Source organism: Aptenodytes forsteri, unplaced genomic scaffold, assembly GCF_000699145.1.
Source record: "Aptenodytes forsteri isolate BGI_AS27 unplaced genomic scaffold, ASM69914v1 Scaffold159, whole genome shotgun sequence".
Taxonomy (NCBI): domain Eukaryota; kingdom Metazoa; phylum Chordata; class Aves; order Sphenisciformes; family Spheniscidae; genus Aptenodytes; species Aptenodytes forsteri.
Genome location: NW_008794747.1, coordinates 1,604,600 through 1,748,778, shown reverse-complemented (window position 1 = coordinate 1,748,778; position 144,179 = coordinate 1,604,600). Strand labels below are relative to the sequence as shown.

General features: G+C 40.3%; 1 protein-coding gene across 1 annotated transcript; it reads right to left on the bottom strand.

Moving 5' to 3' along the window:
- Nucleotides 1–57,174: 57,174 nt before the first annotated feature.
- BCAS1 (breast carcinoma amplified sequence 1) lies at nucleotides 57,175–106,464 on the bottom strand. The gene is made up of 12 exons (XM_009274057.2): nucleotides 106,396–106,464; nucleotides 106,208–106,289; nucleotides 95,665–96,077; nucleotides 89,751–89,906; nucleotides 89,139–89,183; nucleotides 84,165–84,305; nucleotides 80,863–80,898; nucleotides 80,313–80,516; nucleotides 72,136–72,303; nucleotides 67,033–67,098; nucleotides 62,982–63,248; nucleotides 57,175–57,261 (listed from the first exon to the last, which is right to left on the bottom strand). The coding sequence occupies exons 1-12, from the start codon at nucleotides 106,462–106,464 to the stop codon at nucleotides 57,187–57,189; spliced, it is 1,722 nt and encodes a 573-aa protein (XP_009272332.1). The 3' UTR covers nucleotides 57,175–57,186.
- Nucleotides 106,465–144,179: the final 37,715 nt, after the last annotated feature.

Genomic DNA, 144,179 nt, shown 5'->3' with positions numbered 1-144,179 from the left:
TGTAAATATATTCAATGATATTTTATTAAATGATATTTTATGAGAAGGCCAACGGTTAAATAACATTATCAAGGTGGAAAATACAGTCGTGGATTTTATTTGCTTTTACTTCTTCCATGGAGTATTTCAAATACAGTATAATTTTACAGACAGGAGAAAGTGTTTAACTTGCTATGGCAAAGCAGGAGGAGCTGACAACCATAAAAAGGAAGTTGCATGTCATATGAAAAATGAGCTAGAACTGTCTGTAGTATTCACAGACAAATAGAAAAAGGGAAAGTAGCAAACAAAACATTACCTGGGAAAAAAAAAAACGTTCTCAAACCAAAAGCAGAACTTTTGAAGAGCTAGATCCTCAATTTGTAGCCATACCTAAGAAAAGGCAAAGCAAGTCAGTGGACTAATTGATCCTAGAAGCAAACTGAATCCTCGTTAGGGATTTTATGCTTGCAAAAGAGGGTGGAGGGAAATCAGGCAAGAATAATTAGTAGCAAAACCCCTTCTCCTCCCAGAAAAAACCCACATCAGGTCTGAGATGGAAATCATAAGAGAAACCCTGCTTCCACTTAAGTAAATAGGAACATGCCGATTTCTTTCACTAAGATTAGGATCTCAGCCTAGGTGGTGGACTCATTTCTGTAGGTACTGAAGATTTACTGCCCCTAACATAGGAAAAAAACCTAAAATGACTAGTTTGCTCCAAGTTAAACTGGTGGAATTCTTAACATTCAACAGAAAAACATCTGTTTGATGGAAGGAAACAGGCACTGCCATCAGAGGGACCAACCTGGGGTTTTGCCAGGTGCAGTATCTTAAACTATCAATGATGTCCTGATCTAAAGTTACTACTGTACAGGAAATTCAGGCTCCCGGCCTGTCCTGTGCTCAGGGCATCCAGACCCCAAGAGAAATGAGCAACAACGAAGTCAGCAGCCAGCAGAACATATCTATAATTTAAAAATAATATTTGCATTTTTATTTTGCCCCAGTGCAGCAGAATAGTAGTGGGAGCATGGGATGTACGCTTTTAGACTGGTGAAGTGGGGGGCTAAACTGTAGAGACCCAAAACCGCACACCATCAGTGATTCATATGAACTAATTCTTGTATACAAATTTTTTGATTTTTACTATTCCGTTATCTGGGAAATTCTGGGGAAATCCTGAGTCCTTTGGCATCAGTAGGAAAACTCATTAATTTCAAGAGGACAGAGTGAATATTTATACCAAAGACAGATTCCCACTGTTACCAGGGTCCATATTCAAGACTTATTTCCAGGATGATGAAAATTAGGCTGAATTTAGATACCTTTATCCCTGTGTGATATTTATTCAAACCAGATGCCTCAAATTCCTTACGAATGCTTTCAATAACTATTAATCAAGTATTCATATTGTACAGATTGTAATCGAGTGTTCAGATCTGCAGTCTGCTTCAGATATCAAGAAACAGTAATTTTTTCAACCTCCTTCGCCAAAAAGGGATCAAAGAAAAATATGGTAAAAAACACGTAGCTCTCATGAGCTATCACACAGAATCAGCCTGGAAAATTCCTACAGAAAAGAAAATATTAGTAGCAATATCTTATATGACTTGTGCTGGGTAGTACTCAGGAATCCCAGTGATGAATCAGGACCTCATGAGAATCCTAACGCAGACTGAGGAGGTCCTGTCCCAGAGGCACCACAGTTTAGAGATTACAGGGCTCTAAATATTAAACTACTTACTGGGGTGTGTTTTCTTTAGGGGCCAGTTAAGAAAATAGTACCTACAAGACAAATGATATGGTATGTGTTCTTTCCAGTGACATAGTACCTTACAGACCACAGCTTCTGCAGTGTGGGCTTTTCGTTGACCAAGTTGCGATGCTCGGGAGTCTTAAGCTGAGTAACTTAAATATACCCTGAAATGAATAAACGGGGCTGACACATACTTTATTCACACCCTGATGCATTGTTTGTGCAATCTTTAACTTTAGAAACGATTCGAACACTAAGTGTAGAGGCGCAGGGAAGAAGTATGCCAGGGACTGCAGGCCATGGGCAAACAACAGACCTGATGACTGTTCTTGGTTGAGAAGAATATGTAAACAAAATGGCCATGAAGACCTGAGCTTATGCGTGCTATGTATTTACCTAAGCATAACTGCTCTCTGGGACAACCAGATCCCAGTGTATGCAGGAAACAAAGTTGTCAAACAGGATGTTATCAGAAGGAAATAAAATAACTGAGTTTCTTAGCTATACTGATTGCTAGTTGCTATTAATTTTTCTGAATACACACAACCAAGGCCTTCAACGCCATACCTCAACAGAATGCTCTGACACAGTGACTGATTTACTTTCAGGCAAAAAAGGTAGTAAGTCTATTAGATGGCTATTAGTAAGTTTAATTGTAAAGCAAGCTGTTTACAGAAAGAACATGTTCACCCCAAAATATAATGAATAATAATAAATGATATCCACCAATTCTTTAAACTCAGATAACAGCCTAAAGAAACTGAGGATATTGAACAGTGACAAAAACCCAACACTGAAAAAGCTCCTTATTTCCTCTCAGGCCTTGGCCCTCTGTTTGGAAATGTGGAAAAACATATTTCTAAGATGAATATTTTTTGTTGCTGCAGCATGATTACATGATTCTAGTGGTACCACAAGCCCAAGAAGAGAAAGAAGCAGTGCTAACGTGCACTGGCTTTCATCACGTGCATGAAAGTAATTCTTGTAATATACTTTTGCGTGAAAAAATTAAGATACTTCAGATATGTCATTGGTTGGAGTGTCAATTGTTGGAGCCCAATTGTTACACCGAGGGACTTCTTACTCTAATTCTTTTGTTGCCTCATAGTTATTGTTTTTGTATTAAAAACAAAATAAGAAATATTAGTCTTCTGCTGAATTTTCTCAAGCTGACTCTTCACCCCATGGGTGATAATTTGGAAGGTTAACTTCTATTCAGCTGTTTTGGTTTTTTTGTTTTCTAATTTGCACAACTGAAACTCAGTCAGTCAATAAGCTGGTGCACCAGCCCTGACTCAGCTCTCAAGTATGTCAGTGTATCTTGGGTGTGACTCCACTGAGGTCAATCTGGTATAAAATTAAAACAAAAGTGAGCATGAAGGGTACTCTGAGTGCCCGATGCGATGCCCGATGCCAGGGTAACATAGCAGTGATCAAGCCCATTCTGGAGGGTCTCCTCTCTGATTTTCTGGCGGGGTGCATTACCCCTCATCCTGGCAGAAGTGTTTCCCACCTCCCTGAGATACAGAGCAAGGTGAAGAGCCACGCTCTCAAACCCAGAGGATGTCACCGGTAAAACATCATGTGCACGCACCTACGAGAAACTAGCAGATAAGCAACAAAGCCTGCTGAGTTTAAAAAAATTATCTGCAAAAGGTCAGGGACAGAGAAAACAGAAATCTGCCAAGTCCTGCCTGCCTGATGGCAGACACCCTCGATTTTTGGTTTCATCTTTAGGCAGCTGTAAAAAACAAGCTCCCTCCCTCCCCCTTCCTGGCGATGCAGGCGTTTGCTGTGCGTTCTGCTGGGACATTAAGAATCTTCCTCATTCACAGTGCCGCAGCGGGACGCCCGGGAGAAGCGGGATCCAATTAAGGTGGGGCCCAGCCTTACCCAGAACATCGGATTCATGGGAGAGGCAATGACACTATTGAGCTCTTGCAAAATAATTAAGGAAACTGTTCTTCATATGAGAGGCCACTCCTGGCTGTCAGAAAAGAAAAAAAAAAAGTTCATTTAACAGCACAAGAAAGTGAAGGTTATTTTAGTCTAGGCATGCCAGTGTAAAAATGTAAGCATTTTAACTTAGACCCGCTTTGAAAGGCATAAAAACTAAATAGGATCACAACTTTTCATCAAATTGTTGCTTAAATTGTTCCTGTTCTCTGGTCTGCAGTTGCTCAGGCCCCTGAAAATTTGGCACCAGAAACAGCTCTCAAGAATATAGCTTTCCACTTATAGAAAGGCTATATATGTTCCCCACAGAGAGTCGAACCTAAAGCTGAGAGCATGCTCTATATTGTCATTAGGTTGTCATCAGTGCTTGCACTGGGAACTGAAATGGGAAGAGTATGCCAATTATATTTTTTTTTACTTTTTTATTTAATAAAACCCTGTGAACCATGTGCTTAAAGTTAAGCACATGTTTAAAATGCTTAAGGAAATAGGAATGACTTAATGTATGTCTTTGGAGGGACAGAGTTGATAAGACAGATTACAGTTTTACCACAGAGCTGACACAAAAATGGATTGAAAACCTCTTTTGAACTAAAACCAGCTATAATACGATCTTTGTCTACACCAAAGCCTTCTGGCTTCATAACCAGCAAACTGGATTTTTATTATATAAATTTCCCCAAAAAATGTTAACTGTGCCCTCATACCATTTTTGTTAGCTCTTCTGAAAACAAATCATAAAAGTCTTATTTTTATGGTTCTGACATCCTTGGTACAGACCAAGTGGTGAATTTAAACTGCTCCAGTTATATTAATATAACTTCATTGATGACTCCGCATTTTGGAAAACAGGCAGTCAGCTAAGTACAGTTGTGTAACAGTAATCCAGTAAACTAGAAAAATTGACCATGTAGGCAAGCCCACATGACTTTTAGTCCTGGCATATAATCACTTAGTGCTGGCAAACAGGGTTTCTGGGGGAAAGGACTTGTCTTTCTCTTTTAGCATTTTACAGTATCTAGCTCAAAAGCTCCTGACCCGTGACTGCATGGATTAATATTAACAATTTCATTATTAATAACTTTATTAATTGGGAAGCTACAGCTAGTCCCAGCGCATTCTCTCCATTGCAACCTACCAGTAGCCCTGCAGAGCTTCGTGCTGGCACGCTCCTGAGAGACAGCCACAGTATGTGTGAACGGGAAAAAACACAAAACGAGGGGGCAACAGGGTAGCCTAAAAAAGCACTATAAGGAGGACCCACCTATTCAGGCCAAACCTGCCTGTCTCCCCTACTTGTCCTGCCAAAGCAATAGCGGAATGAGAACTTAAAGCACGTGGTGGACTTGCCTGGTGCGATGTCCAAGCTCAGCAGGGCGTTTTGGGGGTCTTCAAAAGACAGCAGGCACAAGCCCAGCTGCACGTACAGCTATTCCCTAGCCTCAATATGCCAAACTGACCCCACATAAGTAAAGAGTAAGATTAAAGCAGTTTGGGAGTGACCACACGTGCCATTATATGGCCAGAGGAGAGCAAGTAACAGCCTCAGGCAAGAAGTAAGGAGCCTCATCCACCAGCTCAGCTGCAGCCAGAGCGGCACATTTGTCCACAATCTGAGTTTCTTTCCTTTTCTGCGACCCCTCTCTCTCACCTACCAACACCAAAAAAAAGTCAGTATTAAAATTAGAGGTCGTTAGGCAACTTAGTTAAATTTATATCCATAATCAGCACTCTACTGCTTCCTTAAGGCAACAGCTTTCCTATCGGAGGGCTGTTGGTTTACATCTATCATTCTCTTTTCCAGCCTGTACAATGGTAAACACCTGTTCATTTAGCAGCTGATGGAAGACATAATAGCTGTGTAACTGTAAATAGTCAGCAGCTGTAAACGTTGATGCAAATCATACCTAAATGATTGAAAGAGCTGACAGAGCCTATTATGCATCCTGCAAGCAACACCGCTCCACTCTCGTGGCATTTCATTTTTCCTGAGCAGTGACAAGCCTGGTTTTGCTCAAGTTAGGGGATGGAAGTACATTCTTCATTAGATCTAAGAATCTGTAACACCTTACTCCTGTGGTTAAAGTTTTAAAGTGATCTTTTGATAAGAATTACTGTGCTCTGGCTCCTGTCCCAGCTCTACTGAGGGCAGAAGCTGAAAGATATATTTGAAGTTGTAATGCTAGAAAATTAGTTGCGGGTGGAGGAGAATGGCAAAACTGCCTGTTCTAACTGAAAATGACGCTAGTTTTGAAAATATCTATAGTAACACCCATTTTGGGTTAGCAAACCCATTTTTAAAAGCAGATCAATGCAGGCAAACCACCTCTCCCAGCAGTTTTTTGGCTCAATACTTACTATGCCAAAGCAGGGAACAGCTTTGACTGAAACACATACACACACACATCCCCCCCTTGCAGGCTGCTTTTCACAGCTAGTAGGAAGCAGTATGGTTTAACAGATAAATCACTGGAGCGGAGTTCAGGAGTCTTTATCTGTATCAGTGCTACTAACTCAAGTTGTGTCCCGCTCCTCAGGAAAGGGCCCTCGGGGTGCTCATGATGTGGGGGACAGGGGCAGCACTCACTGGGCACGCTGTGCTCTCCTGGCTGCCTGACATTTATCCTATCTATCTGCCTTGCCTCCTGAAAGCAATACTGGCAGGTTTTTTTGTACAGAGCAATGTTTTGCTGCTGAGGGTCAAACATGTTTTTCAAGCAGTTCTTCAGCTGTGGCCGTGGTGTTTGTCCTTCCACACCGGAGCCACTGGAGCTCACCTCTTATCAAACTCTTCTGCAACGAGGGGAAAAGCTGATGCAGCATCACCAAAACACACTGGGGAGTTCAGACGCAGGGAACAGTGGAGGTGTGTTGAGCATACTGCTGCAGTTGCTGCTCCCGGTGAAGCCAACCAGGCCCTGGTCTGCCACTGGGAATGGTGGTACCACCTCTCCCTGTCCTTCCTTGCTCGTGCTTGCACGGATGCCAGACCAGGGAACTGATCTGGCTGAGGACGAACACAGACACTGGCAGGATTTATGCCAGATTAAAGCTACTGTAAAACCACAGCCTGAAGGCTTATGTTTACATTAAAAAAGCCACCCAAAAATGTCATAACCTAATTCAGCATGACTATATTGACAAATGTTTCTTCTGAAGACCTGCCCGGTATCTTGTGAACACCTTACAGAAATTAACTAAATTCATCTAAATTCAGAGATACGGGTTGAATATGTTTCTGCATCATTCATTGCCCAGATAAAATATTTATGAGCAGGGATTTTATTACTGCATTATCTGTTTTTATAAAGTCTAATTTAAAGAAACATGTAAAATAGGAAATTACATTTTTAAGCACACTTCTTTAGCAATGACTTAAAATCTTGAGAAATTTACCTTTTAACCAATGATACAATATTATCTGTGACAACACAGAAACCTGTAAAACATAATTACTTGCAAAACTTTGCTTGTAAATATTTTTACACTAAATATTGTTTTTTTAAATACTGATTAATTAATTTAATGTAATAAAATAACGTCTCATATTATAAATAACTGCATTGCCTAACATCTTTAAGCTGCATGTATTCTTTCTTTTCTGGGTCCCTCTTCCTCCTACTCCAGTAGTGTCAAATTGCATTGAAGTCAATTAAGAACTGCTCATTTATTATACACACCTTGTTAAAGCAAGAAGGATAATTGAATGCCAAGACTCCCTTTCCTTCATGTCCATGATTTAAAGTAACACGATAGGTAATAAGGATTTTTGAGATTAGATGGCTTATAAATAGATGTATAGGATTTTTTTTTTAAAAGGCCCCATTGTAAGAAGGCCCATTTCTTTGATTTTAACTATTGAAGTGTGCATTAACCTGTGGGGCTGATGTTGCAGGGACAGGGGGATTAAGCCCTTTTTTTGAATTTCTGTAAGTGAAAGGTTTTATTGGAGGAGGAGAACGAGGAGGGTGGCAAAGGCAAAAAGACAGCTGGAGAATGAATGATGAGCAGAGTCTTTTGTGCCACCATTTGGTTTTAACACTAGGATTGCTGTGAAATGGTGGCTGTTGCTAATGCAGTGGCAGCACAAAAATATCCCAGCTGTGATCCCTTCTGGTTAAGCAAGGTGATGTAAAAAGGAGAGAGAAAAAGAATCCCGAAAACATCTTTCTGACAATTCTTGCTTTTGACAATTACGAACACAGAATGAAAAATAAACTTCTGCCTCTTATGCATGCATGGTTAGGTCCACCTGTACTGTGTCAACATTACCAAAAGGACTAAGGATGACCTATTAAAAAGTGCACTCTGTTGCAACACCCAAACCTGGATTCCATCTAACAACTTTGAGTTATTAAATAAAAACATTTAAGAGATCCTGGAGAGGTACCTCAGACCCAGACGGATAGCCAGACTCATGGAAACAAGTTTAGTTTTACTGGCCTGAAAGCAAATGGAAGGCCCCAGTAGCCTTATCCACTACACTATGCAGTGATAGAGAGCTGCATCTGGGCAGCGATGGTTTGTCTATGGGCATGCATAAGGAAGTCTCCCTTTTATGAAAATCTCCTATTTCATAAGTGTCTTTTGCCAGAAAAGGAGAAGGATTTTAAACATAAAATATAGGCACTTCCTCGCCCCCAGTGCCTGTTTTCATACTGCTTTCTTTTAGACCACTTTCCTGTACATGCAATAGCCCCCCCCCCCCCCCCCCCAGGAATGTACATACAGATCAGATAAAGTAAGGTTCAGACTACTGAAATTTGCACCCATAAATTACAGCTCAGACAAGAAAGCCTTGCCCAAGCCACGTTGAAAAACATCTACTTAAACGTTCCTTCCTTCTAAGCAAGAGCAGTCCAGTTCATTCAAGGTGACTCATTTAAATACATATTTAAGACCAAATGTCATTCCACTATTATTTATTAGCTGAACACAAAGTCCCCAAACAGAATTAGAAAGCCACAATCTCAAACTAGAGGAGTTTGCAATGCACTCACTACAGATTTATTTTGCTGTTTCTGAGAGAGAAATTTACTCCAGAGGCTTTAAAATATTAATTCTCAGGTGAAATTAAAAAAAAAAATCAAACAACCCTCTTGAAGAACAGTTACCGGTTCCACATACCAGCTGTCTGGTAAAGTTAAATATGTTGGATGTTTTCTCAACCAATACGAAGCAATTAGGCTCGATTGTGGTTTAATGATTCTCCAAATGCCTTTTTTTGTTCTGTTCCTTTGTCCTGAGGGTTCTTCCTATGACATCGGACCCAACCGAGGGCGGATGATAAAGTGCACATTTTTGATTGGGAGGTTTGAATAAGAATTCATTCCTAACAGCTTTTTCCCCTCCAGGAAATAATGGTATGAAGTAAATAAATAAACAAGCAAACAATTAAGAAACTGCCTCTGTCCTATTTCCTTGAAGAAAGCAGAGCTGGCTTCCCCCCCACCACCCCGCGTTTTATTTTTACTTTGCTGCTTTTCTCGTGGGCCTCTTTCCCCAGACAGCCCCTCCTGGGCAGCGGGGCAGTTTAGTGTATTAAAGGTTTCAAATGCTGATGTTTAAATGTTTTCAACGAATATGTTAATTACAATGGACAAGCCTTTAGCACTCTGCTGAAACAGCAGCCTGAACATTGTGTATTTAGCAGATCCTATAAGGTGATGACAGCTCACAAGGAGTTGATAAACGCCATTCCTCAGGAAGATAAATGTAAAACAAACCTCAAACCTCTGGCAATTTATTCACAAATCCAATTATTTTACAATAACATTTTAAATTTAAGGGATTGTGAATCTTAAAAAGCAACAATAGAACTTGGGCTTGGCTTTTATTTATAAGCATTGAGAAAAACCTGGTATAAAATGCAAAAGTCAAAACAAAAGAAGGTTAGGAGGAGGACATTAATATTCTCTACTTGTATGGGTCCCAGCTCCCTGCTGTGATGACGTCACATGCTCGTCGTAATAACTGACTCCGAGCAAGGCCAGAACCACAGAGCAAGTCCCTAGCTTTTTCAAAGTAATAATACCTTTAAAAGATTTGAAGGAGCAGGTGAATTTCAGAGCTTATCTAGCTAGAGGGCTACAGCATAACTACCGTGAGCATACTCACACTAATGTGGACTCAGCTTCATCGGGACGCCTTAGCCCAGATGCCCCACAGCTGGCTGTAGGATTTGGGCAGCCATGAAGCTTACAGGTGTCGGACCACGTTCGTCAGACCCTGACAAACACAGGAACCACGAGAGGATCAACTGAGCATTTTTTGAAGTAGAAAACTTCACTTAATGATCCCATGCTACTGCAGAAGCAGCAGTTGCCCAAGGGTGCGAATATTGTCTCACTTTCCAGGTCACTAGGGAGCTGGTGACAATATGGATCGGATCTTTCTTGCATGGATCTGCACATCACAGGGTCCCCCCCCAAATCTCTGGTCCTCAGGAACATTCGGTAGAATTGGGGCAATACCTGGAGGATTTAGTTGTATAAACCATTTTGGCAGCTTGCTACAGGACCATAATTCTGCTTAAAGATGTTTCAGGGACTTTATGCCCTTCTTACAGATAGATTCTCATATAATATTATGGTTTATTTATTTTTAAAAAAAGAGATGACTTATATTTTACTAGCAGACTAAAATATGCCTCGGTGGTTTTAACTTTCTGTGGAAACCTCAGACTTTGGTCATGAGAATGCTAGATGCAATTCTCTCTTAACTTTAGAAAATGACATATGTGGGAGCCATGAAATGGAAGCTGCTGACATGCACACCACAAAAAAAAAAAAAAAAAAAGGGAAAAAAAAAGGACTGTAACCCCTGCTGCTTTCTTTTTGAACATAACTGCATGTAAACACAGCGAGACAAAAGCTCAGCGCAGGCATTGGAAGATATTTGGTCCGTTGTGCTGTGTAATAGTATTGGCACATACAGATCTGCTTTTTCTTTTTTTTTTTCCTCCAGTGTTCATACACTATAGTGCTTGTAGTTTTTTGCATACCTGAATCATATTTTTTTTTTTCCTCCAGTGTTCATACACTAAAGTGCTTGTAGTTTACTGCATACCTGAATCACATAAGTTAAATATTTGCTGTGCACATACAATGTGGGTCAGTGCAGGATCAAAAAATTAAGGGCCTCAATTCAGAGCTCTGCTTTGTGAATCCTGAAGTTCAGTTAAGTGATTTTTTTTTGGCACTAGTTCTAAAAGAGTAATCCTTTGGGTTGTGTATTTTCAGGAATACCTCCCATAGCAAAAAAGCCCGCTCCATAAACAAAATGTGCTGCTTCTTAAGAATGCTCTTCTCAATTATAAGAAGGATAATTGTGTTTTGGGATAAGCAAGGAAACACTTCTGTGCCAGGATATCAGAAACTGAAACCGTGAATAAATAAGACATGTAACAGAGACCCAAGATACATATAAGTGTGCCTCAAGTCATGACAACACATTACTCTGTTACAGTTTTGATGAAATCGAAGAAATTGCACCACTGATAAATCTGTCCCACTGGAAGGACACATAACCTGCTTCATAAATGCTTCAACTGGTACTGAAACACTGGGATGTTCCACTTGTATATACATGACACCATCACATAATTGCACGAAACATTCTCAAATTCGTCCTGGGCTATTTTTCTAATACTAAAAAAAAAAAAAAAAATCAACGGAGCTACACCTGTCTGTCAGAGCCTGCTGGGAAAGGACGTGTAGGTGTATGAAGCTGTAAGGCAGTCTGTGCTTTGAACAGGTAGTGCTTGCTGCTATCCCAGATGGGCAGCTCAGAGCACATAAAAGAAAACCTGCCGCAATCCAGGGATGAGGTCCCTGCATACTCTTGCTTCTGCAGTACCATCCCAACCGCCAGCTATACCTCAGTTAAAATACGCTTTTTATTGATTCCCCAAATTGACAATTATATATAACAGTGTTTATATGCTTATATAAGTATAGAAGTGCTCATGCAACTGCCACGTGAGGCTCCTACAGTGAAAATTTTATCTTGATTAATTTAATTTAATTATTATATCTGTTGACCAAGCAGAACCACATCTAAGGCAGAAATTTCTCATTCTGATTTCAAGAAGGAGCATGTGACGAGAGAATCACTCGCTCCACATATTTTAAAATTCTTTCATACCAATCGCTCTACTTGATCGGCTCTAGTGGAGGTTTGAAATGCGTGCCGTGCTCATGGATTTGATTCATACACATTTTGGACACACATTGTGTGAAACCATTTAGAGAGATTCAACACTTTTTTTTTTTTATTAATCAGCATCTTAATGACTCATTTGGAGTGCTTACACACAAACTCACACAAAAAACCCTCAAGCAATGACTTACAGTAAAAATGTTTAGAGTATGTGTCAATGACTGCAGAATGGCTAGCATTATAATTTGTTAAAAGCTATTTGGCGTTTGGGCAAGATTTCTGACTAAGAAATACTTCCTGTTATCTAAAATATTTTGGGGTATTTTCATTGGGAAAATTTGAAACATATTGTCATCTACTGCATCTGCCTACAGAAGGGAAATTTCATCATTCCCACTGATGTTACAATTTGTTCAGCTGCATGCATGAAAGGTAGGACTCTTTGTTTAGCCAAAACTCTACTGAATTTCAGCATTTTTATTCTGTGTCAGCTGCTCTGACCACAGCCAGCAGAGGCCAGTTCCTCAAAAGGTCCTATGCAGAGTTTGTTAATAAAGCAGTTCTATCAGGGAAGATACCAATGTCCACATGACTGAGGTAGAAACATCGAGGCACAGATTACATGATTTGCTTGAGATCGTAAGTTAATTCAGTATCACAGAATAGAATACAGACTTCCTAACTCTCATTAGAAACCCTATGAAGTAGTCTATTTCTAATTAATTTTTAGTTGGTATATTCCAAGTGCAGTTTCTATATTCTGAACAATGCAGGGGCTCCCGAATTCCAACCAAATATTTTGTCCCACTCAGGACACATAACTGCTTTCTAATTATCCACCCTATTTCTTGTTGCAAGATAACACTCAAATTCTCTTCAGTTATAAGCATCCTATTTTCTGATTGTTGATTTTTTTCCACATATTAACGCTTCATACTGATGAGACTTACAGTAAAAATTAACATTTTTGCCCTGATTTATATTACATCCACTTTAATTGTAATGTTAGCAAGAATGGCAATAAACAAATAGCAACATGAGCATCACAGCTGTAAATAGTATATTACTTTGCATAAAAATGTGTTATTTATTATTGTCCAAAAACTCCCACACATTAAAATATTTCTTAGCCCAACTGTCCCTACAGAAAACATTTATAGAAAAAGCTTAGTTTCTAACTAAGAATGATATGTTACTTTTGTTTCATGCAAGTACTGTATCTAATACTGTGGCTGTTTAGATGTTAGGTCATGGCAAGAAGAGAAAAGAAGATATTAACATATCAATGAAACACTCTCCTCAGGAGCCATGGAGTGGGAACAATATTTGCATCTACAGTTTGTTAACAGCACAGGCAAAACTGCTAGTGAAAATTCTTAAATTAGGGTTTAATGTGATAGTCTCTGTTTTCAAAAGAGAAACAAAAAGCCACCACAAACCCCATGTGCTCAGAAGTGGCATGTTCTGTGTAAATATCACTGTAAATCACCAGTGAAGACCTGAACCCCTTTTGGTTAGGTAAAGAACAAACTCCTATAATAACAAATTAATCCAGAACTGCCTTGCTGCAGTTGTCTTGGGCTCCCAACTAGGAAAATTACGCAGCTAATCAAAAGTAGAATATTTCAAAGCGCAGTAAATTAATTGTATTATTTATCTGAAGAAATTACTACTTCATATAGGTACAGGAATCACCATATTGAATAAGACCTCAGTAGATGATAAGCATCTTCTTCCTAATGTTGGCCAGTTCAATGTTTGGGATATTCAAGGATCTTGTAGAAGACCCCATTCATAGCAGATTTGTTTTCTAACTCACATCTGTTAATAGTGTCTTATGCCTTGTAGCTTGAGAAGTTATAATTTCTTTTCTTGCCCTATCTAATGTACCTATGGCTATTTCTGATACACATCTAACTTTTTTTGGCTTCAAGAACATCTTGTGATAATGAGTTCCATGGAATATTTGTGTTGCACTGCAAAAAGTATTTCCTTTAGCCATTTTAAACGTCACTCATCTCTTAGCCACCTTTATTTATGAAGTACTTCTTGCTGAAATAAGATTGAACACAGTATTCCAGATGACATCACACCATTAACATATTTTATTTTCTATTGCACTCCTTATACGGTCTAATATTTTAAAAAAGAAATTGAAATCCTGACTGAATGCTGAATACAGATCCCATTAAACTGTCCTCAATAATGCTCAGGTCTTTTTTCACACTTGTAGAGCTTACTGGAAAAAATAAACCTTTTCTTTGGAACCATATGTCAATGGAATTGTTAGCATATTCACTAACCTTAGTTATATTTAAAGATGTTGTAGAATGAAAACAAATATCAAGCCATCAGAGTTTTTCCCAAAAGGGAACTGTTTTCTAGAGCACCTTGTCAGCTTGCCTCCGTCTTCCAAAACATTATCCCCTCCTTAGGACCAAAAAGCAGCAGAAGCTGAAGGAAATTCAGTATTTCTGAAGTTATGGCCACATATTCAGGAACATAAATATGGAATTAGGGGACTGTGCATTGCCAATCATTTCTGAAAACCCTTAATTGGGTGATTTTATGTAGTGCCAAGAACTTAGCTAAAATTTTAACTTTGAAACTATGAGTTCAGGGCCCAGTTTTCAAAGTGATGAGCACCCTTAGGTTCCACAAAAGCCACTGTGGACTATAGCACTTCATAAAAATCAGGCCCCATGTTGTTTATTTAATTTATTTTTAAAAGATTTTCTTTGCTTTAGTCCACTAACAACTAATTAAGCTGCCTCCAGATTAAGAGGCTGAGCCAAGAATTACAGGATATACCACATGCTTTCTCAAGGCAAATATTTACAGTTGTTTGTTGGGTTGATGTCTTTGACATCTATCTTCTACACATAGGCCATTAAAAAATGCAACATCACAAAAATCACCACATGACATTATGTGAAAGATTTGCTTTTTGAAAAGCAAGATGTATTCAACGCCAGCTTGCAAATTGTTTTGCAGATGCTATTTCTATAATGCTGGCATGGCTCCTTTTAGCAAGGGGGGTTGGTGGTGGTGGGGGAGAGCGAAACATAAAAGACTTAGATCAAAGATTCTTTTTTGGTAGGCAAAGGCTTCTGGCTTCTTTTTCCTAATAGAAAAAGTTTGTGATATCAGAGGAGACCGCACATCAAGCAGGGTTATGCAGCCCAGCTTTAGCATTCTCTTTATTCGTGCTTTGTGCTTGCTGCCGCTCCCTTGTCACTGTGTTGGTGTTTCATGGGGGCCTCTGCGGGATTTAGAGAACACAGGCAGAAAACGCTGGAGAAATAAAGACTTCTAGTAATTTGTTTATCATTCCTGTTAAACTAACCCTGTGACTGACTGTCCTCAATAAGACTAATCCAGTGAAAGGCTCCAATGGCTTCTCGATGCTTTCAGTAATCACAGAATGCCTTTATGCCTAATGGTGGCATGGCAAACGCATCCCTGTGCGGGAGAAAGCAAGCTCCTCAGAGCAAAGGCGGTCAGGCACTTCCTGTCCTTTCTAAAATGACATGCACCTCTCATTTCCACAGAAGGCAATAATGGCTTGCTCCTTTGGAAGAATCAGACAATCATGCAAACAGGAATTTAAGGTAAACAGACATATGTACAGCATGAGGCTGCCCAGAGTGCTCCTCATTGCCTCAGTTCTGCAGCCATTCAAGTTTAGGATAGAGCTCCCATTTTCTCAGTGGGCAATGCCTAGTGTCCACGTGTCTGACCGCGGCGGTGACCAAATGCTTTCCCGGTAGGTTGCAGACATGCAGCATCACCAGCTTGGGCAGTTCCCAGCGTCCCTGCTCTGAATCCTGCTGTGGGACTGCAGACTCGCTAAATGCAGGCAGCTCCACTCACATCGAGTGTGGAGAACACAGCGGTATGTGCCTCTTCCAGCCAGCGCAGCAAATGGAGTTTGTCAAGTTACTAAATATATTAAAGTATAGACTTCAAAAGCCTCTGATCGGAAGATGGTGACAATGAAAGACACCATGCAAACAAATAATCTAACACTGTAGACCTGTTTAAGAGCTGGAAGAAGTGTAGAGAAGATTTTTCTCTCCCTCACCCCCATGGCTTTCAGGAAAAGGTCTTTGAACTTCTTTATCTGAGCACTTATATTTTTATTACAGGAAATTAAGAGGCTGAATGATGTGTGATTCAGCTGTAGATCCCTGGACATGAAATGAAGCCATAATAAAACCTTTCAATATAAAATCAAAACCATAAGCTTGACTCTCTCCTACTTCTGACCTCTGCTCTATGCAGGGGCAAGTACATAGTGGGAGCCAACAATTGCTCCTTCGCTGTATTTCACCAATAAGTCTTTAGATAGGTTATGTGCTGCTTTAAATTATAATACTGGCCTTGGAGTTTCTAAGAGCAGATCTCTGTTGCATAACAGAAGGCAGCCCAGGGATGCCTGGCCAGCGTATGCCCATGACAAGGTAGGATACTAGTGTGGTTCTCCACTAGCACATACTGCATGTGCACTCATATGCCTGGCTGGTCTTGAAACTCAAGCCTGTGAGTCCCAGTCCATTAATTCACTTTGTCTCCTCCTACCACAGTAAGATGAGACACTGAGAAGGTCTGAGATACAGATTTCGGTCTTAGCTTCAGAAGGATAAAGTCAAGAAATGAGATTAGGCAAGAGAAGATTGCTTCAAAGATTTTTTTTTTTGCTTTGAGTATCGCTACTTAGGAAGAACAAATGCAGACACTTGGTGTCATGCTGCTGCTAGCTGAGCTGGCAGAGAAAAAACATGTGAGAACTTTAAGCATTAGTCAAAGAAATCAAGCTAATGCTCTAATCAAGTACAGCTAAAATCCGTAATGTCCAATGAAAGACAATCAGCATAATTGGAAGAGTGCCAAACAACGGCACAATACAAATTTAGTTTTCCAGGGAGGGCCTCGCACATTAAACTAAAACCTCAACAAAGACTTCAGTCTGACATTACAGCTAAACCAGTCCAATGGCTCACCCCACTGCAAGCTCCCTTCCCCTCCCCTGTGCCATCTTCTCTGACCGCAGAGATCTGGTTCAGGGAGCTAAACCAGCCAAATGATAACAATTTTTTTTGACTCTCAGGCTCCATGAAATGACAAACAAGTGTCAGTGCCAATGCAAGGGAAGTGGCAAGAATATATATCCGTGCACAGGTGAGGAAAACTTTATCATTAGACTGGGTGCACTTTGATGTTAATGGTAAGGTGAAGAGAACTGAAGCATCCTGCCTGTACTCCGTCCAGGAAACCGAACTAGGATTTGCAACAGAACAGGCCACAGCATGTGTGTAACAGCACAACGAATTTACACTAACTGCTTTGAATTTATAATTGAACTGCAGTTGTAAATCTGAATAACTAATGGTAGAAGCAAAACCTCACGTCTAGACTTCCAGAACAGTTCTCCAGTGGGTCATTTACTTCTGGCTTATTGGGCTGCCTGACCTCCAAGGGAGTGTTTGGAGTCATGCTAACGTTTAAGTAGCTATCTGCTTCCAGCAGCCAAATACAGTGTTTCTCTTGGTCTTTGGGAGTCTGAACAAGCCACTCCAAGAGTTCTCTGGCAAATAAATCAGGTGTACATCTGTAAACTGGGTCCCATTTATTCATTAAGACTGTAACAGAAACACAGGGGAACTCATGTGATGGCAGGAGGTGAGACTAGATGGCCTTCTCAGGTCCCTTCCAATCTGAATTATCCTACAGCCCTATGATCCCATGATAGTGATTTTTTTCCTACCTTTGTTCACAACAGCTACTTTGGATAGAAACTATTCACCTGTGATCCTTGAGAAAACAGCTCTTCCACCCTCCTCATGCAAGTCAATGAGGCATATAGTGGTCAGTCTGGCAGGGGGGAATAGCAAAGATTTTCTTCAGATACCTTTCACCAGGCACGGCTGGTGAAATGGGACACCTTGCTTCTGCTCCTCACTCTTCGTAGGGCATCCCTCATTCTGCCGTTCATATCAAATTTCTGCTCAGAGATCTGCTCCATATTCACGCACCAGATCTTTCGGGCAGCCCCTTCCTTATTTCTTTATTAAAATGGAAATAACAAGGGTAAACAGGGATACCAGTGTTAAACCAGTTTTATGCCACCTATATTGAAGAGTCAGAAAGTAATAGTTCAAAACACCCAGGACAAAACCTACTGTCTGGCACTCTAAAATGAAATAGTCACCTGGGCACATTATACCAGAAATGTAAATACAGGTGATGCAATGACACAGTGGGACAACTATCCCTTACGCAAAAGTCCGTACTTCAGCTCACGTGATATGTAAAGAAAGCGCACCTTACCAACACTGCGAGCCTTGGTTACTCAGGGAAGCAACACCACCAGACTTGTCAAACCTGGGCAACAAAGGCAGGCTGTACACTCACCCTGTGCGGGAGGGACGGCAGGATGTGAGAAAGCAACGTGAGAGATTGATTAGCACTGAAAAGTGATACCCAAAAAGGGCATAAACAAGACAGGGAGAAGTGAAGTGATACAGAAACAGAGACGAGGAAATAGAGGAAAATAAAAAAAAAACCCAAAGGTTGTTTTTCTGTTACTCAAATCTGAAGTGAATGATTTGTTCTCGTTCCATGTGGTCTTTGCCTTCTTTTACACTCCTGCCATCACATATGCTGTCCAGAGCACTCAAATTTATGGTCAGAAGCTGAGAGGATGCAAAGGACAGGAGGGCAGAGACTGTTGTTTTTGGTGTAGCACCTGCAACAGTGTGTTCCTGGTTTGTGACCAACAATTAAAAAAGAAAAAAGAGAAGAGAGGAGAGAAGAGGAGAGAAGAGGAGAGAAGAGGAGAGAAGAGGAGAGAAGAGGAGAGAAGAGGAGAGAAGAGGAGAGAAGAAGAGGAGAGAGGAGAGAAGAGGAGAGAAGAGGAGAGAAGAGGAGAGAAGAGGAGAGAAGAAGAGGAGAGAAGAGGAGAGAAGAGGAGAGGCACATCTATTGAAACAGCTGATACTACAGCACCTTTGTCACTGCTTTAGAGTCAATTCATCCACCTGTAGTGTTTGGCTTTCCATTTACATTTGAAAGGATGTGAAATATACAGTAACAAAACAGTATTAGAACAAATAAGCCCAAGGAGGCAACTAAAAGAGGAAGTGAAAGGCTTAAAAAATAAAAATAAGAATGAGACATAGCATTTGTCTCTGACAATATTTGCTGATATGTTCAAATTGAAATGTCATATGGAAATGGTGCAATTCTTGCCTTAGATATGAGTGAACTTGTCTGTCATACACTTTCCTCTTATCCTCAGTAGTCCACATACGAATGAAACCAAGGAATTCTAAGGTGGATAACCTGTTGTCAGCCTTCCAGGCATAATGCCATGAAGCCAAAGCTTTTCCATGCTATGGAAAATCTTGGAGTAGTTTTTATTTCCATTCCAAGTTAGAGGTAAAGGAAATCTGAGAACATCAGAATTTTGCCATGAAACCTAATAAATTCTCTATCAGCCAGCTGTGCTAGAAATGCTTTCCCCAACCATCTAACCAGGAAGTTCCCAAGTGCAGCTCACTTAGTTATTTTCTCCGAAGGCCATGACCCTGTTGGACCACAAGAGCAGAAGCACATAGTGCTACGGTGGTTTGCCTGACTGCAACATGCCTCCTTCCCAAACTTTTCCTCTCACATGGCAGGGAAAACAGTGGCAGCTACTGAGCCATGAGTACTATGTGGCCAACTCTCATCTCCACTGGTGAGAAGATAGCAGTATACATTATTTCCTTGGTGTACCACTTTAAAATGGCTGGCATATCACTAGCGGATCTGGGCTTTTGTTTAGAAATTCACAGTTTACTTTACCGCTTATGCTACAATAGCCCCTAGAAGCCCTGAACTTGATCAGAGTTGTAAGATATCCCAAATCTTTCACAATCCAGGTAAATGACTTGTAAAGAAAATCCAGATACCAAATGCAGATACCAAACAGAAGGTGAGAGTCGGATAACAAGCAGGAATAGGAACCAGTCTTCCCCAAATCCCGGACATCCCATGTTCACTAGATCATATCGCCTGTGCATCCAGCTTGCATGGACCAATCACTACAGGACTCTGACTTCATATTGGAGCATCTGCAAGCTGTCATCAAGTATTTATAGTTTCAACCAGACCTTTGTGCAATGCGAGCAGACTGTCAGGTATTAGAGTGAGTTAACTTATTTGGGAGTTGAACTCTTCAAAGTTTGGGGAATGCTTCTCAATTCATCATCAAAACATCTCAACTCATACTGCATATTTGAAGCCTCAGCCTGAGTTATTGGGGTTATCAGAAGCCCATTGACCTTTCTAAGCACCTCTAAATCTATCAGCAAAACTCAAGGACAGAACGATGAGGATTCTGATAGTTGTAATACAGAAGTTGTCTTTCTTAATTTTCATGGATACATGCAAGATACATGGTCTTTTTATTAAAAGATATATTCTAAGAAGAGAGCTGAAAGAGGTTTTCTCCTGCTCGCTAATTGTATTTAGAAATGCAACTCCTAAACCTGAACACTTTCTGATAGATACAGAAGATAATGAAGTAACAGTATCACAATAGCCAAGAAGACCAAAGTGTAACAGTCAAGAAGGGAAGGGATTTTTACCTAAATAGCATACAACAAATGGTGTTAATTTTGTTAAACACTTTAAAAAAAGTTATCGACTTACATGTTAATGAAGGGACATTCTGGCAATGTCCAAACTGTCCTGCCACTTCAAGTAATGCAAGAAATTACAATAAACATTTTCACTCTTCTTCAGAGAGAACAAAAGCTTTGTTGCTGTTAAGAAAAAAAACAAACACAAAACCCCCCAAAAAACCACAAAAGAGAAGAAACTAAAGGCAATATAATTTTTGGATTATTTTAGATTTAGATTTGTGTTTCTCAAAATAAACAAAAACTAAAGCTCAGGCAAAATAATTTTTGGATTATTTTAGATTTAGATTTGTAAAATAAAAAATAAACAAAAACTAAAGCTCAACAACCCCCCTTTTGCCACTTTGTAGGTTGTAGGCCTTTATAATTAGAAAGAATAATTTAAAAAGCTAGGCTTTTAAAATTAGAAAGAATAATTTAAAAAGCCATAAAAAACCCCTTTGCTGATCTTTTCAGAGTCTTTTCAGTTATACTGTATAAATCTCCTGAACAAATCTCCTACATTACATATTTAGGAAGCTTTTCTGAGGTTATTTCTAGGAAAAAGAAACTAGGAAATTACAATATTTGCTGTTGTTTCAATACCCTTTTTTTTTTTTTTCTTCTTCTAATGTGGTCATCCAGAGATGACTGGAATGTACAGGAGCAACCCAATACTCAGAAGAATAAAGTTCAAAAATAATTTTATCATAGACCCCCAAAAAATGCAAGCCTGGTAATTTTTCCTAATTCTTTCTGCCAAGAAATAGAAATGCTTTCTGGTTCATTGAGCAAATCGGTGGGTCTGAATTCCAGAAATTCAGATATCCTCACAAAGGCAGCATTATGACCAAACAGGTTACGTGTTCAGAATTCTGGCTGGGTGCCACTTTGTTAATAAATACAAGTGTTGAATTCAGCTGGATTTAAAGCTTGTGTTCTTTGCTTGAGCAAGTCTGAAAGTGCCAGAGTTGTAAAATTATCGCTGTAGCTTGTGCTTTGAAACTCGGAGACACCATCACAGATAAAAACTGTCTCTGATCCTGCAAAGAGAATCAGATGGGCAGGTCTCACACAGAGCCCAGCTGACTTCAGTGACCCAAAACAGTGGTTTGCTGCATGGAACTATAAAAAGATTGCACAACCTGTAACAAATTAAACACTCAGATAAACTACAAAACATATTTAATTGGGATTTTTCTTTTTTTAATTCTAATTTTAGAAATAGTAGACAAAGCAGCAAAAAAGATTATAGATCATTATAGATCAGAGCTAAAATTGTTTCTTTTTGGGTTCTCTGTGCTCTGCTTCACTAAAAAGAATTTAATTTTCTTCAATAAAATGGATTATATTCCATCATCAACAACAGCAATGAACTAGAACTTCAATAAAACCCTCCCAACAGTTGGGGGTTTTTGTTTTTGGTTTTTTTTTTAGTTAAAATACAGCTGATTGATAGCTTTAAAAAAAGTTCTTCTGTGTCTTAGTTACACAGGATAACATTTATATTTTATATTATACAATGGCAGTTATCAGAGCTGAACAATTCCAGGCAAATGATTTATTTTCCTATCTGCTCCAGCTCATCAAAAAATTCTGAATTACTCAAAATATATTTGTTATTCAAAATTAGTCAGTAAGTACTATTTGCAATTAGTGGTTAATAACTAGACAGATTTTTTTTTTCCTGTGTGCAGAATTACCAGATCCATTTTACAGATTAAAACCTGAGGCACAGAAAGGCATCTAACCCTGCACAAAACCAGCAGCAAATACCATCTTCCTGTTGAAGCACTGGACCACAGCGGTCGAGAACGGTCAGATTCTTTGCAGGTACCTGACTGTGCACATTCACTTAAGGATAGTCATCCTTGGATTTTATGCATGCAGGTACACATACATACATATGTATCTATGCCAGCACTCAAGTTTTATCGATACCGGTTTCTACGTATGCAAGACTGTTAACAACTCGAGCTTTGTTTTTAATTTTTTGTTTTTAAACAAGTTTAAGTGCCAAGGAACTGCCATCACTTAAGTAGCCTAGAGGCAATTCCTCCTTCACCGTACATCTTAGTTCTTCTAATTGCTTTATACTCCCTTTCACTCTTCCTAAAAATTTGAAACGGTGCTGGTATTAGCAAGAAAGAGAAATTTTTGCCCTCCTCCCCCCAATTCTGGTACAGCTAGAGACTCAGACTCGAGTGAAAGCCTTGTTTCATGAGAAAAACAATTATTTGATTTGAAATGACTCAAATAAGAATTCTGTTCTGAATGGCTTCAGGGAAAACGGTTCATAAAATCATCTTGTTATTAGCAAAGATAGTTTATTATTGGCATACTGTAACAAAAAAAATGCATCTGGACCGTCACTGTCTGCAAGAGAGATACAGCTCTTCTATGAGGTGCTGAATGCTCTGGCCTCTGGATTAAAGCACGTTCAACACAGAATAGCTCCCTGTAGAAAGCTGAACCAAATCTTTACAACCTGTAGTAGCAAGATGCAGACAGGCACCTAGTGGGAAATTTAGAAAATTCCTACTTTTCCTTACCCTTGAAATGCTTAAGTATTACAAGGAAGAGATACTGAGCATCTCCTAGAAGAATATGGTGAAAACTCCTGTGCTGAATGGGCCCCAGTAGTAAGGATGCTAGCTTAGCCTTACTTTTTTTTCTTTAAAAGTGGCTGTAAATTTAGCAGTGCCCAGATTCCTAGGGCGCATGAACTGGCTATGCACTGACACCGTGCCAGAAGCAGGCAGAGCTTGTCGGAGAATCAGAAGAAAGGTTTCTTCCTGTGCTGGAACGGGGTTTAGAGCAGGAGCGAAAGCACAGTTTGAATTCTGTGTTACAGGGACAGCTCAAGCCATTATTAACATCTCAGAAGTTCCTCACAGCCACTGAAGGATTTAATTGCAGCAGCCTAATGAAACTCTGCCATGCCCCCTTGCTTCTTCCTAGGGTTGGGACACATGGGGCTGGGGGAGGGGAGGAGAGGGAGGGAGAAGAAGGAAAACAAAAAGATCAGAAGTACATTGCTTATCTGAACACTTTGCTAGGTGCTTTTCATTACATTGTGGTAGCTAATCTGGTCAAAATAATCCAAAACATCTAGTGAAAGAGATCACTGTTTGCACAACGAAACCTTGCAAGACATTTGCTCTTCTTTCAGGCACCACCCACGTACATGTTTGAAGATTTCCACACTTTTTCCCCAATTAAGCACATTTAAAGTCACAGATCCTCCAGCTACACCTCATCATTTACATTGCTACATGAAATCAACACTTTCTTTGTAAATGAAAGTGCATGTAAATATACATATGCACATACTTACACAAAAAATGAAATACAACGTTTGCAGAAGTGCATGCATATATTTACCAAGCTCTATATTTTACTTCTGTATTTGTATAGCTCAGAAAAAGGAACAGTGTAGCTTTAACATGGTTATGCTTATGATTTTAATTCAAATACTTGGGAGATGTGTATATTACAACATCTCATTGCAGACATGTTGTACTGTACTGTCTAAGAAGAGTGGGAAAGCATTTTTATCTATAAAAATGTCACTCATGAGAGCTGTCTCACCAAAATGTTTTGTGGTCCTCAGGTGAGGATCAGTCACAAATAATAACTGGTTTGATATTCAATCAATGTCAAGATGCTGCTGGAAGTTAGAGTCTGTCCACATCAGGGATCTAATGGACCTATTTCAACATTTAAAATACATGGAGAAACTTCTCTTTCTCTAAGCTAGAACAAAAAGCTTTTAATTGCTTTACAGATGACTTGCTGGTGTATACCACATCAGTGGCAGGAAAAAAACCCTGTAATGACAGCTCAGTGTCTATTTTTGTTCCAAGATGCACTTGAATCTACAGGGCAAAGTTCTCAGATCTTGCTTTTTCCTTCCAAATTCACCTTCTACTACTCGGTCTTTGCAGAAGGCAGTGGGAACTGAAAGGGGAATCAGATATTCCACGCAGCCTGGATGAAAGAATTTTGCTGTGGTATGCCTTTAGATAGAGCTTTTATGGTTAACCTTCAAAAATCTCTCACTTTCTCCCCACTTCTTATCCTTAATAACATTTTCAGTATGAGCACCCCTATATTAAATTGCTGTAGTCAGAACAGAACCACAAGGATCTTTAACACAGAGTCAAAAGAATGGTTCCTCCTCTTCTTACCTCGTCACCTAAGCAGTAAAAAGTCCTTAAACTAGTCAAAGATCATTTTCAGGGATGTAAGTATGTTCTGAGGTAAAAATAACTTTTGCTTTTCCTTGACTTTAGAAGGATCAGAACAATTTGATTCAATTCATTGTGAGAAAAACAGGTTTTGCAATGATTACACACATTGCAGACCTAAATGTATTTCTCCAAAGTACTTCCTTAACATCAGACCAGTCTTCTAGCTGTAGTCTGCTTGCCTGACAGTTTGTTATATTTACTTTTTGCTCTTTTCCTCCACTTTTTCGCTGAAGTGTAGACCACTAAACCCAGATAAAAGGAATGAAGTCATTTAACTTCGAGAGATTTACCAAATATAATGAGAGATTAACCTACCAAATATTCAGCCCCTTAACCAGCTGAGCACCGAGCTTATGGTTTCGGCTGTTCTGCTACTTTTTCTTCAGGAAGTGCAGATTTTTAAAGTTTGGCAGATAATAATACACAGACCCAGGGGTTTTTTTTACCCAGTGATACAAAGGAAGTGGTTTTGTTGCTAGCAGGTACCTTGTTTGGGATATTAAGATAATGAAAGTTCATCACCACAGACAAATTGTGACTGCACCCCATCCAATTTGACCTCAAGCTTGAGTTACTGAATGAAGAGACATGCATTTATAACAACCCTCCCTAATCCCTCAATAAATCAAATTCACCTCCCCTAAGCTGTTGAAAGAAATTGAACTTTTATATACATAGAATTAAAGGAGGAAAGAAGAAAATCTGTGAGAAAGAGCCGTTGCAATGGTGCTATATGCATGCAAATAAAAGGCCAGTTCAAACTTTAATCACATTTAGTTTTTCTTTCTTCCAGCAATTGCTCGGTTACTTATAACAATCATGTTTCCAAAAAGGATGGACAGGGAGGGATATCAAGAGATAGGAAACATTACACATTGACCCCCAACTCCACAAGGCCAGTGTCTCACCAAAAGATTAGCTGCTTCTGCAGAAATAGGAGTAGTAGATGTTAAAATAGTATAGGGAAATGCAAAAAGATTGGCACATGTGTTAATCACAGCAACTGAATAACTGGGCTGAATAAATACCAATCAAAGCCACTCCTAGATTTTGCAGCCACGCCTATAAAAGGTCCTCTATAGTCAGTACTTTTCTAGTTATTTAACAGTGTGTTTAGTGTCTTGCTAGAGTGGGTGTGGTAAACACATCGTAATCTTGCAGGATAACCTGGTAACCTTGCTAAAGACACTTTCTCTCTAACCTGAAATGTTCACTTTTCCTGATTAAAATGGGTAAAAAATAATTTATGTTGGTGGTTACAGATTAAATAGTCTGGTATACTTCAAAAGCGTGTTTACCTGTGATTTAAAACCAGTATCTTTTGATCAAAGAGATAAGCTGTCTCCATGCTGTCTGGTGATCACTACTTTCCTAAGGCCTTTTCCCCGTTTAGTTAACTTCTTTTAGTTTTACTGGAGTATGGAAGGATGCAAGTTTCAAATTTGTCCATGTAAGTTTACATAGAATTTTGCTAGGGTCTATCATACTGCATCGGAGATAATGTTTCAGCAATTTAAGATTTAACAGCTGCTGCCAAGAATTGCAATTGAATAATCTCACGGCTGCCGTTACTTTGAAGTTGCCAAGTCACAATAAAACCCACAGCTTCTTGTGAATGCTGTGTTTGGGATTATTACCAGTTAATTGGAAGATCTTTTGAAAATATTGAAAAGAAAACACTAAAATGCACTTGTATTTTTCTGCTGAATTCAGCTTGAAACCTGCAGCAAAATGAATCAAAACTTTATTCTTCTTAATGACAGCGTGGAGTAGAAAGGAAAAGATGAGAGTTTGACCTGACTTCCTTTGGTGCTTGTTTATATCATTGGAGCAGAAAGAATCTCAGTGCTTGGCAGCCCACTTCCTGAAGGTAGAAAAAAATAACCTACGTTTACTGCAAATTGTATTGAGATCGTGAAGCTCTGATATCACAAGTAATTGATCTGGTCAAGTGTTAAAAGATAGATGTGAGACTTCCCCTTTTCAGTTACAAATTCCAGCACAGGAGACAAGAAAACAACTATTTTCCTTGCCACCAGAACATGTTAACTACTGAGGGAAGGAACCCTGGGATGACATTTTTCCTCCTTGCAAGAAATACCCACGTTATTTTTTTCTGATAGCAACAAACAATTTGTTAAATATAAAATGCTGTAACTGGGCTACTCAGAGGGCATCAACGCTGATAAATATTTACTTGAAAATATCATCAGAGTTGAAACTTAATTGAAATGCTAAAGCTTTGTTTGCTTCCCCTGCTTCAGCACAGCTGAAACAACAAAACCAGTCAGGCAACTTTTTTTTTTTTTGGTCAGGTATGTGCTGAATTACTGACAAAAAGCTTTCAGGTTCTTAGAAGAGCTGCAACACCCAAGGGATTTCTCCCAGCTCCAGACAGAATGACTTCATTTAACTGTCTTGGGTGCTCTTTTTGTGATTGCCTTTCACCGGCTTGGACTGAATGCGTATCTATTTTGTAGGCAGACATAGAATTTAGTGTGAAAACACTACTGGAACACCCTTTTCCAAAACATTAAAAGGTTTACAAATGAGAGTTTAAGGTTTCTACATAAGCAGTTTGTGAGTGTAAAGGGACTGCATTTTGTTTTTGCTCTAAACCTCCCCCTTCACACAAATGAGGACTGTGGAGATAAAAACTGTGTTCTTTATATGCCACTCCCTGTTTTGTTTGTTTTCTGGATTAAATGAAATTTCTGAAATTCCATGGTGGGTTGTAACATTTTGTAGAATCCTTATGTTTAGTAGCTTCATTTTTTTAAGCCTTTAAAACTTGTTTTTGAAGCTTTTTAAGGAGATGGCTAGAGTAGCTGTAATTACACAAGTGCAGACTTCCATAAAGTACTTTTACACCTCTTCTGCGTAAGTGTGTTAATGTCAAATAAGTGCTACCATCTCCATTTTACAGATGGAAAACTTCGACACAGATCCTCAAAAGCTACCTAGGCATTTATCTTTTGATCTACTTCCCAGGCTGTGACTGGTTAGGCAAGCCTCCACTGAGCTCATGCGGGCAGATCCCATGGTTGGGCACTTAACATCCTCCAGACCTTACCTGACTCTTTCCTTGGGTCTGAGGGTTCCAGCTGGAAACAGAGCTTGATGGACATGGATGGAAGAAGAGGTTTCAGTGTGTAAAGGAGAAGGAGCAATGCCTTAGAGTATCCTGAATACAATTAGAGTACTTTTTCTTCCTGCTGTTTCTTCACATTGTTATTGTTTACCTGTGCTACCTGAATTAAAACAAGCAACAGCTAGTATATACTATAATACTATTCTTCTTTCACTCCAGCATAAATGTAGACTTAGTTTCTACTGCTCCAATGCTTAAAAGACTTAGCTATCTTAGCCTAAAGTAATCCAAACTGGAGAAAGCTTATAGGTCAAGATTCAGGGAAACGAAGAAGTCTAAATAAAGGAAATATTCCCAGTATTTCCAGACAAACTGATCTTCCAACTGAGATGAGGGGGATTAGACATCTAACCTGCTGAGATGCTTGAAAAAACCCAGAGCTGACCAAGTTCCACAGCGTGGGAAAAACGTATCACATTCTGAGTGTATTGTATATCCTGGCTTCATGTTTTCAAGTTTTCCTCTTAGCTCTGCAATACTAGAAACATATATAAACAACACACAGACACAAAAAACCAAACCAAGAAACAAAAAAGATGTCTTAGCCCTGGCAGGCTTGCTTTAAATTAAATACAAAGAGCTTCATGAAATGGTACAAAAGACATGAAAACCATGACAGCTTGAAAGATAGCAATCGTTTGCAACACTAATGTGGGGCATGGGGTGGGGAGGACTACAGTACAGCAGAGGTTGTTTTGGCTTCGATAGCAGTTACAGTAGGTGAGAAAATGAAGAAATTGGAGAAATATGACATTTTTTTAAAGAACAATTGTATCTGAACAGCACACAAATTAAATGGACTGAAGAGCATGCCATGTTCCATAGATAATACTTTTTCAGAAAAGTTTGTGTGTCAGATTTTTGCAGTACAGGTATCTCACCCCCCTTTCCAGAAGGAAAGAGGAGAAAAATACAAATTATTACTCTGTGTGCGTCTGATAATATGTAAAGATTCTCTTCTGTTTCATACAGAAAATGTGGTGATGCATACCAGGATGTGGGTGACTCAAAGGTTAGCATTAATATTATGCAAAACACACATGTAAGAGATGAGGAAATAAAATCTACAGAAAAGACATATAAAAAAATTTCTGGAACCCTCATTAGAAATTCTCACCCACAGAAAGCCAGACAAATATTCATGTTTTCACTTATTTTTCAATAAGCTTTTTTTCTGTCAAGAGCTTTTTAAATGGCTGACAGCATAATAACCACCATCATCAGAGTGTGCCTCTTTGATTGCTGTTCCATGAGTTCTCAGGTAAGGGTTTTCAAATAAAGCACAATATAGGCATTCAGAGCTTCACAAGGCCATACTCAGTACAGTACAAGACAGACCAGTAGACTCTGACCCTACAATATGAAATCATAAATCGAGATCATTTAGGGACAAATGTAGCATCTTATTCCACATTTATTGCCACCAACTGCAATAAAGTAACTTAGCAAAATGATTAATGGCAGGGATAAAGGGCTTCTGTTGCGAAGCGCTGATCGTATCAATGCCTAAGTGTTAGGCAGTGTCTAAAGAAAATGACAGCCGCAAGACCTGGATAGCCAAAGGGCAGCAGAGGTGAGCAGAGGCAGGGAATGTGTCATCTGCCTTTTAGACAAAACTTTTTGGTATATTAAGAACACTTAGTATCAAAAAAAATTCTCTTTAATTCTCCTTACGAGGCTTCCTTTCAGAGTACTCACACCTCATTCTGCAGATTTACAATAGTCTGTATTTAAAAATGAAACTACAAGGTTAATGCTATTTTTGTGGCAGTTTTTCAAGAACTAACAGGTTGTGCTGGGACACATCAGAAACTCAAGAGCAAATTTACAGAGCTCTGAGTTTCTAAAGTTATGTTCATAGGAGGCTGTGATACGTTTAGAAAGTGGAATAAGTGCCTTGCCATTTTGGAAGATGGCTCTAGAAACCTACTGGCATTTTGATATGCATAAATGTATTTGTCTTCTGTCTGGAAACACTTAGGATTTCTGAAATGGTAGTGTGATGGTGGAAACTGTAGCTTTATGTTGTATTTTTCAGCCAAAGCAAAACTAAAAACCAAACCATCTATTGGTGGGGGTTTTCCCCATCCACCCAATATACCGGGGAGATTATGGTGATATTATGTAGCATGCTGGAAGATTCTCCACCTGCAAGCAAAAAAACTAAGGGTAATGAGTGGGTGAAAAGAATCACCAATGTGAACACTAGGCTGCAGAGGAAGATAGTCCATCTTGATAAGAAAAAGCAAATCAAAAAGCACAACTTCAGAGGGCTAAACTGTGCAATCTCAAGAAAAAACAGCATGTTGTAACACTCTGAACAGTGGCCCCAGAACAGGGAATTCTGTACTGTCTACCTACATCCTTAGAATCATAGAATCATTGAGGTTGGAAAAGACCTCTAAGATCATCGAGTCCAACCGTCGACCCAACACCACCATGCCCACTAAACCATGTCCCTAAGTGCCTCATCTACTCGTCTTTTAAATACCTCCAGGGATGGGGACTCAGCCACTTCCCTGGGCAGCCTGTTCCAATGTTTCACCACTCTTTCAGTAAAGAAATTTTTCCTTACATCCAATCTAAACCTCCCCTGGCGCAACTTGAGGCCATTTCCTCTCGTCCTATCGCTTGTTACTTCAGAGAAAAGACCAACACCCACCTCGCTACAACCTCCTGTCAGGTAGTTGTAGAGAGCGATGAGGTCTCCCCTCATCCTTCTCGCACCTTCTCTTTTAAAGCATTTCCTTTGCCATTCTTAACAGAGTGAAAGTCAACCTCCGAAGAGCTCCTGCAAATCAATCCCCCCAATCATTTACCACTGACAATCTTATGCACCCTGTAGCACAGGGGTGAATTTCACTCCCATTGCTGGTCTAATCAAATAGTGTGGCACAACTGGAGGCTGAAGAAAAGTGTTAGAGCTCCTTCATGATATATAGTTTGTCACCAGGGTCTCATGTGCTTTTGATGCCATGAAGACATAGCTAACAGAGGATAAGGAGGGCAGCTAGGCCTTAATGATTTATTTTTCATAATTTGAGAATGTCAGTTGTACCTTCTTTTCCCATGGTGGGGCTCCATTATTAATACTTACAAGCAATTCTCTAGTAAGCAGGTAAAGGCTCATAATCAGAATCAAATTACTGTACTCCTGGTGATACTTCACGAGATGAGCACTTTATTAGGAAACAAAAGCTTCCAGAGAGACTATTTAATGATAAGTACATCAGTTTCTTTAATACTCTAATGGTAATTGCTAGTGAGACAATTATTTTTCTTGTTCAATGATTTTTCCCCCCCTAGTGAGAATTGTTGTACTCAATGCTTAGAGCATAATATAATTATTCAGAGTTCATTAATAGACAATATTGCTTTTCCTTTCATTAAACCAGATGTGTGCGTCTGTTTGAATAAGGATCTATAAGTCATCAACCATGCAGTACGTAGTTTTTAATTTTTTTTAACTGTTAAGGAAGGAACAATGTGAACCTAGCACTTACTATTCAATGAATTGAGGAAACCCGACTCCTAGTTACAGCTTGCTGTTCACGGTAGCGTGAGCAAGTCTCTATCTCTCAGCACATCTGCTCTGCTTCAGTTTCCCGCATGTCAGACAAGGACAATTCTTCCCCAGCTTTGTAGGAAGCTTTGGGAATTTAGAGATGAATGATAGTAAATGACTTACACTCTTTTTAAACTTCTGTCACTCTTTTTAAACTTCTGTCAGGCAGTATTGAGGACAATGAGCAGTGATAAGGCATGATAATATGGCCAGAGTGATGGGACGAGCCTGGTGGCTCTGTAGTCCCATTGGCCTTTTGGTACTGGGGGAGAAGAGTTACAGCAGTGACCATCATTTTGGAGTGCCTTTTGCCAGTGGCATTCCTTTCCACCACAGGATTTCCTTATGAGGTCTTCCTCAGCTGGATAAGCCCCTGTTACAAACACAGTGGTTAGGCTCCTGCATTGGATTTAGGTGGATGGAAGTAATAGTCAAACTTTTCTCCCTTGGCACACCGACTCCACTGTCAGCCACACTCACATTGGGTGATACTAACAAGGAGCAAGGGCTAAGTAAAGTGGTGTTCAAAAAGGCAATAGGCAAATCAAGAAAGTGCTCTCATGGGTAATATCAGCACAGCGTGTCTCTCACCGGGGCAGGAACAGAAAGAAACATCAGCTACATAGGTAATTTAAGGGACCTGCTTCACCTTGAAATATGAAAACAGCCTTCTCCCCTTGTTTGAGCTCTCGTTATGGCACTGCAGATTAGCATTAACTCCACTGTATGATTAAAGACAGTGTGTACCAATTTTTCTAAAACCTTATAATTCTTCTTAAAAGAAATGTATTAATTCTGAAGTCCTTTGATTCATTTTGGCCTGTTTGCCCCATAAAGCCCTAGTCTTATTTCAAGTCAAGTTAAGCAATCAGAGTAGTGGGAAAAGCAGTTCTGATGCCGAGCAAGCAGACCGAGGCAAGTACTTTTACTGAATGTTCAATGTGGTGCCAGTAATTACTGCCAGTAATGAGGGAAAACAAGCTAACACATCCATCTGCAGTTGTATCATAGTACCGCAGCACATAATACTGTTTGAGTTTCCCTTCTGTATGTTTTTGCATGCTAGGTGCTGATAAAGATCTTTTCCTCTAGTTTCATGTTTGCATGGTATTCTTGTGTAATGGCCAAACCTGTTTGGTTACAGATTCCTCTGTCTGTCCTGATTAATGTCCTCCTCTTTGGACCCCATGGGGGAATCTGGGAAACTTTTGGTGCTTTTTAGGCCATTTGTTGCATTATCTGGGCTGTCATTCTCTATTTCAGCTGTTGGATTGCTCAAAACGCAGCGGTCTACTCTGTGCATTGCTTGAGGTTTTGCTTAGCTTCTCCGTTCTCTAGAGCAACTTTTCTTTGAATTGGTACTGAAACCAACTTTAGGAGTAATCACTGTTACGAGAGTATAATGTAGATATCCTCATGTCTCTTCAATCAAGGATTTCAAGTCCCATGTCCGCAGGGAACCAAGAAAAGCACAGCTGTTACACACCACGTATGATTCCGGCCTTGTGAATTCCCCATCAGCCAGTAGTAGTGAACAAGAAATCCTGGACGCTTGTCAGTTTTTTAAATGAAGAGACAACACCTAGTACGCAGTACCAACAGCAATGAAAAGAGCATAATGTGCAGGCATTCCAGTCCCAGTGTGAGGCAAGGCAGTGGTAGCAAAGTCCTCTCCTGGGGGACATACTGACTACCAGAGTGGTTAGATATTCATTGATTCCTATCAACCTTAAAAAAATAAGCTCAGTGCAAAATGAGTTACACCCGTCCTGTGGAGTACTATTACTTTAGCCTGAAGAACCTGGCTGTATGGGAACACTAGGCACGAAAAGGTGAATTAAATAAAGTTACCTTGATGTGACATCCCCATAGAGACTGTTGCTACAGCAACAAGACCTTTAGTTCCTCAAGTCACTTAAAAATAAATAATACTAGTAAAAAGAGGCTTTGCTTCCCAAGCCATTATGACGTTTTCAAAAAAGAAAATTTCACCCTAGAAGAACTCAGGATAAGTGTTGTTATACTCGCTCGTAACACATCCAGCAGGTGTACAGCATTGCAGTACTGTAGTCACAACTTTTTACCTGATCCTTATTCTGGGGCAGTTCATCATCCTTTTAATTAACAGCATATATTACACACACACATCTCCCCCCAAATACAAGAGGAAAAGAAAACAATGCATTTGGCTACAATGTACCATTTTGAATGGCTAATAGAGAAATGGGGGAGGGTACGCGTGTGAAAAATGAAAAGTATATTTATTACTGATGCTTGCTATTAAATTTGACAGATAGCATTTGCCTCCAACCTTTCAAGCCAGAAGTGGAACAGATGTTCATGAAAAGCCAGTTAATTTCCTGCCATTTGTGAACTGATTAGAAACTGAAACATTAGCACACTGACACTTCTTTATTTTTAATCTTGCTCATGTTTTGAAAGGAAAAGAAAAGAACCACTGGGAGCTAAGGTCTGGTTTTCAGATAGGAATGGCTGCACATTTTTGTTTCCTCTTTTAACCCAAACCCTCTCTGTTAAGGAAATAGAAAAGAGCAAAACTGACGCCACACAGCCAGTAGCAACTTGGTGTTGCAAACCGTCTTCTTCTGCATAGCTGATGCAGCGCTGCCAGCACAGCGAGTGAATGAGGAAGAGAGCGTAGCTGCTGCTTTCTCACACACCTATCTATTGTTACAGCTGCTAAGTAGATGAACAAAGGGTCTAAAGCTGTTTTCAGACACTGCTAGTAAACAGGCAGTTAACGCTTGTACAGGTCATTGTCAAAAACTAAGTGTTCTGCCTTGTAATGAGGAACAAGGAATGAGGAACTTTTCCAGTTTTAGTTTTCCGAAGGGTTGTTACTGAGCTGCATTCATAAGAGGCCAAACAGCCTCTGCTTTAACAGTTCCCAGAACAGAAATTCAGGCCCAGATACAAATCTGGTATAAGCGGGCTCAATTCCATTCAAAACTGAATGGTGTCGCCAGATCTAATTCAAGGACAACTCACTTTTGTTATAAATATTTATGTACTATTATTAATCCCAGTGGGAGAACTTTGGGCGTGCATTATCAGGTATTTATATACTCCCTGCCCCAAGAAAGCTGAGGCTTTTACTCTCTGGGGTCAGATGTAGCAAGTTACTCAAAAGTAAAGCCGGTCAGAAACGTTCTGACAAAGCGAGGTTTTGTTGGATAATCACAATTTGCTAAGCCTGAAACATGTTATTGAAAACATCCTGGGGTTTGACGAACAGCCACCGAGGCTGGGGCACGGTCCAGCCCAGCCAAGGCGGGCCGGGGCAGCTGCTGGGCCAGCCTGCCTTCCTCCTGGGTTTCACCGCTGTTCTTGTCAATTTCCCTGGCGGGCTGCGGAGCTGGGGGCGGATTCGGAAAACTTCATCGCCCCAGCACCCAGAGCAAGCTCAAAACGAGCAAGCGAACAACAAACAGGAAAGAAATCCCTGCAAACTGGAAACCCTGCTTTTCAAGCCAGCTGTACTCCAGAGTAATTAAAACGAAACAAAACAAGATGTCTCTATTTGAAACCAAGATTGAAAAGAGGACAGTCGGTCAGGAAAGATTCTCCCCCCGGTCAGCACGCTGGTCAATATTATATATCCTTTGCCTATGTTGTGCGTACAGCTACGACTGGAAAAGCACATGCTTTCAAGCATGTAACGTATACTTTGCTTATCTTCGCTTATCTACAGTCTGAACAGTGCAACTGTGATCAAACAGAAGATTCAGTGAACAGTAGATTTTGTCCGAGTGTGTGCACGCATGTGTGTGTGTGCACATGTGTGTGCATGAAGTCAGAGTACAAAAATCACAGAAATGCAAAGCTGGCATACAGTGAGAGCTGCTGGAAATGTTTCATGTTGAAAGACAAAAGCTGATGTGTTCCCTACAAAAATTTTCTTGGCTCTGCAATTATTTCACCCAAGGTGCGCCTTTCTGTATGCACCTGGAAAGGTATGTAATTGTTTTTCTGACTGCATTTCATGTTTTAGTAACAGGTGGTTGGACTAATCCTCAGAAAATAGGATGCAACACACAAAGCTTAACTCATTTTGTACACTGCTTTTACCATACTGAATCAGCACACACCCAGTTTAAAGGTTATGAAACCTCTTGAGTGAAACTATCCAAGTTACTTACCTCTCCCCTAACATATGAACAGCGAGGATGTTACACAAATATTCTCATCTGTGCTTTATCCTAAACCTTTAGGCCACACCTTCAGTCGGAATAAATCAGAGTAACTAAACTATCAGCAGGACAATGCGTATGCTTAAAATTAAAGCAAATGGCTTGTGAAATCTAGAGTTTTCATTACCTCACAGAATTTAGCCCTATTTCCAAACATTTGCTAAAAAGTGTACAGTTCCCCTTTAAATTCCTTTCCTTACGCCACTTTCAAGTTTTCTTTACTTTTTAATTCCTTTCTTCTTCCTACTTCTACTACCACTCCTCTGCTTCCTCCCTCTACTGGGGGAGGGGAAAGGGAAGAATAAGTGCTTTGTTGTTACTCCCCTCCCCCAGCTTGTAAAGTTTTCTTCTCCTATCCCACTGGAAAATAGCATTTCCCCAACCATTTGAAAAAATAGTGCGATTTTTAATTGACAATTAGATGTTTGAAAAAGAGAAGAAAAAAAATAAAAAGAAAGGCTTTGTGGGGAGAGAGACTGCATCACTTTTTTTTGTGTCGGACACGTGATGTGTAACTGCAGAGTGGGACCCTGCATCACGGTGTCTACATTCATGATCGTATCACTCCCACCAGTGAGAGTCGAGCAAACTGAACTAATTGAAAAGAGAGGGAAGCCACTCCCTCCAGCTACTGCAGCTCCATCTTCCTCAATTACTCGCTTTTGAGGCCTTTTAGGGTTTTACTTCTCTATTCTCTATTCTGCAGGAATTTCCTATTCCCAGCTATTTCAGTCCCTTCCCTTGCCCTTCCACTTTATGAAGTGATCCGCTGTTAAACAATTCCCACTAACAGGAAGTACCATTACTACACTTGAACACTTAATGTTCCAGACACGGAGGAAATGCGGGGCAGCCTGCACCAGCCTCCCTGCCTGCTCAAAGACCATCCTAATATCAGTTTAAAATTCCAAGCAGTCTCTTCGGTATTATCTGCTTGCTCCTCTTTCAGCCTTAACTACACTCCAAAAGCCAGTCAATTGTTTGAAAGGGGCAATTCATTGTCTCACATAAGGTCAACTGCATAATGAATAATTTCACATAAATCATAAATGTGCTAAATTAAATCACCATTGAAGACCCTGGAAGAAAATAACATAAGTCACCAACTAATTTTAGAATCATACAAATCCAACCACTGAAAGGAGCTCTGAACTGACAGGGAGGGGATTGTTAAAAAAACCCCAAAAAACCCAACCCCAGACTTAATTTGCACAACTGTTGTAATCTTTACAGAAAGCCTTCTATCTAAAAAAAACCAAACTTAATCCTTTCAATTAAAGTTTATTACATTGCTGAGTATATTTTAATATTTCTGTATGAACTCACTTTGATTTTAATAAATTCCCTCTTCTCCCCCCCCTCAATGTCCATCTGTTTATCGGGTTCTATTGCTAACTCAGGGAATAGAAAAATAACTATGATTCTGGGTAAATTAATTTATTAAAAAAAAAAAGAAAAAAGGCAACAACAGAAAGGTTGAATGCATTTAATTTGGTAAAATTATGACTAAGGGAGGATATGATAACAGTCTAAAACATTTGACGTGTGTAAACATCAAAGACTGGCATGAAATAGTGTGGGCTGAAATGAAATCAGACTTAATAGCAACACAGTCTCCTAGACTATGGAATATTTTGCTAACAGGAGTGGTGTTTGAATCACTTAAAACTAGACTGGACAAGGAACTGGAGAACATACTACATGGTTAGAGACACAGCTACATCAAAGGGTGATTTTCAGTCTATGAGTCACCGTGACAGCTGTGCCCCGCTGGGAAAATGCAGATCACAAAGCTCAGGATGAAGCACATGAGAGCCAGAGACAAAGCTTTCTCTGTCAAGGGGAGCTGGCTACACAGCAGTCTTCAACGAAGAGATCAGGCAAATCCAGAGTCTGAGCATCTTCAGGACAGGCTGCAAAACTGTCTCCCTTAAAAAGTCTCTCCAGTAGGAGACAAGCACAATATTGATAGTCCCTTCTACTCTGCAAGTGCAACCAACTGACTAAAATGAAGTAAAGAAAAAAGAAAAGCAAACCCAAACACACCACCAACCCAACTTCTCTATAAACAAAGATCTTATCCCAGAAGAACTTTGATCCTGAAATGCAGTAATGACCAACACTTTATGAAGTCCACTACAGACTCTCCTTCAGTGCAGTGGTGCCCAAATACTGGCCACTGAATAAAACTCCTTAATCCACAACAAGTGTTATTCCAGCAAAATTATTAAATACATATTTTCTAGTAGTTGATTTTCTCATATAAATAACCTCAGGTCCAGAGCATGAAAGAAGCTTGAAATGACAGGGAAGTAAGTGGACCATTTGCCCAGACTTCTTTCATTTTTTATTTTAAACTCACAATTTAGAAAATTGCACGTACAGTCTGCCCGGTGGAAACTGCTGTTTAAAATCAGTGCATTGAATGAAGATAAACTGAGGCATATACTGATTTATACTCAAGGTCTACATACATGACACAAAACCAAAGTTTGCTAGTATTTTTATTATATAGAATCCTGAAATGACAGGGAAGTAAGTGGACCATTTGCCCAGACTTCTTTCATTTTTTATTTTAAACTCACAATTTAGAAAATTGCACGTACAGTCTGCCCGGTGGAAACTGCTGTTTAAAATCAGTGCATTGAATGAAGATAAACTGAGGCATATACTGATTTATACTCAAGGTCTACATACATGACACAAAACCAAAGTTTGCTAGCATTGTTTTATTATATCTATGTTGTATAAATCCAACCTAGTCATCAAGCGTCACATTATCAGTAAAATTTGCTGTGATGATTTGTGATGTTTATATATTTCAGGTAACTCTCTCTCTGCTTAAATGACCAAAATGAAAGCAACTGTTCCAAACAGGCTCTGCAAAACTAAAAGCTGTAACAACAGAAATCCCCTTTCTTCATCCAAAATAACTGCAGCTAGAAATCACCCATGACCAATTTCATCATTATGAAATTCACTTTAATCTGAAAGCAAATGGGAATTTGGAAACAGACAGTGGTCATTCTTATTGTCTTATTGAGACAGAGCTGCTCCTGGTGCACTTCCAGGAAAGCCCACCCTGCTATAACAGTGATGAACATGGCCATTTAACAGGCATGAATTTGTGCAAACAATAGTTCTCGTGTACTATCAAATTCATCTAAAAATTAGAAATATTTATTTCATACACTGTAGTTTTAAGTAGTAGTATTCTGTTCTAACCTAATTATAACAAAATTCATTTAGCCCTTCCCCCCTTCTCAGTTAACACCTAAAACCAGAAAATAAAACTACAGTTCTGCAGAAAGTTTGACTTGACTTTGGGTTGAGAGATACTGAATTACTGGATTTATTCCAAATGTTAAAAAAGTTTCACAATTTTAGACTTGAAAATGCTGTATTTTTCTTTTTAGAATAGATAGCACTGTAGTCAAAACTATAAAATAAACAGAAAAAAACCCCAAATACCATCCTTTTCTCCTAAAACTAGTTTAAAGGTAGCCTCGTCAAACCTTCCCGGTTTTGACCTGAACAGAATTCTGGTTACATTGATGTGATTTCATAAAGCACTTCAACTCCAAGAGTCCTGCATATAATCAGCTCTTGATTTCCCGTGGGTGAATTAGCCAATTTGCAGATTAAACCAGACTCTGCCATCTCCAGAACACCCCTTGCTGCTGAGTAAGTGACACAGAGTACATGCTACGCTGCCTGGCCTTATTTACTGTTTGATAATTTATAGGTTTTTAAAACAGGAATTTAGTGCGTATTATTCTTATAACCTGACATCTATTCTATATGATGGGTTTTGCTTTATGTACATGTCTCCTCCCTACCCCTTCAGCCCCTTTAATTTCCAAAGGTAACTGAATGTGAACTACGATCAGCAAGTACGATTTTGTCAAATGACAAAATGAGTTTGCTGACAGACACTGCTTGAACATGCACTTTTTTTCTCAAGTATCTTCTTGCTAAACATACCTTTATAAAAATATCTTTTATTAGCAGACATGGAATTAGTTTAGCGACCTTTGTTTTTTGTGTGATCTTATCTTGTGGTCTTTCATTTTCATTTAAACTAATGTTAAACGATGTGGCTGAGATTATTAAAAGAAGTGTTACGCAGGCTACAGGAAACGAGTGTGGGATTGTTTTAAATCTCTTCCTCAACCATCATTCATTTATACTACTTTTTTTCTTTTTTGGTTCAAATATTAATAGGCAATAATGCTGGGACCATAACAGCACACCCATCGCAACTGAAAGGTACTATTTTTGTATGGTCTGACAGGCCTGCAGTGTTTCTGTGGCCTTTGCACAGTTTCATGTCTAATTTAAATTATACTAGTGCGTGCAATTAGTGCCAGAGTGGCAATGCATAGCCACTTGTGCATGTAGCTGCACAGTCTTTATATGAAATCCTCGAACTGCCTTTCTACAGGGAGATGAAGAAACTGGCCCGTGTCGATACATCAAATGAACAACTGTCCAGCTTCAAAGTTTCGATGCAGCTTTTAAACCAAAGATGCATAAAGCATTACCAAAGAAATAAAGCAAGGTGTATAAATGTGGAGAACAAAGATTTGTGCATCCTTGTTCTCTGGAATACTGCGGAAAAGCAGCTCCATCATGAGCACTGACGCAAAACACATATTGGGTTGAACAGTCTGAAGGAAAAGTGTCCTTGGGAAAATTCTCAAAAGCTGGGGTTTTATTTGCATAATAGATCAGATAATTTGCAAGACCTGCCATCTCTTATTTCTGTCGTCAAACAGGAAACAGAAATAACAGAATGTGACTTGTGGCCGATCATGTGACAAAAAACTGAACACCACGAACCTCCTCCTGGACTGTCTATGGAAAAATCACAGGACACGGTTTGTTTGCACAAGCTATGTGATGAATCATTGTGAATAGACTCAAATCAGGTGATTTAAAACCAAAAAAGGGTTAAATTAGATTATTCATGATGACTGTGATGAAATCTGTGACTTATTTTATCTCTTTCTACAAAATATTACTTTTTATCTAAACAGATTACCCAATGCCTAAGTTTAAGGCATTTAAGTGTCTCATGATAAAGTGGGCCACACCAAGCAATATTTTGAAAGAAGAAGAATGTTTTGAGCCTCTTGCAGTTCAGATTTGGATCGCTTATTTTATTCAGCCTAGTCTGCTCATTCCAAACCCAAACTCGACTCTCACTGACATTGTATATGTCGCCTGCCCTACTCCAGATACTATGAGTCTTTTTTTCTTTTTAAGCACATTAATATTCAAACATCTTCTGTGTGGAAACAAAATCAGCAGTTTCTCTTTCTATAACTCTCTCTGACATAGATAGCACCAACGGCTTCTGGCACAAACAGGCAGGAGCTTTCAGATAGGTTATCAGTCACTGCACACAGGCTGGGTATAGATCCCCGAATCTTCCTGGATGTATCAGGTTCCAGAATTAGAGTTTCTGGCTCAATTCCATTGTCTCTTGGTGGGCTTTGAAGAAGGAACCGCTGTTCCTGCTTCACAGAATAAATCATCCTGCAAAATATTGATCGCTTGGTTCCAATAAACCACTCTGTACCTTGCAAACAATATTCTTAGCTGTACTTGGTAGATCGTTCTTTCAGTACTCTCTTTCTCCCCCTCTCTCTCCAGAGTTTTATCGACAAGCCTAAAATAAGCGATTTCTCAGAGCACAGACATGCTCTTTCTAAGAACACAGATATCTCTTAAGAAAATCGGCACCAAGATGTTCAAAAAGCATTGCTGCATGTGGGAAGTTGCATTTCACAAGCCTCTCACGACACTGCCTCCGTTATGCATGCCAATAAAACCAGGGCACAGGCCCTTGGAGGTAAGCACTGCATTTATTTGGTCTTTAAGCTTTGATAGAGTATTAGTTGCTGTGTGATCTTTATTAGAAGCAAGAAAACAACTGTGTAGTTTGTCAGGCAGTGGCAGATGTGAAGTAGTGTGTGGGGTTTTTGTTTTGATTTTTACTCCTAGCAAGTTCTGACAGCCCTGCAAACAAACATTTGACCAAATACTGTGTATCAGTGTACAATGTGCATTTTTTTGTGCTTTTTATTTCAAGCTTTCATTCATGGGAGTTATGGTCAGAAAAGCACTATCTGAAAATATGCCCTTCCTCACTATGCTTCTTACTGTCTTATTAACCACAACTTTTACTGTAACTCCTTATACTACTCAGGTACATGAACACTGAGAGGGAAGCATATAAACTAGATTTATGCTGGTTGCCCAGATTCACCCTGGTGACACTCCTTGTTTTATATAATAAATCAATGCCTCCCTGTGGAGGAAAAGCTGGAAGTAGCTTATCACTGAATCTTAAACCACAGGCAGGTCTCTGTCCCCACTCAGCTGCTCATTGCTGCCATCTCAGAATTTGCTTGCAAGCTGCTTTTTATGGCTGCCTCTGGCTCAGTTGGCCTGAAATCAATGAACTTGAACAGAAAAGTGAGAAGTTTTCTGCCAGCCTGGCTCCTTTTGCCTGCGGTGGGCTTAGGACCAATCCCATAAGCAACTTGGCCCCCAGACCGGGCAGGGGGCAGCGACTCTTCAGCCTCAGCTAGGTGAAGGTGTGCATCCGTGGCCCTTGCGCATGGGTACACATCATCCTGCAGTAGAAGCGGAAGCCTGCGTCCACCCTGGGCACTGCTCCATGCTCCCCAACCACCCCGAAAGCTCAGAGCTCCAACCTGTGCCACCTCTTCCCTTCCAAGAGGATGACTGACTTACAGGACTGACTTACAGGAACAGCACTACTGGAAATGTTGCTTGACAGAAATGCAACAGGAACACCTGAGCAGGTTATCCCGCCCTTCCTTACACCAGGCAAAGCTACAGGGAAATGTAATACTCTTTACTTAGGCCAACTGACTATTTTTCTCCTTCTCCTTCCAGACTGTGTTAAAAAATATAAATAAAAATCTTTCTGGCTCTGGTAACTAGGCCTTTGTCCATCATAGGATTCAAATGCATGGAGAGTCAGAAATATACACAAAACTTTCCAGGGATGAAAATACAGCAATTGTAAGCACAAGGACCTCAAATTAAATTTAGTTTTTTTTCCTGTTATCTAAGTACCTGCCCCCTTCCAATAACTTCTCTTTTAACCTGTGATTTGTGATTAAAGGGTAAACTGCTAATTGCTTCAGCCAACCGGCTTAAATACTTATTCTTATCACCAAAGAAATCTCAGTGCAGTGATGTGGCTGTCAGAACCGACCAAAGAACCTGAACATTTGCCTCATTTACACAAAAATTTGATCTGGATCCGTGACTCATATCTGCCTGAACCAGAATGCTGACACCGAATACCAGGAACTTCAGACACCACGTTGAGTAGGAACCATCCTTTATCTTTAAAGGGAGAGTTCAGAATACACTTTTTCCGTTATTAAACTGAAATATGTATTAGTCAGTTTTAGAAGAGTTTCACCATTTTCAGTCTCGGGAAATACCATAGTTCCTAAGAGCCACAACCGCAAACTAGAACCCTGTTGTGTGAACTATTGTACAAAAAGACTGAGATACTACAAAGACAATGCCTTCTCTGATTTATAATGAAAGTAGGAAACTAAAAATTTTCCTTTATGCTGAAAGGACATAACTGATAATGCACACTCTATACAGGTCCTGCTGAGTATGCTTTTTCAACCCAGTTGAATTTGCACTAGAAACAATACCGGAAATGCTGGCAAATGATTTCTCAGCTTCAGCTTAGGGCAGGGACCTTGAATACTTTGGGCTGGTACAGACTGCAGGATAAGAATACTTCCTTTTACAAGTGACTGATTCCACAGCAGCTATTCTGCTGAGGTTACATAGATGACAAGTTAAGGACTCCAGTTGTCCCAGTATATTTCTCATTAATAACTCAGCTGTCTGTCCAAGCTCAGCCTATTGTGACAGGTATGACTGCACTCCTATTTTACTCATGCAGTTACGACGGTATTTAATTAATTACGTACATAACTAGGCAATTATGTATTTCACTAAGCAGTTATACAGTTATCTGACTTATGCGTGAACTAAAAGCACAGAACTGACTGTACAACTGTATATACACTCATGACAGATGAAAATCACAAATCAGTTGTCTTTGCTTAACTGTGTGCATTTGTCAGCCACCAACCCCATTTATATTTTGTGCCAGACATGCTTCAGTTACTTCTATTAGGTAACAGCTTTCCCAATTGGGTGGCAGTGTTAGGAGAGAAAGGTTTACAGTGAGAGATTTCATAGGTCTCAAGCTGAAAATTGAAAGTTGCTTTCTGAGAAGGATATGGTGAGAGTAAACAGCGTAGCTTTTCTTCAAAGCAATGTGGTAAAGTACACAGGTAAGCATGTTTCCTCTCAGACAGCCATCTGTCCCAGCACGGCTTTGTCCCTCTCTTGTCATTAGCATTTTTTTATTTCATTCTTAATATGAACAAGACAGTAAGAGAAGAAGAACAATAACACATCCACAATAGCACAAAAAGTGACTCCCGTGTTATGGTGTTGACCAAATCTCTCTCGACCATTTTGTTTCTTCTGCATTTGAAAGACAAAGAGAGAATGGAGTGGGGAATATGTCTTTTCGTATGCATAAGGCACTTATTCTCATTTATCCTCTCTCTTTTTAATTTAAAAGCACTTCTGTGGTGCTTGCTTAACATTCATGTCACACTGTGCATAGATACATTTTTAGGCACGTTATTATTTTTTTCTGTCCTAAGTACAGTGGTTTTTGCAGATTTGGCAGCAGATAAAGAAGCCAGAGCTCTCTCATTTCCCCTTTATCATCACCCCTCTCCCCCTCAGTGACACTCCTTCACTTTTGTCTGCCCCACTCCCACAGTCACACACCCACATCACCTTTTAATCAGTGGGATCCCAGAACAGGTACCAAATGAAACCTCATCTCCAGTGATACCCTGAACAGTGCTGAGCAGGAGCTCTTCTGAGCCAAATATTAAGAATTAAACCATACGGTGGCATTGCTTTATTCTTTGTGAAGGAGGGTAGGATTAACAGGAAACCTGAACAGAGATTACTGGACACAACATCCAGCTTGAGCTGTAAATCCTGAATAAAAAAATATCAAAGAGTAAACAGAGGAAGAAGCAGGGAGGTTTGGAGGTGCGTGCTGTCGTCCTGCGCTCAGCGCTAAGCTATAGTTAGGATAAGCCACCATTTCGCTGAGGCTGCAGAAGCGTTATTTACCCAGAGCACCGCTGTGAAGAAATTGCTCTGAAAACATTTTGGAGGACCCTTTCATTAGCCTGCCTCCATGATCAGAAAGATCCTCCTAAAGAAAACAGATGACTTGGAGTTTACCAAAATGGTGTCCCCCAGCATCTTCCCCTGCAGTGACATCCCCATCCCTGGCACATCTTCACCTACAGGCACCACTCTCCCCTCCCTGAGCTCTATGTAAATTTTGATCACGTAGGTTTGGGTTTTTGGTTTGTTTGGTGTTTTTTTTTGTTTTGTTTTTTTTTTTTTTGTCTCCAGGTTTCTATGAATGGGACGATAAAAAAACCCAAAACACCCTGCAAGTGCAACTGCTTGAATAGTTTTAGGGACTGAAACGTCCAAGAAACTAAGTCCAAGTGCCCTCTACTGGCATTGGAGAGAAAGATGTGGCTGGATAACGTGGGTGGGGAGAGAAGGGGGTGGCAGAAAGAGGAGGGAAGTGATATTAAGCAATAGTAAAAGGAAACTGTGTCAATAAAGTGGGTACGGCCTGAAAACTATAATCACATAGCAGAGCTATTAAATTGTTGGCAGGCTGGGTTGTTAGTGTAATGTACAGTACATGCCAAAAAGCATATTGCTGGTATGAAAGCAGTAACAAGCCAGGACGTTGAAACAACTTCTGTTTTGGGGGTGGGGAAGGGGGAGATAATGAAACTCTTTTTAATGTAAAGTAACGTCTGTACCTCTGATACAGAAGAACACTTTTTTTCTTTTTCTTTTTTTTTTTTATTTTTGGCTTTTAAATTTCATACTGGAAAAAATTAGTGAGGGAGGTAAGGAGGAAAACTTTTGATTATTTAGTACTTAATGTCTTTATTTTAAAGCTGAGAAAAGCAGTTGTGCAACAATGACATTACCACATGAATCTGGTCCTGGAAGAAATTATATCATGTGTGCTTATGGGAACTTAATCCATGAGGTCCCAGGAATGCTGGGATTGTATGTGTGTACATGCACGCACACACACTGACAAAACAGTTCATGGAAAATCTGTTTCAGACAGTCATTTTTGGACAGAACAACTCATTCTTGCCCTGTTAGAAAAGCAGTGTATACGATTTTATTGGTACCACTGTGCTGACATTTAGTGAATTTGCAAGATCAAGAAGTACTGTGTAATATACAATTGTAGGGCATACGGATTTTACTGAGTTCAGTAATCCACAGGATCTTATCAACTGCCCCAATAAAAGTTAAAACAAACCTAACATTATTACAGACAAACAGATTAACTGCAGTAGAACAGCAGGGCTATGTAAGAAAAGAGAGTTTAACAGAAATTCAAGCAGCAAACTTTGATAAACGGGTGGTTAAAAATATATGTAATTCTGGGAAAGTACTTTTCAATTCCTGTAATAACAGCAGCAACTTTTTTCAGATTTACTGAAGAGACCATGTCAAGAATGGAGAGTCACACAGCATTCACAAGACACAAAGGCGCTGGGGAAGTGAAGCCCAGAACAGGAGAGCTGGACGGAGATGGGATTCAGCTGCCGCATGAGGAAGAAACTTGGGGAAGTGACAATTTTATCTGTTTTTCTGCCAGGAAGGCAGGGGAGGAAACTGCTCTGTACAGTCTGAATAGAACTGGGATTGCGATTACTCACGGGAAGATTGATGTGACGATTGCAAATCTGTGTACGGTGTCCTTTTTCCCCTGCTATGTCCACAATCAGTTTCAGAAATGTCATATGCTAAGTAATTCAGTAAGTAGCTGCAATATTTATCATACTGGGAGAGGACGAGTGCCACTCAAGATTTGCAGCATTGCATCTGTTCTGCACTCTGTGATTCTAGTAAATTCAGTTTAGGTAATCCTGATGTATATCCATTTAATTACAGTAAAAGCAAGTCAATTTTTGACATCTAAGTTATCCTTGCGCATGTTGAAACCTACCAGAAATGGTGACAAGACCTTGTGTGAAATCAGGTTCACGCACTATACTTTTTCTTAAAAAATATGTATTATGCATTTGTTAGACTGGAACTTGAGGTGAGGATCACATCAAGTTCCCAGTAACCACCACCAGATCAGCCACACAGTATCAGCCTCAAAAAGCTTAAAATCTTGGTCACCTTTCTAATATAAAAATAAATAAATACAAAAATTCTCCTGCTAGCCAGTTAGCTTAGGGTCTCTTTCTGTATGAAACACATGTTGATATTTGATTACTCCTTTTAATAGTGTCCATCTGTGGAAAGGGCTGCAGTGCTAATACACATGCATGAAAGCAGTAATCTTATTTTCAATACCAAGGATTGTTTTATCTGCTTCATCTTTAATATTTCACTGCTGAGAACAGGTTGTGCATATGGTTCTGCAGCAGCTTGTTTGCAGTCCATTTCATTGTGAACACCTCCCTTTTCACACCTTCCCTTTTCCACCTGAGCTGATTCTTTATACAGTGCAGCAACATTAGCTTTTATATAGTGTTCATCATCTGGCCCAAGCCTAAACCTCCTTGTGGGACGGATATTAAATCATAAAGAGCTCAGGACTAGTTCTGATAACGAAAGTTAAATATCCCACCAAATGCAACAGGAAAAAAAAAGTCTACCTTGCCTAAGCATGGACATATCTCACTTGAACAACAACCACATGTGAATCAGGGCTATGGTGAGCTGAAAACATTGTCCCCTGGAGACAGTTACCAAACCTGTCTTGTGGAGAGATGTCTCAGGTGTAATATATGCTGAGAAAAGTGAAATTAAACAAATATATGTAGCTATCTTTTTACATGTTCCTTGCATACTATTCTGGGAAGAGCCTGGCTTGTCCCTGCATGGTTCAGGGTCTTCCACTTGGAAGTCCCAGGTTCTGCGAGCTCCCATGAGCAGCAGAGGATAAGCAAGCCCCACAGCCCCATTTTGGCCTCTTTGCTAGAGGTGGCGTACAAGGCCTCCATCCGTCTCACATCGCACTTCGAGGAGGCTATGAGGAAAACAGCCATCAACAGGGAAAGGCCCTAAAGGTGACTTGTGTTGCTCTCACTGCACCACAAACTCCCCTCCTCTGTTGGGCAGTATTTCAGCACTTTCTGCATCTCTGGCTTTAATGTAAGGAAGCCAAATTACATCTATGAAGTACAAATAAGTGTAAGAACAATAATGCATTATCTTACTGGAGGTGTCTATTTTGAAGACATTGCATTAACTTGCAAAAACTGATCTTTCCAGCCAGAGAAGAATTTTTTTTCCTCTATAGACAGTTAACAGCAAGGTCCAAATTCAGACTAACAACTGGAATAAAGATCTCACTTTAAATATGAGATGTTTATTGGTGATAACAACTGGATTACTCACATTAGTTTTAATACTCAGATTGCAAACAGATCTTTCAGAAGTACTTCAATACTTCATGTTCTCTTGTTGATAGGGCAGAGATCAACTAAATGTATTAAGAGGAAGTCAGATATAAAAAAAGTGCTTAGATAAATGTGATCAGTGCATGGAGTCTGACAATAAATTTTTGATCCTGAAAACATAAAAAACATTCCTCAGAAACAGATAGCAAGTTGTTCCCAAACTTACAAATCGAGTTCCAAACTAACATGATATTTTTCAACTTTTATAGGAGCTAACACTACAGTCTCATGAAGAGTCAACTTGGGGGAGTAAATTCAAAATAAATGAGAAGGTTGAAAGCATGCTAATAGTGTCAATTTGGGATGATCTTTACAATATCTCACTGCCAAAGAATCAGCATTCATAAAAGGTTAAGTTCTTTGAGAAGTTACAAGCCAAAGACCCCAAAATTGAAGCATGCATAATCATTAGTTGCTGAGGAAATTCTTGGCAAATGTGTGTACATAAGAACAAAGATACATCTGTGAACAAAAAGCTTAAGGAACACTTTCTGCAAAACCCTAAATACTATTTCCATCCTAGAATATAGACATTTACAAGTAATTCTGCCAGTAACCAGTAGTAATTTTAGTACAATGTTTGTTTCCAAGTACTTGAAAGCACCTACTCATGTGTAATGGACTAGGAATAGTAACTACCGTCTTTACCCTGTCTACAGCAATTACTTTTTTTTTTTCCTTGAAGCTAGAAAAGTGAGGCACAGACTTGATGGAAAGAGAGTAAATTTTTCTAAATTCTTCCACTTTCAGCATATGGTTTAGTTTCAGTTTTCTCCAAGCTAGAACAATATGCTTTACAGGAGACAAGATGATGAATGCTTAATTCTGGGTTCAGTTAAAACAAACAACTTTCTCTAAAAGCACATGCTTTGTTTCAAAGTGACATTTGTTAAAAGCCTCAGTGTCCATATTATATTACATCACTGCAGGTCAGCTATCATGACTGAGGCGGTGACATGGGACAATGAAAGAAGGCAGATTTGCCTTAACCCTCACCACGCCACATCTCTTGTACACTCTGAACACACCACAGACTTCAGGTTCCTTTTGCACTGTTTCTAAACCTCTTTGCAACAATCAAGATAGACGACAAACTTAAGATGTGTAGAGATTTTTGCTTGTTGAGAAAGAAAAAAAAAAACCCAAACAAAACCCCCCAAGATTAACCCAATAAAAATAGACTAAAGAAGTATTTACTATAGAGCACACACCAAGAAACAATATTTCATGCTGTCTGGCACAGGCAGGCTTTCTGATGCTGATGTGCCAAAATCCACCATGATTCTCTCACATCAAGATACTCAATACAAGCCCTGCTTGGGTCTCCCAGTGAGGCTTTAAAGTGACATGTCCCCTACTTACAAAACACCAGCACAGTTTACAGGGAAAGGCAACTTTAAAAAGTAAGCTTGTTATTTCTGTGATGAATGTTCTTATGTACTTCTGGGCTTTGGTAAATTTACATTTTAGCATTACCATTCAACTTTAAAGAAATATTGATGGAGGTCAAAGTTGTTTATGTTTTCAGGGTTGAAGATAGGCAGCTAAGTCCACATTTAGGCTTCTAACAAAAAGGCAGGAGAACATATTGCTTCACTGGGTTACAGGTGCGCAACACTTCTGAAAGGTTGGTTTTTAATGAGGGCTTGAGCTAAGACATTGCCACTTCCAGACAAATCACACCACGAACTCCAGAGAAGGCTAAACCCAGAGAAGTTTATCAAGGACTGGTCTCTCCTTGGGAGGCCATAAATGGATTCCACGTGAAAGGCTGAGCACATACTCCAGATTGAAAAGACAACAAGACAATCCCACACTGGCCTGTCTGCCTGAGGGGTGGTTCAGTAACACACAGCTCCTACCTGGTCCTGTCCGAAGCTGGCCTTTCTTCTAGCAGCTAATGTGCTAGCTCTGTCTTCCTACCCCATCCCTTTCTAAGGAGCTTAAACCTTCTCAGCAACTCATATATGAAAACCAACTGGGCTGACTCACCCCACTGCAGTAATTAACCCTTGCTAGGTCTCTGTGGGACCTGCAGACCCCACCGCAACAACAGATTGATGGAGACAAAAACCTAGTTTTTACTTGGCGGTTTTACTGGCAGGATTGCGTGGAGGCGAGAGGGTGGGAGAAGAGAGCCAAAAATGATTTTCAAGTATATCCACAACATCGATAAAAGCCTTAGTGTAGATTTAGTCACACTGGAATTGAATTTGTATAGCTCATGTATCTGCCAGGGGTGCTCTGCTAGCACAGTTGCAAGCACTTAGCTGCAATCACTGAAATGCTTCCAGGGTGCACCATTAACGGGTTCTCTGGCTACAGGGAATTGTTTCTATAACATCTAAGGCCAGGTTCTGCTCCATGATTGGGGATTTGAATATAGATACAGTCATTTTGTATCAATAAATAGCTGCTAATAAAGTTATCTAGCCTTGATTACTGAATTTGATGAAGAATGCCTGCTAATTTGTGCTGCAGACAAGAGGTTACTGTCTCCATCTGCTTGCTCTCCTATTCTTCTAGCAGCTGAGTGAGAGGATGCCTTTCAGTCATCTTAGGTCACACCCAGGGATTTTAAGCAGCTGAGTGACAGGACACCTTTCAGTCATCTTAGGTCACATCCAGGGATTTTAGTTTACAGAGGTAAATATCCAAGGCTGTGAAATACTTCAGCTGAAGACCTAGCACAGTTTTACTTCTGCAAGTCTCCTATAGTACTTCCAGTGAGAATCACCAGGCTTCAGGAACTTACCAGGTATCTATTTATCTAGATGTTTATAGGAACCTGATCTCCTCAGTAATGAAGCATGATGTGCATTTATACATAACATGGAATCACCTCCAGAGTGGTGGCAACAACCCCTTATATTCATATAATTACTAGAAACAGTGTAAACTATGTAGCAATAGGAATTTATGGTCTCCTGTACAGAGCCTGAGTGAGAAGGAACAGATATGGGATCAGAAGCAGGCAGCAGGACATCTGCAAACTAAACTCTTGCTGTTCCTACAAGCCTTGCATTGTAGCGGTGATTACAGTGCTGCCCACTGCTCTGTTAACCCACGCTCCCTCCCAGCCCACACCAGTGGAGGCTGAAGCCAGCTGCTGGCAAAGTCCCACACTTTCTTCCAAACCGTCTGTTTGTGCCCTTGAAGGGAGACGGTCCCTGAATGCAGCACTCTATGACAACCTGCCTGCGGAGGAATCATGACAGCAGTGTTTTGATTTGAGCTTTCTAAAGTGAATGAGTGGTAGGAAGATTTTCAGTTCTACCAGACAGACATATGCTCTTATTTCTATCGGTCTTTTGCTTATCGGGCGTTACATAATCTATTTGTGTAGGAACAGGGCATTTGATAATTGTATGCTTTTCCAATACTGTGAATCAGTGGTTAAAAAAAAGAAAAAGAAAAAAAGAAAAAAGATTGCTTCAGAGGCAAGCTCAATTTTACAAGAAAATTTTTCACAAGCAATTCTTTTCCTCCAATTGTGAAAGCCACTGCCAGTGCTCAAAAGCTGCAAAGAGAAAGCTTCCTGTGATGGCAGTGCCTCAACATAATGGGTTACTTCAATCTCATTTACTCAAGTAACACAATTTCAGTTTATACCAACTAAGAATCTATTTCTCTAATTGACTAGAAACTGCTGACAGAAAAAAAAAGTGAAAACTCTGCAGCTTAATCCTCACTTCCCTTATGTTTTCTAAACAGCTCTAATGAAGTAATCACAAACATCCTTAAAATTTGTGAAGTACTGCAACAAAGATGAATCTGCAAAATTCTAATCATGTTTTAAATGTCCTGAAGATTGTGTCCAGGGTCTGTCTTTATCATTCCCCACGCATTGCGATAATCACAAAGGACCTTACTCCTACTCTGTGTAAAGGTAGGTGAAGGGGTAGTGTCGAATGCTGCATCACCTGCTTACAGTGGGATGTGATAAAGAAGGAATTTGGACTTTGTACCTTTCCGGTTTAAAGTCAAATCGCTAATGCTTCCTGTGCAGGAGGCTGTTTTGCTATGCAGTTTAGTAGGTGACAAATTTAATAGGAAATTATTAAGTAAAAGCAAAGAGTGTTGATAAGGGTTTTATTCTTCAAGGCTTTTGATAATTTATTTTCAGAAAATAATACAATCTTTAAGGAATTTATATGCATCTTCAGCCTCTGTCAAGGCTGCTGCAGAATTTCCTGTTTTTGTGTTCTCAGAACTGCTAAACTGCTGAAGTTGCCAGTAAAGACCTGGGTGTGTTATCCAGAAGAGGTGGAGTCTATAGCAAATCCAGATTCTTCACTGATATTCTCAAATGAATATACTGAAGTCAGACCTATTCCATCTCTAACCTCACAAATGGGGTCAGTTCCCAGAGCCACAACTCATCTGTGCACTAACTGTTTCTGTTTGTCTTCTGTCGTGCTATCTTTTCTACGTATGAAACCATGGATTTTGTTGCATGTCACCTCAAAGCCAGCTGTAAACATTTACATATAAAGAGGTATTAAGGTAGTCTTAAGACATGTTGTAAGCCCTGGGTGCAGAGCTGGCAATGTGAAACACACAAACCCTGGAAGCAGCTGTGTTACTCTCTTAGATGTCAGATTGTGGTCTCAGTGTGAGCAGACTGACCCCTCGTCTCCTAAAGCAAAGAATCTTGTACTTACAAGGGGCAAGATCCTAATCAGATTTCCAACTGGAAAGCTGCTCCAGCTTAACACCAGGCTGAGGGTAGACACAGGTCTGGCACGGTCAACAGGGAGAAAGTCTGTACTTTCTAGATACTCTCAGAGGTGTTTATCACTTTGCAAACCTCCCTGGGAATGCAAATACAGTGTGATCAATGGATGCACACGATTCAACAGAACAAACGCTTTCAGCAGACAGGTGGCCCAACAGGAACCTCCTAAGATCCTATTATGCAGGAACAAGAGTGTAATTATGATATTTTCAGGCATATATTCTGCAGGAGCTGGGACCCGCAGAAACTCCTCGGCAGTCCCCCCGCTTTGGCCGGGGCAGGAGCGGCAGGCGGAGGAGGCCGAGGGGACTTGAAAGCATGTGGAGCAGGTCATGGGGCACCGAGGTGTGGTGCCTGCCCACACAAACAGCTGGCACTGCTCTGGCACCAGCCTTTAAAGCAACACTTCAGCCCCCACAGGTCACATGCAGTGAGGTCTCTTTCTTTCTGTGACCCACCAAGTGAGTCCTTACACTTTGTGGCCATTTTGCAGCCACCAACAGGCCCCATCCCAGCACTCCCAACAGAGAAAAGCCAGGAGGGGTCACGGCAGCCATCACAAACCTACTGTCCCCGAGCACAGACACGGGCCAGGCCTGGCCCTCAGCACTGCCTCAGTTTCCCTCCGTCCCCTAAAATGGGTGGGGTGGGGTGGGTGTGTGACAACTCTGCCAGTCCCCCTCCCCACCCTGGGGACAGGGACAGGCGACTTCGGGCCAGGTGGTCGGCTGGACGTGGAGACAGGCCTGGCCATGGAGACGGGCCTGGCGATGGAGACAGGCCTGGTCACGGAGACAGGCCTGGCCAGGCCTTGCTGCAGCCACCCTGGCCGTGGCCTCCAACGGGGCCCCCTCAGAGACACCCCCTCTGAGGCACGCACGAGACAACCAGTGGACAGGGCAGGCCAAAAAACCACCAGGCTTTTGGGGTTCTTTTTTAGGCGAGGGTCTGTAGACAATGCTTACACCAAATAAATAATAGCTGCTAAAGTGCAATTACCTGTTTTGTGCGTGCTGGTAATTAGCTGCTGGTTATGCGCAGAATTAATGGGCAGACTGCTTAATACCGGAAATCACACTGTTCTACTTGGGCTGTGCATTGTAAGAGTCAGGGCAGGGCAGTTTTGCCAGGAGTTACCTATAAAAACCTTCTTGAAATGCAGTGGAGTGAAACATCTGGACAGCTTCCAGAGAAGAACAATTGAGCTCAGATATACTTTTGTGGGAGATAATTTGCTTTCAGGTTACGAAAACCTGCGGCACCCAACCTGCTGCAAAGCTGCTCGCTTCTCCGTGCTTTGATGGCGAGCTTGGCTCACCGAGGGCTCATCCTGGAGGCAGCGGGACATGTGGGGCAGAGCCTTGAACCTCACCCAGGAACATGCTCTTTTATGGAGGGGGGGGAATAAACATCTGTCCATTGGAGGGAAGCATTTCTTATACAAAAAGTAGCAATTTTAATCCATTCCCTGGGATTTTTATATTTATGAGATTGCGTTAGCTTCTTAAAATTCTTCCGAAATGCCTACATGAAACACACTTTAAGATCCTTGAAGCAGTCTGATCTGCTTCAGTTCCCCTCAAAAGATCCTATGCATAAAACCAGAGCTTATTTGTTGACAACAGAGTCTAAATGCAATGTATTGCTTTGGCTGCTCTTTTCCTTTGTCTTGGATTGCAGCCTCTTCCAAAGCTTTGATTTCCAAATGACTTGTTAAGCTTTACCGGGCCTGAACATAAAAGCTGTACTTTTATGTTTCTTATATGGCATGTGGAATGCGGAAGCTCAACTTAACTGTGGATGCATCTCTTAAGACCTTTCTTCCTCTTGGGGCTCCATGTGTTGCTGCTTTATGAGAAGGCTGACTTGCTTCTTCAAAGCTTGTGTTGTTCCTCTTATCAGAGAGGAATCAAACAAAACGGGGAATTTCTACATGGGAGGCAGTGCCAACACTAACCGTTATTTCATCTGCAATAATAGCTCAGTGGCATAAGGGGCATCCGCAGCCAAACTTACTGTTTTTCTTGTTTTTCTGCCAAGAGGATTTCCTGATTCCTGAAATTAGTCCCATTGCCAAGTGATACGGTCAAATCACATGGTCAGCAGTCCTAATTGCCTTGGGAATACAGAATTCAATCAGCGCAGACCTGCTCCTAAAGCGTGGACTAAGGAAGAGTTGTTCTCTTCCACAGAAGGCCTGATCTGTCTGTAATATAATATTAATATCTATGCTGTCTAGAATATAATAACATATAGATACAGTCTAGAATATAGTTAATTAGCCAGAGCATATTTTTATTTGAAAATTGCTTAAATACTACTCTAATACAGAGACAATAACAACAGTATGAAGTCACCAAATAGCATGATAGCTTATTCCTCTTTTCTGATAACACTCACTATGCTGACATCTGGCACTTTCATACCAGCACGTAACCATGGTGGTTGTCTCACTGTATGTATCTTTATATGCATTGACTTAATTAAAGCTGTATACTCTTGTAGCGTAGACAAAGCCTAAGACTTTTGTGGAGCAAAGCTGGATATAACAAGCCAAATTCTTCTCTCATTCTACCATAAATGGGGATGCACAGAAGCCACCAGTCCTACACAGATGTAGAAGTAGGTCGTTGCGAATCAGGTTTGAAATCTGTAAGCAGTCACTCTTGATTGATATCACTTTATATGGCATCAAAGGCCCATTGTGCTAGGGAGGAGAACAGAAAGTACTATTATAACTAAAGGACCTTTTGTCTGTGCTGTCTGCGCATAGAACCACCGGCAAGTTTTGGTCATCCGCTGCAAGTTCACAGGTTTGCAGAGGCCAGTGCAAAAATACCACCTACCTACAATGGCTCGTATGGAGAAACAAGGCTCTTTTACCTCTGTCTTCTATGACTAGTTAAAAATGTAATTCTGCAGATTTTACAGAATTCTTACTTGATTTCCAGTTGTAATCCTTACTCAGATAAAGAATGACAGCTATTAACTTCACAGGCAGGGTTTTTATGTGTTGATTTATGCCTTAACATCACATCAATCATCAGAAAACAGGGTTGTAAATAACAAACTTTGTTCTAAGATTAAAGCAGCAAATTATTTTTTTGAAAGGATAAGTATTCATTTATTTAATCATAAGGAGGTCAAAATATACAGTACTGTATCATTCAGATGCTAGTGTGGATTAAAACGTCAGGCCCACGGTTCCCTGTCCAGGTTAGCCCAGGGTTGAATAAACCACAGAAATCTTAATTTTCTGTAAAATTTATTAACTACAGTTATTACAGGAGTCTTGTGAAGCAGGGAGGTGCCTGGATTTTGGTTTTTATTAGGATTAATTACAAATGTGGATATAAACAAATATCTGATGAAACAACTAAGTTTCCTATCATCTGGAAAACATTAATAACAGGATTGTAGGTACAGCCTTGGAGTTAGGACTACGGTGGGGACGCGGGTGCCCCCTTGTGTTCCTATTAGAACCTTAAATAGTTTTTAATTTGTTATCCCACCTCACCAAGACGAGACGTTGTCTCAATCACATAAAGACTTTGCATTTTAGCGTTTTAATTTACATTAATAACCAATATGAAGCATAACTTTATAACCACTGATTCTATTATACTGCAGACTTTTTGCTAATTTCAGCTCTATTGAAAACCACAAAAGGTGACTTGGTTGTTTTTACATTTAAGTATAACATTTATCAAAGGAGATTTTTTTTTCCTGGCTGCTTTAAAGCTCTCTAAAGCTGAGGATTTGTTGCTCATGCCTTGCTGCACAAACTGCATTCCTTTGTCACGTGCATTTTTTTCTGCCATTTATTTAATTCCCTGCCACTTTCTTACCTTACATGCTCTACCCTCTATAGACTTAAAATCATCCACATGACCTTTCTTTAAATATACTACACATTGCTTGATGATCTTTAGAGTTGCTTTCTAACATCTAATGAACAAACCCTGTAAATGATATACCTTAAATGATACACCAATGTTTGCTTTAGCCTCAGGCATTTGATGAGAGCCATGTAAAGGAAAATAATGAGTCATCTCTACTGCAAGGGAGCTTACAGAGAGCTGCTGATCCTTCAGCAGCCACGTGTATGCATTACTTGGATTTCCCAGCAGGTAGGATAGACACTGGATCTGTTTGCACTTCCGCATCAGACATCCTTTTGGAGCCCTGTGGAATAAGATATAGAAATTTATAAAAATTTTCAACTATTTCAGAACAGTTAAGGTTTGGATTATGTGTTAGAGCTTGCTAGCAGATATTTTCCACTCATTTCACCTCTCTGCTTTTCTTAATTTGCCTTTTATTTAATATGCATAAGTATATGAGCACCATCTGCATCATGACAACCCCAGAAAGCTGCTGCCTGCGACTTTGCCTAAATGTGTTGGCTATTTTAATATAATTTTCCCAGTCAGCGTAGAAAGCAATTGTCTTTAGAAACTGGACTAACGTACCAGAGACATGTTGCTGTGTACTTGTAGTATTGTAGTTTTGGCATAACTTTCTCTAAAATTTCCCTGGCCTAAATGGTTCACTGAAACCATGCTAAGAGTCCTTCAAGCATGATTAATAGTGTATTATAGCCATCCTTGGTCTGCCCTAAGTTAAAGGAACATTAAATACTTTCATGCATGACAGGTATTTTACAATGTTAGAGTGATAAAGTTTTTTACAATACAGATATAATTCTGGTTTTGGAACCAGTTCGAGACACTAATCTGGCTTAGATGAAGGAAGTGCATAGATCTGGCTATACCAACTAAATTTTTGACCAGTAATTGATAAAAACTTGGCCTTAGTTTAAGATGCCTTGCCCTAATTTTACTGGCCTTGAAGCCATCGAAACTTCAGAACATGACAGCAAAATGGATCCACAAACACTGTTTCAGAGGTCACTGTTTACATTGTGTAGGATGCCAATCCTGTTTGTAGCCAGATGCCTAAACCATTACATGCTAAACCGAAAAACAGCATGACAAAGCTAAAGATGACTGCTTTGTGCTTTCCTTACAATAGGAACTGTGCAAAATCATATGTAAATTTTCCTTTCACACAGTAGTTTCACACTGGAAACCTGACTCATCACTTCAGGTGACCATAGGACTATTCTGTGTCAGACCCGGAGAGTGAAAGATCTCAACTTCCTCATCCCTTTCAGGGAAGTAAAAATAGTGGGCTTTTTATACTGATTAGACTCCATCTCACTGATATTCTTTTAACTTTTCACCTTTGAAAACCTAAGTATAAAAAACAGCAGCCAAAAATCACAATGGACTAAAAGAATCCCCTGTCTTAAACTAACTGTAATCTTGTGCAGTTCAACTGGCTGCAATGGGTTTGCTTACACCAATGTTGAGTTTGGAAGATGCTCTAGAACAGAATAAATTTTTTTTGCCACTTATATGTAGCAGCAAATGGAAGACACATAAAAAAATGTGATAGGTTCCAATATCCATTGAACAATAGCAAACGAGCTAGTGATTCCAAATTTGTCCAGCAACCCTAAAAACCTACACATCAGCTAAAAGTTTTTCCACATTACAAGAGTAACGAAGTCTGTCAACTGTAGCTGTTCCTGTCTGATGCATGAAGATATTAAGCCATTTCTAGAATGATCTAGGAAACAAGATGATGCTAATTTGCCATTCTTCCTATAAATGGGTGGAGGGAGGAGTAGAGGAGGGGGAGCTCGTTTGAGATAATCCCCATTTTGACTCATTTAGCAGATTTGCAGAAGTATCATATGTTATTTTCTTACACTACAGTCTCCCTGCTGCACCCATTTTCAAGGTGGTTGCTGATTAAAGCAGGAAGCTTTGAGGGAGACTGGCTGATGATTCTTGTTAAACTGGAATTTCCAAGCCCAGTCTGAAATAAAGAACATTGTTCCTGCCCTTTTAACGGACAAATTCCAGCTCTGCCCTCAGATTCAGAAGCACAGGTACCACCGGCTCAGGTCTTGCTCTCAGTTACTTTGCATAATGCCTTTCAGTGCCGTGGAAGTTGCCTGCATTTGTGACAGCTAAGCTGGAACATATTATTTTGGGCAGAGCACTTTAAAGCGCACACACAGGAATGTCATGGTATTGGAGTATATTTTTTTCCAGCTTGTGCTCAGGAGAAGTTTGTGTCAGTATACCAGATACTCTGATCAGAATAGTTTCCACATGCTAAGCACTCCCAGCTTCTGACAACTTCAGTATGAGTTATTCCAGCTCAGAAAACAATGTCATTAATAACAATGTCATTAATCTTCTGGGCTTTTTTTTTTTTTTTTTTTTTTTTTTTTTTTTTTTTTTTTTTTTTTTTTTTTTTTTTTTTTTTTTTTTTTTTTTTTTTTTTTTTTTTTTTTTTTTTTTTTTTTTTTTTTTTTTTTTTTTTTTTTTTTTTTTTTTTTTTTTTTTTTTTTTTTTTTTTTTTTTTTTTTTTTTTTTTTTTTTTTTTTTTTTTTTTTTTTTTTTTTTTTTTTTTTTTTTTTTTTTTTTTTTTTTTTTTTTTTTTTTTTTTTTTTTTTTTTTTTTTTTTTTTTTTTTTGTAATCTAATCTTTCTAAGACTCACTGAATACCTTTGCATTGTATATAGCTTATAAATTAATCTCTTTTACCATAGGAACAGCCACTGGACCTTATCGTCTGTGCTAAAACCAGGCAGCTGGGCCGTAACACTGTTTGCTTGCATAAGTGGCTCCATTTCTATCAAAAGTTTCAGTATTTGTTAGCCCAACTGGGAGCAGATGCTTGAACTGAGTTGTTCTCATCAACTGCATTCCTACACTATGACATCCTCTAACTCTGTGCCCTTTCCCAGAGGAATCGATGGATTCAGGAGAGAGTGGTGTTAAAATAGCTGCTATTGAAATAGCTCACCAGAATTTAGGAGGAGCTTGGTGGGCGCAGATTACATGAGCAAGTAAGACCTGGTGGATCCCCCTCTTAAATATTCTCCTGTTTCCATTTTATCATCATAAAGCTTAATACTTCTGCTGAGTTATTACCAGATTTTTGAGCTGGTATCTTGAAAGGGAAATTCTGGCATTGGTTTGTGTGTGATCTAATACTTTTAGATTAATGATTACACCTTCCTGGGACTCCTAGCACGTCTAGGAAATGTGTAGATTATTTTTTAGAAGCATTACAGAACTAGGTTTCTTAGGTGTGGGTAGTCTTCTTGGGGATATTAAAAAAAGAGGTAGTCATTTTCTGTGAGACATTTTCCATAGACAGACCTCATTGTTGTGGGTTTGTTTCCCCCCCCCAGTTCAAAAGCACAATAAACTGACCAAATCAGCTATACTGTTATCAAAAAAGTAACTTTTTTTTTTCTAAAAGTGCCATCTTTTGTTAGTGGGAGAGGGAAGCTATAGGAATACTATTGGCCTCTATAATTGCAATAGAAGATAAGGGACTACACAGCCAAACTGTCTGGCATACTACTCGAGCAAGCAAAAATATCTCTCAGAACATCTCTACTTCCTCTACCTTTATTCTGCATTTTTTTCCCCAAATAGTCTTTTTACCTCTTCACAATCTCCTCTCCTGATCAAAAAGCTTTTTCTTGCCCTTTGAATGAGAGACACCTTTCCTACCTCTCTCTGTGTCTTTCATGAACTTGCACTTGAAAGCATGTTTCCTCGCTAGCTTGCACTTCCTCGTATCTCCCTTTCTGGAATAATTCTAAATTTGTATCTATTGTTAAACTCTGTGAAAGATTTTTGGATACAGCTTGGGTGAATGACACCATACAAAATAGAGTGCAATTGTCAACAGACAAACCCTTTCTCACACAGTGGCTACAGTGAGAATTTTGACAAAGGAGGGCTGTCAGTGCCTAATTTCAACAAATCTCCAGACAAGAAAAACAAATCTCAATTATCTCCAGAAATAATAGAGGTAGTTAACATTTGCCCCATTTCTAGATAACCTATGCCAGAAAAATGCGGCTGTCTTCCTCCCCTCCAGTTGACGCAAGAGATCTGTTACCATCATCTAAGTGGTTTAAATAACAGAACTCCTGATGTCACTGCTGGGGGGAGGTTGCCAATACCCAGAGCGGGATACAACACCTACACACCATGCTTGTGAGCGTGGATCAGATGTTACACACATGCACCGATGTTGTGCACAATGGAAATTTCATACAGAATTTGGAGGCAAAGGGGGTGAGGGAGGAAAGAAAAGTGCACGTGAGCATGCATGTGTTTGATAACTTCAATCAGCTAGTATAATTCACAGATACATATAAAACAATACCCTGGCTTTTTCACATTGTGCTAAGCAAAAAGATTTCTCCTCTTGACTTCACTGGGAGCCAAGATGAGTGGAAGCCAATGCAAGTTGGTAGTTACCCCAGGTGAGCTCCAGGACTTCCTTGCTCCATTGAAACTACAGGAAAATCCCACTGACTCACAGCGGACCAGGATTTTACTCCAGAACAATGGGGTGAAACAGAAAGCAGAAGTGGCTGAACTGTTGCTAATCGATATTACAGAAAGTTATTTTTCTTTTGTTCTTAATTCCCCTTCTAATATGTAATTATTTTGGTAATGCAAATCGCCCTCTATAGGATACATAGTAATTCTGTGAAATGTGTGCAAATTAAACACTTCTTATGATGTGGAAAAACATCTGCCTCTGAATGAGTCATACTGGTCTGCATGGCAGCCTAACTTTATAACCCGGTGTCCTAACAGGGCTAATTTTCAATTCTGCATTACCATTTCAACCTATATTGCTTGACTTTTCTTTCAGACCTGGAGATTGCCTAGCTCTTTTTCTTTCCTGACAGCCTTAGAACTAAGGTAGGGAGGAAGGAAAAAAAAGCTGTATGGCTCTCAGGGGAGCCAGATTCACTAGCAATCATTGCAGGTAACAGTCAAATCTGTTTAGGGTTCTTTGCATTGCTTGAAATTTGTGATGAAGCGCAGTTTACACATAAGGTTTCCAGAAGATGCTAAAAATGACCCCACAGCCCTGTGGATTCATTGCTGTTGTGGCAATGAGAGGAAAGAGGAGCAAACTGCATCCTTCCAATTTATTTATAAAAAGCAACGGAAATCTGCCCTCTTGCCGAGGCTTGAGAGGCGGCCCCAGGTCTAACCTGTGCTTTTGTTTCTACATTGGCCCCTGAATATAGACAAGGGAGAAAAAAAGTTTCCATCTATTTAATGCTCTGAGGAACCAATAATTGCATCAGTAACACCAAGCCTTATAGAAACTCAGATTTTTAGTATGCTGAATTCTTTCATTTCTACATTTCAGATGTCAATGAAGGGGGCATAGCAAATTTAGGGTAAGATTTAACAAAAACAGCAGGAAGAAAGAATACCATGTGTATTTTTTTGTGCGCTTTAACTAGTCTATAACTGATTGCTAACACGAGGCGCTCATCTTGTGACCACTATGCTGGTTCCCACCCACCCAGTGATCTACCTTGATTTTTTTCCTTGCAGGTATTTCCCGCATTGCAGGGTTGTCCCAGCTGCTCTGAAGCAGCAGCTGAACCACCACCATGGCAGACAGGTTGCTCTGGTAAACTGGCAGCACCTCCACTTTTCCTTAATAAACACACCGTAATTTGTAGGTGGTTCAGTACCTGCTACAGGAACAGTTGAGTCATCCCCGTAGCCAAGGCACAAACCTCTAAAACAGGGATGTGGGAACAATTATAGCTCTCCCATAGTAAACCGTACCTGCCTGTGAATCAGTACCCTGAGGCCCAAGTTTTCTCGCCTTTGCCCAAAAACTTGCTGTTGTTTGGCCTTAGTCCTGCAAGCTGCTTGTGAAGTTGCACTCCATCCGAGCACAAATCTCCCATGGTTAGCAGCTTGCAGGCTGGGTGCTTACATCAGCTGAAAAATGACTAAAAAGAGAAGATCAAGTTAACGTACAAGGCCCTTAAAAAACCCTCCGAGTGACTGCCTCTTCTCCGTCTTCTTGAAGAAGGGTTCCTTTGAAGCATCTCCTCCGTTCTGGATGGAGGCGGTCTCGGCTGCTTGCTGCTCCCTGGAGTCTGGCTGCTCCCTGGTTTCCTGTTTGCTGCCTTTCTGCTTGCTCAGCTCCACTGTAGACTTCTTGTCTTTTGAACTCTCTTTGCTCTTTTGGCCCACAGGTTCGCTTTCAGCTGGGGCAACTGGCCTCTCTGTGGAGTTTAATGTCTAAAGCAGTTTCAAACAATGGTTATTTTTAGTGTGAAATGTAAACATTTTGGAAGGTGATCCATAAATATATTAAAAAATGAAAGGCCACCTGGCAGGGAGAAATCCTGCTGTCCAACAGGTTTTCATTTACAGAGTTTGGGACGAACTCCTGCAGCCTTGACTTAGGGAAGGACTCCCAGGGAGCTCTTAGAACTACTTACGTGAGCAAAGACTGCAAGATCAAACCATCCCTGCATAGACTTGCTTTATTTACGTATATGTCTATGCTGAAGCTGGTTTAGGAGGCAGAGAACACGCATGGAAAGATGCAGAATCACAAGCATGCACTGCCAACTGAGACTCCCCCAGCTTTTGCATCCCAGGCTGTGAAAGCACCCAAAAAGTGCAAGGGAAAGATTTGGGAGAGAAAAGTAAAAGACACCATAAAGCAAAGGGCAAAAACAACTCCGCTATAAAACTGCAACACTCCACCAAAAAGTTAACAACATAGGGTTTGGCTATGGAAGGCCACAGCATCATAGAAAATTTCACGTACAAGTGCAAAAGAAGAGATAGCAAGTATTCCAAAGACAAACACAATGGCAGAGCACCTATTTATAGTAAAGGAAAAGATTCTGAAACTCGGAGAAGTACGGGATATGTTTGAAGTTCACAGGAGAAAAATCAGATCTGGCAAACAAAGGATAAGACAATGAAGCTGTCACTGTTTGCAGAGTAGCAAATGACTAGATGTGTTTTTGCTAGGAGATCTTTAAACAAATAGGATTTTCTTTTTTCTTATGCAAAAAATCATATTGCCTTATCTATTAACATAACAACACACAAATTTGCCATGTTGAAAAGCTGGAAATCTTACATCTGCCCTCAGGGCACAGCCCAGAGCTTAATGCTGTGTAATTTTTCCAACTTTGCGGATTTTACCATTAGTCTTGAAATATTTGGTGTTCTTTTAAAGGCTTAGGGTTATACACTTACATGACAAGCTTAGCTTTCATTAAAAACAAATACATTTTTAGACACGATTTCAGAGAAAAACCTGAAAGCAGAAACTCTAGAGAAACAGAATGCAAATACACATCTCATATCTATGTAAAAAAAAAAACCCTCAAGCCACTCTAATTTTGGGGAAACAAGAATGAGAGGGGTAGCAATACTACCACTGGCCTTTTTCACTTGATTCACCTTTCTTCCCCACCTAATCTTAAAAAACCCCTACATTTAAATTATAGAACTTGCAACTATTTAATACATTCAATCTTGACCAGTTAGCTTAAGTCCTCAACAAAATATGTGCTTGTATTTAACTATTTCCTTTTCCAAAGGACAGACATACATGTGTACGTATTTGCTTATATCTGGATTTGACTGCTTTTAGACTTAAAAAATACAATCATGAAGCTAGTCTTTGCTCTAGTTCTGCAGGAGATACGTGAAGACAGCACATGAAATCTGAAGATGCAGGTGATCAGTAGCCCCATACACCACAGGCAGGCACTATCTGAGTGTCAATATTTTATTAAAGCAGATTCAATAACCTCAGAGTACAGGAGAACTGTTGTCTGGGGCTGCACAGACACCACACACTACCTGCGTCTTGTTCACCTCGCTTGAGGAGAGAGACCTGCTTGGGTGCGCTTCTGAGTGCCCAAATGATGCAGGAGCTCTCCCAGCACAAGGATGAATTTCATAAACCCAAATTTAATTCTGTCTCTTTCTTTCTGACTCATTTTAGCTACCAGACGGGAAGCTCTCGGTTGCTGAACCCATCAGTTAGTTTGACAAGATCCTTCCTACTCTTGTTTGCCTTAGCTCACTTTTGAAATGTTTCTCTTTGGTACAGTTGCAAATGTTCACACTCAATTCAAAAATAACCACAGCACCCAAAATACAGCTATGAGGCTGGATACATCTGAGTTCAAAGGTACCAGAACAACTTCTAACCTTTATTAACACTGTGTGAAATCTGTGGGTTTATTCTGCGGGTGTAAAATTAGAGTCGAATCTTTCTCACCACACGTGTTTGATAGTGTAGGTGCCTCATGGTTACAGTATTGCAGCCCAATCCGAACTGGATGCAACAGGACTATTTCTGTGAGCACGTGTGGGCCTTTGATGTTAGTCAAACAAAACACTTTAAAAAAATATTCATAATACATTTTCCAGGCAAAATAAGAAAAAAATTCCAATCAGATAATCTCTTTGAGGTGTTTCATATTAACCTTGAAAGGCAGGAAATTGGCATATTTTATACTGATGGGAGCAGCTCAGGAAATACAAAGTGAAGCCTATGAATAATGAAACATGTTAACGTTTCTTATTCTAAAGGGTGATCTGCACCTGACAGATTGCTTTTACTCTCTCAACATTAACAGTGGCACTGGAAAAAAAAAAAAGGATTAACAGGATAGTATTTTTCCCCATCATGTTACAGAAGACCTTAATCCAAAGCTGCTTTTTAAGTGCAAAAGGCAGACCCCTCAATTTCTGCAGATTTTGGATCAGTGTTGCAATGCATTTCTGTAGCATACAGAATGGCAGTGACGAAAAGCGAAGAATCATCACAGCATTCCAGAGATGCAATAGCGTAATTTAAGGAGATCATTTCACAGAAATTCTAAAAAAGGAAAAAGTCAACAGCAGATACAGTCTTCCTTGAGCCCTTCTGTGTAATAAAACTGTGCTAATTTACACCAGTGCAAGTGAGAGGAGAAGGAAGACTAATAAGTTGATTTAAAAAAATGGAAGGAAACTGGCTACTAATTAAAATTAAAAAAAAGTAGTTCCTAGACTGTAACTTTTACTCAGTTAGCCAGATCATTTCACAAAGCTGCCGTATGAAATAAGGAATAAATGTCACAAGACAAGACCTTCTATATTTGGGATGCTTTTAGAGAAATAATTCATAAAGATTAACCTTAGTGTGATATGACAGCATGAAAATAGGAAGAGTGAGAAAATAATTTTACTATTAATTAAAAAAGGAAATAAAAAAGGAAATTCTGAAAGGTCGGTTTCAATACAACTTCAGTTTTGCTCTCAGGTTAAAGGAAACCCTGTGTCTACACACAGAACCTGTGTTTTATCTCTCATTACTGAATGTAATTATTCTGGATATCTTGACTTGTAACAGATGAAGGTTTGGCTCTCAGAAAAGGTAACAGTATTTGTATTTCTAATGAAAATGTGATTTTTCTGAAGCATTTTTAAAGCCATAAAGAATATAACGTAAAGGTCACATCCAAAGTTTTGATTTAGCTTTTATGAACATAGAATGAAAGAAATAAAAACAGAATCAGAAAAAAATATTTTCACGGCTTTTGTTAAATTGCAGTGAATGGTTTTCATTCTCACTTTAATTTCTCTTCTATAGAGTTTCCACCTAAATGATCCTTTCCTCAGCAGACAAGTAAATCAACAAAGTAAAAATTATTCTAGCTGTGTTTGTTTAGTTTCAGTGCCTAAGCCAAGGTACATGCAGAAAGTAAAATAATAGCAAGAGAGATAGGAATAAAATTGAACATAAAAACACTAGTTATTTTAAGACAAAGAACACACCTGGGAAAAAAGCATTTTTTAAAATCTGATAGTGACCCTTTCAAATCTTGTTTAATAGTATGAATAGTTAAAATAAATAGATAAGTAAAGAAATACGTAAAAATATGAAGCTCGGTGAGCATGTAGCACTTTTCTTTCAGCGATTTTTACATTTCAAAAGCTAGAGTTGTATGGAAGTAGGTGACAACAACACATCACCAAAAGATGAAAAAATCCAGGCACTTACTTGGTGACTGGGGCTTGGGCCGTTTACCTCTTCTGAACTGGTTGTCCCTCCATCACCCTTCACTGACTAAAATAACAAAGGATTATAGGACTTCTAACTGGGTTCCTGTTTGAGGCATTAATTCAATATGAAAACACACACGAATCAAAAAAGGCAAGGTTTGATTTAAGGATGCTCTTTACAACTCTAAAACAAACCCAGACATTTCAGAAACTCTACCAACGTTTTTTTAATAGCCACATCTCCAAGGCAGATTTTTGCTCGTTCTTTCCTGCGTGAAAGGATTGTCTCTTGCAAGTCAGATGTCCCATTAAGGCCTGAGAAATATGAATGAGGCCACAGTAGACCAGAGATCGTATCAGCCAGTAAACAAGACAGTGCTATCAGCCCTGCCGCTGTAGTTTTCTAGGAAAGAGCTTTTGCTTGCTTTTCAGAGACAAATCTGTCTCATAAGATCTAGTGGGACTTCCTTTCTATTTAACGATCATACTAAGTACATATCCCATGAATAATTAAAAACCACTCAGCTTTATGGATATATTTTTATATTTTATCATCAGCATCCATTTTTCACCATTTTTGCTTTCCAGTTTATGCCTTCTCTCTATATACATCTAAGTAATGGCCCTCCTTGGTGCCCACTCTTCCCAGCCAGGGCAATCAGAGCAGGCCCTGAGGCTGTAAGCACAGGCAGGTCATTCAGAGCAAACCTTGACTCTGAAATATGTTTTCCTGTTTCTATCTAGATTTAAAACCGAGAAAAACCCGTTTGACAAAACTAGCTCAATGAGTAAATATTACAAGATTTGGGACAATTAGATTAAGGTTTAGTTACAATTAGTAGTAGAAAAGAAACAAAAGGAAGGGTATGTACAAGTTTAAATAAAAAGTGTATTAAAGGGTTCAACATAGTATTCTCTTGAGTACCATATAAGCCACAGAGCTTAGCAGTAAAGCATAAAATAAACTCCAGAATTTCAAAGTGCTCAAATTTAAATGTCATTTTTCATTGCACAGGTTCAATGAAAACAATGAAAGGATGTGACTTTTGTTCTAAAGATAGATCAGGCGGATTTGTGGTTTTCTGCAGCTTGTAGATTTGTTACTTGAAGCACAACAGTATCAGCTTGATCCTACGTATGGTGTTACTGCAAGGACCTATTTCAGTCTCTGGTTTTCCTATAAATCCACAGAAAATCAATATGTAGCAGCAGCACGATAGAAAACTAAACGACTCCAAGACGATTCATTACTTGTCACAAATTGTGGAAAAAATTCTCTTTCTGGAACATGCCGCTGCTCAATCTCTTGCATGTTTATGCTCGTGACTCTTTATCTGTGTAAGAGGTTGCAGAAACGGAGGAGAGGAAGCACAGTGTGGTCTGTCTTAACATTACAGGATAGAAACTCAGTCCAGAGCGTATGAAGAGGTATTGTGATAAGATCTAGTTTGCATTTCTATTTCAGTAAGTCTTTAAATGCTTTCAGAAAAAAAAAAAGAAGCTTGTGCTATAACAGCAACCACTTTGTTACCTTTCCCCCCCCTAGAAAAAACCCAACAAAACAGAAAAACAAGAAAAAAAACCCTGGTTTAGCCAACCTTTAGTAATCCATCTTTTTTTTTTTTTTTACCAGAACATAAATAACAGAGTAAAGACCTTGAGGTCTTTGCCTAGACAAAGTTCCCTCTTGCCTTCACTGAAACATATACGTAATGATCACAAGGGCTCCTCTCTAGAGCACTGCTGACCTCTTATCCTTGCCTTTGATCATTTAGGATTGCTGTTGCTGAAAGCTTCCTGAAAGGGTTTTCTGCTTTCTGTGGCAATAAGGGTGGATCAGCATATCTTTAAATGGAGGAGGGTGGGGACAGGCAATAGACTTGCTACATTTTCATGAATAATGAAGGAAAATTAAGATGGGACAACATAAAATAGTTATTCTTGGTTCCAAATGCTATTTATTATGTAAAAGTTTATTTACGTGAGGAAGCAGGCCAGCACAGACACTGCAGACAATTTGGAAATAATCTTTTTTGTTATTCTAGAAAGATATGTTCTCCTTGGGAGCATCTTGATTAATCCAGAAATAGGACATTTTATTTGCAGAGACCATACTGGGTTTTATCAAGGAAGTCCTGCCACATTCCTTCCCACTGACAAGCACGGTTTGTTTCAGAGACCATAAGTACCTGAGCTTGTTAAGATCCTATCTTATGAGAATTTACGGCTCGCTCCATCTGCAGCAAGGCAGGAGGAGTGCTCCAAGAGGACCTGCTGGATGAGTCAGTGACCTGCATCACACGGATGGCACAGTTTGTACAGGCTCTGATGCCGCTTCAAGGCATTTCCCACACCTCCAGGAGCCTCCTGCCCCAGTGTCACCTGTGGGAGGTGGAACACCACAAGGTACATTTAGGCATTGGCTGAGGTTTGTCCAGATTTGCAAGTGAAAGAGGTTGAACAGATCCAACCACACAAAGACATCATTTTATCCCCAGTGCTCCAGGTAAGAGGTGCTAAGGATTGAGTTCCTCACGCAGGTAGAAAGCGCAAGGGGATGGTCTGATGTCAGGCCCTTTGCTGTGCTCCTCAAATGTACGTTCACGCTGTGGCCAGAGCTGCAGTGTAAACTCTCGTATGTCTGAGTTAGTTTTAAAGTAACTAGCATTAGTATGAACAGCAGAGTAATGACATTAGCATGAGGACTGGGGAGGCTGCAAATGGCAGCCCCCCAAAACGTGCAAATTACTCTGCTCTGAGCTCCACGGTGCCAGAATTAGGCCGCTACCAGGACGTCAGCTAGCTATTGCAAAGCTGGCTCGGGAATTCCTGCACTTTCTGCGGCTGTTACTGTAGGCTAGCCAGACCTCAAGAGAAAACTACAATGGAAACGGACCTTTTCCGAGTGGAAATTATACCTTCCAGTACACAGCCTGCCAGTATAGCTATTCTGAGCAAAAGGGCCCTATTAGACACCTCTACAGTACTGAGCTCTCAGCCCCACAACACTAGAGCTTCCCCCACTTTTACTTGTGAGAAAATCAAGCCTGTGTTGGAGTCTTAAATATTTCATGCATTTTCAGGACTCACCACTACTTCAAAAGGTTTACAGAAGCTAGTTGTTTAGCAGTGGCTTAAAATCCTTCTGTCTGCCTTAGGAATCAGAAATACCTATTGACCAGTCGGCACGAAGCTGTAGGGCAGCTACATAGCTCCAATTGTGCGCAACAGCGTGGCAGTGATCCAGTAGTCCAAAAGCTATTCAGAGGAAACAGCCTGGGACGTGCTTCAAGGACAATAAATATATTAAAATAATCCACGATCTGTTTGGAAATTGATAGCCAGAAGTAGAACAGATGAATACTAAAGGTTTCAAAGAGCTGCAAAACCAGTTACATAGTTAATACAATTCTGTTTCCCATGTGGGTAAGATGTTTGCCTATGTACTAGTTCTGTCCTTCTAGGCCAAAAATCTGGACTAAACCCCTGCTCTGATTAGAGCAGCGTTACATCTACCGCTTTTAACACAGCTCTGTTTTCATCCATGGTGACTAAGATGGAACAGCTTTATTTTTTAATCAGTGCTATTTTTTTTGGTAGGGCAACATGATTTGAAGTCATGGTTGCCACAGAGGTCAGTATTTGATATGCATTGCTCCTGAGTCACCTTCTGCACGCCTAGCATGTGCCATGGTGACGAGCCTCTACGCAGGATGACCACAACTCCCCTTGGGTTTAGGAATAAGGTTGACATTTTTCCAAACTGACTAATTTGGTAAAGTGTTATTTGGAATTAAAGGCACATTAGGTGCACAATTCTTGGCTGATATTAAGAATTTTAGCTTAGATCCTCAAATACACTAGAGTAGCTATGTAGTAAAGTAACTCTGAAGAAGAAAAAGTAAATGCACCCATCATGGTTTGGGCTGAGGCTAATAAACAACTGAAAATAAAAGAAACTAATCTTTTGGAAATAAAAAAATAAATCAGGATTTGGGGTGTCGCTTGTACCTTTTAGGGTCCGACTTACGAATTTTAACCGTTGACAATGTGACTGTTCACAGCTGTATGTACCAGCACGTACCTGAGCGCAGACAGTTTGGACAACCTGGGCTATTTATTACATTGTGTTACAAGAAACTACGTTCATCGCATTTTAACGTATAAGACACCCACACCATGTAGCTACCTGAAAATAAACCAGCACTGATTAAAAATAGAAATCTTTCATACAGATTTGCAAACCTTGCCAAAATAGATCAATTGCTATATAAATCCTCAAGGCCTGCTACAATTCTAGTCAGAGAAGTGTTAGTTCTAGACTTGGATTATTTTCCTGGCTACTTTTCTAGGCTCTTTTGGAGAATACTGTCCGGCTGTTGTTTGTACACAATTCCATCAGGACAGCTCTTCATACCTATAACCACAAGACGACGCCAGCCACATCACCACCTCAGTGGTTTCCTCCTTCCCTCCAGTCTTCTTCCAGGAAGGAGGATTAGATTCTACTTTGTGCCTTTCTTTTTTCCATCTAACGTATAACATCTTTGAAGCAGCGATTGTATCCTTTTACGTGCCAGTTTAGCTAACCTACATAAGCTGCCAAAAAAAGTTTCATTACTAAGAGTATGACTCCCTGAAGCAAGCACAGGACTTAACAATGGTGCAGTGCGGGGACGTTTGATACTGCCGCGGCTAATAGCAGATGGCTTCCTCTAGGAGCATCTGCCCAGGTCCCACATCACCCATTGGAAGCGGTTTGCGAAGCTGAAGGCTTCCTCGGTGGCGATCGCGGGTGCTGGATCAAGCCCCTTGAACTGCCCCGTGCCACCTCGGCGGGGGAAAAAGGGCCAAGGCGGAGCCGGGAGTGCGTGGAGGGGGGACGCGCGGGGCAGCGGCCGGGTGCTCAAGGGCGCGGGGCAGGGGGGGCTCAGGGACGCGGGGCGAGGTCACACGCACGCACCCACCTCTGGACATGGGGGTAGCGTCACTCTCGCACTCTTGCAGACATTTATTTTCAAAAGATTTTTCAAGAATTGCCACCCCCAGCCTTGCAATGAACACATCACACAAAACTCTTGAAATTCAGCGTTTTGCTTACCAGCTTAAAAAACTTCCTCAGGTTGGCTTTGGGGGTTTTACTTTCTTCTCTTCTAGGTTTCACTTCTGTGGCTTCTGGGCTCTTACTCTCATCTTTGTCAGGAGCCACAGCTTCTGAAGACGCATCTGCTTTCTCATTGCTTACGATCTCTGCTTCTTCCAGTGCGTTCTGGGGTTATTTTGGGCAAATATTAAGGAAGTGGAGAAAACATTCAGACTTAATCAGTGAGATTTTTTTTTTAAAGAGGTTACAATCAAAGTGCTTCAGCAGTACAGTAAGTTGGTACATCAAGAACAAACTTGGCATGAAAGCATTCTCAGCATCACTGTATCTGTATAGGTTTTTCAAGAATTTGATTCATCACAATTCAAAAAAGTATAGAAGCTGGTGGGATTTAAAATACTTGTTTAAACAACTGAAGAAATAGCCTTTCTTGAATTGCAGTACCAGTTCCCAAATACAATAATTTATATTTGATTATGATTTAAAAAGAAAACTTAAAGTTACTTACACTTACAATACTATGTGCCATGAGTAGATGACACTCAGATAAAGCCAGTAAAAATGAGAAAGATCATATCCAGGAGTTTGCACACAAAAGAAAGAATATGATTAAGTAATTAAAACACACCATGGGCTTTATTAATCATCAAAACTCCGTTTAGCACCCTTCTTAGAGAGTGAAACACAGAAGTACAATGTCCCAGCCCCAGTGTTCTCAGGCTGGTCACATTTGCAGCACTAGCTCCTCTTCCCAGTTGTAAAGATGTGAATGATTTCTTGAGGTACAAGGTAGTTAAGTAGCTCATCTGTTACTTCACGTAATCCCACGGGTCACAGTCACCCTCTTTGATAGTGATGACCCTCATTTGAATTCAAGAAAAGCTGCTGGGTGCTCAGCAACATTGCCTTTATGGAAGGATTTTGGGTCCCGCTGAGCTTTTGTGAATTACCGGAAAGTTCCTTCTATTATAATAGTACTTCAAACCAGAGGCGTGCGGTTTGTAAATTCCTCTGAAATATGGATCCCCATAAGATTTATTGATTAATCTCCTGCATGTCTCATTCCACAGCCTTCTCAAGGCTATCCTGGGAATGCTCAATGTTTTTAGCTGAACAAGACGACCTGTGCAGTGCAGAGTATATGTGAACAGGAGGCACATTGCTGCTGTAGGAGGTGGAGGCACAGCTGGGCAGGAGGCTGAACATGCATTTCCTTAGCTGACTGTTCTGCCCTGGTAAATAACATTCTTCTGTGCCCTCAAGAACTACTAATTAATCCCCATCCCACTGTAATTGTATAAAGAAGTATCTTCCTTTCTGCCATAAAAGGAAGGTATTATGCTAATAACCAGGTAATTTGACCTGAAGCAAGCCCTTTATCATTCTGCAGCTTGTTGCAGGAAGGTACAGAACCCTATAAAAGCAGGATAAGTTGCACCCTCAGCCTCCAATACTGAATCAAATAGAAGCTGTTACCCTAGGTATTGGCATTTCAACACATGCTGCTGCTTAAAATACCAGCATGGTTACAGCTGAAATGCATAGTATGGTTACTATAGGAAAGAACTGCTGTAAATAAGTCTCAATTATTTACATTTCACAATTTTTACATGTACTTACAGGAACTCACATGTAATGCATACTCATTGTTATTTTGACCAAATTAGTTTTAGCCACATGGACACGAGAACAATTTAAAAGGTAACACCAAAGATTCTCTGCAGCCCCGGATCCTGACTCAGAGTGGCAAAAATGGATGCCTCCTCCAGCAGCAGCTTACAGTACTACTGCCCTCATATACTTTTCCAATTGTCTTCAACTCGGTGATTCCCATGTAGTATCTTTAGTTTAATAGCCCTTGATGGATTTTTTTCCTACAGAAATTTAGCTAAACAATTTCTGAATTGATATAAATTCCTGACATCCAGCAGCACCCTGTGGCAAAGAATTCTACAGCTAAAGTATGCTTTTTTAAAAAGTACTTTCTTTTCGTTTGTCACTAAATAATTTCATTTGATACTCTCTACTGCTTTTGAGCAACAACTGATCTTTCCTGTTCACCTTTTATGTTACAGTAGTCATTCTGTATGCTGTCATCTTCCTTTCTGCTAACTCCTTTCTGAGCAAAAAAAGTCTAATTGATGTAGTTCCTGATACAGAAGCCATTCGATATATTTATGCATTTTTCTCTCAGTATTTTACCCTTTAGTTCTGTCATTCTTTTTGAGTTGGGGGGACCCCACATGCAAGATGGGGACTCACCATGGACTTCTACAGCAGCATGAGAGATTTTGCTTTGTTCTTCACTCCTCTTTTGTGGAAGAAACGAGCATTTTGGGGGTGGGGTAGGGGGGAGAAGAATGATGAGGGAATAAATATTCCTTGTCCCCTGCTGCCCGAGATGACTGCAGCACAGCCCACTTCCCCATGGAATTGTAGATTTAATTTATATTTATGAACATTTTTGAGACAATCAATCTATAATAATTTTAATCTATATTTCTGCCTATTCACACATACATATAATCAATTCACCATCTATTTGCTTGAAGGAAATGATTCATTGCATGAGTTGAAACAGTGGCTCAATAAAGCAGCAACCTAGCTTCTGGGAGCTCATCATTCAAAGATTACAGTTTGGGATCATATTACTGCTACGCTGTTACAGCTGCAACCCAAATGAGTTTTGTCTCTCAAGCTATGTCTATGCAATGGCGTTAGTGCCACTACTGATAACAAATGCATCCTGGGGCAAGATGCCAAACTTTGAAAAGCACTGTCTATTTAAATAAAGAAAAGAACTAAGTGATAGTCAACTGTTCAGAGAGATTGATTTGTTTAAAGTAATCAGTGACTTTTTGTACATTTCCTGATGTATTCCATAGGAGGCTTTAGGAAAGTTTAAATCCTGTTTTAGAATACCTTATTTTTACTTTTTTTTTTAACTTAGATATCCAATGTACCTATGCAGTTATTTTAATTTGGTACTATTGAGCATATAAAAGTTGATGCAGGTTATCTTGTTTGAGATCTTAGGCTTGCTATTAAAGAAATTTATGATAAATTTCTTGTAATTATCTCCAGGAATCATTCTTGTATACTCATCTCCCTCTGTAACACTGAATTAATAGATGTTGAAGATTTTGTTTTATGATTTTGTGATCTCAAAGATATCTCTGGAGGCCCAGTCCAACCTCCTGCTCAAAGTTGCTGAAGAACTTGTCAAGTTGAGCTTTTAGTATCTCCAAGGCTGGATGTTCCACAACTTCCATGCAATCAGATCAGGGCATTCAGATATGCTGAGACAAAAGGAAACTCTAGAGACATCACAAAACTCTCTCAAATAAGACTGATCAAGGTGGCAGATTCTTGGACTGAAGACACATGGTATATTGTGTACTTCAGAGATGCAGAGATCATCTGTGCATGGTCTTTCAGTAGAAGGGAAAACCCCTTTCAGCTAAGAAGGTTTTCTGACACACTTAAGAACAGAGTTTTTGATTTTTGTTCTTGTTTCCCCTGAGAAACTGGAAGAAATTTCCATTTGTGCATTCAAGAGAATCGCCAAGGTGTTTCTGGCAGGAATTGAAAGTGTAATAGGAAGAGCTTGACAAAAATAAAAAGTCAGTAAACTTTGAATGATGTTACATTAACCTAAACAGTTCTCTAGAGCAATGGGCTAAGTTACTTCTTTACTTCACCTGGGAGAAAGACAAAAATATCAAGCTTTGTGACTAGTTTTAGGACTAAACTGCAGTTTGTATATAATAATAATTTGCAAAGAGCTCAGCTCTATCAGCTTCATGAGTCTTTAATGCGTAAGTGTTCTCATAAAGGTAAGTTATCACCTTATACCTATAAATTGCATCAACTGAGGTTGCTGGATTCATGAGTCCAAATTCTGTCTCCAGTTTCCTTAGACACAAATTGTAATAAATTCAACCTAAGTCAGCAGCTATTGTTATGCACCATGGAGAGTATTTTACTTTTTACTAGGTTCTGTGTTTCACTATGTTTGGGAAGCATTCTTCCATCTCTTAAATGACAGTGTCCCTAGTTTTCTACTAGTAATAAGCTTACTTAAAACAGTCACGGTGGAAAGTTTGTGTCTACTCTTTGAGTCGTCTTCTGGTTCTTCTTTTGGGGAACTATTACTACACCATTTTCTTATCTAGGTTCCTGACCATACAAACTGTTGCCTTATGAGAGTGTAACTTATTTTGTGACCTGGATAACTTCGATAGGAGTTTTCCTTTTCCTTGCTGCATCTTTCCTCAAAATTGAGGTAAACATTATACCCTGCTTTGATCTTGTGCTAGAGTCTGAACTGGCACTCTCCATGGCATTTCATTAGACTCAAGGAACAGTTCTTGTATTTTTCCTGGTCATACCTTCTTTATGAAGCAGCTTTTCTTTTATCTTAATATATATGAGAGATGACCTTTTGCTCAAGAAATTTCCGCTTAAAAGAGCAGTCATGCTTGAGATCTGTTCCTGCTGCTTGCAGACTCACAGGCAGGAAGCAGAGAGGGTTAGAGAGACTTTAACCCACCTGCTTGCCCTCCTTTGCCAATGCAAAGACAACAGAGGTTGCTGCAGTTAAGGTAGCTCAGCTTCAGCCATCAACATGCTCTCCGACCTCCACCCTGAAGCCCCCTGTGACCTACAGCTGCTGCCTGAAGGTGCCACTCAGCAGATCAGGAGTTATAACAGCTCAGACTATTAACCAATTAGAATTAATCCCTGTCAGCTTATAGTTAAACCACACTGGTCTGTAAACAGCCCAGGACCACAGTTCTGACCCACAAGTCCTACTGGTTTTATTCACTGGGTCAAGGAGGTTAAGGGCCCTCCCTGCTGTAAGAATGGCACCTATGCCAGCAGTCAGGTTGTGAAATGTCCCCCGAAAGCCCATTGCTTATTGTCCTCCTCACTCCCTCAACCAGGGGGAATTCTCATTAAAGTTTCTTCATCCATTTACCCAGCAAAAAATGGCCAGAATCTCCTTCCCTCCTGCCTGACAGGCGGTATATTCCAAGATGGGAGCAGGTAAACTGCTCCCATCCTGGAATGTATGGGAACTTGATAAGTCCTTGGTAATTTTAACATTTATCTCACACACTCCACCCAAATATTTATCTTTGCTTTCCTATGGCAGAGTATGGTTGCAGGCTCAGCAATAAAAGGTGTTATTCTGCTTCACTTAATAGCTAACCAGTTTGCTGTTTTATTACCAGTGCATAAATACCCCTCAGTAGAAAGGGCATGATTTTTCTGTGTTCGTATGGCAACGGAATTGCAACAGCTTAAGATTCTAGTTTTTAAAAAAAATATATCTGCTTTTAAAGATAGTTCACAGAGCAGTCTAAATAATACTCCCTCAATCACTTTCCTCTATCATTTACTGGCATGCTTTGATCAGATATAAATGAAGCGTCATGTTTCTTTGCCCTGATCAGATATCTACAAGGTCTTGAAAACCAGGTTTCCAACACAAACATGTGAAATCACTAACTGTAATTTTCCATTAATATTCCTTAGTATTTGCAAAAAATGCTAGTATGACAAATATTTGAGTAACAGTTATAAAAACTTTTGTGCAGACTGATCAGGAAATGGGGCAGATACAGTCGAAGTAATTTCCATCTGAGGAGTTGAATGAGGATATTTTTTTTCTTTCTTTTACATATTTATTCATCTGTAGTCAGAGCAGCGGCATTAACTGCAACGTGTTGACAGGCACTTCATTAGCTTTACTTTGAAGTAAAAGCTCATCAGAAGATACATATTTGAGAGGCTGCCTGGAAAGAGAGAAGCTGGACCTGAATCCTGGATCTATTGAGTGTTGTGGTTGCTATTTGTTAGTTCAAAAGAAAAACTACATGATTGAATTATACACCTATTTGGAACAGTTGCTAGCTTCGATTCTCTATCCTAGCAAAAGGGCAGTACATTAAGGGTGCCAGAAAGAAAGATAAAATCACTGCAGGAAAAAAAAAAAGACAGAATCCTCAAACCAAGCTGAGTTTGAGGCTAACCTGTAGTCTAAGGACTTTTTTTTTTTTTTTTTACATCTATCCATTTTTTTTTTTTAGCTTCAAACTGGCTGGGTCACCAAGGTCTTTCATCAAAGGAAATATAATATTACTCCCTGTCAAGAAAATCCAGTAAAGCAACATCGGCTTTTTATAGGTAAGGATTCAATGCTCAAGCAGGCAGATTTTTTTTTTTTTAAATCCTTAGGACCAAAGTCAGTTCTCTACTGCAGAAATTTACTCCAGAAAACTTGCAAAAACATTTGGTCTCGGGACTATTCCAGACCCAAGAACTTCTAACTAAGCAGAAATGACCTCATTTTATGAAGTTAAAAGTCAGGTTTCATGTACTATTGTAGTTCAGTGCATTTGGGTAAGTGATTTAACTAGCCCTTAATATTTTTGGTAGCAACCAAAACCTGCTTGGAGTTATAGAGAGTTCTCTACACTTTCCATTCACTGTTGTAAGCAGCTTTATTTTAGCGATGATGTAAGATAAATTAAACCCAACATTATGAACAAACAGAAGTAAAAGACAGAATTTTGGTACAAAGTTTATACCCCCGAGATGTTTGAGATCCCAGGACTTCAGTGGAGACTGTTGTGAGGTTAGAAAGACACAGGGTAGGTACCTAGACGTGTTTTAGATTAGCTATGAGATATGGGGAGCTGCTGTTCGCTGTGGGCAGAACCTACGTTATACAAAGCAGTAAAATATCTGTAACTACATAAGGTTTTGGTAAGATTTCAAAATGTTATTTTGAAAGATTAACCCAAACTAATCAGATTTTTTTTTTTTAAACCAACCATCACTACTAATCGCTCCTCCACAGGAGTGATTTTCATTATTGTTCTGCAAGAAAATGCTCCCTTCTTACATGCTTTTTCTTTTTCAAACACAGGGGGCCTTGTTACTTCATTATGAAAATAGTGAACCTCAGACCAGATTTATTACTCTGTTTTACACTGAAACTGCATACAACCGTTTGCCAGAAGGCCTCTTTTTTCTTATTTTGTCCTGATGTTCAGCATGCATCCTGCTTCCCAGCTCTGTTTTCAAATAAGCCAGACTACTCAGAGGAAGAAGTTTCCATAGCAATAACAACTATACTAAAGACCTCCCTCTTCCTCTTCTTTACAACTTTCCTCTCGTTCTAAGAACCTGATTCACCCAGTTCCACAGGAAATTAAGTCTCAAGCTTAGATTGTTTTCAAGCATGTTTACTCTGTAAATATCTAAACACCTTTGGTTTTTTTAATATAAGTAACATACCCAAACTGTATCCCCAGTATCATTGCCCAGTAGGGAAAATACAGCTAAAGAAGTTGCGGGGCTAGCTGCTCAGTCAGCATCTCTGTGTTTGGGAGCATTTCATTTCTGGGATTTAAACTTGAACAGAAGCCCAGGAAAGCAGTTATTCAACATACAGTGATTCAGTAAAGTTTAATACAGGTCTTCTCTTAAATGAAATGAGCAAAGAATAAGCTTTCAGCTTATAAACCACTGAGGATCATGGAAACAGGAATGATGTTTTTAAAGTTAGTCCTAGTTTTAGTTAAAAATGTTACTTAACCTGAGGAAAAATACGTCTTCCCAAGCAATCAACCTCAATCCCCAAACTTAAAGACTGAGCCATTCTGGTATGAAACTTTTATCTATTGAGTAAGAATAAACCCACCAGATTCCAGGTTTTCAGACATTTAGAACTAAATCAAACAGTTCTCATAAAAATGAAGTGTGTTTTTCTAGCTATATCTCTATTATCGATATAATTTGGTAAAGACTACTATAATCTCTGTAGGATTTTTAACAAGTTTGTTGAATGGACAGAATAATATTCCTTCTTCCATAATAGTATTCAAAAATAGTACAGACAGTTTTAAAAGACTACACAGTTTTATAAGTTTCGTCTACAGGAATCTAACTGCCATCATTAGCCATGTGTATGTGACCGCCCAAAGCTCATGTATGCGTTTGTAACTGCATATATCATTTATGCCCCTCATGCATTTAGCACGTGGGACACGCTCAACTTTGCAGATTTAACTGCTTTACTGGAACTCTATGCTTAGCAATAACTCTAGACACTGTGTGAAGATGGTGCTGTGGGATGGACCAGCTCCAAAATCCAGACGTACCTTTTTCCAAAAGAGCTTGCTCAGTGGCATAGGAGTGGATGATGCTTTCTCCTTCGTCACCTCTTTGGGGGCTTCAGTGGCTGCTGCCTGCTGTTGGGCTGCAGGCTCAGGGGCTTTTGTATTCTGCTTAGTCGTCTGCAGCTCTTGAGAGGAAGGGACATTTTTGTCTGATTTTACAGAGGTAATAGGCTGCTGTTCAGTGCTCTAGAAAGAAACATGAACACATAGGCTATTGGAAACATGTGAAGGACAAGATACTTGCAGCATGTTCAGGCATCATCTGGTACAACAGGTAAGCATGCAGTGGACCATCATCGCACAGGACACACCAAGCAACAAAGTGCAGCTCATGAGCTGCATTGCCCTGTCCTTTCAAATGAAGTAATGTCTTGAACAGAGGAAGCAAATTATACAGCAACCCACCCTTCATAACAGAGATGATTAATTGATTAAGAAATTAAAACAGTGTCTTTGAGACTGAAAATGACAACGGGAATAATCACCCTTTGACTGCATTATTCGTACAGATAACTTGAATCATCCTACTCACTTTGGTATTAGTTGTCTGTTGGGTCTCTTTCGCAGCCTGAAGGGAAACAAAACACAAAGACAAGTCTGTCTCTGGCAATGTCAGCGCTCACAGTTACACAGTTCAGGAATTGTCTGTGTCACAAATTATTTTTAGCGAATGTTTGTGAAAGTCCTGGCTCCTGCAACCATGGAAACTGATCTCTGGCAGAGGCAAGGCTGCCTGAAGGGACTGCTAGCTCGCATCCTTTTACCTGCAGCAGCATTGCAGCCTTGCGTTGAATTGCTTTGTGCTCACGCTGCTGTGCTTGCAGTCCTCAACTTGTTCTTTAGAAATATATGTATTTACATATGCATTCCCAGTTACTTCAGGTAAGACATTCCACAGAGTTTTAAGATATTAGCAGAGATTTTTTTTTCTGAGCTGGGTCTGCGTGTGCAACTTTCAGTGCGCACTGACAAGCCAGAGCTGGGTCTTTTCCACTGGGGGAATTGCATACCAGTCAGGGACATGCTAATGTCGCCTTCAAAGCAGGAGGCTTTGCTTTCTGGGATACAAAACATAGGCAGATGACTGCATGGAAATGAAGGGCACAGAACAGCGGTGGCTTTATAACTTAGAAGCAGGAGTTGCAGCTCCACAAAGAGAAGCTCTGCAGGTGCTAGAAGTTGGTTTAGTCCATCCACTCACACTTTTGTGCATTAGGTGGGATTTCTTTTGTAAAAAAAAAAAAAAAATTATTCAGTGATGGGTTTCCTGGTTTCATTAAAATACACGAAGCCAGGAGGGATCCAGTTTGTTAAACTCCTTTCTGGCCAGCGATACATATCAGTGTCTATTGACTCTAACATCCAGCATAGCTTACGCCGAAGATGAGTATCTGAGCTGTACAAAAAGAGAAGCAGCAAGCCTCAAACTCAAGTAAATGTGAGCCCAGCACCTCTGGGTTTAGGCAGCCTGCCACACGCTTTGCAGATTTCTTGAAAGAATAGGTGAGAGTTATTTTGCAGGAGCCAAGAACTTCTTTTTGTGGTTAGCTCTAATGAACAAGATCCAGAGCAAGTGGTAAAAAGTAGTGTAATGCCACGAGTTGGCTTCAGTACTAATACTTTCAGTATTAAGTGATTAACCCTTCCAAGTCAAAATTCCATAAATAAGTACAGTTATACTGCAAAACTGGCATGCAATGCAAGGCAAAATATACATGGATGGGAAGAAAAGAACTGTCAGGGACCCAGCTGTCAAATGCCATCCAAACTCAGTCTTTGAGGTCAAATGGCCAAATCCCATTCCATCAGCTTATGTTATAGATTTATATTAGGATGCACATTTCTGTTTGAAAACAACATTCACAAGTTGCTTTAAAGTTAGTATTTATGTAAACACAGGACACCAGAAGACAATGTTTGTTAACCTAATAGTAAAACTTTTCTTAACTAAGGTACTGAGAAGTGCATTTTGGAAGACTTGCAGAGACAGAACTTTCAGAGAGAGTGAAGTGCTTAAAATTAAATATGACTACCAAAAGTGCATTTTGGAAGACTTGCAGAGACAGAACTTTCAGAGAGAGTGAAGTGCTTAATATTAAATATGACTACATATATTAAAATTATCTTTCAAATAAAGAAATTCACTACCTATTTGTCTAGTTGACACATCATGCTAACGCATTTCAAATGAAAAGAGATAAATAGAACTACTTTTTTTTTTTACTGGAGGTGATAACTTCAGGGCTTCCCTGTCACATCACTGCTCTGATTTGAATTTCCACTTTCAATCAGCATTACAAGCAAACTGTTTGCACCATTTTAATCCATCTCCTTTATTCTTAATATGTCATAAATGATACCCCACTTATTGCTTCTGTATTTTGTATGTGGAAAGAAAGCTGTGAAAATAACTTAGAAACAAGCAAAAACTAATTAAACAGTAATGGCATTTCGTAAGACAGATTTTATTACTGTAAAAATTTAGTGCTGTTGCATTCCTTCAAGATAACTGCTTTTATTCCAGACCAAAAGTCTTTAAAATTCTATCAAATAACCTAATGAAAACCAACCATCTCTGCCAACAACTCACTGTGAGATTTTGAACTATTGTAGAAGAGACTTAGCACCTTAAAAAATGCCAGCCAGGTATGTTTTTACCAGGAAGCTCTAATTCATTATGAACAAGTAATTAATATTTTAATTGTATTAAATATCAAAACTATTAGCTATCAATGTAGTATATACAAGATGAGATCTTAACTTTAAGCCGTTGGCAAGAGCTATAGGCTTAAAACCATTGGGAAGATTATTATTCCTTCAGTAATATGCTGATGACATATTTATCTGAAAAATGAGAGAGTCGGAAGAATATTTTTGTTTTGAAAATATCTTAAAACCTCCCTTTGTTGCCTTGTGCCCTTGATTATAAAGCCCCCTACTCACCAGAAATTCCATGTGGGTGTTTTGAGTGAGCATTAAATATTAATTACTTTCCTCCCCCAGTGGAAGGGTCTCTGCTTCTGCATTCTTTGGGCTAAAAAGCTACAATTCTCTGCTTCCCTGCCACAGAATCATGGCAGATTATCTTATCCAGAGAATGCAGAAATGCCCGAATACGGACCTTGAGACCAAAGCTGATAAAAAGTTTTCAGTGATTTTTTTTTTAAAGATAAAAGCTAAAGTCCTGTAAAACAACCACTTGCACAAAAAGTGTGTATTTTGAACAGCTTTAAAGAACCCTTGAAAACCAAACTTAATCCAGCCAAACTAAACTTAGAATTCAGTCAACAAATACTTTTCTTGTTTTGAGTGAAAAGTAACTATTTCTGAAGGAAATTGTGTTCCAACCTTCTGTGCCATATCGGATGCCCCAGTTCGCCAAATCACCAATTTTAACCACATGGCAGTGCACAGTAAGGCAATGTGGATCATAAAGCCTTAATTGTAGTTGGACTGAGCTCTTAAACCTGTCCTACAATTGCAGGCGCTGTTCATGTCTGCATAATTCATTGTTTGTCAGTACCTTTAACTTTATTTTTATTGTAAGTGGCCAGGGAAGTTTAGTCAGCATTAGTAAGCTTAACTGGGAAGCACATAGCAGGGAAGGTTAGAGGAATTGTTTCAGAATCCTGAATTCACAGATGGTGTAGCAAGAGAAGTGTTGCACATGATTGTTTTCGTAACGCGTGGCACAAATGCTCACACCAGTAGTTTTCAGAGCACTGCACAGCTGGCCAGATGCTGATTTCAGTTACCAATTGAATAACTTCGCTCTGTGACAGGAGCCATCTGTGACTGCTCAGGGTTCTGCTCTTGCTAGAGTTTCATACAGACCTTATGCCTAAAGAGTTTACTAAATGTACTGTGTCCTAGCTTGGGACTCTCTGCCTTCTTTTTCTTGGCTCCTTTGGTTTGGGATTCTGCCGCTGTCTTCGGAGCAGGTTGCCCACCATGACCTTTTTCCGCTTTCGATCCCTTTTGTGCAACAGCATTTGAAGTTGAGTACTCATTGCAGAGTTCTTATTTGGTTCATGAAAAACATTTAAACACTCATACATGTAGTATTAAACCCAAACATTTCCTTTTTGCCCTGGACAACAAATTATGTTTCTTCTAATTACTCAGTTCTCCTTAGACTTTCTTTCAATTGAATAGTGAAATAAATATAAAAGCTAGGGCAATCCAGTTGACTCAAAATTAAATCACAATTTCTTCCCAAATGATTCATTAAATTGAGACCCAAATACCACAAAGACTGAGACTTCTGTATTTAAATCCATGAGTAACCAATTGAATTTGGGATTTATAAGCTTAAAATAGGCATATATATAAAACTTTGAAAATACCTTGATTCTTTTTATTGCAGTATTATAGGGACTTTAAAATGTTTTGCATAATGCATTATTTAGGAAAAGGGTAGTATGAATATCCATAATATATGCTACATAAGATATTTCAAAGTTTGCACTAATGTTCATGAAATTAGTTAAAAATGAAGGTAATGAAAAATAGTAATGATAGCCTGATACTGAAAGTGTTGAATGAGAACTGCTTCCTTTTCATTCCATTCTAAATATCTGCAGGAGGCACTTGTTTTGGGAATTATCACCCACTGATGTTAGAGACTGGATCTCTAAAAAACTAGGCAGCACGTTGAGAAATCCACTACAAAGGGCTATAAAATAAAGAAACATTGATAGATGTCTATATGGGAAAAAAGCAGTATCAGGCTATTTTTAAAGAGTGGTAATAGACTACCTGCAGCTCAATGCAGACTAAATTACCCTGCATAGGGTAGAGGTGGGTCTACTCAGATACATGACTTCTCTACGAGTCTGGGAAAAACTTGAGTAACATTTGCTAAAATGTTCCATATAACTTTTCACAGCATTGGAAAAAATGAGTAACATTTGCTAAAATGTTCCATATATTTTTTCCAATGCTGTGAAAAGTTATTTTTTAAAATCATAATTCAAGTACCTCCTCAAAACTTCACTCTTCAAGTCTCCGTTGTCTCCCCCTCACCCCCCTGCCCCTCAATCTTCAACACAACCCTCTGGATTTATCAGCGGAGGAAAAAAGCTTAAATTTTCATGTCATGAACAATAGGGTTTTTTCCCTTCCTTCCTCACCATACTTACCTTTTCAATAACAAAAAAGGAGGGGGACACAAAAACACAGGTTTCCAAGGTTGCTTAACTAAGCTTCAACATACAAACAAGTTAACACAAGAGTCTGTTCTATGGTAACTGCACTATACATATGCTCATAACATATGACTAATCACAAATAATATGGGGTAACATTCTTCACTCTTCAGTGTCTCACAGTGTCAGGTTTTAAAGCAGCAAGATGCCTTTGATTACCTAGTACAAAGGAGGATGTAGTATTTTTTACTTACTACTTGCTAGTATCCTGGACTTCATTCAGATCTCCGTTAGGCAATTTACGTCCTGATTTAATTAAGAATTAGGCCAATATATAGTGAAGAAACAAATTTTAATATTTCAATGACAATTTACTCAAGTGTTCATCCTCCAGGTAATTAGCTTTGCAAGCTTCAATTGAGTTTTCTTTTATACTTGAGCAAGGCAAAAATAAAAGCTTCTAACCAGTAAAAAGCTTTAAAATGAGTTGACAAAAATTTCCAGGAACTATGGAAGCATGAAGAGACCCAAACTGCAAAGAACCAATCAGCCTACAGTACTTACAATGTGAAGCCTCAAGCACTGTGGTTAACCACAACTAATAGGGTAGGAGGAAATGTCCAGAGTACAGAACATAACATGTATGAGCATGTGAAGTTGAGATCTTGGTCTCAAGATTGTTTCATCCAGTGCAATTACATGCTTCCTACAAAGTGCTTTGTACTATGAAGAGGCTGTGGCCAGTCACATCAAAATTGGCCATTTTTCCCTGCAGTACTCTGTACCGTTCTCAGCATTCCCAAACATAGTGATGCGGGAACAAGTCAGGATCTGCTACAGAAGGGTCAAATAGATGGTCTGGGGCAGATCTAATCTGAATGCCATGTTGGTTAGTATAAACTTGCAAAGGACCAATTAATCCAAGGAAGTATGACTCAACTCATATTAAACTCCTGTGTTTACACGGATGAAGTGACAATCATTAAGGGTGTGCCCAGGCTGGTGAAAGCATACATGTCTTTAGCCAGCCGATTAAAGCCAGAGGCATCGCTGATGACAGCGCATTGCTACAAAAAACACCGAGTTCAGCTTCACTGATGCCGCACACCTCTGCATTTCAGCAGGAGGGAGTATGCTGCCATGCCTTGCAAAGCTGAAGCGGGCTGTGGCTGTTTCTCAGATTTATGAGAAAGCTCATCTGTCCTCTTAGCCATGGGAGAGCACTGCTGAGAGACACTGGGAACGTATCAGCCCTTGTGTGATAAAACCCAGCTCCTCCCTGCAAAGGGGGTGGCACGAGCAGCCAACATGCAAGCGCGACCAGGACTCAAAGGCACAGCGGGCCCTGCGCCAGCCAAACCGTGCGAAAGCCCCATGGCATTCAGGAGCCCCACGGCTCAGACAGCACAAAGGGGAAAGCCTCACTTAAGAACACATCTATACTGTTAAGACAGAAGTTATTTCTCAGGGGAAAAGTGACCATTATTTCATTATACACATCAGCTGAAAAATCTGCAGCTCTTCTATGACAGTAGATAAATTAACCTTTTAAACATTTGATATCGTGAAAATGTCATTCTTTGTATCAGGAAGATAGTGAAGATAAAGGAATTCTTTGTAAAAAACAACTCCCACTTAACCTCTATATAGTGAGTTTGCATATCCTACTAGTCATCTGGATTTGTTTACCCTTACAGGTGTGATAGCAAACCAAACCCAAACAGCATATTTATTTCCAAGTTACAGTACGCCCACACCAACAGTCACCTGTTATAGAAGCACATGGCTGCGCTTGATAAAGTCAGGTATGCAAACGGGACTAAACAACTGGATTTTTCAGAAATTGTTGAAAGAGCTAAGTCTTACTGAAACAGTGCAATTTGATAACTACTTTTTCTGGGTATCTTGGGAGACCTTAGCCCTCGGGTTGATGATTTCCAGAATTATTGAGCTATAAGCGGGGAGTGATGTGTATCTCCCACGTACTCACCAAGTTTTCTGTAAAGACTGACTTCACCATTTTAGTACCAGGCTATATAAAAAATTGAATGGGACAAAAAGGATAATAGGATAGAAAACAAGTGTTGATGCCTATAGTGATTTTGGCTACCTGATAGTTGCATGGAAAGATCATTTCCTTTTTTAGGGTTTTATTCTTTGTGTTTAATTTTATCACAGGCATTGCAAGAAAAACTTTAGTTATTATAGTTATAACAATGTGTAATGACATTTAATCTGGAAGTTCCCAGTTATGCAGTCAGTGATATGCCTGTGAGCCACTGAAACACTAGAAGAGAGGAGGCAGCTTAATACAAGTTGTCTCACTTCTGTTTCTTTTGAAACTATTGTAAGTTTTGACACTAACAGAACAGGAAAAAAGAGGAAAGGAGAAGTCTTTAAACACCTGCATTTTTCCATTTTAGAAGATTATGTTTTCAACTTAATTTTTACAGTTTAGGTTTTTCCACTTTTTTTTTTTACAAGTTTGTTAAATACATTGGATCAATCTGATATTTTCAATATCTCTAATAGCAAATGAAAGCTATGATAATGAAGCTTTCCTGAATTCACATATGAAGCACCATGGACACTAAAAACAAGTTTCCTCTTGCCAGTGGAATCCAAGAACGAATGGTTTGTAGAGAGGAAAGCAAGAGGCCGCATCTGCCTGTTACACGGAGGAGCATTTCTCAGACTGGTTCTGTACCTGTCCAGCCAATATGGATTTCAGTTCCCAGTGGGAACATCACACACTTGCAGTCAGGCTGATGCATTGTACTAGAACAGCTTGAGTGCTCAGTTCACCCCGCTTAAAAAAACCAAACCTGATCCTCATCTCTGCAAGTAAAGGGAAGAATCCTGAGCGGTCAGGGAAGGACAGCCCTCCCTGCAAGTCCCAGTCCTGCTCAGAGCAGCTCCGTCATCCTCCTGAGGTTTCAGCCACTGCATAGGATCAGCCCATCAGCCCTGACTGTAGCACAGTCCATAGAGGGGTGCTTCAGCCAGAAGAGTCCCAGAGAGGAAATGTTGGAATCTCCTTCTGCTTTCTATTGATTTCAGTGGGAAGCTGATCCTTGCCCATCCTCCTGCGCCCCAAGGGGGGACCCAGCAGTAGCTGTGGATGCACTGCAGGGCAGGGGGGTGGGAGCAGGCTCCTGCCCACCGGGGGGGGGGGGGCGGCCCCCCCCCCCCCTAGCCACAGAGCTGCCACAGGCAGGGGGACCTCACATGTCCTCCCCACCAGGATGTGGCAGCTCCAGCAGGTGTGAAGAGGGATAAAGGAGACATGCGTATACACAACTGGAAATGAAAAACCTGAAGCTTTGCACAGCTCTATGAGCAAATGGAGTTTTCTGTGGACTCAGGAGGATTTCACTGCAGGGACCTGTAGTTTTAGATCAAGGACAAGTCAGAGTAACAACCAAAAGCACTACCAGGTCATCATCAACCTTGCAGAAAATGCTACAGTTCAGATCTTGATTGTAACATATGATATGAAGGATTGCACTGTTTATGCTCATCTTCCTTTCAAATTTATTCGGGGGAAAATATTTTAAATTGCTTCAAATGGGGAAAATTGGGGAAAAAGCAACACAATGAAGAGGAAATACCTGTGTCAAAAACATCTAGTGACCAGTGACAGAATGAGGAATTTGCCTACCTTGTCTTCAGAATCACTTTTGGCTTCAGCTTTGCTTGGGGAGACCTTAAATGTATTTGAGAAAAAACAAACAGTCACACCCAATTCAGTCTTTCAAAAGATCTGAAAGATCATATGTTTGAAACTAGCAGCTTCTTCTAGCACAAAGGTGAAAGTACAAATATTGCTTCCCCCATGTGGGAAAATTTATAATATAAATGTTTCTTGAGAACAACTTAAAGTCAATGGCTAAAATGAAAACTATCCGGACCAAAGATATATTATTCAAACTTATACATCCAATTAATCCATAAAAATGAACTTTTAGAGGTATTACAAAATGAAGCTTCATCATGCAGAAAATCCTTAGGACAGCTAAGTACCTCCAGGTCTACCAGTATCTATGCAGAAAAGGAAGTTTCCAGAGTCAGTCATCATCATTTGATCATAACCGCACTGTACCTACACATCTCTATCGCTCTCAAGTCATTCTCCAAGGCATCTGTTTGGCTTCATTACTACTCAGTGCCCGTGACAGCAAACATGTTACATTTAGCTCAACATGTCCACAGGGGATTTTTATAAGCAATTTAAAGCATAGCCTAGAGATGAAAAGGAAAGGCAAAAGCTTACCAGTGTTTTAAGGAAACTCATGACGGAGTTATCTATTGCAGCAGCTGGTTGGGGGTTGTCTTGTTTTACCTCTGCCTTTTCAGGTTGCTCAGCAGTGAGACCGTTGACACCTGCTGAGTCCTGCTGTAGGTCTTTTTGGTTGCAGTCATCTATCTCCTAAAAAAAGAGGGCAGAGTTTCCTCAGTCCTAGCTTGGTTAATTTCCAGTGGAATGCAAAAGTAACATTTGTGACTTGCATTATGTTGCTCTGAGAGTCACAACCCTAATTCCAACCATATTTCTTCAGCCTACGTATTCAGAACAATCGAGCTTTTATACATCTCTTTCCCCTCTTTTCTAATATATTCAGCATTTGCCGTTGGTTGGAGGAACATTGTTTTCAGCTACCAAGTATAATAAACACAAGTAAAGTTGCACACAGCATCCCAAACAACACCGCTTTTCTCTTTTCAAGGCTGAACTTGTGAATAGGAACAAACGCTGAGATTTTGGCCTTTGATGGCTCAGTGTCTGATCGTACCATACAAAAATCGCTTCCGATACTTTGTATTCTGCAATACCAGAAATAATTTTTATCTAGCAAACACAAACAGGGTACAGATTAAAAGAAGGAAAAAAGCAACAACTCAAAGTAATTCTTCTGACCCAGATGGAGCTGCTCCCTCTCTTCCTGGAATTACAGTTCCCAGAGCCCAAAAATAGTTTTCCAGTGCTCAAGCACTCACAAGTATGTAATATTAAGTTTTACTCAGTTTCTGTTTAGACACCTAAACAAGGGTCTGGTTTTTAAAAAACTCTTCTTGGACCAGTTTTGGAGACCTTGGCACCCTTTTACGCTGAATTTGCCTGCCGTTCTGGCCACTTTTGCCTTGAGCCTGCACAGGTAAAGCCAACACAAATGTTATGGAGGAGAGAGCAACTTGAGACAAGTCCTCATGTCCCATTCAGCATTTCCTTTTTTAATATTTAAGAGCACTATATCTGGCTGGTAACATCCGAGTCTGTTACCAATAATCCTCCTCCCTTTTGTCTATCTGTCTACATTGTAAGTGCAGGGCTGGATCTGTCAATTATTATTAAAGTAAATTGTGCCTAGCATGATGGTGGCCTCGACTTTGGTAGGGGATTTGAGACGTTATTGAACAGACAATCATAGCAGTGCCATAATTCGTCAGCAGAAGTTAGCATCCCCAACTATTTAGACAGCAGTACACATCTGGTCACTTAGGAAACAGTGACTAGAGAAGCAGTTATTAGAATACTAGATGCCCAGATTACTCCAGAGAAAAAAATCAGGACAAGAAATAAAACTGATGAGCCTGTCCAGGTGTCTCCAGTAAACAGCATCTTTGAATCACTGCTCTCAAAGACTGCCTGGAGGTCTAAGTGACACCAAGGGTTTTTTCCTAACCTGCCAGTTAAATATAGTTGTTTAGTGCCATTTTTACCAGGAAAAGTTAAAATAAAATTATACTCTTGAGAACTTTTCCCTGTACTGGGCTATTAAAAAACCCCCACAATATTTGTATAGGATTTGCAGAGGACATACATTCCTGTAGTTCACTAAAGGAAGGAGTAGACTAAAGATGCATAACTGTTTTAAAACTTTGGAGGGCTAATTTGGCATCAGGAAAGATGAGCATGGAGTGGCCAATCTCCATGCAGCATTTAAAGAGTTAAAATATGCAAGGTTTTACTTACAAGAACAGACTTCTGTAATTCTCCACCCACCGTTTTCCAAGTTTACCCAGGAAGAAACACAGCACAGTAGTTCAGAATGCTTCAACAGGCTATTTAGAAGTTTCTTACAAGGGTCTAACACACCACTTTGTCCAGCTGCCAGTTATGGGCCAGAGTGGCTCCAAGAACAATATGTCCCATGCAGAACGCATGTGGCCACGCCAGTTTTGGCAGCCCTGCTTCCAGGGACGCTATCTAAGGAGCTCCGGTCACATGAAAAATGCTGGCTCTATTTCAGATATTAAAGGGGCAACAAAGGTGTGAGGCAAGAGATCAAAGAAGCAGGAGACAGAAGATATGTTGCTAAACAAAACTAGCTTCATAACTGAAGTACTTGATGCTATCAAACTCTTTACTACTTGATGCTATCAAACAAAAATAAGCAAACCTTTTTTTTTACACCCACAAGCCCAAGCTCTGGTGTTGGGCTGCACTCTGTTTAGGAGGAAGGGATCTTTTTGCCAAGCATCATAGTGAACAGCTGTTATCAGCAGCAGATACCAACCGGGACAACTGCAGAGGTGACAGGTACCACCACTGGCAGCACTAGCTGTCCCAGGGTATCTCCCTGCGAAAGCCACACTTTGTCCTGCAGAAATGAAAGCTACTGCAGACTGTGCAGAGCTTGAGGCACGATGCCATCCAAAAATCCCTGAAGTCTGATCTGCAGAGCACAAATGGGCCCCATAATAACCCACTACTGCACGAGGAACCCTACTCCAGGATTCCAAAGCCAAGGCTGCCATTAGCTACCGAGATACAGCTCAAATCTGGACTTTGATAGATGCTGTGATCCATCTTGCGCTTTTGTGGGAATACTGCTGTAGGAAGGAGCACAGACTCAGGCCATCAGCATATAAATCAGGGAGAGATAACGTGGAGTCCTACAATATCACATTTTCAGAGCCGTAGTCAAATAACCACAAAAACCTCTGTAGCAGCTCACTGCATAATATGCTGTGCAAAGCCCCGGAGGCAAATAATGAAAGAAAATTCTAGAAACAACAGAAGAAAGTCAGTATTAGAAGTTAACAGATACTATGTAAATGTTCAATTCATTCCTTTGAGGAGCCAAATTTGGGGGTAATAAACACCTTAAATACTTATACTGTAGTTTCAGTTCGGTGATTAGGAAAACATATCAAAAGAATGTATTCCTGCCAGCACTTTTGTTTGTATGAATCATGGCTCAGTGAAACATTTCAGGCATATAATTTATCTTTTCTTTGGCTTACATAGTAAATGCTTCATGAATTCATGAATTCTGTCCTTGTTTTAATTATGCTGTGTTCTGAATGTAGTTTTGTAGACCACAAAAATAAAGAGTGGTTCACCAAACACAGAATGTTTGTGCAGCTCAAGCTACAACTGTGGAGCCTCTCTCTTACTTACCAGCAATGCTGTTTTGTGTTGGCACTCAATTCAGGGAAAATTTGCTTTGCCTTTAGCTTTTACAGATACTACGAGTCATAATCCACCAAAAAAAGAAAAAAGAAACTGTTGGCAGCAATATCTGGATTTTTAGTACAATTATTTGGTAACAGTTTGTAGTTACTACAGTAACAGCAATTTAATTAGACTTGGTCGTTCTCCCATCCTACATGAGAACTAGCAACTTTAGAGGGAACAGAAGGCAACTGTGCTACAAGGCAGAGCCACAGCCTTTGTTTTAGAAATGGAGTTAAAGTAAGTTTGGCAACATATCAGAAGTGTTTAGTTGACATTTTTCCCAGAAAAGGTCCTTAACTTCTCTCTGCCCCCAACATATACTCCTTTTCGTATTTGAAGAATAAAAGACAAAAATCATAGTCCAGAAATTCAAGGATGAGGTTAAAATTTCACTCTCCCCTGTGATACAGTTCTGCCACTCATTTACACCGAGCGACTTGAACCCCGATTTTGTGAGTCCTCAAAGATTTTCAGTGATACAGCTTTAAGGACACGTGTAAAAGATGTACAGGCACTGTTGTTAAACAGGAGACCTGTCCTCAAGCAGGCCCCCAGGCGCCAAAAAGCTGTTGTGTGGGCTAGGATCCTGCAAACATAACCTACAGCTGATGAGTGCCTGGGATTTCCAGATTATTCCCATTAGTGAGGCTCAGGATGTGGATAGGTATAAGCTGAAGACTGGAACAGAATTCAAAATTAATAAGAAAGCTAGGCATTATTGGTATAAAAAAGCTTGATCTGAATGAACAGTGCTTCTAGTATCTGTTTGAACTGGCAGAAGAAGATTTAGATTATCTCGTCCTGTCCCTGATGGTTGCTCATTACAAACACTTGCTTACTTGAGCTTTCCCAACATGACTATTTGCTACCAGCAAATGTTTAACTCTGACTTCTGGTTAAAGCTACTTCAGATTGTTATTTCATTACAGAGAGTTTCACGCTGTACTACTTCAACAGCACGAACCATGACCTTTCACACTCTGTAGTCTGCAATCACAGCAAAATAAGAAATTATGAATTTTGCATTTGATTGTAAAAGTCACAATTCTTGCAAGCCACAGGCAAAACTTATTCTTTCTGTGCATTAGTCAAAAATATCTGCAGGAATTTAGTGTTGAAAGGCTTCGGTCTTATAAGCTACAAGCAGAGGTGCCAGTATGCACTAAATAGATTATTCTTTCTGAATTATTCACCCTGTTCTGTTTATGTAATGAATGACTTGATATTCTGCTAGGTTGAGACTACAGATTCTTTAAATGACCGTGCACGGTGGTCTGAAATACTAGTGATGGCTGCCACTTTTGAAGGGCAATGGTCAAAAATGCAACTGTTTAGTCTTACAAATGAATCTTCAGAAAAATATTACCATTTATAAGTTTATACAAGAAATGTGATCTTCAGATTTGAGGAGGCATAAGATAGAGAAGACAAGGTAGAAGAACAGAAATTGAAGAGACTTTGGGGGACAACCTGCAGTGTCATCAGTGCAAGCAGTGAGCATCTTGTGAACTATGTTCAACACTATTCAAAGCATTAGCGATCATACAGCAGTCTTATTTGTAAGCCTGAACTAGGCCAATAAAAGCAGTTACTATTAAAATGGCATTTACACATAGATTCTGATGAGGGGGCCATGCAGCTAGATTCTCTCTCCTGTTCCTAATGTTGGACAGGATTTGAGCTAGATCACCAAATAGTGTATACTGGCATCTCTCCAGCAGAACTAATAAGAGTTATGTCACTTATCCCCATCTGAGGGATGGACTTTTTCAGTAGTTAACTACCTGAAAAATAATCCTACACTATAGTTACTGATATCAAACTTTGCAGAAATTGTAAAATCTAAACTCATGTCTGTTTTCAGCTCCTTTCTTTGATTAGCGTGCTCTCTCAGATAAGTTACTTAATTTCTTATATCTCATTCTTATCCTGTAAAATCAATTAAGAGTTATGTCACTTATCCCCATCTGAGGGATGGACTTTTTCAGTAGTTAACTACCTGAAAAATAATCCTACACTATAGTTACTGATATCAAACTTTGCAGAAATTGTAAAATCTAAACTCATGTCTGTTTTCCTTTCCTTTCTTTGATTAGCGTGCTCTCTCAGATAAGTAACTTAATTTCTTATATCTCATTCTTGTAAAATCAATTCTAAGGGACCACGTTGCCATTACTAAAACAATCACAATAGCTAAGAGTGCAAAAATTGCTACTGCATAATATTCCTTATTCTGGTATGTAGAGTATGCAACAAGCAGCTATGGCTCAAGAAGAGTGACTATTTTAAGAATGGCACAAAACATGCTAAAAAACTTCTTTAAAATGATCCAGTGTCAAACTCCAAGCTCCTAAAGCAAAGAAACAATTTTACTTTCAGGTATTTTTGCTTTCATTTGTAGCTGGCTGCTGTTCATCATCCCGGCAATTGGCGCATGAACACAGCTATCGTGCCTAAACCTTTCAGAGAAATACAAATGAATTTAAACTCGAGGTCAGATGCCAGCATTTAGTCATGAGGCAGACATCAGAGCCATTACCACTCCACCATAGCTTCTTCTCCCATACCTTTATTCAGCCATCCCTGCAGGGGGTTACCTGCAATACTTTTAAGAGCAGCACCGATTCATTCACACAGCCATCATGACATTAAGTTGTCCTGCGCTATTAATATTCCTAAGAGGTTTCATTAAGAGTGAAATGGATATTCCTACTCAAGCACTTGCCTTCCCCTGTGGGACACTGTTTGATGTGCTCTGTAATCCAGCAGCCTCTTTCACTGTGATGCGCCCGTCAGGAAGGTCTGAAGTCTGCTTTTCCTCCTGGGTATCAATTTGCGTTTTACTCCTTTCCTTTCCCTTCTCCAGTTTGAAGATCCTGTCAAAGAAGGTTACTTGTTTTGGCTTTGAGGCTGCCGCATCCTCTCCCTCAGGTGTCACTGATGCTGTGAGATCGATGTCACGAAGCGAGGCTGCCGGCGGGGCCCAGGTCAGGTTTTTATGTGCGCCTTCCTCCCGTGCAGCTGCTGCGGGAACCTCCACGCTGTCACTTGGTGCTTTGTTCACTCCGGGCGCCTCTGAGCTGACATCAAGTTTCACCGATCCAACTGATGAATCTGTAGCTGGATCTTCAGTACGCCCTGGTACAGACCATGAAAACGCAAAGACAGAGCGGGATTTAGCAGATGGCAGAGCTCCCCTGGCAGCGCTCCCAAGACTCTGCCCGCCCGCGTCGGGAACGGGGCTCTGCTCCATTGTCTTCGGGGAAGAAACGGCCGCATTATCCCATGCAACACTTGCCTTTGCATCCACTACAAACAGAAGCATAAAACAGTAATTATCCAGCACAGCAAAGAAGTTATACTGGTTGTACAATTAATCATGGTGACCTTGCTCTTTAATAAACTAATTCTGAAACATGGAGCCTCAGGGAGGACCACACAAAGTGCAGCTTGTTTAGAGACCCTGTTGTCCTCCTGTGCTAAATACAAGCTGCCGCTCATCTATCAGACCTGCCCATCTGATTTTCTTTCCTGTCATTCCTCATTGAAGTCGGTGCAAGTTTTATGTTCTCCACAGCCCCCTCTCAGCTGCCAAAGTCAGATAACGGCCCAGGTTTTTGACTGCTTAGCCCGGTGGACATGCTGAGGATATTTACTTGCCAATTAAAATTAAAGTAATATGCAAAAAATAAAATCAATAAAACTTGAGACAAAGTTATATATTAATATTACACTTTCCTCTGCCAAAGCTAAATGAGAAAAAAGAATGGAAACTGCAAGGACTGATTTTGTTTCCTGGCTTGCCAAACTCCCCACGGGGCTTTGCAGTCATAACTTATTTCATTCATTTTCCAGCGCTGTTCCTTGCCTTGCTGCCTACTCTCCGTAGTACAGTTTCTACTTGCACTTCTCCTCTATTGTCTGTAAGTTAGTTTAAGCCTGATTTGAATACTTATAAATCACATCTGAGCCAGGCTTCTTATCCTTACATTTCTGACTCTTTTTACCCACAAACAATATGGCCCTTAATCACATTCCCCCACCCCTCAAAATTCTCACAGATAATTCCCACTTGTGTACATACATGGCCATCACACTGCAGATGTGAAAAAATCTTTCCTCTTAAAAATGTATTTTATTATTTTATGTTACAATGGCACTTTGATAATACAGCTGAGGTGAAAATCCCTAATCCTGTGTATGCAGACGGGCACTTTGATAATACAGCTGAGGTGAAAGTCCCTAATCCTGTGTATGCAGACGGGAGGAGAAGGCTCCTGCTTTACAGGAGACAAAAGAAACAAGAGACAAAAGAAAAAAAAAATCTTTCTTGTATCTGTTTTGTGGATGGGAGATTGAATCACAGATTATGTGGTGTGAAACCCCAGTAAACAAGAGGAGGCTTGTCAAGAGGTAAACCTTACAGCTCCCCCTCAGCTTGAGCTTCTCTTCCCTACTTTGACTAGAATATATCCGATTTCCCTGTCAATCATTGCCACAGATTTCAAGGATGAATTTAGATCTACTTAATTATAACTGTGAAAAACTGACAGTCTCAAACTGACTTGCTAAATTAGAATTTTAAAATTGTCAGTTTCAGTGTAAAATTAAAATTATTTCAAATCATAATTGTAATAGTCTAGTCAATATTATGCCCTTCACATTTTACATTAACAGAAATAAAACCCCAGATACCAACAAAACCTGACTAAAATGCTTGTCTTCCACAGCACAGATCTTTAGTGTTCAGTTTCATTTTTTAAATTCCTTTTTAAGATAAAGAAAGCAGAACCTTTTTAGATCACAGCTGTCAAAACTACCCCTTAGCTTTTCACAGAAAATTACCCCAACTTCCCCCCCGGCCCCCCAAGGATTTTGCATAATGACATGCAAGCATCAGCAGGCACTGTATAACATGTGTCTGTATCCATTTGATACTGTCCTCCCGCGGCAGTGCCCAGGGACCCTGGTCACATCCCTGGGCAAAGGCAGGAGGAGAACAGAGCCCCAGCATCCAGCCATGACATCCCCTTCCCCACGGCCTTAACTCAGTGACCGAGAGTCCCCGCTGGACTCTTGTTTCACAGTTCAGGGTTGGTCCTGACTAGCAGGAGGTGGGAGCTTCATACACCCGAGAGATGAGAAGTGCTAGAGCGTGGCGGCATGCCAGCGTGAATCTCAAGTGACTTTACTGAAATACTTGCCAGCAGTGGAGGCAACAGCTGACAAAGTAAGGGCTGTGGTGGCAGGATTCACGACTGCGGCCAGGATTTTACCAGCTGCCAGAGAGCTGGCACCTAACTTCTCTACTTCTAACATTCTTAACCTGACATTTGCTTTCTTATTGTGTTTTGGGCATATGCAAGCATGCAGAGGGGCCAGAGCACCTCAGTACAGCCTGTTCTGTCCGGGTGAATAGATTTTCACTTCTTTGTGTGCATTCTAGTTTCTTTCCCTGGATTCTCTCTGTTACTATTAGTGTAAGAAAATAACTCATGCTGGCAAGAATCCTTTGCCGGTAACATTCTTCTGCAATATTTCATGAGCACCTATTTCAACATAGTGACATGCAAAGGAAAGGTACAAATAATTAGCTACTCAACCACCTATTCAGTTATTCAGTCAGGGCCACTTCGTATCAGTTATAGTTTCCTAAGCCTCCCGTAGTACTATATGAAAAAGAACTGAAGCACTAACTTCTAATTATAGTTGGAAACTTGGGAAGGAAGCAAAAAGCAAACCCTTCCCCAGCTAGAGAAAGCAGAAACAATATCCATTGGAAAATAATTGTAATAGATGCTGAACTTCTGTTTTATGTAACAGATAAAAAATGAAACACAGGAAAACTGTCTTTAGTATAAAAATAGGAATATAAGCTCATCATTAAGAAAATCAACCAAACAAAAAGTAGCTCATGAACCTATCAAGCTCCTTTTATCTCTAATTATCATGGAAGGAATGAAAGACCTGGAAAATATCACTGGCATGAGCTCTGCAGCATGTCTTTTGTGTCAAAACAGTTCAAACTGTTTCAGGGAAAGTCTGCTCAGACACCAGGCAAAGCAGATCCCACCACCAGAGAGCAGACACTGCTGTGGTGGGCTGAACAGAAGAGTTTGACTCATGCCATATTCACAGCAAACTGTAAAGGAGACAGGCTTTGAAATTGCAGTATTTGGATGAAAAGTGCATGATATTTTTGTTTTTAAGGAGACACAGAAGTGCCATTCTTTCCAAAATTATTCCACAATCCAGAGGCAGAATTAGGAATAGAAGCAAAACCTCCAAAATTCTAGGCCAGGTCTGCAAGTAGATCAAAGCTACTCATTCTGAATGAGATTAATAACTGCTCTGAAACGAAAATCAATATACAATTTACAGCACTGCTGTGAGATTGCATTTCATACTACTACTACTACACAGGCATTTTCCTTTCAAGTATTTAACAAAAGACAGTCACACTACAAAAGATTTGTCCTTTCTTTCCCTTCATCAGGATATGTTAAAAAGGCAATACTGCACAAAGCCGCTATGGTGTGTAAGAACACACTCAAAATAAGAATATATTTTCTGAAATTTGCCAGATTAGACCAACATTTTTTCCTTGTCTTATAAGAAAAGCTGTACAGAGAAGAGTAATGGTTAGCGCAATGTTATGTCAGTACCATTTCCCTGCCCAGAAGTAATTGCTGACAGACTTCGTACCCTTTCCTTTCATATCCTTGACTTTATCATTAAGCACTTCCATAGGCTGAGGATGAAGAACAGCACTAAGTTTGCTGACACAGAATGGGACCAAGTCTGCAGAATTAGCACTGAATTTTAAAAAGCAAGTGCTTAGGTTTTAGTAGACAGAACCAGCAAATAAAATATCATAATGGACAAAGCCTTGGGGTGAGCAGAGTCTTTAAGTTGACCACACGAGCTGCAAAACTGACCATATAGGTATGGAATTATTTGTGTTCATTATGGGACCTAGTGTACCCAGAACCCCATGGGCAGGCAGCAGAGCTCAGAAAACATCGGTGGGGAGTGCCTGCAGCAAAGCACCTATTTCACATGTGTTTGGGACCAAGATGCAGCACGTGACCAGAGGGAACGGCAGATGCAGGCAGGAATCCTGAGGATGTGACTGACATGAAAGGAAGTTCAGAGCCACCAGTCCGACATAAATGAAAAGGCTGCCTGAGCTTTTGTCAGCTGATTTGCTTTTGCTAATCAGTGGGAATATAACCAGACTTCAGCCTGGTGCACACAACAGATGGCAGCCAAACTCCCTCAAGTGGGACCAAAAGCAATTCTGTCCAGCACTTCCAGATTGCCTTCCCCCCTCCTCCACTATAACCTGATTTTCTCTGAAGCTTAGTTTGCTCTTTTTATTCCTGGCAGCAGCCTAAGCCATGTACTAGGCAGGCATCTATTTTTGATGCTCAGTTTGCCCAAGATAAATCCTTCAGATGCTTTCTTAAAACATGCTCCTTTTCCTTAGCCTTTGATTGCTAGTCTGGTTTCAGCAGTGATATGCACCCTCATGGCTAATACTTACACATAGGGAATATATAAAATAAGGTCCTGTGATGTCTTACATTGGCAGCTTCTCACCTCCTGCCATTTATCCTACTGACTCTTTCACAGGGCAAGTAATTTTTAGCTGTTGAATGAGGAACAACTTGAACTGGCAAGGTCTTCAGCATAAACATCTCCTTTTGTAGGCCACTAGCATGTGAACATGCCATAAAATAAATGCTATGAGAAAACGTTTTCTGATGTTGTTACTTTTGACAATAGGAAAAAAAATCAGGTTTTTTTGAAACTGAATGGAGCAAGCCATTAGCTACAAATATGGTTTTAGTATCTTTGACTATTTTGAATACAAGCCACTTAAACAGATACTTTGCTTAGCAATGTAATTATAGTACCACAGCATTATCTTGTTCCCTGGAGTTTAAATAATCATGGAGACAATAGATTTTAATGGCCATGAAGGAACCATTAAGGGCTACAAGGCAACATTTGGCACTAAGAAGTCCATCAGCATAGGCCAGCACAATGGATTATAATAGCCCTGAATGAATTACTGCAGCAAATACTAGGCTTAAAAATCTAAATACCTAGCAACAAAGAGTGAATTTTCTAATTTACATTTCTGATATATTTTTATAGATATTGCGTAGATTAATTTTTCCTTCCATTATTTAGAACCGAGTTGGTATCATAATGCTACAGTAGATGTAAAATTTTCAGATCTCCAAGTATACCTCGTGTTTGTGTGGGAGACCCCCAAAAACTGTTGTGACAAGACTAAATGACCGAGTTTTCAGAAGCATTAGAGAATTCCAAAATAAGACATTTTCCCCCTTTCTTAAAAAAGAAAAAACATACTAATATTCTTTTGCAGTCTTGCTCAACTATTCCATGCAAATAAAGTTGACAGTACATTTATGCTCTAAGAATAATTTTGTTTCGCTAAGTTAACTAGCATTGTTATTTACCTAACAGATTTACTGATATTAATGGAAATAGGGGAAGAGAAGCTAGCAGCAAGAATAGTAATGATCATTCTTCAAAAAGAAAACCCAACTAAAAACACACTGTGTTTCACACCTTACAGGCACAGAGTTATTGCTATACACCCATTTCTGTTAGATACTGGCTAGTAGCAGAATTTGCTTAATCAGATTTATGCTCTGGAACAAAGGAGTTGCATCTTAACTGAACTTTTATTCCCTGTGTAATCTTTCTTTTTATGAGCCGGTCATGTTTTAATCTGCATGTAATTGCTGCCCGAACACAAACAAAATTTTTTTCCCATTTTGTCCTCCTGATACATTTCTGCTCTATGTAGTGCAAATCTCAGAGATACGCGTCTTTTAGTTCTGGCCTTCTTCCCTTTACCTGTTGTCCACCAAGTACTTACATTACTTAAAGTTCAAAAAGGCCAACACAAAACATTAGGAAGAGTCAGGATCAAATTTGTTATCCTTTTGCTTGCAAAGCAACCTGTCATGAAGTAGCAGTAAGGGCACCACTACTATTTAAATGGCAGTACAGGAGGAGACGGTGGATGGTAGCACTCTGTGCAATGTCTGCAGCCCCGATAATCAATAGGAGCAGGAAAGGCAAGCCACGGAAAGAATCCCTAAGTCCACACATCTGTCAGCCTGTTTGAGCAGAAGCAGCAAATGTCAGGAACCAGCCACCAATCTGCTCACCCAGATGTGAAGCAGATGGTGACGGGGGTCTTCCAAATAACATTACTTCCTCTGGTCATATTAAGTTAACTCTCTGGATTCTTTTTTTCATTATGTTAGCAGATATAGATTTCATAGACTCATTTATCAACTATACCATTTAATGCACAGCACATGGTCAGATCACTGGCAATCACAGAAATGCAAACTAACAAGACAAAGACCACAAACATACATCTAACACTATTAATAAAATCCTCTTGCTTCACTTGCCTTTTTTGCAGCTCTTTTGCCTTCTCCAGAAGTGCTCACTTTATGACCATAAAGTAGATTACAGTACTATTTCTTGCATTATTTCATTTTAGAAATACTATCATTTTCTGTAGGAATTACTTCTATCTCCAAACAGCACTTGAAGTTTTATTTCACCAAGACCTTCATCACATTACACAAACCAGTGAGATTTCAGTGTTATCTAAATAGTTAATGATTTTAACTGCTTTTTAAACATTAATAAAGTTAAAATACGAGTAATATCAACACAGGACAGTCCAATTTTTCAACTTGCTACTTAAACGGATTTAGTAATTACATTAATTAGGTAATCCATTTAAGTAAAACAATGCCATATGCTTCATTTTATATATTAAGAGTAAAATGTACACTTATTTTCTAGGTCTTCAGACCTAGTGTAAATCATCTGGCTTTTATTTACTTCCCAGAACTATGCTGGTTTACACCAGCAGAAACACACAGCTACAGGCTTTTATTGTCTAGTAGGCAACCATTTAAACTGACTTATTATAGCTAGATAGCATTAGGAAATTAGCCATGGAACAGAGATTCTGAACTGTAATCAGTACCATCTGCATATTGCCACACCAGTCTGATTATTTTTGTCTAAGCTTAGATTTTTCAACGGGATGTAACAGGCTGAGAAGGTTCTCTTAACAATGAATAACAAAATAATATTTTCTTTCCTTACAGAGATTGGAGAGAATTGTTAGTTTTTATTGTATTCTGAAAACAGAAAGAAAACCTATGCAAGGAAAACACTGGTAAAATTAACATGGCTGAATCTGCAGAGATGTGAGCTGAAGCAATGCTGCTCAAAAAGGCTCCAAAGCCAACAAGAGGTGGAAGGAGAAATTAATGAGGTGCTGAAAGGTGAGGAGAGACATGTCCGTGGATGAGAGCGATTGCCCATGAATATGTAGTTTTGAAAAGTTATCTCCACTTGGAGCCAAATTTTTAATACTCAGGCCATGTAGTTCACACCAGATCGTCAAGATGCCAACACTGGAAGTGGGGCTCAGCTGCTGACAGGCACCTTTCCATGGGGAGCCCAGGGTCCAGCCTGCCACTGGTGTGATCACCTGAAAACCTGGTTGCTGTCCTGCTATGAAGACCACCCAAATAGGTCTGAAATGGGATGCACTTGCTGAGTAGTGATTTACCCATACTCCCACCAACTCTTCAACTTCTACACTAACACCCACAGTTTATACATAATAGGGGCATATCGATTTTATTTCATTAGCATACAGAAAAAGAGAAACAAGTCGCCATTGTCCCCCACCATGCTCTTGTTGCCCTGGCAGTAGTTGAGTAATACCCAATACATCCTATAACAGTAACGGGAGAGAGGTGATCAGGGTTACATCATCAGTCTCGTGACACAGTTTGAATAAATTCTGGTAAATAGGACTGACTTCTTGGTAATAATGTTGTCAGCCATGCTGCATTCCCAGCTGTTACTTATCTACCTCTATGAATTACTGTGCTATACCCTAAATTCTCTAGAATTCAAACACAGGCAGTTGACAGTTAGATTTTGTTTACGAAGATCTCACTGCAGATTAGACATACTCTGCTCTCTTCAAGAAGGTCTACTACCTCTAGAATGAGAGCAAGGAAGGTTTCTATATATGAAAGGCACCACTAAGGCCCAGCTCAGGATCAGAAGCGGCATTTCACCGCAAAACCTCAGGTCCACAGGCAATTATGTTATAACATCACTGCAGGTAAAATGCCTACCACCTTACAGTACTTTTCCCGGCAAATCACTTTTTCTAAATGACAAACAGGACAGAAAAAATATCCCTATACATATTTCCTTGTTAACAAATAATTGTTTGGTATCTTTGAAGTCAAAGCAATGCACCTACTCAAGAACACAGGACCAGAAATCAGAGAACAAGAGGGAAATGTTTAGATGAACAAAGAGGTGCTCACATTTCTATCATATCATTTGTTGAAATTGCTACTGAAAGGATCAGAAATATGGTTTCACAAAAAAATGCAGAGGTGGTTTCTAAGACTTAACAATCTTGTGGATGAGAACCTGTAGCTAGGGCCTGGATTTTATTTTTAATTTTATTTCATTTTTTGTAACCAGCTTGCAAAGAATTTTGTAAAATTTTCTTTTATTAATGTTAAACTGCTCAAAACACCCCCAGAAGGCTAAGTGCATGCAGAATGTTTTAAAAGAATGTCTTTTATTGCAGTCACCAAAAGAAGTCCCCCCAAAGCAGTTTTCTACTCCCTTCTTTTTCCCTTTGTCACCTTAATACAATATTACTCTGGGCTTTAAATAATTTACACTAAAATATTTCTTTTGGGCTTGTAAGATTCCATCACCCTTTCCTACACTCAATATTTTAACAACCTGGGGAACTTGGTAAGCACTCCTCGGAATCATGTAAATGCCAGATCAGCAGGGTGAACTCCTGCTGTGCCAATCTCAGGTATCCCTTGAAACACCTTCCTCAAGCTCCTTAACAAAAACTAAATCAAGTGAGACGCATTGAGCTCATTGGTAAGCAGATCAGTGTTACCTGGAGCAATACAATAGTCTTTTTTCCAGCCCATTACTGTCTTACCTACTCTATCCATCGCAAGATACTCCATTTCTGCAAAGCTTTGTACTGTTCTAGGCTGCTTATCTTTAGGTATCATTATTAGGCAATTTGGGGATAGACCCTTAAGTCTTGGGCACATTGTTATTTCTTTTATAACCAGAAAATTATAGTGGCTTTCCATATAACAGGCCAGTTTCTATATAGTCCCAGAGTTGTGCCCACTGTGACCAGAGAACAAGTTTGGCAAAGCAAAGCAGCCTAATTAACAGCACAAACATTTGCTTCGCAAAGGTTACTCCTCCACAGTAGTTGGGGAATATTTTAAAGCTCAACAAATTAAGTTTCTAGCCTGCATAAGTTTACATTTTTCAATGCATTCAGTCCCCTCCCCCCCCTTTTTTTTATAGTCTCCTACATCCCCTCCAGACTATCAGTTTCCACACCAGTGGATATTTCAATCTGGCATCCAAGCACAACATCATCACCTGGTAACTCCCTGCTAGCAGCAGGGATGCCATGACATTATTTAAAGACAACTTGCTCCCCCTTCCAACACATGAACCACTCTCTTATTCCAGTCTGCAAAGCAACATTTCATTGTGTCCCCCACAAACACCAAACTTCACTAACAGGCCACTGACCCTTGCATTGGTGCCGTTGCTGCATCATGCCCCTTTCAGGAGCCCCAGTTTGTGCTCCTTGCAGCAATGATTCCTCCAAGGCTTGTTAGAGGTGCTATTTCCACCAGAGCCCAAGCAGAGGTAGTTTATCACAGGACACCCTGAGGTTTGTGCAGCAGCCTGAAAGGGACCAGTGCCAAACCACTCCTGCCCTGTAATACTTCACCTTAACCGAAATCTTCAGTCTATAAAACCACTTTTTGTGGACCAGATACAGAACCAAATTCTTAGAACAATTAAACAAATAACTTCCAGAAGACTTTGGAAATATTTTCCTATTTTACTCTTCATTATCTTTAAACTTTAAATTTTTAAAATAAAAACCACATGTGCATCCTATTTTACTCTTCATTATCTTTAAACTCTCAAGCTTCTGAAAAACCACATGTACTGATTCACAAGTAGGAGCTAAAACATGGGCTCATCTTTTAATCTGAGACCATGCACCAATATTTATTGTTGCTCCAATATAAACCTCTCTCTGCCTGTCTGGTGGCAAAAGAAGTGCAAATATGCCACCCTTTCCCAGTATGTACCTTCACCGTTCATTGCAGGAGAATGAGTCTCAACAAATGCAACGGATCCATTTTTAATATTGTCAGGAGATTCAGATAGAGCCTGAAATAGCAAATATTACAGTTCTTAGGACTGGGTACATCACGGGATCTGAAATTTACAATATTGCAATAGCCAGGGAAGATGAGAGTGGGCAACTCCTGCTTACCTGATAGCTCTTCACTGTGCACGTATTGTCTTCTTCAGCTTCCTCTGGGACACTCATTGTATTCCCCATGGTTCCTGTAAGGCAGAGAAAAAACCAAACCAGATAACCCTTTGTTTCTCATTAATATGCATTTACTGCCTAATTCAAATTAAGAGACAGCCAATGGTGACAGACTTTGAGAGGCTGTTTAAATTCCTAATAAGTCCCACCTGCTTTCCCAAAGGCACCTGCCCTAGTCATCAGTCTGCACCAACCAGTCTTACTCAAACCCAGTTGTGCATAGGGGCTCACAGCTGCTCACTAAAAATGGTACAATCTAACAAACTTTTCTTGTTTGTTGAGGGAAGCTGGATGCAATCACACCTGCATCGTTAATTAGGACTCAGTAGATAGTAACATGGAGCTAGCAGCAGAATAAAGTGAAGAAGACCAAAATATATGAATAAATTACAGCAGCGTGGTGGGGTTTTATATTTTTGTTTGGTTTTCATTTAAAAAAAAGAAGAGAGAAAAGAGGCAGCATGTAAAGACATCATGCATGTAAACTCTGAGAATTAGGCCCTGTATGTCCTGCAGTTATGTATAACAAATCCTCTGGGTAAAATTCTCGCCTGTGGCTGTGGAAGTATTTGGTCTGCTCTAGACAGCTTCACCGGTCGACTGCAGCTCACAGAAGTAATGAGCTACATTTCCTTGGCTAGTTCAAGCACTGCCAAGACTGTAGCTGCAGCAAGTCAGAGACAACATGAACCAGCCACCGCAGCGTTCATCTGTGGTCCTGGATGCGTTTTTCGAGCATCTTGTGTTGCCACAGGTGTGGCACTACTGATACCCAAGTTAGCCAGTTTCAAATGGCTTTCTTATGTTCATACCTACTGGGGTCACAGCTGTGACTACAATCCAGGCATAATCTTAGCTAGTTAATTACTATTAGTCCATTAGATAATTCAACACTTACTGAAACTGTTCTGATATCTTTAAACTTTGTTTCAGGAGCAATGTGTTTGATTCTATTTTAGCCTCTTTCCTATGTACAAGTACACATAAACCTGTTGGGTTTTTTTTGTTTTGTTTCTTTCTTTTCTTTTCCCCTTAATTTAAAATACATTTATGTACCCTCTGAGCTCACTACGCTTTAGGACTGTAAATTCTTTGGGGCCAAACACACTCCCTGCAACATGGTTGAAGGGCAAACCAGATTGAAGTTAAGAGAAAGGTTCCTATTGACTTTGGCTCAGGATATATATGTATATATACTGTTAAAGCTACACAAATAAAAAATAAGGAGAAACTATTCTGAGCCACACCTTGAAAGAGGAAGGTATCCAAAGAGAGGAAGGCAGAGGGCTGGAGCCAGCTCCAGCCTCAGTGCTTATCCTGTTGGATGTCCTGCACAGCCACCACGGGTATCAAGTGCTCTTCTTCTGTTTTATTATTGCTCTGGCTTATGCCTGTATGAATCAGTGAAGCTGCAGAGGTATGGATGAGAACAACTTCTTTAGTGTTTTATTTAAACAGCCCCTGGCTATTGGAGAAACGAAGGAAAAGAGTAGTCTTGCTAAATCATGTTCACTAGAATTTGAATGCGAGAACTGGGGGCAGCTCTCCTTTCAGCCCACAGCCCCAAGCGTCTGCTTCCAGTTACTGCTTACAGAGCTCTAGCTGGTTGTGGTTTTTTGCTAACCCCAACCTACAAACCTTTGCTTTATAGGGATGGTCCAGATCTGGTTTCTATTTTATGCTGCACCCTAGCTGATGTGAAATCCAAGCTGGGCCTCTCTCCAGAGATGGTTATTGTTCTCTGCTAAGTGCCTAGTGCCGCGCTGGACACTGAATGGCCCCCACTGATGCTGAAACATGAACTGCAGTCGTGCGCTGCCGCGAATCGCTGCATAAATAGTGGCTGTAGGACTGAGCCTTGATTTCAGAGTGCAGAGTCATTTTACAGGGATTTTATCTTCTCAGCTGATATTTCCACTATAAATCAGAACTTCTGATTTATGGTGGAAAACAGCCAACGTTTCCCCATGGATGTACAATGGCCTCTTGTCCTTGCTATGTAATTCTGTTTCCTAGCAACTTTAAGTATTATCCTATCGGAAGAGAAGAAAACAAGATTCAAATCCTACTGCTTAGTCTCGATGGTAAATTTAGTATCTGGTTGAATCTGGAGGATTTACTTTTGTTTTCCATTCACAGGGCCGCCTGGTTTATGCCAGGAGACAACTTAAGCAGAGGATGGAATATTTGCAGGTTATGTGCTTCCTTTTTCACATGTGCTATAAAGTCAGTACATATCTGAGGGGAGTGAAAGAAGCAAATTCCTTTTTTTTTTTAAATTTCAACAATGATTTGTAGCTTGATTCTCAATTACTCCAGTTTCCTGTTGATGCAGCTCTACTCACGTCAAGAAAGTTATCTTTATCTGATACTGAGCAGAGATCACAGGCTCCGATCTCTGGCATATTTTACTCTAGGAGAGATTACCCATTTTCTACAATCACGTTTATAATTCTCACAGAAATAAAACACACACAGTGGTCATGTGGAATTTTTAAAGATTTTCACTCACCAGAACCCTCTCTCTCATAGAAAGCTGGACAAGACTTGGAGGCTATTTTTGCTAAAAATGGGACAAACTTGCTACATAAGCCCCTCAGGAATATGATCCCAAACATCAAATGCAGTTCTCCACAATGCACATACACAATATGTCTTTGGACTTTTTCCCTCCTTGCAACAGTAATAGATTACTGTATTGCACTGATTTTTGCATTGTATGAGCAGTATTGCGACTACACATTTAGCATGCTCCGGGGCAAAGTGGCTACTGAAAAAAGATGACAAGTCTGCAGCCGTTCCTCTGGGTACAGAGCTCAGTCAGTGGCACAGCCTCACAATCCTGGCCCAGTTCCTTTAGTAAAATTAGGAAGATATATATGTACGTATGCTTCTTCCCTTTTTTAAAGAAAAAATGAAAGGTCACTGCCACCTATAGACAAAACTGAGTATCAGCAGAAGTGGTAATATACACATACAAAATGGTATCAACTTGGCAGAGTTTCAAGTTGCCAACCAAGTAACGTCACAGCTATTTGCTTCTGCCATCGCATCTAGAAATTGCTGCTGCAGAGACTATTGCATGTTATTGCACCCATATGTGGCTCTAGATTTACATAAATGAGCTCTGCTCCAGCTCCGTCATTAACATGAAATGGTTATATTTTCCCCAAAGTGCCCAGGACTCTAGTTTATACTAACAAATCCATTTTTCTCTCATTTGAAACAACTTCTCTTGAAGATAAAGTTATTAAATGTGGAGCCAAGAAAGTTTTAGAAAAAATAAGGGGCTCCCACAAGGCTCTCATTTGGTGTCTTTTTTTCACCACTGCGTTTATGAAGACCACCATTTTGAACGTGGGCTGCCAAAATCTAAGCACCAAGCCCCATTTTGACACCCAGCTAAAGTCCTCACACCAGCAAATGGAGTTTCAAAAGATGCTGAGGTCTCCCAGTGTGCAGTGACTTGCCTGAGAACTGTGAATCTTCGGGAGCTCTCAGAATCTGGCCACGTGCTTGTTCCTAGTGGGCAGAATCAGACACTGTCAACCACTGAGGACCTCTGTCCAGCTGTGAACCCTACACTGTCTCTTGGGATGCTGACTTGGTCTCTCCATTGGGTGATTTTGCTGTCTCGGTTATTAATCATAGTTATTTATTAGTGGTACAACCACCCGGTGGGACCTATTTGTGCCCTTCGTTCTACATCTGAAAAGCACAAAGCTGGTCTCTGTAGTAAGCTGTGAGTATGGAGCAAACCTCCACCAGACCTGGGAGGTGTTGTTGGCAAGATATCTATTTTATGAGGGAAGGTTTGACGACGTTCACAGGGGCAAGACAATTTTTGGGGACTGAGAGGGGAAAAGAGATGATGCTGATGCAAGAACACTTTTTTCAAAATGAGAAGAAAACCCTTAGAAGTCGAGAGGAACTGGAGTAAACTCATTCTCAACCTTAGGCTTCCTTTCTAGATACAGATTTTTCGATTAAGTTTCAAGAATATTATCCTCGCAGGGGGCTCATTCAGACAAACTGGAATGCAGCCTGACTGGTTTAAAAAGGAACATGAACTACCAGCCTCCAGATCAGACACAGCTCTGAAACAGTTCCTTTCCCAAATTATGCTTCACTGCTTCTATTGTAATGCAGAAAATAATCCAAAAGAAAAATTGTGGGGTTTAGATTTTTTCTTTTTTTTACGTTATATGAACTGTAGTGGGCCCCGAGCATGAGCTCAAGGCTTGGTAAAATTCTCCTTTTTCTCTCACTCTCAAAAATCATTGTTTTGGTCCTGGCAGAACGGTGAAAGCTTTGAAAACTACGGGAGAAAATTACAACAAAATCCATGATCTACTGTGTACTCTGGCTAAAGCCAGATAAGTCTGACCTTTCTAATGTATTGACCAACCTAGAATATTACAATCGCCTGTGTCACAGTGTCTGTTAATATAAAAAGTACACAATTAATTCCTCACTAAAACTTGCCATACGTTGTACTTAAATGTCAGAAAAAAATAACCAACTTTACTTAGTTCTCTTTGCATCTCATTTCATTATAGATATGTCCACTCTGCAGGTGTCGGGGAAAGACTTAAATAAACTCGTGTATATTCCAGAGGCAGAGGAAGGACCTAGCACGCATTAATTCATGCAAAAAGCAGCCTGCCTTGTGGCTGCAGAGCAAGGACTGGATCCTCTTTAGTACATCCCTGTCCCTTATCCTGCCTTTTGGAAAAGAGGTGAACATGGGGACTGTCAGTCAGTGTGCAGCTAGAAAGGCAGAATCTCCTGCTCTGATTCATGTGGAGCCAAGGAAGGACTTGTAATAGGATAGGGTTTTAGAAAGTTTCCTTACCTTCCTTCAGCGCAGCTCTCAATTGCTCTCCTGCAGAAAAAGATAACTCAGACACGTGTTAGGTGTGATGAAACCAGGGGACAAATGCATCTGAGCATTGTCAGTGGCTAAGGTGGAGAAATGGACACACAACAGACAGTAGCGAAGGGACAGGAGAAGGAAGGATTGAGATGACTCACCTAGAGCAAACAAGAAACACCCAAGAACAATTTGAATAGCAACCTGCCAGCTGGCCATGCATCCAGGACATGCAGAATTACAGTCCTTAAGGCTCTAGGGGCAGTTTTTAATACAATTCTTTCAGCCACTCTGCATTGTAGCCAAATGGGAAAAGCAAAATAGTTCAAACATTCACACCCTGGGCTTTCAGGGAAGCAACAGTTCAACAATGCCATGAAGGTGAATAATCCCAACCCGGCTGGTAGAAACGCTCTGTCAGAAAGCTGATCTTTTTGTTCTTGTGTCCTTTTGCAGAAAAAAACAGTGCACCAAAAGGGAAAATTTATACCAGGCACTTTAAAGCCCAAACAAAAAAAAAGCCAAACACTTGCAGGAGCTCCCAAGATCACTTAGCACGAGAGCACAGGCAGGACTAAACTCAAGCATGGCACAGAAGTGGCAGCAGAGGAAGAGCAAAAGCAAAACCCAAGAAAAGCCAAACCAACAGCAGCAGCACGAGTTACCTGGGGGAGGGCGGCCGGGGCACCCAGCGCCCCTGGGAGCCAGAGCTGGTCAGGGCGATGAGCTGCTTGCCCAGCCCCAGTGGCTCTGCCCCTGTCTCTGCCTCTGCCCCTGCCTCTGCCTCCTGTAATCAGCCCAGGGAGTGCTCACAAACACTGGGTGCAAACACACAGAGGGGTGGAGTAGTCCACCTTCCCAGCCCTTCTCGAAATATTTTCTGTTCTTGAGCGTTCTGGCCACCCAAACCTCTTCAAATGCATACTTGACTTTATGGCTTCGGGGCAGCCCAACACGGACGCTCAGTTGTTGGAAATTGCAACGTTGTGCTGAACACCTAAAAACCCCTTCCAAATACAGATTTTTCCCACAATGGCAGAAAAAAAACAAACTACATTTAATGACATGACTGTTTGCTGTAGTCAAAGTGGATCTTAATATCCTTCCATAATGTGTAAACTGGTGTTTATATTTTAAACCTATTGTCACAATTTACCGCTCCCTTACGTGAGTCACTAAGCCCATGCTCAGACTGGGGGTGTCTGGAGCAGGGCAAGGCTTTTTGTTCTGAGTTTTCACACCACCTCAGCCAATAAAACTTGATTTCAGGAGCTGGAGTTCCCACAGACTGTTGTAATACCAACAAAAAAATCCTTATTTTATAGTTTGAGAAAGTGATAGCAAAGAGTTGTGAAAGGCTCACGCAGGGCGATGCCATAAACCAGTTTGGGGACTGGCTGGAGCTCCTGCTGCAAGGCTCCTCCCCAGCACAGCGGGTGACAGCAGCGATGCTGTTAACACTGTCATGATGTGAAGATACTAAAAGCATAATGTCAACTTCTCCTTAATTATTAATGAAATATCCTGAGGCCAGGGGTTCCCAGAAGTTCTCTTTAGGCTTCCTTTCATCCAAGCCTGGTGTACATAGATCACTTGACTGTCAGCTTCATGTGTTCAAATATATTAATCAGCTTGTTTCAAGTAGTGTGTTGTCTGCACAGTATGTGTCTCAAGATTGAAATAAACTGGAATACCATTGCAATCCCCGCGATGTTTTTCTCTATATACTTGCTCATATCGTCTGGATGGCACTTTTATTTTTGTGTTGCTTTACGGTTTTGAATATGATTATGTTTTTAGCCATGATAAAGAAACTGATCTGTAACAAGGGTGGTGTGCTGGCTGTGAATGGTATCAGATGCTTCAGAGGACAATGAAGAAACTCTAAGCATGAAAACAGAGCTTCTGATTACGTCCACCAGCTCAGCAGTGCATGGGAGGATGAGTGGATATTCTGATTCCTGCAGGTCCTCAAGCATGAGGTCAAGCAGCTTTATAATTTTTCCCTTACTTTATCACCTTAGATATTGCAAATCTTTGCCTATAAGCTCAGATGATACCCCACAAGTTCAGTCTCATAATCCTGTCCAGAGAAAAAAATTGATTTTGGGAACGGTCTCTGGATGGCACATGTGGTGGTGGCAACAAAACTTACCTGTGGGCTAAGGCACAAAATACCAACCTGGCTGCGAAACCTGTCACCCATTCAGTGACGCTGGACTAGTTTTCATTCACTGGTTTTTGTATTTTTTGCTCTTTTTCCTTGGGTTTAATTATTATAATGAAATAATTTTGAAATGCAAGATGTAAATATTTCATTCCAGAAACACTTCATTTCTTTAAGAAAATGCCATTAAGATTCAGTATATGTTTGCACCATATTTGCTTTCCAAGGAGCTATTTGCTTCTAAAAAGTAATCAAATTCAGTCTTAAAAACTTAATGTGCATCATGAAAAAAATAATCTGGATTATCATATACTCCATCTTATAGCATGTGCTGTGAATATAAGAATAAAAATATTCCTTTTCCTCAAAAAAGGCTATTCTTAGAATTGAGCCCAAACAGATGGTGGTATCGCTGAAGGATGTTTGTACGCTTTCCTTATTTTCCACAGAATTGTGTTTGCAGTTATTCATCCAGGCATCTTTTCCCCTTCATGACTTGAATTGGCCAGGAATAATTTAGATACTTTTAAAAGAAAAGGTCACTGCCTAGCTTTGGGCATTTAACATAAGTGCTTAAGTAAGAGGACAAATCTCCTTTGGATGCTACGCAGGCTGTGCTGTGAGTCTGCGTTAACCTGGGCAAATCAGGAGGTTGTTGTGACACCCGTCTGAAGTGCCTTTCCCTCTCAAGTCCGATACCTGAATTTTGGCAACTGAGTTGGATACCTGCAGCCAGGCAGTGTGAATACTCTCAATGTCCCCATGTGTCTTTCCACAGTATCAAGGCTATTCGTGTTGAGATCAAAGCTGTTTCTCCCTCCCCTCCTCCTCCTAGCTCATCCTTCTCTGACCTGCTTTGGCAGCTCTTACAACAACAGAAATAACTACAGCAAATATCAGAGGAAATGTCTTTCTGCTGTGATTCCTCCAACATCAGTGCAATTATACTGAGAGCTAATTTGATGTGCAGTCACTGAGATGCTCTTCTTGATTTCACTGTTGTAACCTTATTAAATTAGAGATCAGAGCGAGGTTTATACCGATTTAATTTTTCCCAGTTATGTGATCCTAATGGACAATTATCCGTCCATTCTTTGAGGCATATTTGAGCTCCAATTCTATTATTTTACCGCCATTTCAAAGACATCCCGTGTATTCATGAAGAACAGACCAGAGGTGCACACGATGAGTTTTGTTTTGCCTCGTGCTCGGGAATTATTTAGCTGGGTGGCAGTGGAGGGAGGACGATGGCCACAGAGGAGAATCCTCTCCAAAGCAGAGGTGTTTCTTTCATGATTTTTCAGTGATCAAAGTGCAATTTTTTCTATCCAAAATCTATAATGAAACTGTCACCAAATAAATCTTTCTCCCCTGCAGGAAATGCTCAGCTTGTGCATCTGACAGCTGCACAAAACTTCCTGTTAATGAATGGCACAGAGCTCCCAACAATTATATATGATTAGCCAGCTTCTTTTATTACTGTCCAGAATGAGAGCCAACACCATTCAAACATTGACAATTGAAGAACAGATTAATATTGGTCTATATTTGCATCTCCTTTTGCTATATGTAGTCTTGAAAGGGGCTGACATGTTAATTTAAGGTGAGGACTTCCATCTGGCTGTTACGGTCAAGGTTTATTTAGCAGAGCAGGAGGGATGAGCAGCAATACACCCTTAGCAACACTAGAGAGAGCTGAGAGAAGGAAACTGCAGGAGAACAGCTGAGGAAAAAAAATTAGGCATAACTCCAGCCAAATTCTGACAGTTTCAGACAAAATACAAATGAAGCTTTGACTCAGCCTTTCCCATTTCAGTCCCAAGAGGATGGATGAAGTGAGTCATGGACTTCCTTCTTCTTTCAGATGAGGGAGGACCAGCCCAACATTTGCATTGCTTAATTTAGCCCGGATCCCAAGCAGGGAGAGCCGTGTGAGCCAACTAAATCCCAGAGCCAGGCCAGCCCCTGGCAGGACCCGCCTGCCCTCGGCATCCGGGCAAGTTTGGACCGACTGCCCGAGGGGTGACACACCAGCCTCTGAGGTCTGCAGGGTTTGCCCTGCACTGATGGCTGAGTAACAGCTGTAAACAGGGATGAGTTGTGAAATAAAAGATACTTTTTTTACAGTGAAAAATTCCAAGTTTGTTGAGTTCAATTTCATTCCTGTCCAAGAAGACTGTCGAACGGGTAAATTGGGTACATTTCTGCCTTCTTTGGTCAGAGAAACAGGCTGAGGTCCAAGGAATCCAGCAGGGCTGCAAGTCTGAAGTAGGTGATTTGGTTCCAGCCAGTGCTGGAGGGAAGCAGACACCAAAGTAAATGGAGTTGGTGACGTAGAGTCGTTTCTCATGGAAACTCAGTAAATCCATCAGGATCTACATAACCATCTCCCTTTCCACCATTCTGTGGTTTCAGCTTAATCTGAACATCCAAAACACATTTAATATCATCTGAATATCCCAGTGGGCATTTTCTCCCAGAATTTTCTCTGTTGGCCAAATGCATTATTTAACCATTTAATATCATCTGAATATCCCAGTGGGAATTTTCTCCCAGAATTTTCTCTGTTGGTCAAATGCATTTAATACCATGTCTCAGGGAAGGCTGTCCTGGCAGTGAGAGCTTTTGCACGCTAACACAGTCATTTTAGAAGGGAGAGACTCTGCCCCATCCGACGCTTCAGTGCAGATGGCAGATGGCAAACAACACAGCAACTCTTAGTCTTCAGATGTAACCTTGCATTTCTAAGACACTTTGAGTGAGAGCTCTGAGGTTCGGATTTGTCAGCTCAATATAAGTTACTTCAGTAACCCACTGTAGAGTAGGTTTCCAGAAACTCAGAAGCAGTGCAATGACTGATGTTGTTACAGACCTGGGGCTTCAACAACTGAGGTACCCCAAAATAAGATGCTGGCACTCCTAAACACCTGATCCCTGGAATGAAATCCATAATCCTTGGGACAGACATGAGCTCGAAAGATGGTGCAGAGGTAGAGTAAGACACATCACACCAGCACTGCAAACATCCCCATCTTTCAGAGAGCAGGTGCACATCTGAACTCATGTGCCTCCAAAACTGAAATGCCTGACTCAGAGTTACAGGGAAAACTGTTTCTGCTTAAGTTCTGCTTAAGTTTTAAGCTTTATTGGATCTGGCTCCTTTACAGTTAGCAATTCCTAGTGATTACTGAAGAATTATGTTTTCAGCAAGTAGGCTTTCCCCACTGTCTTATGGAGTCCATATTAATTGTTGAATCTGTGTTGTATTTAGCCAGTGCGGTCTGAATGGGTAATGAAAAGGAGAGAATAATTGCTTCAGTGCAGGGAGCTCCAGGGAAGCGGAATCATAAGTAATCATTACCATGCTCCCCATACCTCTCAGCGGGGACTGCGAGCGAGGCTGCAGCCTGAGTTACTGTGGTCTCGCTCTGAAATAATTCCACCAAACCCAGTGGAATCCCTCCAGATTCATCCTAATGTGAAAGCAGAATTTGGCTCATGCGCTTCAGCTGAAACACCATGCTGAATGAGAAGCGTTTGCTCATGCTGCTTACCAGAAAGAGTCTGAACGTGGTTTTTCAAACTATGTATTGCAACCTCTAGTTTCCCAGACGCTGACTGTGGTTCACGGTGTTGATGTAGGAAGAGAACTATTAATCTGTTATTGTCTCTCCTTCCCCCATCACAAAAATACCCAGGTTCCTGCTGTCACTATTTTTTTAAAGAGGGAGAATTACAAAATATATACCAGCTATTTCTTCATGTGGGAGCTTCTAGAATAGATAAAAGGTTACTGTGTCAGGACTGAAACAGAGAGTTATTGTACACATACCGCCTCAGTGGGTGGGACAGGCATTTGAACCACAATTATTCTCCTGTATGAGCATTTTATGTTTCCATCAAATATGCACTGATATAACAATACTATGTTAAATATTTCACTTCATTAATACAGCTTCTGCAAAGGCTGGGTCATGACTTTTGCCAGCTGTCACAGCTTTGAAGCCTGCTGGCTGTACTTTCTGCCTGTCAGTCTATCACCCTTCCCCTTCCCAAGCCTGAAATATAAAATGTGAGGAGCTTGGCTTACTAAAAAGAAAAAGTAGGGAACAAAAGGCTTATTCTAGACCGTGTATTTCATGCTTCACTTTAGTGAGAAACTAGCCCGGTCACAATCAGCATGAACCTGCAGCAGCATTAGCAGTAAGAGAAGTAATTATCTTCAAGAGGGTGCTTGATCCATGTGAATCATGTCTATGATGCTTTTCTGTCCTGAGGAGGAGCCAGGCATGAAGTTCAGACTGTACCAGCAGCCGATGGGATGGGCTGAGCTGGGGATAAGTGCTGGCTTTCAGGCACAGGGCAAGTCCCCACAGTCAGGTTTTGGCTTGGCAAAGGCCTGGTGCCAACTGCCATGAAGGTGAAGCGGTGTCGGCAGTCCTGCCTTTCTGTCACGGTGTTGATTTTAAACCTTTATTTCACCACCAGCTGCCCTCATGGCTTTGGGTTGAGAAAAATGTCCAGATTTTCTTTTCTTTTCTTTTCTTTGGACTTCTCCCAAGAAAACAATATTGACTGGCCTCTTAGGCACCTTGTTTTGATGCTTCATGCTCACAGGACATGATCTGGGAAAACTCTACGTACAACTCCAGTTGTGAATTCCTACAGCTGCCGCAGTGTGCAGAGTTAATACTCCTCTTCAGCACAGGAGAGGTCCCTTAGGTCGCTGCAGGATTAGGACAGCTGGAGCCAATTTTTCTTCCTGGAAAAATATGATTTGCTAAACTTCTGTCAAGTGAAAACATAAGCATGGCTAGCCCTAACTTTAGTACACTGAAGGGATAAAAGCTTTAAACTATGCAAGGAAACATTAATTTCAGTGAATGGCTGTGAAGTATAAGAATATTATATAATTTTATTGCTACCACTGGAGATGAGCTTCCACTGAAGTATCAGATATGACCTCTGCCAGCTCCTGCACTGCCCCTTTCCCTTTCTGAAATCATCATCTCAGCACTTCAGTTAAACTCTGTGACCCCGCCATATTACTCAGCAAGTTCTTGATTGTTACGAGCTAAAGCTTTATTTCAGGATAACTCCCAGCTTTAACAGAACGGGCCTGTCCTTCAGCACAGCTCCATGGACATCAGTGACATTGCACCAGCAGATCAGCTCGGTAGATAGTGAACTTGACACAAGCCAGCTGGGAGAAACAAAGCAGGAATTTCAGGCAGCATGGGAGGGCTTCATGTAAATCCTCCTGGTTCATGAAACCAGTTGTTTCATGTACAATAAAATATGACACGCATCTTGGGATTTCATATTTTTATTGATTCAGTGGTGCTTGTGTTTGAATGCGTTTAGAAACATTTTGATAGGTTTGGGGTTTTTTAAAATTAATTATCAACATGAAAAAAATTGTCAATACATAAACAAGAGGCAAAGAGGAGTTATCAGGTATTCAGAATTCATACTGCAATTCAAGAGATCTACAGTCTAACTGTAACCCATTATCAGTAAAATCAGTAATACTCAAATCCAGTACTATTATACATTTTTGAAGGGGATATTGTTACCAGATAGTAACTTCCTATCTAAATTTAATATTTAAAATATTAAAAATTCTCAAAAGCAAAAGTGAAGCTATCCATAAGAAAGCTAGCAGCTAAACAAATTTCTCTTATCCACAGTTCTGACATTGCAGTTCAGCTCTAACCTCCCAGTGTGATTCCTCCCACAAGTGATCAGTGCTGCATGAAAGCTCTTTGATATTCATTTTGCAGTGAGGAGCAATATTTCTGGGGCAGAAATGAAACTGAGTTGATTTTAATTTGTCATATCTGAATTCAAAATTAGTAAAAAAAATAATTAGAAGAATTCTAGGCCTGATGCAGCTTGGAGCAATTACTTCTGGATTCAAAATCATATACCAGTTTTTGAGCTTTAAATGAAGAAGATTCACCTAATGTAAGTGGAGCTCTCCAGGAGTGACAGGTTACTATCTGACACACTGTGCTGTTTGATGACCAGGGTATGACCTGACCTGTCCTCCATGACCAAGGCTTGGGATTTGTACCTTCCATGTAACCTTCAACTTTGTCCTTCATTTTGCCCACTTGTAAAACGGACTGACAACTTTATCTCCAACCACATGCTCAGCATCAGTTTGCAAAGGCTTGGGAAGCACTAAGAAATTACTGAAAAGGGACTCCCAAGCATCCAAACAGAAGACAAACCTCAAGTCCTTACTCTTGGGCTTCAAGAAAGAGACATACAGACTCTCGAAGAAATGCAAAAAATTTTTGTTCTTTCCCCATTTCAAAGATGCATCCCCAAAAACTGTTGATTGATTGCTCTTCAATAGCTAGTTAAATTGTGTTCCTTCACAAATTAACCTGAAAATGTCTAGGATGCAGTTTTTTAAGGTGAGAACTTAATGTCAAGTCTTTTCTTCCCTGTCCTTCAGGACCGGTTGTAATGACATTCTTCTCTCTGTTGCCCCACTGCAGTCCTCATAACACCCAAAATTCAGTTCACAGACAAGTTTTGGAGGACAGAAGTGATGCTCTGACTGCCAGTTAAAAACCCTAGCAGGTATTCCTCCAAGGGCAAACAGTGGGGATTCCTTCCTGCCCTCTCTGCTAGGCATCAGAGGATTTATTTGACTTCAGATGTTACATTAATTTGTCAACATATTCTAGAATATATTAGCATTAGTGCTGATATCACTGTGACAGAGGTTTTTCTAATGCAGAACAGGTGACTGTGTGGTATTTAGAAAAAACACCTTTTGCAGTTGGGCTCTTTGGAACTAGCTCATTATACAGATGCATGACCAAAATAACATTCCCTTCTATTTCATGGACTTGTAAAGTCCTAAACTTTAAGATTCTCTCCCATTATGTGTCTCTAGCCAATACTGTCCAGATTCCTAATGCTTTGGTATAGTATCGCAAAGTCTTGCATGTCTCTAAAAATCAACATTAAGGAAATACAAAAAACAATCCAGGTGATAGCTGGAGGAGCAACGCTCACAAAAGTAACCAAATTATAGATCAGATAAACAAAGCCCAGAAGCAAATGTGGGTTGGGTGAAAGCACCTATCGGTCTTGTTAGTACAGAGTGATTGCACTTTGCCTTTGGGAATGGTGCCAAAGGGAATGCCTTCTGGATGGAAAAGCATGTCTCCTGGCTAGCTTCAGTACTGGCTTGGGTTGAGACTACGCAGTGAATACCTCCACTAGTTTAATCCTCCTCCAGTGGGGAAGTGAAATGTCAGAAGCACGGATCTAGGCACAGCTGATTGTAAGAAATGCGAGTTAGCCCCCCCCGGCAATAGACACTAACCTGGAAATGGCCGGAATGTCTTGGCCAGCAACACCACGTACAATGAATCAGTCCGTGTGAGCGCAGGACGGGACATCCTCCTGCCTTCCTATGAACCCCGATGTGTATCTGGCTGCACCTAGGTGCTCACGTTGATAATTAGGGCTAAGTAAAGATATAACTGCGTGGAAGCAACTGTACTTAAAAAAACCCACACAACGTAGGGCGGGTTGTTGTCAGAGAACTTCAGCACAATAGGAATTATATGAAGGTAGATGTTGTGAGACGGTGTGGTCAAAACACAGCGATCCCGAATTTACAAGCGCCTATTCCTCTCTCATTTTTTGCCCACACAGTTGCACAGCTTTTACTGAGGCTACTCCCAGATGGGGCTGGCTGCAGAGCTGGAGTTGCTGTGTGCCAGCGTCCAGCTCTGCCTCTGGTTGTGACTTAACTGGGTGGCACCGTGCTGTGTCCCTGCTCAGAGCGGGGGTCCTTCGGTGGCTCCCAGATAGCCTCAATGAGTGTGGTTTTTTCACACGAAGGGAATGGGGAGCGTGTGCCTGGATGTGACACTGGGAGCCGTCCTGCACAGCATGCTCTTGCAGGAGACCCAAAACCCTTCCAAAAGATTCCTGGCATTTTCCCTATTTTAAAGTAGAAAATAGGCAGTCCAGCTTTAAAATATTCAATTAAGAGGATTTCCTTACATATCTTAAAACTATGAAATACAGAGTGCAAATATTTGACTCATCTACCAATTTTTTTCTCCCAATCTGCCCTTTGTAGGAGTAGCGTAAGGGCAAGAGATATGTAAGAGATTGTTTTATTGACACTTTCTCTTATTGCTTCTAATAAAGACTCAAGAATATGTCTTCTCACTCCATGATTTATTTTAATTTAATCATCCTCTGATAACCATGAACCACCCAACCTTTCCTTTGATATTTAAACATGAGGAGTTCTTTTAATAGTTTTTTCTGCCAAGCTCCAGTTCATTTCAAGTGTTATTCTTGGGCCTTTCTCTAATTTGCCAATTTGGAAATGATGCACATAGACTAAATGCATAAATGTCACCTTAACTCCAAAGGAGACTACAAGAAGATTAACTTGTTTTTATGAATGCAGCGTGATGTATATTTAAAAGACTTTTATGTACTTACGCTATAAGTCAAATGATGAATTTGTTATTCTTTGCTACTTGTGCCTTTTCATATTGATTGTATCCTGCTTTTCTTCTTCCCCATAGGTCTCTACTTTGAAGCATGGTTTTTTATCATAGTTAGGTCTGTTTTGTTTTTTTCTAGTGTAAACTATTCTTTATCCTCTAAACCGCTTCTTCATAGGCTTTTTACAGCAGTGCAATAAATGGTGGCTGCTCTCCACATCGTGTTTTCTGGCTAATTCAATAAAATGAAAGTTTACCTTGAACAAGGTGAGTCATTGTCAGGTGAGTCAGGGCTGGTGAGAAATCACATGAATTAAACAAAACTAACACTAAAGCCAGGCTTTCTATAGCTCTATTGTGACAAACAGGAAGAAAGCTCTTTGTGCACCAAGGCTCTCTAATTTTTGTCTTCTGGGTATTTACAAGCTCAGACAGCCCTCTGAGAGCCAAGATGTCACCTAAGATTTCTGCTGAGAAATAGACAAGAAGAAATTAATTCTTCACTAACTAATGCCTCTTCCACTACAGAGGCTTAAGTATCTTCCTGTCAGTAAGCTTTTCCAGCCGTTAGTAAGCATATTTACTTACGGAAGTTGATAACCTTTGGCATCTCTTTTCACAATTAGAAGAGGCCTGTTGCCTGCTTTGCACCTTTTATTCCTCTCTGTTCAATTCTTCTATTGCTTTTAGTCTCATATTAAGGTTGAGCGGGACAGGAAACAACGTGGGCTGGTGTTTGTACGGCACAAAGCTCAGGGGAATGCAAGTTCAGAACTGTAGTTTGAAGGTACTGCAACATTAAAACTTGTAACTTCTCCTAGCAGCAGTTTTTAAAGAGGCACTGGACTTTCTTTTTTCTTTTTTTACAATATAGAATAAGAGCACAGATCAGGCTGTTGCTGCTACTGACATAATTAATTCACATATAGAAGCTAATTTACCCTATAGCTTTTATTGGGAAACTATAATCAAATTATAGAATTACCCACGCTACTTTTGTAGTTACGGTTTGTTGGTTTTTTTTAAATTATGAATTAGGGAGATGATGGCAGCTATAATGCATGAGACAAAGCAAAAATTATAAAAAAACCCCACAACTTCCACACTGCAACAATTCTGAAATGTAAAAACGGGGATGAATTCACCCTGCTGGAAACATTTTCCCCATTCTGACAGCAAAAGCAGGGAGATGGGCCCAGGGATCAGGGATATTGCTGCCTGCGCCGGCGGGTCCGGGCCCTGGCAGCCTGACGGCAGATGGCAGCCTTAAATCACATTGAAGGAGGCGTCTCGCACTGTGTGCAGTATTTTAGACCAAAAGAGGCAGCAATGAAACAGTCCCTGGGATCCGAAAGGCAACATCCTCTTGAGCGGTTTTAGAGCCTGACATCTGCTTTGGAGCTGAGCCTCGCTGCTGCGTGACCGCCCCAACCTTCCCCAGCAGGTAAAACCACACCCGGGTGCCGATGCTTTGGGTTGCAGATGCTCATTTCTGCCTCCGAGCGGTTCCACCTACCCAGCACTATTGTGAATGGTCAGAGGTATTCCCAGCAAGGCAAAATGCCTTCAGCTAGCAAAGTCTTCCGTTTGGGGTATTAGACTGAAAGGTGGGAACCCCTTTTTCTTTTTCTGCATAGTTCTGTCATGCGTTCACCAGGTGATCTGGGAAACATCTCTTAACTCTTGACAACGAGCACTGCAGTTCAATGAGTGAAAAAATTACCCGGAGATGACTCAAAATGGAACTATTTCTCAAAAAAGTGAAAAAGAAACCCTCAAATGAGCTAGGTCATCTGGAAAATTTTATTTGATCAGAAGCTATGCATTACATAACCCACTCTAATTAATTTTAAAAAAACAGATGTCAAGAATTTACAAAATGAAAACAAAACTTCTGAATTTATTTGAATACTTTTCCCTACCTTTTTTTCTTGCCAAAATTGTTCACTGGATTTAAGTAGTTTCATCCACATCTAAGAACGATTTCCCTCCCACTTCATTTGCCAATGTAAGAATTACCTGCTGAAAATAATTTGCCTTAATCCTTATTAAGCGTAGGATGATTTTGGCTAGACTCAGTACACTTTTGCCTGTGTAACCTTACCTGAATCACTTTGTATTCATCTATTTACAAATTGGCTGAGTCCACGCTTTGCAGCGCAAGACCTAAGCATTTGAGGAGGAAGAGCCAGACAAAAGGTCATTCTCTGTTACCACTGCTGTGATGACAGATACGTAACTCTTGCACTTGTTCGTATGTACAGAAACAATGCCCTAAATCAATGGGAGCCTGTTGTCTGGCAATGCCGTTATTAAGTGCTGCTACTGCAAATTCTGCACGTGGATTTGGGAAAATATGTGCCTCGCTAGTTACAAGTGAACGATGTAGGCAGCTGGAAGGAGCGCGGTCTCTCTGAATTACAAATGAGAATTCTCGGAGGCCAAACTCTCACTTGAGTCGTATGGTGGCATTTCTCAGTTACTCTGAAAGCTGGTGAGAGCTGCAGGCAGATGATTGACAAGAAGGAGCTCTTCACAGGAGTACGTTCAACAGCGTAGGAAAGAGAGATTTGTGAAGAGCGATGTTAAGGAAGCAGTATCTGCGGAAAGAATGGAAAATTGGCAATCAGCATTTCTGATTGATGTTGTCTGCTGCAACAGTGACTCACTGGGGAGGGCCTGGAACGCTGTGTCTGGTTTGCATTTCACTTTCCCCATCAATCTGATTAGTACGGTCAGCTACATGTGTCATGGGGTCAGCCATCACAACTAGCATTTGTTATGGACTTGGGGTTTTTTGGATTTAATCATTAGAGCGATACTCCAGATATACATAGCTGTGTCATCATTGGGCTCCTTTATATCCCTGATAAGCTGTAGAGTTTATCAGTTTTGTAAATGCTGTTCCTCCTGCCACACCTGTCTCCTTCATGTCTTCACACCTCGCACTTTTAGGCTTGGCATCTCCTTTTTCAAATGCTGGTGTGTTGGTGAACACAGTGACCATTACAAATGGCAAAGGCTGAACCACAGCACGCATGAAGCTAAGATTTCAGAAACCTTCAAAGGAGATTGGCTGCCACATGAAAAAAAATCCAGGATAGCAATGGTTACTGCTGATGTGCTTTTGAAATAGTGTTAAATAAAACATTTTAGGATTTAAGACAATCTCTTACTAGAAATTAAGAGATCCCTAATAAGGAACAACGTGTTTGGTACCTAGCTAAAACCATCTTTCTCCTGCCTTGCTTTGAAGGTCTTGGATCACTCCTGGAGACAGCGGGATCATTGACTGACCAAAGGTCTCACCTGGAATAGTAATTCCAATGGTTCAATAGTCTGATTGTTCAATAATTTAGATGGCATCTAGGTAACTATAGTAAAGAAGAACAATCCTAGTAACAAGCCATTTTCTTTCATATTATTTCCACCAAATGAGAGTATTGTATCCACCAAAAAGTTCCATTGTTCCAGCAAGCTTCAATTTTGTCCATTATTTGGTATTTTCTCCCAATCCAGGTTCAAGTTCCCGGAGGACATTACAGTGATTGCAATCTGAGCATGTGGACTTCTGGCCTTCTCAACTCATCCTGCAGGTATGACTTTGGAATTTTGCCTTTCCAAACCTGTTTGGTCTGGTTCGTAGCTGTCCACTTTGTTTATCTTTGCGTAATTGTTTTGCACTCAGTTTATGAATTCTGGATTAGAAAGAACTCAATGCCTCAAGTGAAGTCCTGTTAAAACCACCAAATTTTTTCCAAGCCAGTATGATTTGCATAATTTCCCCAACAGAAACCACCTTTCAGCCATATGCTGTCCTTGACACCAAGCTAAAGACCATCTGAAATGTCAGACCTAGCATTATTGGAGACACAGATTTGGACTGTCTGGGAATTTGGCAGAGGTCACCTTGCCATGGGATCTCAACTCATTTGGCAACTGGTAAAGTCTGAAACTGAGTTTGCCTAGTCTGTCCTCAAACCCGAGTGTCAGCAAGGGGCTGAGGTTCAGCACATACTTTACGCAACTATTTCTGACATCTGTGTCCTGCAACTTCCATTGCCAGAAAACAAGCCATCCCCTGTCTTGCCTTTTCCTCACTGATAGCAGGTATCACGAGGTAATCAACCTTATTTTTAAGTTTCTGAACATTTCTGTGACTCGAAATGGGGTACTCTCATGCAGTTTCGTGCCTTATAACGCTTCACGGGTACTTCCAGCCACTTCCTCCCCCCTGCAAGGGAATTTTCTATCTGTTCTCTTTTGCCTTCAACCAAGGACAAACTTGTCTGATTAATTGCACATGTATGTGCATGTTTGTACAACTCAAACTGGAAGTGACATTTCTACTATTTAATTGCCAACCCCTGAAAAAGACTCATCTTTTTAAGCACTCTGATTTTTCTTCATGCTGCTACAATGCACACTGTATCCCTTGTGTTATTAAAATGGACAAACTGTGGTGACTGTGGTGACTGAATGGAGAGTTTGGCTGCAAAAGAGCTCTGTTCTCGTCATGACATACTCACGGCCAGGTCTGTTTTTAGCATCTGTGGTAAAACCATAAGTCACAGCTGTGAAAATAATATGTAAGGTATCATCAGGTCATACACATACATCCTTAAAAAAACCTAGGTACTCCCCACAGCATGTTATCATTTTAATTGCCTTTTAAATAAAGAAATACAACCAAAACCCAGGAGAAGCTAAGATTTTTCTTTGACACTTGGCTAATTAAGAGTAACTTAAACATTTCTTTAACTGACTATCAAATTTCTCTCTTTAGCATAGACTGGACAGGACGTGAATGTGTCAGCTGTTATGATCAACTCCTTGGGCAGCCAAATTATTTCCTATTCTAGCTTTATTCTTTTGTTCTCATTTTGAACAAAAAGTCCAATTTAGGCATGAGAAACTTTCTGAAGATGCATCTACCTCCCCGTCTTGTCCAGCCACAGCCCCGCTGTGTGTAAGCTGTGACATGACTCAGGTTGTCTCTCAAGCCACAGGACTGGCTATGTTTGGTCTGAACTAGTCTAATTCTAAAGTTAGCTTTTTCAGATCAAGTTTTTGTGTTGTTAAATTTGTTCCCTGGGGTCATAGAGTCCATGCTGACATTTTCAGGTGGGGTTAATGATTTAATGTGACTCATATGTCAGTGCTAACTCACTCAGGTCTCACAGCAAATCCAACTGATGACTCAGGAAGCCTTTCTATCATTGTGTTTAGATGATGTGTGCTTACAGTGCCCAAGATTTCTAAAAGAAAGAGAAGTAATATATATTTGGCAGGTTTTTTTGTCCGTGCTATCTCTTTTCAACTTTGTGAAGTGATTAGATAGCCCTTATCAGAAATAGACCACATCTCCCAGAAAACACCAGGTTATGGCCTCCCTGCTGCTGATAGTGGGTTGGGTTTAAAGAGGACATAGTGGTTAATGTTTTTGCAGTTAGCATGTGACTTCAGCCAGAGGGGACACACAAGTAAGACGAGAAAGGGGATCTGCGTATCATGTGGCACCGTCAGGGTTGCCGAGTGCAAAAGACAAAATCATTTCAGGCCTCATTTAAGCGTGTTCAAACCCAACAGAAAGGAACCCACCAATTTTAGTAAGCTTTGGAAACCACCTTTAATGTGCATGAAGATTAATAACAAGAACATTCTAGAAATACTGCTGTGTTTTGCAGGTGATGGTGTGCACAACCTTGGCGCTCAGATCTGTGCTCAAAGAGAAGAATGGCCCCCAGATTAGATGTACGAGTGCATCCCAGGTCCATGCCAGGATGAGACCTTTGCACAACCTTTTTCACCCTGCTCCTGATTTCCCTGGGGTATGGTACAAAAAGGAGCCATAGGATGTTCCAGGTAAATGTAGTCACCACCTGGCCTGCAGTTTAGATGTAGCCCACAAGAACTCCTAGTTCCACTGGAGAAACATTTATTCAGTAGAATACCTTCAAGTACATTTCCTTCCTTTTCTGAAATGAGCTATAATAGCTTTTTCTGGACATAACCAAAAGGCTATTGAATGCTGCAACTAGGCACCGAAAGCTTTCTTAGCACTTTTTCTTTTAACAACTACTACAAAGTAAGAACTTGGTTATGAATCATTGAATTGAATTAATTTTTGAAATGGCGCTGAGCAGGGATTACAGTAGATATGATTACCATATGTCACTGTCCCTGTTGATTTGCCAGAGGCAGAGATAGTATAAATAGAAGCTAAGTTTTTGGTTAAAAGTAAAGAATGAGCTTGAAACATTGAGTCATAACAGATACCACATAGGAAAAGTACGAGCACAGAGCTGAGACCTGGGGGTGGCTCATAAAACAGGACTTCTTTAGCATGTATTAGTAATAGCTTAAATATCGTGTTATATAAATGTAAGTCTTTGTTATGCTGGTGAGAGATAGGGACTACTTTTTTTCTAGAAAAATTTTGGTTGGGAATTCTAAGAGCATCTTTATCGTATTTGTGGATCCTGCAATTTCATATTAGAACACTTCGGAAGAGTGATCTTGCTGTTTACCTAACTCCGGATTTTTAAGAGTTATAAATAAATGGTAGGAAGTACCACACGTACCACTCGTTTGTATAATATTTAAACGAGGTCAGTGTGCAATGAACTCTTCAGGTAACGGAGTCCAGTAGACAATTATTGCCTGACACTTCAGTTTTCTATTTGGATAATTTGACCTTTTAATTGAGCACTTAACCTGAGAGTTTACACAGTTTGGGGCCACTTTTAGGGAAAAAACCCTCTATTATATATATTATTCTCCAAATGTCCAATTAAAAGGAAAAAAATTGAAAAATATAAGAGTTTTCATTTAGCTGATGACTGGTGTTAAAGCTCACAGGAAAAATACAGGGGTGTTTTTTACCTCAGGCAGTAGTGCCCATATTTTCCGGCAGGGCAGAGTGGGTCACGTACTCATGTCAGCGTTGGGATAGGCTGCACTCGTTGGCCTTTCCCTTATCGCGTAAGGGATTCGTGCTGTATATTTGTTCTGCATGCATATAGTAGACCCAGTGTGAGCTAGGTTTGCTGTGCATACAGAACATGACCATATTTCGTGTTTTCCCAAAATTTGATGCTTTCCTGGAAGCACTGGATTCACCATGTATGTGCAGTTAATTCACTCAGCAGATTCTTAAGGACACATTGGGAAAAGGCTTCAGGAGCCAGCAGGCAGGACTGGGCTGTTGCTGCTGCCCATACAATCAAGCCTGCCTGCAACTTGCTCCCTCTGCGTTCCCAAATTGCCTCCAAGAAGAGGCGTTTCCAAGACTGGGCTGAGTACTCTTTTAATTGTCTTGATGGTCTAGATACTGCCTGCAAGTTGTAGGCTGAGTTGCATACCTAAAGATTGAGACTGGTTATAAGACAGAATTCTGCTGAAAACACTGTTTGTTTAGAAAAGCCACGTCTTGATAAAAAAAAAAAAATTCTTTGTGTACTTTCTGCAGCTGCTATTTAATTTTACAGCTCTTATGGGCTGCCCAACTGGTAAAATGGGTTGTAACACTACCAAGGAACTAGCACAGGGTTTCTGAGGCCTCAAATTCCAGTGTTTTTTTTCCACCCTTAATAGTGTCTAATAAAAGATAAAGGATGAGAAGTGAACTGTTTTCCTTTAGATCAACGATTGCTGAAAGCAAGGGCAGTGCTCTTACTCATAAGCAAGCCTGATAATCCCAGCAAACTCACTCATCCATTCTCTGAGACAAATATATTCCAGTTCAGATCACACAGTTCACTGCTGGTAAGAAGGAGAAACAAACTTTTGCAATAAGTTCCTATGAGCTGATCATCATTTTCCACTAGCTTTTTTCTAACAGGTTGCCCAAGAAAATTAAAGAAAACCCCAACTAGACTTTTCCGCACCACTGACCACCCAATGCTTTTGTTGGCTGCAACAAACCTGGACTTTGAAGACTTTGTGCAGCATGTAGATAGAATGGGTGGTGGGGAGAATAACTGAAAATGCAAAACCAAACTCCGGGTTTAGGATGTGGGATTTAGGATGCTTCTGCTTTGGGTGAGAGAGAGACAGAGTGAAAGAGAAAGAAGCTTGTCACAGAACCAGTTCTAGCAGAAAATTCTCAGTAAAATTGTAGGGAATTCAGGAAGAAATGGTTGTGGGAGATAATTTTTATAAAACTTCTGAAAACATTGGCATGGCAAAGGAAAAACAGTGGCTATGAAGACTTTCACGTCTTTGTTGCCAGTCAGGCTCTGAATATTTTCAGTATCCTCTGTGCAACAAGAAAGTGCAACAAGTGAGGCAACAAGCCTCACTGGGCAAGATGTCCGCAACTGTCCTTATTGGCAGTTCTAGCTGGAAAAACAATCAATCAACATGCAGAATTAATGATAGTCTCTCTACTAGAACAAAACCATTCAGGTAAGGGCTAATGGAGCTTTAACGATGTTTATCTAGAAAATGGAAATGGTCGTTTCCAGCACAGCCATCCCTTTTACCATCAAAAATGGGAAAGTAATGAAGTTATGCATCTGGGATATTGTATGTTGTCGTAAGATGGAGGTATACAATTAATGGAGACATAAGCTTTAAATGAAAGTAAATGTAAAGAATCTTGTGGAGCAAATATAGTAACTTGAACCTCCTCCTGCTGGGGCTGGTGGCAATGACCACACGCATTTCCTTGTACTTGATCAGTTTTCTTTAATAATAAACCATCAACTAAACCAGAAGTGGAAAACAGAGAAAATGGCTGAAAAACACTTTTCAAAGAACAGCACGTAGCTACATTCCTTTTTTCACACACCACTAATAAATAACTTGCACTGACTTTCCCACTGAGAGTGGGGGTCCTCTGGGCTGGCTCAGAACAGGCAGGGGCTGTCCATCACTCCTCTGGGTGAGGGCTACCTCAACTCCTGCTTAATTGATCAGAGCCGGAGGAGTTCATATGAGCTAGCAAAGGAAAGTCATAATCTACATGTATTTACTATACTGTCAGCCAACTCCTTCTGGCTCCAGCCTAGCCCAGAGACACAGCCACCCCAAACCTTGTGCTCCCACTATTCTGGCTGTAATAGCCTTTTCACCTTTACCCAAGGGATGGTGTCTGTGTGCTCTGAACTGATAAGAGCTGGTGGAAATCTTGCTCCGAGAATGCCCGTGAGAAGGAATGTTTAACTTGTAAGAGCAGGGAAGAGCAACCAGTTATTCTGTATGTTTTTGTTATTTGTGTCTTAATCCTGTCCAGTTTGGAAAATTTAAAAACAAAGGATACTTTATTTCTTATGTGAACATAAATATGGATTAATCCCTCTAACCTTACAGGAAAACTGGGGGCGTAGAGAGATCAAAAGGAGGGGAAACCCGCATGGGCCTAGAAAAATGTTAACGTTTTTTACAAATAAACATAATGTGTAGTCAGATGATCAAAGTTGCTGGTTTAGTTCAAATATTGTTCTTGGAACAGAATAGCAAACACTCCATTTCTGTTTCTCACTTAACCTTTCAAGTAAAAATACCACTAGGCATGAGAGTGTCATATGTTGCTCTGAAATAAATGCTGATCTCCTGGCCTGGTTTTCCTACTGTTTTTCCTCCTTTTTTCCGAGGTCAGACGGCTACAATGTGCCGGTTACCTACACGCTGACACTGACTCCCACTTGCTGCACCATAACCCACGGTGGCATTTTTGGTTTACGCACAGGACCCACATTATCTTTGTGCAACAAGACATCTTAAAATGATCTGGATTCTTTATTTCCTCTTAAATCATGACTCTTCCCTGCTTTTCAGACTCAGACCTGCTCCTAACATGCTAATATTAGGGAGTCTGGGACAAATGTGCAGCTGAGACTCGTGAGCCTGCATCTGCTGCTTATCCCTGCATCTCTGGTCCCTGGGAGACACCCTCCCGACAGCCCCGTGCCACTCCTCTCCTACATCAACAGATGGGTTGAGGCAGGAATCTTGTGGCAATTTGGCCACAGTTCTGCATATTCAGGCTGTGGCCGCTCGGTCACCAGCCAGGGGGAAGTTTGCCACCCCGGGACCAGCCAGCCCGGGCTGCGCTCCCGCATGCGGCATGGGGCTGAGTCACCGCGGTGCCGCCAGCAGCACTGCAGGCACCTGCTCCTTCTTGTTCAGGCATCCTGGCAGAGCCCTCTATTGTTTTTTAAGTGGGTATAAAGTCATAAAGTTCACAGAAGCAGATTGCAAAGAAGTGGGAATGTATTATCACGCACTGTGAGACAGGTTACTTATTAAACCCTTTTTCTATTAATAGTAAAACACCATCAAGAGGTTAGGAGTGCAAGTTCAGCCAGTGCATTTTTCAACTGAAGGATGCCAAAAATAGACACACAAAAGTCCAATCCTGATAAAACTTTAATTTTTTTAGTAAAAAACCACATACTATACTAACTCTGTGAGCCCTGGAGGCACTGATCCCTGAGAGTCACTTGCTAATTCCTCGGAAGCTATAGAATAAACATTGTGTTAAAAAAGCAGGTGAGCATCATCTACTTTATTTGTAATCTCTCTTTTGGTAGTATTTCCAAATTAATATATAACACAGGTTTTTTCTACTTTTCAGCTTATGAGTTGAAATGAAGTTCAAGGGTGTTTTAATGTATTTTATTAACTATAGTCAAAATGAATGCAAAGCAACTGTGAAGTCAATTCTAAACCAAAAAAAAATATTAGATTTCAGTTTCAATGTTATGAAGCTGCCAGTATTAATCCTGTGACTGCAGTAATCCCCAGTTTGGCATGTGCTGATGTAGCTGAGAACCTACCCGTTCCAGAAGATATTCCACTTGGTACTCAAACCTACATTTCTTGGACACTTCCCAACTTACAAGAAAGTTGACAAATATTTTCAGCATTCAAGAAAGACAGGATTGAACACTGCGGTATATAAAGACTAACCAAAAAGTTGTTCTCCATGTCTGAAGAACTGTTCAGCATCAGCACAGGGGAAACAACATCAGATAAATTAAGAGAAATTGCCATAAAACTCTCAAGCCAATTAGCAAAGCACAACTAAGTAGCAAATTGTTGACATGAGGGAAATTCTTCCTCCAGCTGGAGCTCAAAGCAGTTGCAAAAAATATTTTAGATATGGCATTGCCAGACATATCTTCCTTCAGGTCTTCCTTCACAGTTGACTCTGAGGTTGACTCACTCGGTATAAGAGTTTTGAAATAAGCCTCTTAGGACAAAAGAATTCAGCAGGTGACACTAAGTAGTGTCACAGGTTATTTTAGGAAAACATTTAGGACAAGTCAAACCAGTTTAGTGAAGAAGACCTAACAGATGTGGGGTTTTTTTCTAGAGTAGAAATGTACACCACCCCAGCTCGTTCAACCTAGCCTTATCACATGGGAATTATAAAGGAGCTACCACATGTATCACTAGCAACATCACAATAAGCTCAAAATGAAAAATACAAGGAAAATACAGTATAAAGTCTCATGACTTCTGCATGCAGCTGAGATGCACAGGTCATTGCCTGGCTTTCCAGTCGGCAGCCCTTACCTCCTGTAAATAAGAATCTGTGATAGTTAGACTTTTACCCAATAATTAATGCCACTACAGCACCTTCTGTGTTTATTCAGTTGTAGGCCATCCAAAGGTATTTCATCTCAATGGCAATACTTACACGTGGAGTCATGCCTCTGTTCTCTTAAAATTCAGTCAACCATCAGACCCAAATCCAGTGAGAAACAGGCTACATTAGTAATAGTTCTCATACAACTGATTCATTATTATCTGAACTTTCAGGGATTCAGTGAAGTAGTTAAATCTTGTGTTTCTGGGATGTGCTGAATAGCACAAATATTTGGTAAAAGAGCTGCTCCAGATCCCTCCAAACACAGTCCTGACTAATTTTCCTCCATGCTCTTCCACAGGAAGAAACAGTGACAAAAACAAAAAGCAGAAAAGACCTAGAAGAAAGGAATGATACTGGCTATACCCTGTCTCCCCCCAGCAGTTGCAAGACATTGCAGAGATTATGAATCATCATTTTGTCTAGACACATTCTGTAAATTTTTCCTCTCCTTGAAAAAGATCAAAAGAGATGCTATGTGGCACATTCCCTTTTTTTTTTTTTGCATCTCAGCTACTGGATGTCATTCATCAATGGCAACAGGTTCATGCTCTTTTGCAGTCACTCTCTACACAGGCTTGCTGGGGCAATAACTGTGCTAAAACAAGCCTTCTGGCCATAATTTGATAGTCCTATCATGGACATGGGCAGAATGCGTTATCTTCATTGCCCTGTCTGGTTTTGCTCAGCTTGTCTCAAGGAAGATACGGTACAGGCTGAGAAAACAGCCCGGGGAATGCTAGAAAGTGGGTAGTTAGATGAAACATGCATGTGGGGATTATCCAGGAGCAAAGGAGAAAGGCGTCTGACAGGCTGAGATAAGCACCAAGGGTGAGAATTGATGGATCCTCAATTCCTATCCAATTGCACGAGATAAATCCGGAAAGGTGCAGCACGAAATGAGAGGACGGTACTCTGAGGGGAATCAAAGGAGGTAGAGTCTGCCTGCTTTTAAGCAAGTACAAAATTAACTTTGAGTCAACTGCTGTTACCTGGGCTTTTAAAATATCTACCTGTTTTAAGTCACTAATAGTATAGTATTTATGACTTCTATGCAAGCTAAGAATATTACTAGGTTATACACAGACTGTCAGAAATGTTTTAGAGGACAGGTTTCTCCCATGGTCCTCCATGTATGGTCCTCCATGCCAGGTCTCATATAAGCAAGATTCTAGCTCTGGATTAGCAACTGAAAATAAACTAGTTGATTCTGTGTGCACATGCTAAGACAAGAGCATGTAGGAAAGGGAGCAATGGTTGCACATTTCTGAAGACTTAAGTATTATCCACACACCAAAAAAAGGTGCAACCTTTGACAGAAGTCCAGTGTAAAGTTTTCTGATGAATACCCTTACTCAGGTCAATGAATGTTTTTTTCCTGCTAACTCAAACAGTGTTTGTATGAAGCATTGCATATGTCTGGCAAGCATGGTTAATAAACTTTTCTGCATCTGATCACAGACTGTGTTTCACTAGGGTCTTCTCAACTGTATGAACAGAGAAAGGTTTCACAGGGCACGTTGTCTATCCAGTCAATCAGAAGTTTGGTGCAGAAGGAACTAAGTATACCAAGAACATATCTGTGGATGTGTATAACGTACCTGGTCTTTTCACACACAAAATATCACTAGTTTAATCAGCATCTGCAAAATTTTAGATGGCTATCACTCATGCTGCAACCATTAATCAAGGAGTCAAGGAGTGTTTACCATATAGCTCGCAGAGATTTAAAAGTCTTTAGGGGAAAGGGTGTGTTTTAGGCTCAAGGGTTTCTTGGGCACTTTTTACTCAGAGTGACTTTGTCCGAGGTTTTTACACAATTTAATGTTGCTGAATTGTGCCTGATGATGCTGTGCCTGAAGATGTTTGAAGATGGAGCTACTTTCTTAAAATCAAAATGTGACATGAGATTAAGACAGCTTTCATGAAATACTCTTTCAAAATGAAAATGAAAATGAAGAGTTGTTGACATAATAATGTTGAAACCTACCTGTTAGGAGCTTGATTGGAAGAAAAATCTTTGTCCTGGCATAATTTCTTGGAACGGCCCCGCTATTTCTTAAAAACAATTCCAAGTTTTCTAAAAGATTCCTTTTCTCAAAGCATAACATTGAATTCACCCAGATGTATTTTCTATGTCCCAAACTTGATTTTGCTAAAAAATTCATTTTCATTTCATTTAATTCCATTTTCCAAACACAAAAGAATTTGAAATTTGAAGATTGTCCAGAAAAATAGCAAACCTGGTTCCCATCCTCATTCAGCTGCAATAAAAAGCACCAGCTAGGTGTAAAGACAAGGAGCTGTCAGCTTCAACACACATCACACAGAAATACAATATCCCTCTGGATGGAAGAATAACAAGTGAAGGAGCGTGAGCGTGGCCAGCGTTAGGCATGCGGCTTCACAGGGCTGCACGGCCACTTTGTTGTAAAATTTTGAGCATCCCGTGAGACTGTTAGGGAAGATGGCAGATGTTCATTCTTTGAATAGTGCATTTTGTTATGACCATACACGTATGTTTCTCGGCAGTTTAACTGTCCCTGCGTGTTTGTGCACTCTGTCCCTGCAGGTCCTGCACCCGTGTCCCTTCCCGGGGCATCCTGCCCCCAGCCGTGCCGCTGCTGGGCGATGGGGACTGCGGGAGCGCAGAGCCCAGCCGAGGCTGCCCCGCTCGCCGGCCGTGCCCCAACACGAGCGTTCAGGCTGCCGGCTCAGGCAGCCAAACACAATATCCATTTCCTTTCATAATCCCCATCATTCTTGTACCTGATCTCTGTCTGTTGAGACAGGCGTGTTAGTGATTGCTGTGTGATCTGTCTGAACAACCCCTACCTTAACTTCTCTTATGAGCATGTTATTTCCATTACACAGAATTCACACCTTTGTTTATTTGCCCAGGAGCTCTCATTTTCCCCAGAACTGCCAGTTGCTCCTTCTATTGTTTTTCCCTGGATCCCACTGACTTCTATATATAGCACAGTACTTTTCATGTCCTCAAAAATCTGTTGCCTTTTCCAGTGAAGAACACTGGGTGCCAATCACAACCCAAGAGGGGCTGGGAGGAAAGAGTGGCTTCCCGAGGGGCTATTGAATATGCAGAAAAATGTGTGCTCTGTTTTTCTAAGGGCACCTGCCAGAACCCTGTTGTTGGATCAAAGCACAGATCAAATATTTGGCATCAGCCATATCCCTCCCTGAACACCTCCACCTGCCCGTAGTATAATATGCTATTTTAAAATATTTATTCCATTCATTTGTATCCACGCATAAATAAAACTTCCCCCCCCCGCAGTGAATGCTGAATATCTGCATGCCATTGGCTCACAGCTAACTCTTTGATTCCTCAAGCAATGAGCTGGTCTAGTTTCTCTTTCAATTCTGCCTTTGGGCAAGAAAAACTTTGCAAGAGTTATGAATCAACTCTATTTGAAGCTACCCTGCTTCCTGGAAAATGTCCTCAAGCGCATCTTCTCATGCATTAGTTGCCAGACTTCCCTCAGTGTGCCCCTTTGCTGGAAATTTGTTTTGCCACAGTTCAGCAACAAGGACATGTTTTGCAATTCATTCTTCTTTTCTGATTTGTTCAAAACAGAAGGAAAGTTCCTGAGAGGTTCTTGCATATCCAAAGTGAAACTCTGGCATTTGGGGGGAAAAAAAAATATCCTCCTGGATTTAGAAGCCTTAATTTCACCTAAATAAGAACCTGAGGATCTGCATTTCAAACTAAATGGTTCAGCACCCATATTTCTCCTAAGAATCATCTTGAGAATCACTCCCTAGGTCAATCTGTGCAGCTACAGGTACAGTTGCATGGTTCCTTTGACTAATACAAAGCTATGCTGCAGCTCAGAAAGAGTGGTCTTGCCCTTTCCAGCTCCATGGTGTCATCCCCCAGATACATGTTCGTGCCACTTTCCTACTGTTGACTCCAGCAATTTTGTAGCCAAGAGGTGAGTCAGAGCAGCTCTCTGACCATACTAAATCCAACCCTGCAAAAAAGGTTTTTGTCTGGATCAAAGTCTGATGGTTGAGAGAGATCAGCATACATGGTCATGAGAGGGGTGGAGGACAACAGCCCATAATTAGTCTGTGAACCCACGAAGTTCCCTTGGGGTGCAATCTCCACAGGGCTTTTATTGCAGGTTAGCTAACCACACCTAAAAAAAATTCACACAACTACCCTATCTATTATTTTGAATTGGTGTGATTGGCTTCTTTCCATTCTCAGAAGAGGCTGCAGAGTTTAACTCTCATTGACAGCTAGTTAATGTCATTGAAGCCCCAGATGTCCAAATCAATGATGAAAACATAATTTATAAAGAGGCCCCCCAAAATAAATATCCTTACAATTAAGAGCCTGCATTCTTCTTGTAACTCTACTGCACTTTCTCTCCCTGAAATGTCTTTTTCAATCTGCGTGTAAATAGGTATTTAATAGGTAGGTTGAGCAGAAGCCTCCGCAAAGATGCAGCACTGCTTCTGGATTTAATAAAGCTGATACAGCATTTCAGTTCACTGCAAATGTTTCCCTCAATCTGCACTTCTTATCAGTCCTTTCAAGAGAAAGCGCTTAGACGTGAACTTTGACATATTAAATTTTCTTACGAAAAGCAAATGCCTGATATCTTACAGAGCCAAATTCCCAAAGATATGTCTTGAGTAACATATCTTTCAATTTCCCCCTTTTCTGGGAGTTGGTGAGAAAAAATATAGTTATTCTTAGTCTAATTAACATTTCTTTCTTTTATTCAAGCTTTGGAATGGATAAATCATGTTTATCGAACATTTGTATGGAGTACTGTTTTGAATTGAGCAGGTTCCCATGAACAGCAAAGTGTATTTGGATCCTTGTTATTTAGAATTTTCACTAAATAAATCATTCATGGCCAGAAATTATCTTTTTCTTCATAAAAATCCAATGTTTATTCTAAGGCTTCTCCTCAGGGAGGTATACTTTTAACCTGTACCAAAACGTGACTTTTTAATAGCTTCCTTGATGACAACCCAGCATTATTTTGCATTATGTGACAAATTTCTATTCCTCCAATGATTTGTCCATGTTCTTCAAAGCTAAATGTCAGACACCGCTGTACACCTCCCTTACTAAAAACAAACACCTCCAAATTCCTTTACTTACCACCTCACAAGTAATCTCTTCCTCATTTACTGATGAATAATTTGCATTAAAATGTGAAAGTGAAATTTTTTAGCAGAAACTCCATTTCATAAAGAATTTTATTTGGTCACTACCCTTGCTTGGAAAATATCCTGAGTTTTTACTAAGTATTTTTAGAGATGTCATCCATGCTTCATTATAGGCTATTGAATTTTTTATACACACACACAAATGTTTCATTCACTTTGACTTTTGAAAAATGTCATCAGTGAAACACTCATGAGAAAAAGAATGTCTGTTTCATCTTGTAAAAATATTTAAACAGAGCATTGGCTTCAATTTAATTTTAAAGCAGAAAAACTTTTATTTTTTCAAAGCTAGAGATTACAATTAACACCCAGAATTAGTATGCTATTTAATATAGTAAAGGCATATTGCTGTGGATCAGATAACATTAGCAATTCAAATAGGTGATTTTTTTAAAAAAAAAAACCTAGCAGTTAATTGTGTCTTCTTTGAAGTTATTTAGAGATTTTACAATTCTGCAAATTTCACAACTTGCTTCCGTTAGGTAGAAAATCCAAGATGCTCCGGGGTTTAGTCTTTAATGATTAAAAACACCTTTCTGTGGCATTCCAATCTCTTGTACACTTATTAAAAGGCAGAAGCTACAGTGGAAGCTTCCAATAGGAAACTAATAATATGTCCAGGGTGTCCAATTACTTGAGAAATTTATATCAGTGTGTTCAGTGACTGCGTACGAGATATCTCCTGTTTTGCTTTCTTTTTTAGTGGAGTGTGTGCTTTGAAGCTTTTCACTTGCACTGAAACGAGATACTGAATGTGTGTGTCACAAGGAGCAATGTATATTTAAAGCTTTTCTTTTCTATTACTCTGACTTTCAAACATAGCCAGAGGGAAGACAGGATCATTCTGGAGTACCAAAACTTGGCACCTCCTGAACCAAGCAAAAGATGCGTGTGAACAAAACTATCTTCATTTCTTCCTGCCCAGAACCTTGCTCCCGAAGTCTTCCTTATTCTACTGATGCTCTGCAGGTCCCATTCAAAATGACTAAAATTTGGATCCTAGCTGAGGCCTTTTCCTGTGCTTTACGGTAGGACAGTCAGTTTAATCCTATCAACTTGCACCCTCAACATAATGAGTGTGTTGACAAAGTACAGTTGGGTATCTGCAGCCTGCGGTTGAATGTTCCTGCAAAGCCATCAAAGCAGCTCCCAGTTTTAGGACTGAGGATGGCCTTTGCTCATGGATTGAGCTGGCTCTTGGCTGACCCCTGATCAGATATGTGGGTACCTTTGCCCGGAACCAAGTGGGACTAAGCTTGATTCAGGCATTGACCTCATCTGCAAAACTATTTGTGATTTTCATTGGTATAACTGAGATAACAAGGGCTTTTTTGTGGGAACTTGAAAGTCTAGATAAGTGCAACCCGTACTGCCTGAGGTGTGAGTTTTTCAAAGACTTCCTTCCATTATTTCCATTAAATTTAGAGAACATTTTTTCCTTTCTTCACCTTGAGCCAACTCCGTGCTGCTGGAAGTCCATCTGACAGTGAGGGTACCCTTTAGTTCAAGGTAAGCAAGACCTGCACCATTCCCCCGCTTCTCTCCTATCTCCTGTTTTTATGTGGAACACAGTTTAATAGCAGGATGAATCAGATGCGATTTGTTTGATTTATTATCAAGTATCTAGGCACCTAAGTAGATAGCGGAGGGTAAAGTATCATAAACGTGCATACCAATTTGGGAAGACCAAGAGGTAACTCTCATACTCAGAGTTCCCCTTTATTGCCTTGTTGTGCTCCCTGCCAGCTGCTGCCTCCGCTGCCTTCCCTCCTCCTCTGACATGCGGTGCCTGGAGTTCGTTCAACACACTTAACAATTAGAGGCAAAGAGTTCAAACTTGTCGAAAGGAACATGCCCAAGAAAGCAAAGTATAGTTTACCCTGATTATAAAATGCATTCCATTCCACACTTGTTTTGACGTTGTCCCTTGGAGACAAATATTTTGTCTTATAAAGAAGTCTCATTGTTGCTTTCCTTGTCAGGAGGAGGATTGCTCCATAAGTGTTCAGCTCCATCCAAACCCCACAATGTAAAGATTTCTAAAACTCCTTCTGGATCCAAATACTATCGCTTAAGTTTAACTTTTTGTGTTGTTCCCAAGCCACAGGCTACTGATCATACAGCTGAGACAAAAACTATGGACAAGAGTTGAAAGTCAATGTAGTCCTTCCTCTGCTAGCAAAGAAGAATACAGAAGATAAGGTCCAGATAGGTATTGTATGAGGTGTTAATGCACTTCTGGATAAACAGACAAGAAAGAAGTGAACAGTAATATTCACACAGAGAGTTGGGCTGTCTTGGAAAAAGTACACTGTAATGTTGAACCAGACCCCAAGTGTGGTCTCCATCCGTACCAGTTACACTTCCCTGCCCAAAGAATTGTACTGATTCTGTAGTGGCTGATACCAGTTTCATGTTAGTTTACATTTCTCAGTGTCGACAAATGTATTCCTGGTTTATACCTTGGTGTGTGAAAGGGATTTAAGGCAGTGGGATTGCAGCCCTGAGCTACAGTACAAGAGAGCGGAGAGTTGGCAGAAAGGTCAGGACGTGTGCTGTTTCTGTGACAAAACAATTTAGCATCTCTGTGTTTTTTAGTCTCTTGAAAGCTAATACTCAGAAATACCCAAGAATAAATGTAAGCTCATAAGCATAATGCTCAGTTTCGTAATGTAATACTCATACTTTTTCCCAAGCCATGCCTGGAAGGACACATAAAAAAAATTGAATGCAGCCACCCACACTACGGCATATCAATCCACAAGTTATCAGAACAACACACGCATCCAGGGTAAGAGATTAATGAGACTGCTTGTGGTTTCAACCTCAATAGGCCCTTTGTTTCAATTATCTGAAGTGAAAAGGCAGCTTTTTCTTCTAAAGCTACAACCCTTATGTTAATTTTGGATATTTGTGCCCCAAAAGACATGCTGGAAATTGTTAAACTTTCTCCTTTTATAAAAAGTGATAATGCATTAAAACCCCCACACATACGCATGCAGTCCCGCTGAGGTCAAGATGATGTTTCACATATTTAAAATTAAGCACATGCTGAGTTGTTCTCCTAAAATTTGTTCTAAAATGAACTTCAGCTATGAACATCTTGCAGAATTAATTTTTCAGAGCTTGAGTTATTTTGCCTCATCAGTTAGTTAAAGTCAGCACTGACACAGACATGGATTCTACCTGTAGTTCTTGAGAACAAAGAACCTTCTCAGTGTGGAAGAAGCCAAACTAGAACACATTATCTGTCATCTAATCACAGCACTGAAAGGTGTATGCAGAGACTGACTCAGAGCATACTATATAATAGCCAGCTTATAATGAACAGAACATATATGAAAAATGCCAGATTGTCAGTCCTGAAAACTGGCATTCTTTATTCATAAAAAAGCGCAGATCAGTTGGCTCCAACTTTGTCTATATCATTCCCACTAACATGCCCAAAGCCTGAACAGAATTGACTTCCTTTTGGATATGTAAACCTCGTTCACTTCCTTGTTGAGAAAGTTAATGTGGAGGCCAATTAATTCCATTCATTTTACGATCCAACTATCCTCCTCTGAGGAGTAACTGTAGGAAGCGATAACAGGGAAGTAGTGTTGTCATTGTCTTTTTAATAAGTAATTCTGAATGAGCAAATCATTTCAAAGAGGCAAAGAACTGAGCTGAATTTATCCAGCTGACCATAGGCAAAAGGTTTCATAGACATTTATTAATCTCAGAAGCATCGCGCTGTTTTTCACACTTCTGAAATACGAGAAAAAGCAAGCCATATGCGTTTCTTAATGTGAAAGTCTGCCTTGGTCATTCATTATCTGTGTTGTTTGATAATTACCTATTTCCTAGGTAAATTGCTTTGGACATTTACTTTGAGGTAGCAGATTAATGAAGTTCTTTGAAAACTTCAGGAACTTGAAAATCTACAAAGCTTCCGGAACAAAATTTTCCAGGTCAGTAGTTATTGTACTTTTAGAAATCCAGGAGACAGCATACATTTGTACCTCAGCTCATATAGAGTTGGTCAAAACCTTGCTCAGAGCAACACTTGTATAGATCTTTGGGTCCACTAAATTTAAATAGCGAAAATAATAAGCAGTCCAGTAAGCATGAACCTGTGATTTACTACACAGAAGCAATAAAGGATTTCGAAATAGCTGATCAAGGTCAGTTCAACTAGATAACACCTCTTCTCTTTCGTTGTCTTTAGAAGTTAAATTGTCGGCGCATTTGTGAGCGATGTGATATGCCTGGAACTGAACAATAGTCCTGACTTTCTGTTAACACCTGTTTCGTATTGACACAACTCCATTGGCTCTAATGGAGTAATACTAGTTTATAATGCTATAAGAAGAGACTTCGTGTATATTATTGTTGTAGAAGCTTGGGTAGATCTCCCCACACAGTCTTGCACCTTAGCACGAGCTGCCAAAGCTCCCCGGGGATCGGGTGAACACCTACGGTCTCCCAGCCCACCTTCCCTGGGCTCTAGGACCCAGTGCTCCCGGCTGTCAGATTAGTTTCAGCAGCACAAACTACAGCCACTCTAAAAGACACATTGCAATATGATTTTCAGAAAAGCGACATTCTCACAGAGTGCTGTACGATTTTTCTTACACCATCATTCACTCAGCCGGAGGCAGCCTTGACTTGGCAAAGCCAGCATGGTTTTGATAACTGTCAGATTTGCTCTTTGTGTAACCATCAGGCTGTCAGTCACAGTGCTGGGTGGATGGCTTTTTTTTTAAATACATCATATCTTTTGATCCTGCAAAGGTTCAAACTGTTTTCATCCTTCCTCAAAACTTTATATTGATTTTATCTTGTCATAATAGCAGAGAAATGTAACAATCCCATCCCTGGAGGCCTCAGTACTGTGCATGCTGGAGAGAGAGTTCAGACTGTGCTATGGATGCAGAAAGCCTCCTAACATTAGCATTCACTGAGGTCTGATAGGATTAGACGGAGGGAAAGGGACTGTAGGCGTGGATTGAACACAATCCTGAACACTAGGGCTAGCCTGGATTGAAGGAATGGCAAGAAGATTAATGGCACAAAAGGAGTTTGGCATCAAAGCTCTGTGCTGCAGGGCTTAACGCCCCTGCTAAGGGGAGTTGCTAACCCGGGGTCCACCTCCCTGGGCTGGTCCTGCGCGAGGCAGTGCCCACTATACCCTCCGGCCAGGAGCTGGGCTTTGCAAACAGTTTCCCAGCTAGGGTGTCTTGTAGCACACAATCGAGCAACTTTGGGGTATCACAAAGCAGAAGTTTCTCAGTGGTGAATTAAAGTAACTTGATTTTGTGGAGTTTCACGTTCAAGCCCAGTGAGGATATTAAGCAGAGGGATGAAAGTACCACAGCAACTTTTTTGCAAGAAGTTACC

Bases quoted from the DNA above. Each gene is read 5' to 3' on its own strand.
- BCAS1 (XM_009274057.2), bottom strand. From the start codon at position 106,464: ATGGGGAATACAATGAGTGTCCCAGAGGAAGCTGAAGAAGACAATACG. The intron at 80,899-84,164 runs GTCTGTATGAAA...GTTTCCCTTCAG, and splicing joins GTAAACTCTTTAGGCATAAG to GCTGCGAAAGAGACCCAACA. The intron at 67,099-72,135 runs GTAAGCAAAACG...TTGTTATTTTAG, and splicing joins TGAGGAAGTTTTTTAAGCTG to TCAGTGAAGGGTGATGGAGG.